At 36.5% G+C, this 144179-nt stretch overlaps 1 protein-coding gene and 1 pseudogene across 1 annotated transcript; one reads left to right on the forward strand and one right to left on the reverse strand.

The window, feature by feature from the left end:
* Nucleotides 1-17767: 17767 nt before the first annotated feature.
* On the reverse strand, nucleotides 17768-22824 carry LOC117090889 (annotated as a pseudogene).
* An 11138-nt stretch (nucleotides 22825-33962) lies between these two features.
* On the forward strand, nucleotides 33963-99334 carry SYT10 (synaptotagmin 10). The gene is made up of 7 exons (XM_033223560.1): nucleotides 33963-34415; nucleotides 47358-47715; nucleotides 64767-65334; nucleotides 88267-88387; nucleotides 91041-91212; nucleotides 93622-93751; nucleotides 96692-99334. The coding sequence occupies exons 1-7, from the start codon at nucleotides 34265-34267 to the stop codon at nucleotides 96761-96763; spliced, it is 1572 nt and encodes a 523-aa protein (XP_033079451.1). The 5' UTR covers nucleotides 33963-34264; the 3' UTR covers nucleotides 96764-99334.
* The last annotated feature ends 44845 nt before the right edge of the window (nucleotides 99335-144179 follow it).

Consider the following 144179-nt stretch of genomic DNA (forward strand, 5'->3'; position numbering starts at 1 on the left):
AAATGCTGTTTGCTCCTTTCCAACCAGGAAGCTAACAAATTAACTCAAGAAAATAATCTAGTCTGACTCATTAAATTTATATGTTCATATATATAAATAAAAAATATTTGTTTAAAAAATAGATTAACCAAATCAGAACAAATATATGCCAGAGCTTTACAAAATCCTTACAAGGATTCTGGCAAGAAGCCAGAATTAAAGAAAATGTTCCCATCAGTGAAGGAGAATGAAGTTAAACAGGAAGTCCAAAAATAAAAGTGTAGACAAAGGTGAATCCAATAAAAATGATTAGAAATGTATGTGTAGGATGAGGGATTGGACTCCTAAAGAGTGAGCAGGCTAGAAAATCAATTGACTCAACTAACTGATGCAATTTTAGTCTTTTCTCCAACTTTTATAGTTTTCAGTCCCAGCCATGAATTGATGCCACCTGTATCACTTTCTGAAAATCCAACTTTTGGGGTACTCCATTGAGAGATTCTTAATCATGGTCTTTGGTATGATTCAGACATGGGTATTTACAAAGCCCTGCAGGCAACTCTGATGCATGACCAGGAGTGTATACTGTTGACTCAGCTGTTTGGATGTTCCATGTAAATTAGATAGACAGATACATAGATAGATGTCTTTATTTTTATATATCTGAACCCATTTCATTAGGCAAAATTCTAATCTCTGTTCTTCTGGGGGACTTCAAAATAGTAATAAATGCATGAATTTTAATATATTTATTTTGTGGGCTAAATTTTTATTTAATGATTAAATAAAAAGTAGAAAACTAGGTAATGTATAAATGCATGTCATCAAGTCCAAACATTCAGTAACTACTTACTGTAAATTACCAAGTTTGCCCCAACCTCAGAGTCTTTGCCTAAAAAGTCAAAACTTGATGTACATCAGATTCATTTCCTATTACTTCTGACATGGAAGCAATATTTCCTTTGTCACAGCCTGTTTGGGCTTCTCAGTATAATTTCATTATAAGCATCAGGACCTTTCTTCCTCCTGATAACGAATAAGAATGTAAATACGAAATTAAAATCTAATTTTGACTCTATTAACAGCTTAAGAGTAGCCACTCGGGACAGAAGGGTAACCTTAATTCTAGAACATTTGGAAGGGCATCAGCATAATGATGAAGCAACAGTCACTCCCTGAATAGGCTGACAACGACTCCTAGAGTTTCTCATCAAAAGAGAGCAGACTTCCAAGGAACAGCTGCAGATACCTATCACAACAAAACTACTGTTCATGCAGTTTAAACTTCACAGGTTTTAGAGTCTGAATAAACTACTTTTTTATTCCAGCCCCACACTTCCCAGTTGGGTAACCCCAGGCAAGTTGCATAAACTCTCTGTGTCTCTATTTTTAATTCTATAAGTTAATGATAAACATATGTACATTATAAACATACACATACACATATGCGTATATTTACATACACACACACACACACACGATCAAATTTTTTTTTTTTTTTTTTTTTTTTTTTCTGCACAAGCCAAATAGGTAAATGGGGTTTTGGTAAGAATCACCAACCCTGCATCTTTCAAGTCCTTGATAGTAACACAAATTTCTGCAGTTCTTCCAGGATTGCGATATTGTCTTTTGTTTACTGTTTTCTTAGATAGAAGCAGTTCTAGGGGTTTCCATTAGCCTTTCTTACCACAATAACTCTCACTCTAGAGGTCAGGGAAATAAGATGGGGATTCTACCAGTTGCTGAGTACATCTATCCCAATTATACATTTTGGAACTGGAGAAAAAAACCACAAGATTGGTCTGTGGACCTGCTCAACTCAGACACAGGCTTGAGCTAAAATCCCACGGATAACCTGACACCCATAATCTCCTACTTAAGCCCTTAACTTGACTTCCATAAGCCACTACTCTGACTGGTAGAACACAATAACATTTTGGGTCTCCTGGAATTAGAATAGATATAGACAGAAAGATAGATATGATAAATATATTTATTTCGAGGAATTGGCTTATGGAATTGTAGGGATTAGCTAGTGTGAAATCTGTCAGAAAGGCTGGTAAGCTGGGACAGAAGCTGAAGTTGCTTCCCACAAGTAGACTGCATTATTCCTCAGAGAAAGTTCAGTTTTGCTCTTAAGGCCTTTCAACTGATTGGATGAGTTCACTCCAAATTACTGAGGATAATTTCCTTTACTTAAAGTCAACTGATTTTAGAGGTTAACCACATACACAAAAATACCTTCACAGCAATACTAGATTTGTGTGTGATTTAATAAATGGGTACTATGTGCTGGCCAAGTTGACACATAAAACTAACCAATGCAGACTCCTACATCTGGAAATGAAAATAACAACTTACAGGTCAACCATAAGTCAACCTCAACATCTTCATAAGCCCTATGTCTTCTTTATTATGTAATATTTAATTTATTGCATCTAACTATTCTGTTTAAATCATTTAGATGTTCCATCTAATTTATCATTAATGTTTACATCTGTTTCCACAAACAAGTTATATTTTATGAAAATCACTGTAGGTCATTTTATCCCAAAACAAAATCTTTAGAAAATGTCATCAGCAGGTATGTTGATATTCCAATATGAGAACAGGCACAAAGTGACATTAATTGCTAAATTAATTTCCAAAACTTTCCATAGGTCACAGTCATCTTCCATGAAATTCTGATGTAAAAATATAGAAAAGCATACTTCAAAAAGCTCCCAGATTATTTTCTTCATCCTAAATGAAGGAAATGTTCTTCTTTTGTCATACTCCAACCTATCCTGTTTATTTTAAACTCTTTATATAACATTATACAAGCAAGATCCTCCCATTTCTGTGTAATGGTCCTCCAATTATAATGACCAGTAATAATTTCATTTAGGATAAACATTTGCTCAAACATAGACCAAAAGCTTTCAGTTTCAATAAACACTTACTGAAAAATGGTTAGCTCTGTGAAAGCAAAGATTGCTACTTTTTGACAGCTACAGTATCCCCAGCTCCTGAGACATTACTTAGCATGAAGAGGATATTCAATTAATATTTTTCATTTTTTCATGTATCGGTTTCATTAAGATGTAATTCACATACCATTAACATTCAACCTTTTAAAGATAAAGTTAGTGGATTTTTAGTATAATCACACATTGTGCAAACATCACCATTACATAATGTTAAAACATTTTCATCGCCCCATAAAGAAGCCCCAAATCCAATAATGGTTGCTCCCCATCTCCTTGGTTTGCTCTCCCACAAGACTCTGAAAGGCACTAATCTACTTTCTGTCTCTACACATTTATATATTCTGGATATTTCACATGAATAAAATCATACAACATGTGGTCTTTTGTCACTAGCACCTTTCACTTAACACAACATTTACAAAGTTCTTTCATATTGTAAAATATAGCAATATGTACTCATTGTTATTGCTGAATAATATTCCAGGGTCAGGATATGCCACATTTGTTTATCCATTCATCAGTTGATAGATGTCATTACTTTTTGGCCACTAGTAACAATGATGCTGTGATTATTAGCGTGTACAGGCTTTTGTGTAAACATGTTTTCCATTCTTTTGAGTTCATACCTAGGAGTGGAATTTCTGGTAATATGATAGCACTGTGGTAAACATTTGAGGAACTTCCAAACTGCATTCCAAAGTAACTGCACCATTTATATTCTTTGTCTATTTGGTTCACTGTTATATCTCCAGCATTTAGAACACTGTCTAGTTGGTCTCAATAAATATATATTGAATGAATTACTGAATAGCAAACATGATTCTTGTAATACAAATACATATTGTATTAACAAATTATCACTATAATAAATGAATGTCAGCCACTTATTTAAAATAAGAAGTTGTAAGGAGGCATCCCTGACCTCATTCTCATTATCTAAAGCAGAAAGGAATCTCAGGATAGTTGCCTACAGCTCAGAAGTATTCATCTCAAAGAATAATCCTTACAAACATAATCTTTTAAAATATACAGGGATTATACAAATTAATGAACAGATTTATCACAATTTATTCACATTTAAAACAAATCAACTTTGTTGGTATTTATGTCAGTAAAACCAAGGTGATAAGTTTTAGCTTATATAAAAGGTAGTTGTTTTCTTTCTCTCTAAGCAGTGGCCACATATTGCATTCCTCTTTCTTTCTTTTTTTTTTTTTTAATTATACTTTGAGTTCTGTGGTGTATATGTGAAGAAGGTGAAGGTTTGCTACATAAGTATACACGTCATGATGGTTTGCTGCACCCATCAACCCGTCATCTACATTATGTATTTCTCCTAATGCTATCCCTCTCCTAGCCCCCCACACCCTGACAGGCCCTGGTGTGTGAGGCGCCCCCTTCCCACCATGTCCATGTGTTCTCATCGTTCAACCCCCCACTTATGAGTGAGAACATGCAATGTTTGGTTTTCTGTTCTTGTGTTAGTTTGCTAGGAATGATGGTTTCCACCTTCATCCATGTCCCTGCAAAGGACACGAATCCATCTTTTTTTACAGCTGCATAGTATTCCATGGTGTATATGTGCCAAATTTTCTTTATGTAGTCTATCATTAATGGACATTTGAGTTTGTTCCAAGTGTTTACTACTGTGAATAGTGCTGCAGTAAACATATGTGTGCATGTGTCTTTATAGTAGAATGATTTATAATCCTTTGGGTATATACCCAGTAATGGGATTGCTTGGTCAAATGGTATTTCTGGTTCTAGATCCTTGAGGAATCGCCACACTGTTTTCAACAATGGTTGAACTGATTTACACTTTCACCAACAGTATAAACGCATTCCTATTTCTCCACATCCTCTCCAGCATCTGTGATTTCCTGACTTCTTAATGATCACCATTTTAACTGGTGTGTGATGGTATCTCATTGTGATTTGGATTTGCATTTCTCTAATGACCAGTGATGATGAGGTTTTTTTCCATATATTTGTTGGCTGCATACATGTTTTCTTTTGAAAAGTGTCTGCTCATATCCTTTGCCCACTTTTTGATGGGTTTTGTTTTTTCTTGTAAATTTAAGCTCTTTGTAGATTCTGGATATTAGCCCTTCATCAGATCGATAGATTGCAAAATTTTTCTCCCATTCTGTAGATTGCCTATTCACTCTGCACATAGTTTCTTTTGCTGTGCAGAAGCTCTTTAGTTTAATTAGATCCCATTTGTCAATTTTGGCTTTTGTTGCCATCGTTCTTGGTGTTTTAGTCATAAAGTCTTTGCCCATGCCTACGTCCTGAATGGAATTGCCTAGGTTTTCTTCTAGGGTTTTTATGGTTTTGGTCTTACTTTTAAGTCTTTAATCCATCTTGAGTTAATTTTTGTATAAGGTGTAAGGAAGGGATCCAGTTTCAGCTTTCTGCATATGGCTAGGCAGATTTCTCAACACCATTTATTAAATAGGGAATGCATTCCCTATTGCTTGTTTTTGTCAGGTTTGTCAAAGATCAGATGGTTGTAGATGTGTGGCATTACTTTTGAGGCCTGTGCTCTGTTCCATTAGTCTGTATATGCGTTTTGGTACCAGTACCATGCTGTTTTGGTTTCTATAGCCTAGTAGTATAGTTTGAAGGCAGGTAGCGTGATGCTTCCAGCTTTGTTCTTTTTGCTTAGGATTGTCTTGGCTATATGGGGTTTTTTTTGGTTCTGTATGCAATTTAAAGTAGTTTTATTTCTAATTCTGTGAAGAAAGTCAATGGTAGCTTAATGGGGATAGCATTGAATCTATAAATTACTTTGGGCACTATGGCCATTTTCACGATATTGATTCTTCCTATTCATGAGCATGGAATGTTTTTCCATTTGTGTCCTCCCTTATGTCCTTGAGCAGTGGTTTGTAGTTCTCCTTGAAGAGGTCCTTCACATCCCTTGTAAGTTGTATTCCTAGGTATTTTATTCTCTCTGTAGCAATTGTGAATGGGAGTTCACTCATGATTTGGCTCTCTATTATTGGTGTATAGGAATGCTTGTGATTTTTGCACACTTATTTGGTATCCTGAGACTTTCTGAAGTTGCTTATCAGCTTAAGGAGATTTTTGGCTGAGACAATGGGGTTTTCTAAATACACAATCATGTCATCTGCAAACAGAAACAATTTGACTTCCTCTTTTCCTAATTTAATACCCTTTATTTATTTATCTTGCCTGATTGCCCTGGCCAGAACTTCCAATACTATGTTGAATAGGAGTGGTGAGAGAGGGCATCCTTGTCTTTTGCTGGTTTTCAAAGGAAATGCTTCCAGCTTTTGCCCATTCAGTATGATATTGGCTGTGGGTTTGACATAAATAGGTCTTATTATTTTGAGGTCCATTCCGTCTATACCTAGTTTATTGAGAGTTTTAGTAGGAAGGGCTGTTGCATCTTGTCAAAGGCCTTTTCTACATCTATTGAGATAATTATGTGGTTTTTGTCATTGGTTCTGTTTATGTGATGGATTACATTTGATTTGCATATGTTGAACCAGCCTTGCATCCCAGGGATGAAGCCAACTTGATAGCAGTGGATCAGCTTTTCAATGTGCTGCTGGATTTGGTTTGCCAGTATTTTATTGAAGATTTTTGGATCAATGTTCATCAGGGATAGTGGGCTGAAATTTTCTTTCTTTCTTGTGTCTCTGGCAGGTTTTGGTATCATGATGATGCTGGCCTCATAAAATGAATTAAGGAGGATTCTCTCTTTTTCTATTATTTGGAACAGTTTCAGATGGAATGGTATCAGCTCCTCTTTGTACCTCTGGTAGAATTTGGCTGTGAATCCATCTGGTCCTGGACTCTTTTTGCTTTGTAGGCTATTAATTACTGCCTCAATTTCAGAACTTGTTATTGGTCTATTTAAGGATTTGACTTCTTCCTGGTTTAGTCTTGGGAGGGTGCATGTGTCCAGGAATTTATCCATTTCTTCTAGATTTTTTAATTCATTTGTGTAGAGGTGTTTATAGTATCCTCTGATGGTAGTTTGTATTTCTGTGGGATTGGTGGTGATATCCCCTTTATCATTTTTATTGCATCTATCTGATTCTTCCCTCTTTTCTTCTTTTTTATTCTGACTAGTGGTCTATTTTGTTTATCTTTTCAAAAAACCAGCTCCTGGATTCATCGATTTTTTGAAGGGTTTTTCACGTCTCTATCTCCTTCAGTTTTGCTCTGATCTTAGTTATTTCTTGTCTTCTGCTAGCTTTTGAAATTGTTTGCTCTTGCTTCTCTAGCTCTTTTAATTCTAAAGTTAAGGTGTCAATTTTAGATCTTTCCTGTTTTCTCTTGTGGGCATTTAATGCTACAAGTGTCCCTCTACATACTGCTTTAAATGTATCCCAGAGATTCTGGTATGTTGTGTCTTTGTTCTCATTGGTTTCTAAGAACATCTTTATTTCTGCCTTAATATTGTTATTTATCCAGTAGTCATTCAGGAGCAGGTTGTTCAGTTCCATGTAGTTGTGGGTTTTTGAGTGAGTTTCTTATTCCTGAGTTCTAATTTGATTGCACTGTGGTCTGAGAGACTGTTTGTTTTGATTTCCATTGTTTTGCATTTGCCAAGGAGTGTTTTACTTCCAATTATGTGGTCAATTTTAGAATACGTGTGATGTGGTGCTGAGAAGAATGTATATTTTGTTGATTTGGGGTGGAGAGTTCTGTAGATGTCTATTAGGTATGCTTGGTCCAGAGCTGAGTTCAATCCTGCATATCCTTATGGATTTTCTGTCTCCTTGATCTATCTCTTATCAGCAGTGGGGTGTTAAAGTCTCCCACTATTATTGTGTTATTGTCTAAGTCTCTTTGTAGGCCTCTAAGAAGCTTGCTTTATGAATCTGGGTGCACATCTATTGGGTACATATATATTTAGAATAGTTAGCTCTTCTTGTTGCATTGATCCCTTTACCATTAAGTAGAGCCCTTCTTTGTCTGTTTCGATCTTTGTTGGTTTAAAGTCTGTTTCATCAGAGACTAGGATTGCAACCCCTGCTCTTTTTTTTTTTATCTTTCCATTTGCTTGGTAAATACTCCTCCATCCCTTTATTTTGAGCCTATATGTGTCTTTGCACGTGAAATGTCTCTCCTGAATACAGCACACTGAAGGGTCTTGACTCTTTATCCAATTTGCCAGTCTGTGTCTTTTAATTGGGACATTTAGCTCATTTACATTTAAGGTTAATATTGTTACATGTGAACTTGTTCCTGCCACTATGATGTTAGCTGGTTATTTTGCCCGTTAGTTGATGCAGTTTCTTCAGAGTGACAATGGTCTTTACAAGTTGGTGTGTTTTTGCAGTGGCTGGTTCCGTTGTTTCTTTCCATGTTTAGTGCTTCCTTCAGGGGCTCTTGTAAGGCAAGCCTAGTGGTGACAAAATCCCTCAACATTTCCTCATCTGTAAAGGATTCTAGTTCTCCTTGACTTATGGAGCTTAGTTTGTCTGAATATGAAATTCTGGTTTGAAAATTCTTCCTTTAAGAATGGTGAATTTTGTTCCCCACTCTCTTCTGGCTTGTAAGATTTCTGCTGAGAGATCCACTGTTAATCTGATGGGCTTTCCTTTGTGGGTAACCTGACTTTTCTCTCTGGCTGCACTTAGCATTTCTTCCTTCATTTCAACCTCGGTGAATCTGATGATTGTGTGTCTTGGAGTTGTTCTTCTCGAGGAGTATCTTTGTGGTATTCTCTGTATTTCCTGAATTTGAATATTGGCTAGCCTTGCTAGGTTGAGGAAGTTCTCCTGGAAAATATCCCAAAGAGTGTTTTCCAACTTGGTTCCATCCTCCCTGTCACTTTCAGGTACAGCAATCAAACATAGATTTGGTCTTTTCACATAATCCCATATCTCTTGGAGGCTTTGTTTGTTTCTTTTCACTTTTTCTTCTCTAATCTTGTGTTCTCACTTTATTTCATTGAGTTGGTCTTCAATCTCTGATATTCTTTCTTCTGCTGGATCGATTCAGCTATTGATACTTGTGTATGCTTCTTGAAGTTCTCATACTGTGTTTTTCAACCCCATCAGGTCATTTATGTTCTTCTGTAAACTGGTTATTCTAGTTAGCAATTCGTCTAACCTTTTTTCAAGATTCTTAGCTTCCTTGCATTGGGTTAGAACGTGCTCCTTTATCTTGGAGAAATTTGTTATTAGCCACCCTCTGAGGCCTACTTCGTCAAACTCATTCTCTGTCCAGTTTTTTTTTTTTTTTTTCCCCTTGCTGGCAAGGAATTCTGATCCTTTGGAGGAGAAGAGGCATTCTGGTTTTTGGAATTTTCAGGCTTTTTGTGCTGGTTTCTCCACATCTTCATGGATTTATCTACCTTTGGACTTTGAAGTCAGGGACCTTTGGAGGGGGTCTTTGAGTAGACCTCCTTTTTTTTAATGTTGATACTATTTATTTATGTTTGTTAGTTTTACTTCTAACAGGGCCCTCTGCTACAAGTCTGCTGGAGTTTGCTGGAAGCTCACTCCAGACCCTGTTTGCCTGGGTATTGACAGCAGAGGCTGCAGAACAGCAAAGATTGCTGCCTGTTCCTTCCTCTAGAAGCTTTGTTGCAGAGGGGCACCTGCCAGATACCAGCCAGAGCTCTCCTGTATGAGGGGTCTGTTGGCCCCTACTGGGAAGAGTCTACCAGTCAGTATACATGGGGGTCAGCAACCCACTTAAGGAGGCAGTCTGTCCCTTATTAGAGCTCAAACACTGGGCTGGGAGATCCTCTGCTCTCTTCATAACTGCCAGGAAGGAACGTTTAAGTCTGCAGAAGCTCTCCTCACAACTGCCCCTTCCCCTAGGTGCTCTATCCCAGGGAGGTGGGGGTTTCAGCTATAAGTTCCTGACTGGGGCTGCTGCCTTTTTTTCAGCGCTTCCCTGCCCAGAGAGGAGGGAATTCAGAGAAGCAGTCTGGTCGCAGCAGCCTTGCTGAGCTGAGGTGGGCTGGGCGCAGTACGAACTTCCCAGTGGTTTTGTTTACACTGTGAGGGTAAAACTTCCTACCCAAGCCTCAGTGATGGTGGATGCCCCTTCCCCCACCAAGCTTGAGCATCCCCAGTCTGTGGAGCTCAGAGTGCTGCGCTGGCAGCAAGAATTTCAAGCCAGTAGATCTTAACTTGCTGGGCTCCGTGGGAGTAGGACCCACTGGAGCCAGTCCACTTGGCTCCTTGGCTTCAGCCCCCTTTCCAGGGGAGTGAACAGCTCTGTCTTGCTGGCATTCCAGGTGCCACTGGGGTATGAAAAAAGAACTGCTGCTAGTTCGGCGTCTGCCCGAAGGGCTGCCCAATTTTGTGCTGGAAATCCAGGGGCCTGGTGGCGTAGGCACTGGAGGGAACCTCCTGGTCTGCCAGTTGCAGAGACCATGGGAAAAATGCAGTATCGGTGCAGGAATGCACAACACAGTCCCTAATGGCTTCCCTTGGCTAGGAGAGGGAGTTCCCCAATCTCTTGCACTTCCTGGTGAGGTGACACCCCACCCTGCTTCAGCTTGACCAGTCGCAGTGAGATGAACTGGGTACCTCAGTTGGAAATGCAGAAATCACCCACCTCCTGCATGGATGTCACTGGGAGCTGCAGACTAGAGCTGTTCCTATTCCGCCATCTTGCCAGCAATCCCGCATTCCTGTTTCTGGGCAACCTAACATCGCAAAAGAATAAAGTGACTGCAACTAAATCAGCTGAAACCATTAGATTTACTGGACAAAGTGCTCTGAGTTCATTGACAGTTTTCAGTTATCTGCGTGTATCACAGAAAGTGTAAGTACACAGTATTAAGGTGTTCATTTAAAAGTAGTATTTACCCTATGTAGTCTGGATACTTGAAAACAGTTCAGAAGCATGTCCTTGTTTTAGATTCATAGGAAAATCATTTTGCTCCCTCATTTACTATTAAGTTTACTAAGTGCTATTTATGCATATGAATCCAAGGAAGCACAGACTCTTTAATTTAATTATCAGACATTGATATGTTACTGTATTTTGAACACCAGGCTGGTGATTGTTTCAATTTGAAACAATCAGCCAGCTGAAAAAAATCTAAAATCATTTAAACCTAAAAAATTTGTTTTGTTAAATAATTTGAATGATAATGAAATACAAGCTCACATGGAGAAACCATTTTCATTTAATATTTTTGTAATGTTCCTTGCATCTAATTTAAATGAGACTACATTTTTCTATATTTATTTTGATTTAGTATAATGAAATGAAGTTCAAGGCAAAGCATTTAAGAAAGATATGCACATATGTTCTTAAGATCAAAATAGAGAAATACGGGCTCTATGAAAGTTTAAAGGGAGGTTACCACCATTTATTGAATTTCTGCAAAATATTAAGCATTGGAATCTGAGCTTTATATATATTACATAATTAATCCATATACAATGAAGTGTTATAATTCTAAATTAATAGAAGAAGATTCTGAACTTTTAGAATAGTTATTGCTTAAAATTCGGGAAGACATGGCAGGGTTGGGGTTTGAACCTATGCTAACTCCAGACCCAAGCTCATAACTATTAAACTATAATACCTTTGCTATTATCTGAATGTTTGTGTCCCTTCAAAATTCATATTTTGAAATCCTAACCTCAAATATCATAGTATTAGGACGTGGGAGGTAATTTGGTCTTATAAAAGAAGGCTAAGGGAGCATATCTGGCCCTTCTCCTATGTGAAGACACAAGATGAAAACTCCTCTCTGTGAACTAGGAAGTGGGTACTCACCACTGATCTCCTGGCACTTTTATCTCGAGCTTCTCAGCCTCCAGAACTGTGAAAAATAATTTCTGTTGTTTATAAGTCAATCCATTTTATGGTATAAACAGTCCTAACAGACTAAGACTACCTGTTCCAAAAATTATTGCAATCTTTTAAAAAATCCCTTTCTAAACTTTAGATTTATTTGAAACTATTATTATCTAAGTAGTTCTTTCATATTATAATAGTAACACATGGTTGTCATATAAAATTTAGATGATATAGGTATATAAGCTAAAGGATAGAAATTAAAATAATCCAATCATATCAGTGATCAATTGCAGAGAACAAATTGCAAATGTTTTCTCCCATTCTGTGTGTTGCCTTTTTACTCTGTTATTTTAATACATAAAATTGTTCAAATTTTAATAATGTTCAACTTCTCTTTCTTTTATTGTCTGTTTAAATTGGTGTCATATCCAATAAATTTTTGACAAGTTTAATGTTATGAAACTTTTGCATTATATTGTCTTCTAAGGGTTTTATAGTTTTAGATCTTACATTTATTTAGGTCTTTGGTTCATTTTGAGTTAATTTTTGTGTTATGGTGCTAGGTAAAAGTCCAACTTCATTTCTTTGCACGTCGATATCCGATTTTTCTAGAACCAAAACTATCTTTTCCCCCATTGAATGGTGTGGGCACCATATCAAAATCATTTGACCACATGTGGGAAGATTTTTCTGGGTTTTTTGTTGTCGTCGTTGTTGTTGTTGTTTTGAGACAGAATCTCACTCTGTCACCCAGGTTGGAGTGCAGTGGCATGATCCCAGCTCACTGCAACCTCCGCCTCCCAGGTTCAAGTGATTCTCCTGCCTCAGCCTCCCAAGTAGCTGGGATTACAGATGCCCACCACCACGCCCGGCTAATTTTTGTATATTTAGTAGAGACAGGGTTTCATCATGTTGGCCAGGCTGGTCACGAACTCCTGACCTCGGGTGATCCACCTGCCTCAGCTTCCCAAATTTCTGAGATCCCAGGCATGAGCCACTGCGCCCAGCTATTTTTCTGGGTTCTTTATTCTATTTCATTGGCCTACATATCTGTCCTTTTGAGAAGTGTAAGTGCTTCAGCTTTGTTCCCTTTTATTCAAGATATTTTGGGCTATTCAGGGTCCCTGGAGATTCCATGTGAATTTTTAAATGGGCTATCTCTTTCTACAAAAAGAAATCATTGAGATTTTGATAGGAATTGCATTGAATATGTAGTTTGCTTTGGGTAGTGTTGACATATTAACCATATTAAGTCTGCCAATCTTGGAATGTGGGACATTTTCCCACTTATTTATGTATTCTTTAATTTCAGCAATGTTTTATCATTTTCATTGTACAAATTTTTCAACTGCCCAGTTAATACCTAAGTACTTTCTTTTCTTTGATGTCATTGTAATGGATTATTTTTGTAATTTTCTTTTCAGATGGCCTACTGTTACTGTATAAAAATTCAACTGATTTTTGTGTTGACTTTGCATAGTGCTATTTTGCTGAATTCATTTATTGATTCTATAGTTTTATTGTGCAATCTAGGGTTTTCTACACATAAAAGCATATCATCTGTGAACAGAGATAATTGTGTTCCTTTTTTTCTATGTTAGACGCCTATTATTTCTTTTTCTGGCATAATTGCCCTAAATAGGACTTCAAGTCCTATATTGAATAGAAGTGGTGAAGGCAGTCTTCCTTGCCTTGTTTCTGATCTTAGATGAAAAACTTTCAGTCTTTCACAGTCGAGTATAATGTTCACTGCAGGATTTTTATATATGGCCTGTATTATATTGAGGTACTTTCCTTCTATTCTTAGTTTGTTGAATGTTTTAATTATAAAAGATGCTGAATTTTGTGGGATAATTTTTCTGCATCGAGAAAACTATGTAGGTTTTTCTTTCATTTCGTTAATGTGATACATTACATTGATCAATTTTTATGTATTAAACTATCACTGCATTCAGAAATAAGTTGTATTTGGTCATAGTGTATAATCATTTTGATATACTGCTGAGTTCCATTTGCTAATATTTTGCTGAATCATTGTTTATATTGTTTAGTTCCTTCAGCATCTTTAAAGCAGTTGTTTTAGGATCTTTGTTTAGTAGATCTACCATCAGGTCTTTTTCAGTGACAATTGTTGTAAACAATTACATTGTTCTGTAATTTTCTTTTCCTGCAGTGTCTTTGTCTGGCTTTGGTATCACGTTCATGCTGACCTTATAGAATGGGACAGGAAATGTTCCCTCCTCTTCAATTCCTCCTCTTCAATTTTTTAAAAAAGGTTTGAACAGATTAGTGCTCATTTTTCTTTAAATGTTTGGCAGAATTCACCAGTGAATTCATCAGGTCTAAGGTTTTTCTTTGTTGAAAGATTTTTCGATTACTGATTCAATCTCATTATTAGTAATAGATCTACTCATGTTTTCTATTTCTTCATGATTTAGTATTGTTTGTTTCATGTTTCTAGGAATTTGTCCACTTCATTGAAATTATCCAATTGTTGGCATATAATTTGTCATAGCACTCTCATAATCCTTTTTACTTCTGTAGAATCAGTAATTATATGCCCACTTTCCATTCTGATTTTAGTAGTTTCAGTCTTCTCTCTTTATTTCTTAGTCCCATTAAGTGTCTACATGTTTGTAATTGTTGTGTGTTCCTATCTGTATTAAACCTTTTATGAATATAAAGTTTCCTTCTTACCTTTAAGAAGATTAAAGTTTATTTTGATTTAAAGTCTATTTTTGTCTGATATAGCTACCCCTGCTTTCTTTTGATTACTATTTGCATGAAATACCTTTTTCCTTTTGTCCACTTTCAATCTATTTGTATCTTTGATCTACAGTGAGTCTCTTGTGAACAGCATATACTTCGAACATGTTTTTTCAATCCATTCATCCAATGGCTGTCATTTGATTGGCAAGTTTAATTCATTTACATTTAAAGTAATTACTTATAGGGGTGGACTTACTTGTCATTTTACTATTTGTTTTCTATATGGCTTATAACTTTTTGGTGTTCCATTTCCTGTATTACTATCTTCTATGTTTAGTTTAATTTTTGTAGTGGAATGTTAAAATTCATTGCTCATTTCCTTTTGTATATATTCTATAGCTATTTTCTTTGTGGTTATCATGAGGATTATGCTTAACACCCTAAAGTTATAATACTATAATTGGCATTTATGCCAGGTTAATTTAAGTAACATATAAGAGCTCTACTCAAAAAACAGTTCTGCCTCCACCCTTTTTATGTCATTCACAGAATGACATTTTTATACCTTATGTGTTCCGAAACATATACTAATAATTATTAGTCTCTTAAGTCACAATTTTGTTTTCAACAAAATTTGGAGTTACAAAGCAAAGTTTCAATAATACTAACCTTTAGACTACTTTTTAAAAGTCTCTTAAATTCTGTAGAAAATTAAAAGTACAGTTACAAACCATTGTTACAATACCACTAGTTTTTATAATTGCTCACATTCTTATTTTTATCGAGATTTTTATTTCTTCATACAGCTTTGAGTTATTGACTAGTGTCCTTTCATTTTATCTTGCAGGACTCCCTTGAGTATTTTTTACAGGGAAAGCCTGTTGGTAAAGAATTCCCTTGGCTTTTGTTTTCTGAGACCATTTTAATTTCTCCCTCATTTTTGAAAGAAAGTTTTGCCAGATATAGAATCCTTGGTTGACAGGTATTTTTATTTCTTTTAGCACTTTGACTATATTGACCTTTGGCCTGCAAATTTTCTGAGAAATCAGCTGATAGTCTTGTTGAGGATTTGTTATATGTGACAAGTTCCATCCCTCTTGTTGCTTTCAAGATTCTCTTAGTTTTTGTCTCTGAAAAATTTTAATATAATGTGCCTCAGTGTGAGTCTTTTTTAGTTCATTTTACTTGGAATTCATTGAGCTTCTTAAATAACTATTTTAATGTTTTTCATCACATTTGGGAATATTTCAGCTATTATTCTTTCAAAAATTATCTTTCTCTTTCTGTTTCTTCTCCTGCTGGGACTCTCTCAATGCATATGATGGTTGATGCTGTCCCACATGTCCTATAGTTTCTTTTCACTTTCCTTCGATCTTTTTTCTTTCTGCTCCTCAGGCTCAATAGTTTCCATTGTCCTATCTTCAACTTTATTGATTCTTTCTTCTTTCTCTTCAAATCTCTCTGAATCCCTGTAGTGTTTTTTCTCATTTCCATTATTATAATTTCAGGTCCAGAAATTCTCTTTGGTTTCCTTTTACATTTTCCATCTCTTTATTGGTATTTCTATTTATTTCCACACATCATTTTCTCGACTTTCTCCACATCTTCCTTTAGTTCCTTCAGCATCTTTAAAGCAGCTGTTTTAGGATCTTTGTCTAGTATATCTACCATCAGGTCTTTTTCAGGGACAATTTCTGTTGATTTATTTTTTTCTTTTGAATGGGTCATATTTGCCAATTTCTTCATATGTCTTTTGATATTTTTGTTGAAAACTAGACATTTGAATCTAATAAAATGGTTAACTCTGGAAATCAAATCCTCTCCCTTTTCCAGGGCTTGCAGTTTTATTATAGCTTTTGTTGCTGTTGTTGTAGGCTGTCTCTGTGCCGAATATCAGCCTGTGGTGTAAACTTCAGGTCTTCTCAAGTCTTTTCTGAGCCCATACCTTTCCTTACACATGCATGGTAACTTTCTAATTTTCCCATGTATGCAATTGCTTCTTAAGGTTCTAGTCTGTAATGTCTGGCTTCCAAGAGGGGAAAAGGAGAAAAATTGGTGTGGCAAGAATCACTGGCCCTTTAAATCACCTGGAAGTCTTTTCAGTCACAGACGGAGGGCTTGCAACAACTGGGGGAGATGCAACAACAATGCCTCTCTATCCCCCCACCCCATCTGCACTTCTGTGATCAGAAATAGCAATTGGTAATGAGAACACAGAATCTGATATTTGGAAGACAGGCTATGTTTTGCCTAACACGGCTCCTGCAAACTATGGGCAGGTTGTTCCAGGAACACATGCAAGCTGCCTGTCATGGGGTTGGGGGTGCGAGACAGATTCTATGGTGGTAAGAGCTAAAACTGACCTAAATTAACTGCAATTTACCATCCAAGCCACCCCTGGAAGTTACAAACCTTCAACAGACTCCAGAGTTCCAAAATATTTACATCAGACCCATTCTGCTAACGCAATTGTTGTCTAGGTGGGAAAACAGATTCCTGGTGTTTCCTATTTCCATCATCTCAGATTCCTCTCACCAATAGCTCTTTTTTGAATAACTGAATGTATTCAATTTTGTCAATATGACACACGTGATCTAATAAATTCCCCATTTTGGAAATGTAAATTGTTCTAACATTTTTAGTATTACAAACAATGTTCTGATAAATATTTTTCTTGCTAAATCATTTAATTCACTCATGATATTTTCTTTAGGATAAACTGTTAGAAGTATACTTCTAAAGAAAGCATGCAAAAACGAGTAATTTAGAGAAATATAACATCCACTTATTTTCTTACCAACAGTATACACAACTACCCAGTTATCTTGCCTACACTGGCTCTTACAATTTTTTAAAGAGCTGATTATATTGTTAAATTCTGCAGTTACTTGACTATTAATGAGGTTATTTTATGTGTTAATTTGTCATGGCTACATTTTTTTAAAATTCATGTTGCCTGTTTCATTATGAAAATTTGACTTTTGTTTTAATTAATTTATGAAATATTTTATTATTGAGATATTATTGTTACTAACCTTTTGGCATATATGCCACACACATTTTTCTCAGTTCATTTTTTTGTTTTAAATAGTTTTAAAGTTTAAAAAGTGTTTAAAGTTTGTAATTCCTAGTAGGAAAACATTATGTAAATGAATACCCTAATGGCAAACCACTGTAAAATGCTTCAGCTGCATTTGGGGTCGAGAGATAGTGATTATCTTCAAAGTGACCCAGCTCTCTTGATGAGAAGGTCAGAAGTACACAGGTTCATATTATTGTGACACCCATCCAAAGCATTCTAGGTGATCTAGGTTGTTTTTCCTTCAGCAAGGGCTTTATTTATCAGGAGGGCATTATACTTGACCTCCAAATTTGACTGATAATTTACTGATAAGATTCATAACCTTTGGTTACTCTGGTATTTTGACATATTTGCTGGGTTCTGGGCTACGTGCTGGAAGGCCACCATAACTTTTGGATCCTGCTTCGCTGCAAGAACCTTGGGATCACTAAGAATTTCTTTAAGTCCAAGCATTCCTGCCACTCAAGGCATTCCCCCTCCCATTCCCAGCATTCCTCTGTGAAAATTATCAGGCATTCCCCCAAGAAAGCCACCAAGAAAAGAGCCATACTGAACTGCTGACTGTCCTCTGGCTTCTTCCTCTATTTGGGTTCTCTCATGCTCTTCTGGAGCCTTCTTAACTCTTTCTATTCTTTCTTTGATCTCTCACTCTTCACGTTTTCTCTCACACTTTTTCCGATGTTCTGCAATTTTCTGCACCCTAGGTTGAACTTCTTTCAGCACTGCTCTAGCATCTTCATCATCATCCAGTTTAAAGGCAAGGTCAAGCAGGATCATGGGTTGCTTCGTCCCAATGTACTAATAAATCTGTGTGGTTTCCCTCATGACTTGTAATGTTCACCTGAATCAGGATTTATTTCAATGGCTCTGTCACAGTCTCGAATGGCAGCATTTGGCTTCTGTAATTTGTCAAAGACATTGGCCCTCTTGGTATACAGAATGGCCAAGGGAGGATTCAGCTTGATGGAATTTATGAATGAGTTGATGGCTTTCTACAGTTCATCATCAGTTAGGGCTTCAATGGCAGCCACTTTCTTATCGTTTACCTGATCCATCATCTCCTGTGCTATCTCTGAATTTCCCATTTCTCGAGGGGCATCAGTGTCTAGTTCCATCACACCTTCATTATCAGTTCCTAGATCACTTTCCTCACTTGATGGTTTGTCTGTCTTTAAGTCTTCCTCTGCCTTCTTATTATCTGTTTTTTCTTCCTTGATATTTTCTTCTGATTGAGCTTTCTGATAGCAGATGGCACTTTACCCCGCATGCTCTTCACCCACTCCCTCAGGAAGCGCATTTTCTCGTGTGCAGAACACTTGGATCCTGCTTACACATTTTCACGAAGGCCGGAAGCTCATTCACTTTGCAGGGGTCCGTGGTCGGTAGGTGGTGGGTGAAGCTGAGGGGCTGCTGCTGGGTTCACGGGCCAGACCCTGGCTCAGCATGACCTCAGTTCATTTTTTATGATGTTTTTCAGTATATTTTTATCCTGCGTTATGGTTTCAATTTTTACATTAAAAATGATGTAAACATTTTTATTTTAGAATTAATTTTTACAATTTTAAATATATAAGGCATTGAAAATTAAATTCTGTGTGGTGATAAATAAGCATGTTGTTTTTTAAAGATAACTTTATTCAGATACTATTCACATTTAATATTCAATCTTTGAAAGTGTATAATTCAGTGGTTTTTAGAGTATCCACAGAGTTGTGTAATCATCACTACTAACTTTGAAACATTTCATCACCAAAAAAATAACCTTTCCATTAGTAGCCACTGCTCATTCCCCAGTTCTTCCTGCCCTCTTCCCCAGATCCTGAAAGCCACGAATCTACTTTTCATCTCTAAGAATTTAGGTATCCTAGAGAGTTTGTATAAATGGTGCCTCAGAGTATGTGGTCTTTTGTGACTGGCTTATTTCACTTGACACAATATTTTCCGGGTTCATCTATGTTGTAGCTTGTATCAGTAATTTATTATTTTTTATTGCAAAATAATATTCTATGGTACAGAATACATCACATTTTGTTTATCCATTAATCAGCTGATGGATATTACCACTTTTTGAAAACTGGGAATAATACTGCTATGAATATTAGTGTATACATTTTTGTGTGTGAAAATATGTTTCCAGTTCTCCTGGCTAACTACTAAGAAGTGAATCAGTAGATAACTCATAGGAAGTTATACCTGGTTTTCCAATGTCATTGTACCATTTTTATTTCTACCAGAGGTGCATAAGGGTTCTACACTCTCTTACTGACATGTGTTATATCTGTCTTTTAATAATAGCTATCTTAGTTGATATGAAGTGATATGTTACTATGGTTTTAATTTGCATTTCTCTAATGGCTAATGATGTTGAATATCTTAATGTGCTTAGTGACCATACGTATATCTTCTTTGGGGAAATATCTATTCAAATCCTTTACTCATTTTTTTAAAATTGAGTTTTCTGTCTGTTTGTTGTTGACTTATAAGCATTCTTTATATTTTCTAGATTAAAGTCCCTCATTATATAAGTGTTTTACAATATTATCTCCAGACCTATCAGTTAGCTTTTTGCATTCTTGATGCATTTTTGAAGTAAAAAAGATTTAATTTTCATTAAGTTCAAATTATCTATTTTTTAAAATTTTTTCTATTGAGTTTTTGGTGTCAAATCTAAGAAATTATTGTCTAATTGAAGGTCATGAAAATTTATTCCTGTTTTTCTCAAAAAGGTTTATAATTTCAGTTTTTACATTTAGGGCTATGATCTCTTTTGAATTAATTTTTATGTATGGTGTGAGGAAGAGGTATACTTTCATCCTTTTGCATGTGTATACCAGTTGTCTCATCACCATTTGTTGAAAAAATGATTTTTCCCCTACTGAATTGTGTTTGTAACCTTATTGAAAAGTCAGTTGCCCATAAATATAAGGGTTTTTTTCTGGATTATCATTTCATCAATCTGTATATCTATCCTTATCCTAGCACCTCACTGTCTGCATTACTTTAGGGCTTTATAGTAAATTTGATTGGAAGTATGAGACCTTCAAATTTCTTCTTTTTTATAGATTGTTTGAGTTATTCTGGGTGCTTTGCAGTTCCATCTAAATTTTAGGACCATTCGATTAATTTTTGCAAAAAAAGCAGCTGGGATTTTCATATAGATGACATTAAATCTGTATATCAACTTTGGGACTTTGCCTTCTTAACAATAGTAAGTCTTGGATTCATGAACATATCTTTCATTTATTAAGATATTTTAAAATTTCTTTCAGCAATATTTGTATTTTACAAGGCTCAAGTCTTATAAGTATTTTATTATTTTAATGTTCTAAGTGAAATTGCTTTCTTAATTTCATTTTGGATTGCTTATTACTATTACACAGCAACAATATTTTTATATTGATCTTGAATCCTGAAACTTTGTTAAATTCATTTATTAGTTGTTGTAGTTTCAATATGGATTCCTTAGGATTTTCTGTATATAAGATGATGTCCTCTGCAAACAGAGATAGTTTTACTTCTTCCTTTCCAATCTGGCTGCTTTTTGTTTCATTATTTTTCCCTAATTGTCCTGCCTAGAACCTCCAGTAAAATGTTAAATAGAAGAGGCATGAGTGTATATTGTTGTCTTTTCGTAATCTTTGGGTAAAGCTTTCAGTCTTTCACCATTAAGTACGATGTTAGTTGGGATTTTTGTTTGTGTGGGAGAGCTGTGAGGAGGGGGATATTTGTTTTTTGTTTTGTGTAAATGCCCTTCACGTGGTTGAGAAAGTTCCTTTGTATTCCTGGTTTGTTTAGTGTTTTTTTTTTTACCATGAATCCCTTTGTTTTTAAAGTAAAGATTTAGCAGCCAGAATTCAAGATTGGTAAATAAAATATTTAATCAATATACACAATTATAATTTAGGTTTAAAAAACTTGAATCATTTTTAAGTTCTCTGTTTTTTGTTTTGTTTGTATTTTGTAGCATGTGAGTTGCCTTTGAGGTTAATCCCAAAAGAAGCACTCCAAAAAAAAATTTGCATAAACGCAGCATTTTTAAATTGTTGGTGAGTTCATAAAAGCAACTATGCAGACAAACAATATATTTTACTTTATAGTCATATTCCATATTCTAGCACTAACTCTTTAATGTTTACAATAAAAAAATTACAAATTATTCTGCAGAAAACTTACTCAACAAATTAAATTGAAATTTTCTAGGCCAGCTTTCTGCCAAGAGAGAAACTGAGAACAAAAATTTCCTCAGAACTTACATACTATTTATATCATCATGTATTAATTATATAACTTTGTTTAATGAATGAATTGTAATCCTAGTGATTTACAAATCATTTTAATCAATATATCCTCTTTATTGAACTTCTCAAAATAACCAGTAACGTTTATGTGATTTTGGTGTTTAGAAATTGACACAGTACATTCTAAGCACTTAATTCAAACTTGTCAGTACCAGATAAATCCTACTTAAGAGCTATTATAGCGCTTCACATGGTCAATAAAAAGCTACATTGTCATTTTATTCCTGCTCTGTGCCTATAATTATTCTCAGTTCTGGGATGCAGTGGTGAAAAAGTCAGACCTCGCTGTCAGGGAGTTTGTAATCTAGCATGGGAAAGATAGATGGTAAACACATAAATAAACCAGCAAGATCATTTCAGAGAGAGACCACTGCTGTAGAGATAATAGAATATTCTAATATGATTTAGAATGATTGGAACTTCCTCTGTGAGAATTGAGGAAGAATGTGGTGTAAATGGGAATTTTAGGGAGGTTAATTATGTGCTACGTGAGGTAATTCATCACTTGTTGCCTCTTGAGAAAGGTATTTTGCTACTTCTTAAGACTTCTAGGGGGCCCAATTATTTTACTTATTAATGAGGCACCAATTCGAGAAAAATATTTGATACAGAGTAAAAAGGCTGAGCTGTAACTGATTTATATATCAAATAATCCTAATCCACAGAGCGATGATTATGATTTATATTTCCATAGCATTTTTGAGTACTTTCACATTCACTGCCTCTTTTGAGCATCAGAGCAATCCTTTGATGAAGTAAAACATGATATTATTCTATCAGTAAAAAAAGACATGCTAAGTTCAAAGAGTTTAAGTAAGTTATCCATTACACAGCTGGCAAATTATGGAACTTAAAACAGAACTGTGGGTTTGTTTGTTTGTTTGTTTGTTTGTTTTACCTAATTTCAGTTAATGCCCTCAATCTATTGTTATTTTAGATTGCTTATTTTGAGTTGACCAGATATTACACCCGAAGTAAGTAAGTATACTACGTAAATTCTTAAGGATACCTTTCGGTCTAAAGAACCCATCTAGAAGAGTGGTTCTCAAAGTGTGGTCCCTGGACCAGCAGTATCTGTATCACATGGGAAATTTTTAGAAATGCAAATTCTCAGTCCCCACCTCAAATCAAATGAATTAGAAACTCCAGGAGTGGGGCCTAGCAACTTATGTTTTAACAACCATTCCAAATGATTCTTACACATGCTAAGGTTTGAGATCACAAGTTTAGAAAAGAAACAATGGTTAGTCTCAGATTCCTTATTTTTTTAATTAAAAATAAAAATATTTTGCATTTTAATTTTAATTTCTTTGATAGGCATATACATTATATATATTTGCATAAGTGTTTACATATAAAAACACAGGGCAGTCTTTGAAAATAATGCACTCAAAATAATGTCAGGAATTTAAAACTACTAACATCTATTTTTATAAGCGGGGATGCACAAAAAAGGATAATCTTATATGTTTCTGGTAGAAATGTGAATTTAAATGTAATTTCACATAGCAGAATTATCTTCCTTGGAAATATAGATAATGTAAATAAAATTATCAGTATTTAAGTAAATATTACAAGTAAATCCACTGCAACATGGCCCATTGTGATAAATAGCTAAAGTAAACAAAAAAAAATCTGCATCAGTAGGGAAATAATTGAATAAATTATGGTATATCATCATCTTGAAATGTTTCTAGTCATTAAAAATAATTATTCATCATGCCACACATGCTAGAGATTTAATATACAGCACAGTGACTATCATTAACAATACCGTATTATTTATTTGAAATATGCTGAGAAGACAGGCATGCCTTGTTTTATCGTGCTTTTTTTTATTGCACTTCACAGATATTGTGCTGCTTACAAGTTGAAGGTTTGTGGCAACCCTGCCTTGAGCAAGTGTATTGGCACCATTTTTCCAACAGCATGTGCTTACTTCATATCTGTCACAGTTTCATAATTTTTGCAATATTCAAACATTTTCATTATTATCTTTTTTATGATGATATGTGATCAGTGATTGATACAGTGTGGATATTTGTCCTGACCAAATCTCATGCTGAAATGTAATCCCCGGTGTTGGAGTTGGGGCCTGATGGAAGGGGCTTGGATCATGAGGATAGATCCCCCATAAAAGGTTTGAGCCATTCTCTTAGTGGTAAGTGAGCTCTCTCTCTAAGTTCATACAAGATCTGGTTGTTTAAGTGTGTGGCACCTCTACCCCCAATTCCCTCTCTCTTGCTCCTGTTTTCACCACGTGACATGCAAGTTCCCACTTCAGCTTCCACCGTAAAAGTTCCCTAAGCCATCCCCAGAAACAGATGCTGGCATTTTGCCTCCTCTACAACCTGCAGAACTGTGAGCCAATTAAATCTCTATTCTTATAACTTATCTAGTCTTAAGAATTTATTTATAGCTATGCAATAATCGCCTAACACAGTGATCTTTGATATTACCATATTAATTGTTTTGAAGTACAATAAACCACACCCATAAAAGACAGCAAAATAATTGATAAATATTTTGTGTGTTCTGACTGCTTCACCAACCGGCGATCTCCTACCTCTCTCCCTCTCATCGGGTCTCTTTAATACCTGAGATATAATACTAAAATTAGGCCAACTACTAACTCGAAAACGGCCTTCAAGTGTTTAAGTGAAAGGAAGAGTCACACATCTCTCACTTTATTTATTATTATTTTTAAAATATATTTATTTCTTGAGACAGGGCCTCACTCTATCACCCAGGCTGGCTTGCAGTGGCGCAATCTCAGTTCACTGCAGTTTCCGCCTCCGGGTTCAAGAGATTCTCCTGCTTCAGTCACCCAAGTTGCTGGGATTACAGGAGTGCAATACCACGCCCGGCTAATGGAGATGGGGTTTCACCATGTTGTCCAGAATTCCCGAACTGAAGGGATCCGCCCACCTCGGTCTCCCAAAGTGCTGGGATTACAGGTGTGAGCCACCGCACCAGGCCGCATCTCTCACTTTAAATCAGATGCTAGAAATGATTATGCTTAGTGAAGAAGGCATGTCTAAAGCCAAGGCAGTCTGAAAGCTAGGCCTCCTGCATCAGTTAGCCAAGTTATGAACACAAAGAAAAAGTTATTGAAAGAAATTACAAGCGCTACTCCAGTGAACATATAAATGATAAGAAAGTGAAAACAGGCCAGGTGCGTTGGCTCATGCCTGTAATCCCAGCACTTTGGGAAGCTGAGGTGGGTGGATCACGAGGTCTGGAGATCGAGACCATCCTGGCGAACACAGTGAAACCCCGTCTCTACTAAAAATACAAAAAAATTAGCCAGGCCTGGTGGCAGGTGCCTGTAGTCCCAGCTACTCAGGAGGCTGAGGCAGGAGAATGGCCTGAGTCCGGGAGGCGGAGCTTGCAGTGAGTGGAGATCCCACCACTGCACTCCAACCTGGGCAACAGAGCAAGATTCCTTCTCAAAAAAAAAAAAAAAAGAAAAGAAAAAAGAAAGTGAAAACAGCCTGAAGAAAGTTTTGCTGGTCTGGATAGAAGATCAAACCTCCACAATATTTCCTTACACAAAACTCTAATCCAGAGCAATGCCCTAACTTGCTCCAGGTCCTTGAAGGCTGAGAGAGGTGAGGGAGCTGCAGAAGAAACCTTGTAAGCTAGCAGAGACTGGTTCATTAGGTTTAAGGGAAGAAGCCATCTCCACAACATAAAGTGCAAGGTGAAGCAACAAGTGCTGAGGTAGAAGCTACAGCAAGTTATCCAGAAGATCTAGCTAAAATCACGGATGAAGGTGGCTACACTAAACAACAGATTTTCAATGTAGATGAAACAACCTTCTATTAGAAGAAGATGCCATCTAGGACTTTCATAGGAGACAGGAGAAGTCAGTGCCTGGCTTCAAAGGGCAAGCTGACTCTCTTATTAAGGGCTAGTGAAGCTAGTGGCTTTAAGTGATAGCCAAGGCTCATTTACCATTTCAAAACTCTTAGGATCCTTAAGAGTGATACTAGATCTGCTCTGCCTGTGTTCCCTAAATGGAACAAGAAGGCCTGGGTGACAGCACATCTGTTTATAGCATGATTTCTTGAATATTTTAAGCCCACTGTTGAGACTTAATGCTCAGAAAAAAGATTCCTTTCAAAATATTACTGTTCACTGACAATGCATCTAGAAATCCAAGGGCTCTGATGGAGATGTACAAAGAGATTAATGTTGTTTTCATGACTGCTGCCCATGTACCAAGGAGTAATTTTGATTTTCAAGTCTTTTATTTCAGAAGTACTTGTTGTTGTTGTTGTTGTTGTTGTTTGGGGTTTTTATAAATGATGATTTATTAAGCTTTTGTCTTCTTCCATTTTGATACACTTCCTGTACATGGCTCTCGAGGTTTTTTTTTTTTTTAACTTTATTTTAGATGCAGGGGGTACATATGCAGGTTTGTAACCAGGGTATATTGCATGATGCTAAGGTTTGGGGTCCAAACGATCCCATCACCCAGGTACTCAGCATAGTACCCAATAGTTCATTTTTCAATCCTTTCTGTCCTCCTTCCTCCACCCAGTAGTCTCCAGTGTCTATTGTTGTCATCTTATGTCCATGAGTACCCAATGTTTAGCTCCCACTTATAAGTGAGAGCATGCAGTATTTGGTCTTCTGTCCTCGCATGAACTCACTTAGGATAATGGCCTCTGGCTGCATACTTGTTGCTGCAAAGGACATGAATATTTAAGAAATACTTTTGATAAGGGCACAGCTGCCATAGATGGTGAACCTCTGATGGATCTGGGCAAAGTAAATATAAAGACTTCTGGAAAAGATTCATCCTTCCAGATGCCATTAAGAAGATTCATGATTCATGGAGGCAGCCAAAATATAAATATGAACAGGAGTTTGGAAGAAATTGATTCCAGCCCTCATGGATGACTTTGAGGGGTTCAAGACTTCTGTGGCAGAAGTAACTGCAGATGTGGTACAAATAACAAAAGAACTAAAATTAGAAGTGAAGCCTGAAGATGTGAATTACTGCACTCTCATGATAAAACCTGAGCACAGGAAGAGTTGCTTCTTATAAATGAGCAAAGAAAGTGGTTTCTTGAGATGGAATCTATTCCTGATGAACACGCAGGAAATGCTGTTATAATGACAACAAAGTATTTGGAATATTCCATAAATTTAGTTGATAAAGCAGCAACAGGATTTAAGAGGATTGGTTCCAATTTTGGATAAAATTCTTTTGTGGGTAAAATGATATCACAAAGCACAGAAAAAATATTTTGTGAAAGGAAGAGTTGACTGGTGCAGCAAACTTCATTGCTGTCTTATTGTAAGAAATTGCCACAGCCACCCCAACCTTCAGCAACCACCCTTGATCAATCAGCAACCATCAACACCAACGCAAGACCCTCCACCAGCAAAAAAAGACTACAACTCGCTAAAGGGTCAGATGATCATTAGAATTTTTTAGCAATAAAGTATTTTTTAATTAAGGCATGTATATTGCTTTTTAGACATAGTACTATTGCACACTTAATAGACTACAGCATGTGTCAAGATAAATTGTATAAGCACTGGGAAACCAAAAATGTGCTGTGACTTTTTGATGATATTTTGTGGCTTTATTATGATATTCACTTTATTGAGGTGATCTGGAACCAAATCCACAATATCTCCCAGGTATTCCTGGAGATCTGTAGTGTCTTCACTAACTTACTCTACACACACAAAATGGTAACTATGAGTAATGATGGATATATTATTTAAATTAATTGTGGTAATCATTTCACAATGTATAGCTATAGCAAATCATCACATTATACACCCTGAATGTGTACATTTTTTATTTGTCAATTATACCTCAAAAAAGCAAGAAAAAATAATTCATTAAACCACAACAGTTAAACTGAAGGGATTTTCATTAGTTACAGTTAGGTAAAAACTGCACCATTTTGGAAAATAGACAACAGAGTAACATCTATACATTTGTGTATCCATATGCTTATTTACTTATATGGGAGAGGAAAAGAATATGACAAGGTTCATTCTAGGTTCTTAGATGGTATAACTAGTAGGGTCATGGATTGGTTGCTAATGTGAATGAAGAAGTAGATAAAGGCCATACTTTTATCATTTCACGCTTTTATCAATTCACCTTCCTGGCTGACTGATCCCTTAATACCTTTCTGCCTACTCTGTAGACACCTTATGAGGATAGATGAGAAGCAGCAGCATACAGCAATGGCTAAGAACCTAAATTCTGCAACTTAAGGTCTGAATTGGAATCCAGACTCTACTATCAATGGCTATATATCCTAAGAAAGGCTACTTAAAAACTCTCTGAGGTGTTTTTTTTTTTTACCTGTACAATACAAATAAAGATATCTATTACACCAGTTTATTGTGAAAATTAAATAGTAAATGTATGTAAAAAGCTTAGAACTGTGTCTGTCACTATTCTAAATGAGCTAATACATAAGATATTAATACTATTACAATTAGCTTGAAAGTACTTAGTTTTTTATAGCTTATATATCTAATAATAGTTATGATTATGATCATTAAGCATAGATATAAAAGACACGACACAAAACAGGTATCAAGAGTTTGTGACTGTTCCTGAGATATAAATGGCCATCTTTTTCCTTCTGAAAGGATATATTGCACTACTGCCACTTGCTCTTCCTTGTGGGCCTTCTTCCTCCCTGGGAATAGAACAGTTTACTAGCTTCTATTACATACCCTGGTGATAGGGTTTGGCTCTGTCCTCACCCAGATCTCACCTTGAATTGTAATAATCCCCACGTGTCAAGGGCTGGTCCAGGTGAAGATAACTGAATCATGGGGGTGGTTCCCCCCATACTGTTCTGATGGTAGCAAGCCTCATGAGATCTGATGGTTTTATAAATAGGAGTTCCCCTGCACAAGCTCTCTTGCCTGCAGCCACGTAAGATATGACTTTGCTCTTCATTCGCTTTCCGCCATGACTGGGAGGCCTCCCCAACCATGTGGAATTGTAAGTCAGTTAAACCTCTTTCCTTTATAAATTACCCAGTCTCAGGTATGCCTTTATTAGCAGTGTGAGAACAGACTAATATACTATATATTTCTGAAATAAGTAACTAATGGCTCTTATTACTGATGATAACTACAGAGAAAGAGATAGGGTTAAGAAGTGACATATTAATCTACTCATTAACAAATGTTTATTGAATAACTATTACTGCTGGCACAGTGTGAAGCACTAGAAAAAGAGCAGTGATAAAGCAAGAAATGTTCCCTTCCTTCCAGAGCTTACAAGAAATTATTTGACTTTATGATTTGTGCTGCAAAGGAGAAATTGAGGATGAAAAGAAAGTACACGGTCAACTCAGAAAACAATAAAGAAGATAGAAGTCAGGTCAGTAAGGCTTTACAGACCATACTGAAGGTATTCAATAAATCCAAAGCACAATTAGAAGCCACAGGAAAGTTTTAAATAGTGGCACAATGAGAATTGCCTTTTTAAATAGCTAAACATGATAAATTAAGAACTTGTGTGCTTGTGTTCCTGCTCCTGAAATGACACTGCAATGACAGTAAAGCAATAAAAGGCTATAAACCCCAAAGAACAAAAAGACTAAAAAGACAAAAGATGTTAATAGGTTTAGAAGATGGAAGTCGGTGAAGAAGCAGTCACTAACTTGTTAAGCAGAGAGCTTAAACCTCTAGAGGCAGACAGCAATGAGAAGCTAGTGATTCACCCCAGAGAGACCCAGAAAAAAACAGAGATGGAGACACCTCATATTCATTCTGAAGAAGGTGGAGGTAAGACAAGAGGCTAAAAAGGCAGGGGTTGGGGGTCAATGTAATTCTTAAGATGTCTTGAAGCTTAAGTCTCCACTCACACATCCTTAATTATTACCCTTCCCCAAATTGCAAATAAAATAGGTTTGTTTTTTGTGTTTTGTTTTGCCCGGAAATATTAACCTTGAAAGGCTCTAGATCCCGGACATCAGACCCAAAAGAGGACAGAGTCAGGGGACATACTGAAGAAGGAGGATTAAGTAAAAGCAGGCAGATTTTAATTATTACCTTTATATCCCTGGTGAGACACTAGAGAGTCCCTCTCTGAAAAGAATTTAATCACTCCAGAGAATAAAGCTGTTGATACTGATATTTGGGGTGTTCCAATTAAAAACACAGCTCAGTTCTGAATTGCCCTTCAGTGATGCTCATTGGTTCTATGTCTTACTGATGCACTTGGTCCTGCAAATCCATATTACAGTGCTTTTAAATGGAAGCCCAGGGATCAGCAGACACCTGAGAAAAAATCCTCCAACATAAAGAACAGAACAACAACAACAACAAAAAGAGTTATTCAGAAAAAAAGATGACAAGACTGAAAAGAGGGTGAAAGGGTGTTAAATATACATAAGGAATATGGTCAGAGAAAGAAGAAAAGGTTTTGCATCCATGAAATAAGAAAAAATAATCACTAACCCAAAAAGTGTGCAGATCTTAGAACTATAAGACATGAAATTGTAGTAGTTTAATAGAAGGCTCAGAGGACAAAGTCAAGGAAATCTCCCCAAAATTAGAGCACAAGGAGTAGGGTGACAAAAATGGAAAATAGAAGAGAAGTGAAAATTGGAAATTTAGTCCTGATAGTCAAAAATCCAACAAAAAAGGAGTTCTAGTAAGGGACTGCACAGAAAAAATGGAAGTTAGAACATTACTGAAGGAATAAATCAACAGAATTTCTCAGAATTGAAGAACTCAAAACTGAGTCTCAGATTGAAATGCTCACTGGGTATCCATCAGGAAAAATGAACAAATTGAACATAATGGAAAAAAGAAAAGACACCAAATCTTCCAGAGTGATGAATTGGGTTGTATTAAAAGGATCTGGAGGCCTGGGGACAGTGGCTACTGCCTGTAATCCTAGCACTTTGGGAGGCCAAGGTGGCCTGATCACCTGAGATCAGGAGTTTAGGACCAGCCTGGCCAACATGGTGAAACCCCGCCTCTACTAAAAATACAAAAAATTAGCTGGGCGTGGTGACGGGTGCCTGTAATCCCAGCTACTCTGGAGGCTGAGGCCGGAGAATCGCTTGAACCGGGGAGGCAGAGGGTGCAATGAGCCAAGATCGCGCCATTGTACTCCAGCCTAGGCAACAAGAGCAAAACTCTGTCAAAAGGAAGGGAGGGAGGGAGGGAGGGAGGGAGGGAGGAAGGAAGGAAGGAAGGAAGGAAGGAAGGAAGGAAGGAAGGAAGGAAGGAAGGATCTGGAGTCAGAACTGGACTTCTTAGTAGGGACACCCTTCTGTGCAAGCCAGAAGTTTGGTCATCATCATCACAGCGGGAGTGAGTGGCAATTCCATTTTCTGAATTGAGGAGTACAGGAGCGGCCCCAAGTGTATACAGAAAGTTACAACTGGGATGTTATGAATCTGAGCTGCCAACAGAATACAAAAAAGGAAAGCAGTAACACTTTAAGTAAGTTAAAATTTAATAATTTTCTGTGATCTTCATTCAGACTAAGCTTAGCTGCTCTGAGATTTCTTCATTTACCCACTCTCTTAGTTCCTGTCTTGGAGGTCAAATAATATTTAAAATTAGAGTCTTAGAGTGATTCCCAAGTTCCCCTTACTTTAGGGAGATCTCTGCCTAACAAGCTAACTCTCACTCCTCCACGATGTGAATGAGAAAGAGGAAGAAGGAATTGGAAGAGGATTGAGCAAGTAGGGAAATCACAGAGTTTTGAATTGTCACTTAAACAGGTATGCTTAGCTCACATGGGTTTTTCTTGGGCTCCTTATTTCCAAACCAGTCCCTCCTCTACATAACGTAGAGGTCATCCAGAAGGAAGCTGTGACAGAGATCATTACAGCCAGCATTTTTTTGACTAACAATGGCTACTATAGTACTTAGCACAGCCTACAGTGCTCCGTAAATATCAGTCTAACCTGCACTCCTCTCCTTTTACTATTTCACCAATTCCTTCAGAGTGTGAGTGGGGAAGTAAATACAAATCTATATTTCTTGGTTTACTTTTTAGGTTCTTGGTAGCTGAAATAGTTGAAAAAAAAATTTAAAGACTGAAAGTTGAAATTCTTGTCATCTTATCCTTCAGCATGGAAAAAGATGATCTTCAATGCAGTTTTTACTTTGCCCAAAATTCTTACCTGAGCTTTTAGTTAGTGACAAAAAAACCTGTTTTGATTCACCTGTTAATGAGCTGTGAGATAGTCCAAAGAACAAAGAAAAAAATCAAAACCTGTGATATTCATTTTAGATGAAAGAAATTTTTTTTCAGAGAAATGAATTCAGAAAAACAAATATCCAAGTGAAATTAACTCTGCTTGCTGTGAAAACACAACAGTAAGGCCAGGAACAGCATAAACAAATACCAGGAAAATTATTTCCAGAATTTGTTTACTTAATATTTAACGCTGAAATCAAACACAAGAGGGTTATTAGGAAGATCTTCTGCATTACTCCTCTTAAGCAATTAGATTCTGTAAGTAGTATAAAGATAATTACTCATTTGGTCCTCCTACACAGCAATTAGTTCATATGGTAAATATGAAAGCACAGCATTGCATTGTGGGTTGTTTGCTACCGGTCTGTCTGTGTAGACTGTAGCAGAATGGGGGGCAAAAGGCAATTGGAAAGGGCCTTATTAAAATGTGTTACTTAACTTTGTAGATACAGTAGATGTTTAATTTTTTTTGGATTGACAGTGAAATTATTTCTTTAGACAATGACTGAAAAACCACCCAAGTCAGTGTGCATATAAACAAAAAACAAATGGAGACTGCAGATTTTAGTTTGTCTTAATTCATGGTAAAAAATAGTCCTAGTCAAACCAATTATCCTATGGATCAGGTCAAAATTATTCAACTAATGAATGCTTCCCTACTGGAGTGCTATGGCTAATATTTATAGTAGGTTTACCATAGTGCCCATGCAAAGGAAATAATTTACCATGAACTGATTAGCTGTTTTTAAAAAAGACTACTTATTCTGCTAGTATAGACATGCCAACACGTTCAATACATCCCACTTCAAAAATAAAGAATCCCTCATCACAAGAGGGTTAAATCGATCCTCAGGTTATGATATGGGATGAAACTCTGCCCAAAAACAGTTTAAAAACCATGTAAACACATTATTATATCCTGAAGCCCGTGTTTATTAATTTTATTTTGTCGCTTTAGTTCTAGTGATTTGCACGCATTTGCATTAAAGAATTATAAGAACAGGTGAGCTTAAGACATCCGAGTCCAAATCTCCCATTTTACAGACTCAGGCAAAGACCCGAAAGCAGGACAGGCGTGGTGGCTAGTGCCAGTAATACCAGAATTTTGGGAAGCTAAGGCGGTAGGATTGAATGAGCAAAGGTGTTCGAGACCAGCCAGGGCACCATAGTGAGATCCCTGTCTTTACAATAAGTTAAAAAAAAAAAAAAAAAAATGGCCCTGGAGTCCCTGGAGTCCTAGCTACTAGGGAGGCTGAAGTGGGAGGAACACCAAGACCTGAAAGCAGCTTCAAGGTTAGGCTGAGATGTGTGACAGATTTGAACTTAATCCTGTTCCCTTTAACACCCATGTCTTGTTTTAAGTCGCTAAGAAAGTAGATGGAGAGAGTCAAGTTGTGCATTCTCAATCTCCAATTACGGATTAATCAACAGAATCTTATCTGATTATTAGTACAAAGAACATTTTATGTTGTGATCTACCTAAGAGGGTTTGCTTATTCACGCATTCATTTTTTTAAATTAACTTTTTCAGTTTTTCTTCGATTGGGATGACTTTTCCAGAAGGGCAGAAGCAGATAGCACAAAAAGTGAATACATGCGTGGAAAAGTTGGAGAGACAAAGGCGGCGGGCATGGCTGCACTGATGTAGGGAAGAGTGTTGGGAAAACGGAGAGGGCTCCTTGGGCCAGCTCTGGGCAACGATGAGCATCCCCGGCCTCGGCAGGGGCGCCGGGCTGCCAGCCCTCCCTCGCGAGTCAGTTCTCCAGAGGACGCGGGGAGCTAGATCTGTGCGCTCTGCCTCCAGTCACCCCGCGCCCGCGCCGGGCTGCTATTGGACGCGTCGCCGCCAGGCACCCGCCAGAAACACCAGTGTGCTGGGGAGAAGAGGGGGCCGTGCTTGCGAGTCGAGGGCTCTGGCTTTTTTACGGCTCCCCCCTCCCCTCAGCACTCCATGCCGGGTCTCTAGTTCCAGCTCGCCTCGGCTTGCTCGCGCGGCGGGAGAGTTGGCGCAAACCTCGCCGCAGCCGCAGCCTCCTCGCGCGCCTCTTCTTCCCTGCGCCCTCCGCTCCCGCTATGAGACCAACGTGGGGCTCCTAAGACTTGCCGGGTCTCAGCTGCGCGCTCTCCAGCTAAAGTCACTGCAGGCGGACTATGGCTTAGGACGCCCGAGGGGTTAGTCTAGAGGTACGGGAAGAAGAAAAGACGGCTAACTGGGGAAAAAAAGAGAAAACGAAAGAAAAGCCAAACGATGAGTTTCCACAAGGAGGACGGAGTGAACACTCTGTGCCAGAAGGCGCTGCACATCGTCACCGAGCTGTGCTTCGCGGGCCAAGTGGAATGGGAGAAGTGCTTGGGCATCTTCCCTCGGGACAGGGGCAGCCAGGGCGGAGGCAGCACAGGTAACCAGGAGGGCTCCGCTCGCTTCCTCGCGCTCCGCTGGGACCCCGCGCGCTCGGCTGCAAGCTCCGGGGTTCTGCGCCTCCCGCGCCGCTCCCGGGGCATATTTGGGGCGCCGCGCTTTCCTACCTCGTTCCCTCCTTCGCTCAGCTCCTGGCGACTTCGAGGGTGGGGCGTTTGGGTTTTGTTTCCTCCTGTCCTCTTGCAGGGCTTCTCCCATTCTCTGGTCCGCTTCCCGCCTCCCGGCGCCGTCTCCCGCTCCCAGGCTCGCCGTGCCTCTCGGCGCTCTCCCACGCCTCCCATCTCGCTCCCGGAGTGGAGAGGTGAGTGCGGGCGGTGACTGCGCTGGGAAGGCTCCCGGCTCGGCTGCTTGTGGGGGCGGCTCACCTGTGGGACTGAGGCTGCTCTCGCTTGTTCACCAGCCTCTGGTCCCGGCCTTTTTGGTGGGGGCCAGGCGGGACGGACAGTCTATACTTGGACGCAGAACTCCCTTGCAGAGGTGGCTGCCTTGGCCTCCGAGGTAACTCGCAGCTGCAACCTTTCGGGTACTTGACAATTTCTAAAGCCCTTTTAATATATATGATTTTCTAGGGTTTCTTGACAAAGTTGGTAAAACAGCAGGGATTATTGATCCCATTTGTGAGGCGACACCTAAAGCTCAGAGCACATATCGAAGAAGTGGAAGAGAGGGGAAACGTTTAAAATCCCTAGCACACGCACGCTCTCATACATCCAACTCACAGACGTCCTCCCTACCCTTCAGGAAACTAGGAAATGGGCTGGATGGAGGAGGATATTGACTGTCGGAAATCTGGAGATGAAAAAAGTCTCAAGTGGATTTTCCTCAAGGCTTGGGGGTAGAAAGGATCGAATCCGAGTCACTGTTTGGGTCACGACTGGGGAAAAGGTTGGTGTGTCCAGCCTGCTGTGCTGCTCGGGCGCACGCGAGGTGGATCCCCCGAGTTGCGGGCTGCGTGGTTTCGAGAGCCGCTTGGGAGGGTCACTTGTTGCACTAGGAGTCAAAAACCACGGCTTTCGGGATTTTCGGCTGGAAGGTTGCCATTCCTTCTCTAAGTTCTTTCCCTTGGCTTTTCCTGTCATTTTGATCTCCTGGCGGAATTTTAAGCGTTGAAGGTAGTCAGGGCAACAAGAGCTGAACAGCCAGGCTCGGAGTGGAGCAGGACAACATGGAGCCCTGCGTGCTGGGAGGGAGCAAAGCTGGGCACCTTTATTGAATCCCCACCACCACTACCCCTGCGTCAAAGCCAAGCGGGGAGAGGGAATGGGTTTAGTTTAGCTTTTATGTTCCATCTTTCACATGAGTAGCTGCAGGGTTTGGAATTCTCTGATCCACGGCAACGCGAGCCAAGGGGGCTCAGCACTTGGCAGAGCTTGAAGAGATGCCGCTGTTTGGACCCTGGAGCGGAAAACTTTAAAATTTTGTCAGTGTATAAACACAACTGATAATCATTTCCATTCGTTCAGTAGGTGTTAAATTCCTAGGAGTGTATGAAACTCAGCGGAAGGCACTGGTGGGCGTGTTGTATTCTTTGTCGTGCTAAGTATGAGGTAAAGACCAGAATACTGTGACCTCAGAGTCCTCTGTGGTGATATTAGGTAAGCTTTTCTGAAACGTCTTTAGTGACACACGTGCTAAAGGTCACACTGAGAGAAGAGGCTACACTGGACGAAATGAGAGTATTTAAGTTTGAAGACTGTGCTTTGGTAATTGAACAGTTGATGCTGTGAATAAAACTACTGATTTTCCTCTTTCCTGCCCTTTTGTGATCACACACCAAATAGGGGTTGCCCGGATCTCAGATTGGCTAGTTTTGAGGAAAATATGTGAAAATTAGAAACCAAATCCCAGCTTCTAAATCTGTCCAAAATGCACAACTATATCAGTTTCAGATAAAATACAGTATATGAATTGTAGAAATCGTTCTCAGTTTTTCCTAATCACCACAAGAAGTAGTTGTAGTCTGAATTCCTTTTGAACTTTTCCCCTTGGGAATAAAAAGTGAGAAAATTAGCCTAAAACAATTGCGAGAATATTTTCCTCCCCTTAGGAGGAAAAATAGACTACATAATATATACAAGAGGGGTATTCGATTTAATATAGGAACACACATATTTAATGGCTATTACTAGGAAAGATATTTTAATAGGTTGTTTATGACGTATAAAGACAAGATTGCTATACATTTTTCATTTGCGAATCTAAGCAACAGTTAGAAGTAAAATACTTTAATTTGCAAATAGACTCTCAAAGTTAATAGAGATCTATGAAGTGGATTTAAAGATTGTTTGCCAAGTATTTAATTCTATTTCTTAGCCACTCAGCGTCACACTGTTCTTCAAAGTAGATTTTCTTATAACTTTGTGCTCTCATGCTTGTTATTATAGGTTCCTAAATAAAGCACTTCCAGTGATCCTTCTACTCACTGTTTAATGAGAAGGGCATTTTTAGTAGGAAGACATCAACAATGTTGAATGGCACAGTGCTTATTTACTTTGAAAGTTAATCAGCACTGCCCAGATGGTATTAGTTGTTCTAATATTACAGTAATAATTACAAGCTCCAAAATTGTGTATATTTTTAATTCCTTCACATAGAGATAGAGGGAGAGAAATTCAGGTAATTTCAGTTAAAGTCATTCTACATGAAGGGAGTTACAAATCACATATATAAGTAAGATATTATCTTACTGGTTTTGTAAATGCCAGTGAAGTGCAAGCATCACCATCCTTTTTACCATATCAGCAGTAGCAGAAGCAGCAGCAGTATTGTTGCCATTGAGGATTTCACAATCACAGTATGATCGCAATATGACCAATCTCATACTTTAATGCAATTGGTGAAGACTTACACTAAAGTTGCCAACACAGGTACATTTACTCTTTTGGCATAGTTTATCAGAGTCATTATATGTGCCAGCATTACTAATATTCTAGAAAGTTCACCATGTGCAATTGTTAGAATATCAGATATGTTGAGTCTTTTTACCACAGATTCTCTCCCTCTCCCCAAATAAATATATCACCCACTAAATTCATCTCAATGCACAAGATGATTTAATATTAGAATGCTTAGGGAAAATACAAAGCAATATATTGGGCTCAAAAGTTATTTTTCAGGCATACTGTGACTGAATATATATAATCGTTTTTAAACTGGATTTAGCTTAATGTCTGGTTACTCTTTAATTCCTGCTCAAATGCTTATCAATTTCAAGGAACCTGTGTTGCTTAAAAGGCACACCTCATAAATCACAGCTAATCAAGCCCACTTAAGCTCAGTCACTTGAGCTCACATCACAATTGTATAGATCTAACCTTAATTTAAAGATTTTCATAAGCATTTAATTCATTCATGTTCTAATTTTGCATGTTTACACAATTTTAATTTGGGACTAAAAATTCTAAAATAAAAATTTATACAAATTCTTTTAAATTCATACCTGTGTTCTTCCGTTTCTTAGAGGTAGGGATAAAAAGTAGGTATATGGCAAATAATTTTATTACAGTACTTACCTGATAAGAAAAGGGATAGTTAAGTAAAATGTTAAGAATTACATCATAATTTCCCTCTAAGATCAAGGCATAGTGGGTCTATGATAAAAGTTTAAAATTAGTAGAGGGACAAACCAAATGACTACCCAATTAATTGAGTTACCATTTTTTAATCACCATAACAGAATTTTACACATCTTAGTGACTGTATAAATAATTCCAATTTACAAACATATTATCAGCAGAATTTTTTCCTTGAGACTTGTAGGTCTGTAAAAGAATAATAGAGCTACAGTGAATTCAAAATGATAGGCCCATTTGAAGAAGGATATATAAGAGGGTATTTTTCCTTCCTCCACATTGTCACTCCACTGCAGAGTGGCCAGCTTCTACTATGTCTAGCCTCGTTGTCACATGATCATCAATACACCTTATGCTTGGTCTGATTTACTTCAAACAGAAATGGAGACCTGTCTTCAAAACCAAGGAGGTCTCAGCAAACATTTATTCTTCTTAATTCCCAGTATGTTAGCAGTATTGTCAGGAATTTCTTTTTGCTTTAACCTTTTCTTTTTCCTTTGTGACAAATTAAAAGCTGTATTTCCTTTTTCTGTGAACTATGAGTCTCTGACATCTGATTCTTATGAGTGATTTTGTACACCAAGTTCAAATCACATTTAAAAAAAACTTAGTCATTACTATAATTTTGGTTTTCTGAAAAAAATTGGTAATTGTTTGAGATGCATCTGCATTCATTTACAAGCTTTTTTAAATACAAAATTCCGACAGAAGACAATCATTACCATAAATGTTTAATGTAATTTCCAATGTCAATTAAAATCATTTCTATTTTGAACATATGATTATATTCTTCCTGATCTACGTTTTATTCCACTAATGATGTACACATTAAGTCAATAGCATGCCAGCTCTTTGAGGGCAGGGGCTTGTTAATTATTTTATCCTCAGTGCCTAGAAAAATCTGTGGTTCATACTAGCTACTTTATTTATTTATTTATTTGCTTATTATTTTTATTTTTTTTTTTTTAAGACGGAGTTGCACTGTTGTTGCCTAGGCTGGAGTGCAATGGCAGGATCTCTGCTCATCACAACCTCAGTATCCCAAGTTCAAGCGATTCTCCTGCCTCAGCCTCCCGAGTAGCTGGGATTACAGGCATGTGCCACCACACCCAGCTAATTTTGTATTTTTAGTAGAGACGGGGGATTTTCTCCATATTGGCCAAGCTGGTCTCGAACTCCCAACCTCAGGTGATCCACCCGCCTCGGCGTCCCAAAGTGCTGAGATTACAGGCATGAGCCACCGCGCCTGGCCCAATTAATATTTTTTTAAATGAATGACTGAATCTTGGGATTTATTATCAAGAAGCTTCAAATTTATTATTTGTAAAATAATGAGTCTATCTTAATAACCTCCAAATCCCTTCTGCAACTAAATTGTATACATCTGTATTTTTGTGTCACCAGTGTCTAATATGCCATATAGACATACAGAATATTTAGTTTATGATAACAGCAGATATTAGAGCATTTGAAACATTTAAAAGCTATAATTCAGTGAGCAATATACTCATGAAAAAGCAACTGAACTTGATATAGGTATCCATTGACTTTCTTCAGAGTGTGTTCAGGTGGAGCTATAATTCCATGGCAAATTTGTAAGTGTTGCATAAAGCGCTGGGTCTACAAATTCTAGAATCTCTGTTCAATATATTCATGTATGGCAGTAAAAGGAAAGCATTGTTAGTGTGCTAAGTAGAAAGTGACAGGGGAAAAGTAACCATCTCATTATTCAGATTGCTGTTAATCATTCCAGTTGAAAGTGGGAATCATCATTTTGCAGATGTGAAAACCAAGGCAAAGAAATGTAACTTCCCTTCAAATCACAACTAGTTAGTGTTGGAGATAGGCTAAGAAACCAGGGCTTCTTAGATTTTAACCTAGGTTTAACGAAGAGTAAGAATAGGAAGAGGAGATTCTGGGGGCATCCTTGGCGCTGAAGGGCATTGGAAAAAATATCTGTGAAGATGAGCTCTTATTATTATTATATTATTGGCTATAATTACTGGCCAATGAAATTTCTTAGTGTGCAATTATGACCCAAATCCCAAATCTTTCTATTAGATTTTCTGTCATCCAAATATAACAAGCAGTGTTTTTCATTTTTCTTAACTATATGCACACATGTGTACTTCAGTGTGCGAGTAGGTGTTTACATATTCTTGGCCAAATATAATTGATTTGTGTCAACTGTAAAATCACATAAAAGATTTTTAGTGTGTTTGAAATGCACAACTTTGAACTCATATAATCCCAAATATAGTTCCTTTCATATGTTTATAAATAAGTCTGTAGTGAAAACAGATATTAAATTACCAGTTACATTGTTTTTGTTAATTTGTAATTAGAAAAAATAATTCATTAAAATCTTGTGTACTGTATTTTCCTACCATATTTTGGTCAAGTTAAGTAATTAACAGTGTATACATTAAAAATTCAGTACTGTGAGGCACTGGAGACAAAATATGACAAGGAAAAAGAGCTGAGAGTCACCCACTAAAAGATCTCAGAGCATCATTAGTATAAACGTATCAAAGAAACTGAACGTTCAGATAAGGAGTGTTACTATTGTAGGTCTTTCCTCTAACTTGCACAATGCCAGTTTCCTCTGTTGGTGGAACACCTAACACTGACCAAGCTTACAAACAGAGTTCCTGACTAAAGAGATGGCTTCTTTTATTATTTTATAGGATAATTTTCTTCTTCTTCATAATGTTAAATACATCCTAAGTAGTCACTGAAGCTATAAGAGCTGACATCAACATGCCTCACGTAGACTATCCAGGGAAAAAAGTGGAAGCTCTTATGGGTTTATTACCAGAAATTAATAAAAGTCTTTAACACCTTTGTTTCTTTATGGAATTGTGCTGTAATGGCCTTGGAGCCAGAAGGGGGGGAATCATCTTAAGGAGAATAGAAAGGAGAATATGCATCTTAAGGAGAATAGATATTAATGACCTTTTTTTTACTTAGATGGACCTTGATGTATGTTATGATCTAGTATCTAATTTATTATTCCATTGTCAACTAGAAAACATAACAGTCAATTTTTAAAACCTTGTAAATGTCAATTTGTCCATACCACAAAATTGTCTTAATTAAAAAGGACTATTGTTTTCTCTTCAGTATTTATTAATTTTATTCCCTTAGTGATGTTTTAGTAGTCATGAATTTATAGGACTAATGGACAAAACAATATTCAGAAGCCTATCATTTCTAATCTGTTACAATATGAGCTGTTAATGTACCTGAGAAGTGGTTTTAGGATTATGCTTTTATTCAAGCAATATTTATTGAGCACTTACTATGTGAAAGCCACTGTGCCAAGAATTAAATGTACTAGTGCCATCAATTAAATGTATGTGATGCTATCTGTGATGTTCAAGTTAATGTAAATATATGAGTAATATACAGTCACAAATTATAAATAATTTACTCAATTATGAGCATATGTAAAGCTTTTTAATAAATTTAGATATTTGAACACCATATTTGGTACCATGTTTTATCAAATCGGAGATGCCTTTATTATAAGATACGCCATTATTTTATGTGGCACCAAGAAAGGAAAGAGAATATTGCCAAATAAACTATGGCACAATGCTTTTTAATCACATGGGATTTTTATTTTATATATATAGAAATAACCTCTTTTAAAACTTAATTAGACTTTTAAAGAAATCTTATATCACTCTGGCACAAATATAGAAGGAAAACATAAAATAAATACATAGGTTAAAAGTGATTTTAAAACTAAAATTCTGAGTCTGATTCTTCTGAACGGCTTTTTTATTCAGAATTAATGATGCCCTTGCTTTTCCATACATTTCATATTCTATGCCATAAAAAGTGTTAATGATACATTTTTTTCTTAAAAGAATTCATAAAAGATATACAGGCCAATGGTACTGTGCTCTAAAGCTAACTGTGCAAATATGTGGGATGTTATCAGTATTTCTAAATACATCTGACTCACCACCTTCACCACACATTTCCAAAAATTTGACTTGTAAGGTTAAAGGATATGCTTCAGTATTTTCTCCAATATTCTCTTACAAGCCACTTAGATTTCTATGAATTTTGATGCTGATGTTTTTGCTTTAGCACATACACAACGAAAATTGTGACACAATTATTGCCTGGCTATTAGCTATTGTGACAAGCCATCAACACTAAGATAACATCCTGATTTCAAAAATGCAAAATGTATTAAAGTATTTATTTGATAATGGATTAAATATAGTATTAATATAATTTTTATCATGTATTGAAATTCAAGAGAAAGGCAAAGATCGATACATTTAAAATGGGCATTATAAGAGGCAACATGCAAGGATTGTTGGTGATTGATTATATTATGTATTAGATTTATAGATGAGAAAGCGACTACTAGTTGCTTCCCAATATTCATCTCCTGCTTCTACTTCACAACAATAGGATCTCTTATTTTTTTTAAGAATATGGCAGCATAAAACATTTTAAAAGAACATTTTTCCGTCTCCTTCCAGTTTGGTATAGCCCTCATGACTAAGTCCTGACCCTTGGGAAGTTAGCAGTGATGTGCACAACTTCAAATTTGTACTTTTAAAATGAAATGACATACCTTCACCTTCCCTTTTTCCATCTTCTTCTTCCATCCAGCTGCCTGAAATATGGACATAGTACCTTGCCATTTTGGACGTTAAAGAGAAGCAAAGACCTTTTAATAGCAGAGCAAAAATGTAAAACAAACCAGAATTCCAGGCACCTTGGGGTTGATAAATCTGCTGTGGCCTGTTTATGCTGGGACAGTCTCGTTTCACATGAAAGAGAAATAAACTATCTTGTTTCAGTCACTATTAATTTGGTCCCTTGTTATAGAAATCAGAAGCATGCCCTAATTATTATAATGGTAATATCAGATGTATAGTATAAATAAATTAACTTCAGAGATAATCCCAAAATTTCATCTTTGACTAAGAGTTGCTGATTTGAGTTTTATTGCCCCTCTTTCTCTGTGAAATGTTGCCATAAGCAAACGTACTGTGGTCAGGCAACAACAGGGAGCAGGAAAGAAACAAAAGGCTTGGAATATCGATGAACTAAATTATATTAATTTCTGATTAATGATTGGAAATCACATTTTTGTACAGTTTGAAAAGTTAAAAATGAACTAGAATTTTAAAATTTTTTTAAAGATACAGAGAGACACAGAGAAGAGTATCAATTCAAGCAGTGGTAATTGGATTTGAGAACAGGACACTTGTCCTGTACTTTTCTGCATGATCATAGTTAGCTGCATGAGTAGTAGGTAAGTGGACCCAGCAGTATTTTTAAGTCTCAGTGGACAAGATCATGCAAATGTTATGGCCTGGTTATACAGACTTTAGCAAAGTTCTGCTATACTAAAAGTTTCTGAGGAATTCGCATTTTAGAAGTTCCCTGTATTTTCTGATGACAGTGATCTTTTTCTCAGTTTTTCCTAACTGTGTCACTTTATTTTGGGATATTAAGACATGATAAAAGAGTAAAATGTTTCTAACTAAAATTAGGTAGAGATACATAGTCAGATAGACTGACAGACATATGGACAGACAGTGGCAGAATAATGTTCATGCATATGTATGTAATCAAACCAGAGTCTGAGCAATTTTAAACCTAATTATCTCAGAGCCTAATCTAATTGCTGTATATTTCATTAACTCTTAATCTTTCCAGATATAATAGGATGAATGTTATGTAATGGATTCTTTTGAATTATCTGGAGACACTGAAAATTAGAGCTAGAGAGCCTAGTCATCAAGTTTGCCCATTGGAATGGGTAACTTGAAAGTCCATGTAGAAAAGCTAGGACATTCATATTCATCTCTCCTGGTGATTGGCCACCTTCCTCCAGTGATCTTCTCTAGTCTACCTTACCTCTTTTATTTTATGATCATACTCAAACCCTTGTCATTATGGTGAACGATACTACCATAGCATTGTAAATCCAAATATTTCAATCCCCAACCAAAATCTCCTATGAGTTCGTCTTTCTCATTTAGAAACTCCAGTCTATTAACTTTCCTATTTATCTCTGAATTTTCTTTCAATAAATATGGCATCATACTTATGATGCATCATTTTATCTGTCCAATACACTCTCTCCTTTGTGGTCTATCACACTCTTCTGGAAAAACAAACAAATCAAAAACCTCATCCATGGATGAATTTATTTGTCTCTCTGCCCCTACACCAAAGCTGCTGAATGTTTAGAAGATTTTAAAACCAGGCAGACTAGCATCACTTTATTAGTCTCTAATTTCAAAAGAAATGTATATTCTGACCAGGCATCTGATGTTTCCCTATTCAATTTTTCCCTATTTTCTATAGTTCCTATTTCAAATTGTTGTCACGCTTTTCAGATATCCCAAACTATTCCCAAATATTCCAACATAATTGGCAGTTAACCCTAACTCCTCTTTTGGAGAGAAAAATACTAGTTATAAATAAGAATTCACTTGACTTCCTGCCTCCAGACCTACAACCTTACTGGCATCCAGAACAATTCTCTTTCTTACAAAGAAAGAAGCAATCCAATTCTTTGATCTTTGCTTCAGACCTCATCCGTTGTCACCTTTTATGGGACTTAACTGTTAATTATTCTGCTTAACTGCCTATCCTTTCTTGTCCACTGATTCCTTCTCATTATTCTGAAGCATGCTGAGGTATTGCACATCGGAATAAAAACACCTTCATGAACTCCATGTGCTGCTGTAGTTATTGCTCCCTCTCTCTCCTCCTTTCCTAGGTATAATTTCTTGAAGGAATTATCTATTCTCACAGAGTCCACTTCCGCACTACCAGTCACTTCCTCTTTTTTTTTTTTTTTTTTTTGAGACGGAGTTTGCTCTGTGGCCCAGGCTGGAGAGCAGTGGCACAATCTCGCCTCACTGCAAGCTCCGCCCTCCGGGTTCACGCCATTCTCCTGCCTCAGCCTCCCGAGTAGCCTCAGCCTCCCAAGTAGGTGGGACTACAGGCGCCTGCCACCATGCCCGGCTAATTTTTTGTGTTTTTGGTAGAATCGGGATTTCAGCGCGGTAACCAGGATGGTCTGGATCTCCTGACCTCGTGATCCGCCCGTCTCGGCCTCCCAAAGTGCTGGGATTACAGGCGTGAGCCACCACGCCGGGCCGCCAGTCATTTCTTTTTTTTTTGGTTTGTTTTTTTGTTTGTTTGTTTGTTTGTTTGTTTGTTTTGTTTTGCCAGTCCAGCTGAGTCTGTCCCAGCTGCTTTTTTTTTTTTAATTTATTTATTTTTTTATTTTTTATTTTTTATTTTTTATTATACTTTAAGTTCTAGGGTACATGTGCATAACGTTTATATCATGTATAACACCCCAATGCAATCCCTCCCTCCTCCCCCCTCCCCCTGATAGGCCCCAGTGTGTGATGTTCCCCTTCCCGAGTCCAAGTGATCTCATTGTTCATCCACAGTAATCTGGTTAACACAACGTCTGCTTCACTGGTCTCATAGAATTCACTAAAGATATACTTGTTAAAGTTAATGGTCACTTCTCAACTCTTGTTTTAATTGAACTTATTTTAATGATCTACACTATCATTTCTTAAAATATTCTCCTAGCTTCTGTGAAAACCGAATGACCTGATTTTTTTCCATATCTTTCTTTCTTCTTTTCCCCATTCTTCTGTACAGGTTTCTTATTCCTTAAAACTCTTTTTCATTAAATATTGGTGTACTCAGAATTCTGTTAAAGAACATTTATCTTCTATGGATTCAGATCCCACTACTTAAGGAAGTTAAATTAGTTGCAATTTATTTAACTTGGATTTATGCATGACCAACAGGCTACTCAAAATTTCTACTTGCATGACTGTAAGTACTTCAAACTCAATACAACGAAAATTGAAATCATTGTGTTCCTTACTTCATCATCCCAGTGAGTCACATTCTTGTCCTTTTTAATCTTCACACTCCTTCACTAGGGCTTTGATTTTCTCTGGAATCTTTTCTTTCCCATTTCAGCAACCCTGGTTCAGAACCACTACAGTCTCTCACAAGGATAGCTGTTGTAATCTATTAACTAGTATTTCCTCTTCCAGTCTTGCCCTCACTTCTGTCTTCTTCTTAGCCAAAATGTTAGTTCTGAAATGCATATTTTCATTTCAACACCTTGATTTAAAATGTTTCTGGGACCACTCATTTTTCTTTGAATTAAATGTGTACTCCATGTCATAGTTAAATGAATCACAAATATGAAAATGTCTTTAAAAATTTTTGTTGACTTTATAAATTTTTGTAGATCCTCAATCTTTTGATAGGTTTTTTTTATTTTGTTAAACAAAGCTTGTTATTGGGGGAAAAGTATGTCACGAAGAATGCATTAAGCACTTGATTTCATGTTTAATATTATTAATGATTAGTCATAATTGCTATGGCAAGCAATGCAAAACATAAATAAAAGACAATAAGCTTGCTTACATAATTTTAGTTTTATTTTTCAGGATAAAATTCTACTTAATCTAACTTCTTGCACTGTTTTCTATTAAGCGGAATTTCCTTTCCCCCATGCCTTATGTCTCTGGATGCAAGGAGCTACAAGATTGTAATTATGATGGAATCTTGACCAATCCCCATCCTTAACAAATGATATATCAGTTTCCCCTTCTTTGAGGAAAAAGCTTGACATCTTCAATAAACGAAAATTTTATCCTTCTCTATATTGCAAAATGTACAGGGTCAAGTCCCCATGGAGAATGCCTGCACTAGTCCTGTGGGCCCATTTCCTGGTTCATAGATGACACCTTCTTGCTATGTCCTCACATGGTGGAAGGGCAGAAGAGCTCCCTTAGCCTACTTTATAAGGACACTAATCCTACTCATGAAGACTTCCCTCTCTACCTAATGTCCTCCCTAGAGGTCCCACCTCCTAATACCATGGCCTTGGGGATTAGGATGTCAGCATATGAATTTTGGGGATGATACAAAAATTCAGACCAGGGCACAATTCATTGATTAATTTAGGACTCAAGAAATTCAGAGAAATTAGGAACAAAAATAATACAAAATTATCAGAAAGAATCAATGGAGTTTGCAAAATCTTGGACCCATCATAGTGTACTTGGAAATATGCATACATCATAATTTTCCTGTATGTAATTAGAATTTTTACCGGGGTGGAACTTTTCAATTATCTCCTTTGAGAATTTCCAGGAATGATTATTAACTTTTTCTTCCTACAAAGATAAATTAAAATTGAGTTTTTGAAACTCTAAATCAGGAAATAATAACAATTATGATGTAAAATTTTCTTTTCATTTCTGCTTTTCAATATACAATATTAATTAATCATTTTTACATTATAACTTTTCCAGATATTTCGGTCAGCCTGTTAGCAGTCGTTGTCAGCTTTTGTGGACTGGCCTTGTTGGTTGTCTCACTTTTTGTCTTCTGGAAGCTGTGTTGGCCATGCTGGAAAAGCAAACCTGTGACTTCCAACGTCACTACCCTTCCACAGAGCATTTCAAGTGCTCCTACTGAAGTTTTTGAGACTGAAGAGAAAAAAGAAATTAAGGAAAATGAAAAGCCAGCCATAAAAGCTATTGAGCCTGCAATAAAAATCAGCCACACTTCCCCTGATATCCCAGCAGAAGTCCAAACTGCTTTAAAAGAACATTTAATTAAACATGCACGTGTGCAAAGACAAATTACTGAGCCTACGTCATCATCTCGGTAAGGAAAGATTAACTATATAAAACTGGTGTGTGTGTGTGTGTGTGTCTGTGTGTGTATGAAATTTCGTAAGAGAGAAAAACTTTAGTTGGAAGAAAAGAGAAACAGGAGAAATGGGAAAGACATAGGAAATAGATAAATAAAGAGAGAAAGGGTAGGACAGAGTACATAGGGGCAGAGAGAGAGAAACTAAGGACAAAGAAGCCAAATAGGGAGCAGGACCATGAGAGGGGCTTAGCAGACTGTGAGGTTTCAGTAAAATTGTGTAACTACAGATTACTGTTAAACTTTCTCCTTTGAAATATCATCAGTTGATAGCTGCTACTTGTAGTCTTTCAACTTAATTTAATTCAACCAATAAATATTAAGAAAGCCATTTGAAATGCATATCATGGAGGCTCTATACAATCAGGAATCATCTAGAATTTCACAATCACAACTAACAGATTCATATTTAGTCTGCAACTATTTAACACATATACCAAAAACATGAAACTTCATTGTGTGTTTGAGCTCATGTAGACCGGATTCTTAACTGCGCAAAGTATAAGTTCCACAAGAAGCCAAATATCATGGGCATATGGAGGAGTGTACATAAAAGGGAGGAAGAAGAGGACTTCCTTAAGGAAATACATTTTAACTCAGCCTGGGAAAATCAGCAAAACTTTGTTGGAATTAATTCACCACAGTATATTCTAACTGTATTAACTGTACAGGAAAAAATGATTCTTGTAAAGAGGCATTTTTTTCTGCTAAGTATAGGCCTCAGTTCTTAAAACAAATTGCATGAGAGCAGTTTTTCTCGGGTTCCCAAAAGTAGCAACTAGTTTTATTCTAGGGTAGGGTAAAATCAGTGATCTCTTATTGAGAGGAAACTGCTATTTCCTGCAAACTGATTGACTTCCTAATCTTACTTTTTTGTCTCTCTAAACTGAAGGTGCATCCATGTTTTCCAACATGGTAATACTTTGTGGGCTTCAAAATCTATCAAATTGAAAAACTGGGACATATTGGTTACTGGAGTTGAAAGACTGTTCAATAGCATTTTGTGTAAATAAGAGAATTGTATCTACAAGTAAATCCACTTCTTACTCAAATGTATTCCAGAGGGATAAGAATAATTGTTACCTTTGAGATAGGGAACTTTGGGATAAGGAGGGTGGATGGAGGTGTCCTTTTCATGTTACACTTTTCTGTGCTACTTAAATTTTATAACTAAGGAATGCCTCATATTCTGTTTATATTTTTACAAGTTTTCCTGAGCAATGATATTTAGGTTCATTTTAAATTTTCTTATTTATGATTTTTGTGTAATGTAACCCAATAAATATCCACGTTAATTTTTATTATATATTTATTGAACTATATATATATTTATTGAATTATGTATATATTTATTGAACTATAAAATAATTGTCCAATAAACCACTTTTTTTTACATGTTTTACAAATAGAGGAAAAATGTCTTTGGGAGGAGCTTCCAGTTTTCCAAGACATTGATCTCACTATACTTATGGGGAAAACTGCTGTAAAATTACCTGATGTATTTACTTGATTATCACTACCATCCCTGAAAACTTTGGCCAATTATGATATTTTATAGCCACGAAGACTTAAGACATTCAGAAATTTCAGGGTAAAAATCTTCAATTAATCTGCAAAACATTTTAAAAATACCAACCACTGTGAATATATATTAGCTTAGCATTCAGAATTATTCAACTCTTTAGCTGATATGTACAGATTATATAAGGATACTCAATGAAGACAAATTCAGGTAATCAATGTTTTTTTGGAACCTCAGAAAAACAAAATACTGTCTCCAAAATATTTTCTGTTGAGTATAAAGAGACCACTTGTCTGATTATCCCTAGCTAGAGGAGAATGAAAACACGTGAGCGAAGGCTTCGTTTTGCTAGCTATGGATTTCTCAGTAATTATGTGAAATTGAACAACTCAGAAAAACATAAAAATTTCAACCTTAAAATCATAAAAATTAGATTGTGTATATCTGATATTTTCTAAGAGGAAAAACTGCAACACACATTCAGAGTTTTGCTAGAAATTTGTTATCATTTCACCTGCCTCTGACTTTCATTGTTCATATGGGTGGTTGGGGAAAGAAGAAGAAGAAGAAAAGAATTTTGAGCACTTGAAATTTTGTCACTATGCCAAGGCACCCTTCCTGATAATCCTTCCCCAACCTGCATGAAGTGAGTATTATTAATTATCCCCATTACATGTGAGTTAAATGAAACCCAGAGAGATTTAAAAAGTTGCCTGAAGTCATGCAGCTGGGAAGAGTAAAAATTCAAATTTATCCAGTTGGAAGAACACAAATTAAGCATAAATGCCACGGGGATGTAGTTTTCCTGCAAGTAAATATGTTGGCTACAAAGTATGCTTAGGACAGGTAGTTGGGAGGTTGGAGAGTTAGAGCATCTTCCTGTTTATCCTACTCAATTAAAAATCTGGAATTTTATATGATTATCATGAATGACTAGAGTCATGATTTGAATCTGTTTAGCCTTGGGATGAATTCCTTGCAGAAAACATGATTAGTTCTAGTTCTCAAAACCCTCATCTACATTAATTACTTAATCTTACTAGAAATTACCTTTATAGAGAGAGGAAGAGGAAATTGCTGAGTTCATTATGTAGTCCACATGAACACAGAGATCGAGGGTACATTATTATGAGTCAAATTATTCTGCTCATATGCCAACTTTTCACTGAGATGTAGCAAAATCAAACCTACATGCACAGGCACACACACACACACACACACACACACACAGATGCACACACACACACTGAATTTAACTTTAATACTTTGTTTCCTCACCTTATTAGTATGTCACAGTTCCAGTCTGTTGGGACTCCTTTTAAGTTGGCTCAGACATCATAGTCTTTCAAGTTTTACTTGTCTCTATATTTAAATAGTATCCTGATGGGCCTAGAAGTTAGCAGCATTGCTAGAAACACACATTTCTCAAATTCTCGTCTCCCTTTTCAAATACCTGGACATTTTGCCCTATCAGCCTGCCAGGCAACCAAACAACCCAGCTGGCATTTATGTATTTCTTCGTTACTAATATTCTTTAAGCATCATCTTGATTGATTGTTTATGCATCCAATAACCTTATTCAACATATATTTAATCCTGGGTATAGTCAATATATCCTACTCCTTCCACTCTGAAAACTCTAAGAATCTGTGACCACTTCTGTAAATTTATAATATAATGTGGAGACAATACATGCAATACCAATATAAGGAATTACAAATGCCAGCTATGTGATGGAGAAAGTGGAATTCAGAACATTGAAACATTATTTCCAGCTAAGGCATGTAGAAGAGCCATTAAGCTGAGTCAAAGGAAACTGGGAATTCATGTAAGTGGCAATTGGGAGAGGACGTGCATCCTAGATGGAAACATATTATGTGAAAAATCATAGAGTAGGAAGTTTTGCTACGAAAACAGCAGGTAAGGTACTTTGATCAAAAAATAGGGTAAAGTGAAGGAATAATGGACGATAAAATCAGCTGAAATTGAAATATAGTGAAACCTTGAAATCATGGCCAACATGTTCAGAGTCTTTCTTGTCAAAAAGTGTTTGTAGCAGAGGAGTTCTATGGATAAGTGTTGTGTTTTAGGATAATTCACCTGGCAACATTTTATAAGACAGACTATAGGAGAAGATATCTACTTTGTAATTACTTTTTATTATGTTCAAGCGTAATAAAAACCAGGAAATAGAAAACAACAACAACAAAAAAAGAAACGTAAGAAAATTTGTAAAGGAAAATCTAAGATCCCTTGTAAAAAAACATTAAGTGGCAATTCAGTAATTCCATGTCTAGTCCAAATCTTTTAAAAGTCATTCAAGGCTGTTATACTATGATTATACCAAGCTACCATTAGCATTTTTGTTCTATATACCCCCACATATAGAGTTGTATGCTGCTTTCTTAGGCAGAAAATCTGCCGTATTCACTTCTATATTGCTTCTTGATGCCTTAACAAAACACTGTAGGAGCTCAAAGTGAACTTACTGAATTAAAAGAATCAATAAATGAATTCAATGACCTCATCTTGTTTATCCCATTGATCTTTCATGGTTGCTCACTAGAAGGGTGCTTGGTCTTTTTACCATCCTCCTAAAGACCTGACTCTCTTTGCCTGTGTGCTTTTGTTCATTCTGCTTTCCTTGTGTGGAGTAACAATCTCGTTTTTATGTACTGTAAGATCTTTAAGGAAAATGCATCTGAGAGCCCAACTTTATCTGCCCAATTATTAACTATTATCCTTTATTATTTATTTATTTTTTTTTTTTTTTTTTTTTTTTTTTTTTTTTTTTTTTTTGAGACGGAGTCTCGCTCTGTCACCCAGGCTGGAGTGCAGTGGCCAGATCTCAGCTCACTGCAAGCTACGCCTCCCGGATTCACGCCATTCTCCTGTCTCAGCCTCCCAAGTAGCTGGGACTACAGGCGCCGCCACCTCGCCCGGCTAGTTTTTTGTATTTTTAGTAGAGACGGGGTTTCACTGTGTTAGCCAGGATGGTCTCGATCTCCTGACCTCGTGATCCGCCCGTCTCGGCCTCCCAAAGTGCTGGGATTACAGGCTTGAGCCACCGCGCCCGGCCTATCCTTTATTATTTAAAGCTGTTATTGCTGTATTAAATAACAAATTGCTATATTAAAACAACAATGCTGTTAAAACTGTAATTGCTAATTACAACCTAGCAATTATTTTGTATCCTAATATTGAGCTCCAGCTGTTTCCAAACGAGATGCTAAATTTTCAGAGAACAAGGGTGTATAATCTACTTTTATGCCCTCCTAATTTCCAACAGTGTGTAGGTATATAAGTGTCAGTTGAATGCTTTTGATTGATTGATCATCTTACACTTCATTTTGCCTTTTTAAATACATCATCTTTAAAAGCCACACCAGCTGATGAGTGGTGAGATACACTGTGTTCATATTAGAAAGAAGTTAATGATAGTATTCTCACAGGGATGAGTATGAGGATCAATTTTATGTGCATTTATTAATGGTGTAAAGACAAGGTGAATAGTAACTGGCAAAATAATGTATTGAGGATGAGGAATTATGTAGACTTTAGGACTCTAAGTACCTATTGAAAATAATTAGGAACTGTAATAGCAGAAACAATTGAACATGAAACAAAAGCAGGAAAATATACATGGGAAGAAATCACTGACTTATATGTGCTGATGAATTTACAATATTTACAATTAGCTATGGTTGATTAGAAGAGTAATGCTTAAAATCATCATGCATAGTATCCGAAAGAATGCTTAATGTACATTATTATAAGAAAAATGAAAAATTATTTAAAAATACATAAAATGAGATTCCATAGTTAACTTTACTGTAAGAATGTTTTTAAAAAATTGAATTTCTCTGAAAAAGATAGCTAAAATTGAAATTATCTATGCTAAAACACTGTAAGGAATGAAAAATGAGATGTTACAAAAAGGAGGAGTTTAAAAGATGTATGGCTAGCTAGGGTATCAAGTAGCAACACTTGCCCAGAACAATGGAACGACTTGAGATCTGTCTCCCTGAGATAGAAGTTCATAAAACATGCTTTGCAGGAACTTGAGGTGGTTAAATAATGCCCTTCATGAAAGAAATGTATTAGGTGTACACCCTTGCCTCTTTTCTGAAAAGAGATGACTCTTTGAACACAACTCTTTGGTTGTGCCAGAATCACAACCTTAACAAAATGATTGAAATTTGAAGTTTGTTTTCTGGCACTTATAAATATTGTCTTATACACAAACACTGATTCGGTTCTTTTTTGCTGTTGTTGTTGTTTTGATACAGGGTCTCACTTTGTTGCCCAGAAGTGCAGTGGCATGATCATAGCTCTCTGCAGCCTTGAGCTCCGAGTTCAAATGATCCTCTTGCCTCAGCCTCCCAAGTTGCCAGGACTACAGGCACGCACCACCAGGCCTGGCTAATTTTTAAAATTTTTTTTGTAGATATGAGGTCTCAAAATGTTACCTAGGCTGGTCTTGAATTCCTGGCCTCAAGTAATCCTCCCACCTCAGCTTCTTGGTCTTCTATATAATATGAATAATGCTTGGGAAGTTTGGTTTTATTAGTCACAGGAATCGTATGGTAAATTATTTTCATACAAACTCCGACATACATTTTCTTAGTTCCTAGCAAATGTTTATGATGAAATACATTAAAAGATGAATAATACTTAGTCTCTGCCATGATAAAGACCACAATTTAGAAGAAAGTCTTGGAGAGTGGAAGACAAATCTGAAAACAGGTAATTTCAATACACTATGTGCAGTAAGGTCAAGGAGATGTGGAGACACAGACGAAGGGTCGTCAAGACTGGTACATGAACCCGGTTATATAGCTATGACTATTCTTCTCCAAAACCTAGCTGAGCTCACCAGGAGGTAAGCTCATGAGAGTCAGAAACATATTACAAAGTAAAGGAAGGCATAAAATTGCACACTGAGCATAGAAATCCAGAGCTAGAATTATGGTCAAATGACCTTCTAGGAATCAAGTAATGCTAAAAAATAAGTTCTTGGATTTATTCTTTGGACCAGTTGTTATTGAGAATTTTTTAATGTTTAAGGCTTCAGTCTGTATTTACTTCTTTTCTTGTAATATATGTGTTATGTTCTCAGCACATTATCTGTAGATCAAAAGCTATGAAGAAGTATTTTCCAAGCTAATTACTTCATATACATTTATTTAAATATATGCTACATCAAAAGCAATTGCTTATCATTGTTTTATGATGTTTATATCTTATATCTTTTTTAAACATGGAGAGAAGTCAAAGTAAGTATTTTAAGAATAACTGAATTGCCTCCTTAGCACAATAGGCAGTATGTTATTCTCATAATCTGAAGGTTTTAAGTTCAGAATAAGTGAACATTTATTTCATTAAATTTATTAAAGAACCAATTGCCTGTAAATTCTTGAATAGAATAAAGGTAAACTACTGAATGGATTTTAGCCACCTCTTTAAATAATTGAGAAGAAAACTAGTTGTTTCTCTAGCTTTTATTATTATTATTCAATTGCTATTTAGTTACATGGCTAAATTTTTCAGAGAAAATATTTTCTTTCTTCAACAATATTTATTGAACACTTATTATGTCATAGACATTTTTCTTGAAATTTGATACACATTTGGCACAAAACTGTCAAAAGTCTCCCCCCCACACACACACATTCTTATAAATTATATGAGGTTATAATAGGTAATAAGTCTTATAGAAAATTATAGCACAAAATAAAGGGATTGGAAAGTCTGAGTGGGAGGCAGTGTTGCAATTTTAAACATCGTAGTCAGGATAGATCTTCCTGAGAAGGTAAATTGAGCGAAGACTCAAAGTGGTAGAGAGGTAGGCCTTGAGGAGTCTGGGAGGGCTTTTCATATAGAGGAGGCAGGTGCTGCAAAAACCCTGAAGCTAGAACCTGCGCTACATGTTCCCACCAAGAGAAATCTAGGAGACAAAGCAGAGGTAGAGGGGGCTACATTATTTTTGGCTTTTACTCTGAGTAATATGGGAAGCCACTAGAGGAAGTCAAAGGAGTGGCATGACCTGTTTTTAAAATATGATTCTGCCTGCTGTATTGAAAATAGACATTGAGGAAGGCACAAGGATAGAAGCAGAAAGTCCACTAAGGAGGCTCTAATCCAGGTCAGAGGTGATGATGTTTCAGACCAGGGAAGTGGTAGTTAATAATGTTCGTGAGAACTGACTGGATATATTTTGAGGGTGTAAGAAACAGACTAGCCTGATAGATGAGCTGGGGCATGTGAGTGAAATAAGAAGAACAAAAATGACTTGAAAATTTTGGACTGAGCATCTGAGAAAATCAAGTTGAGACAGATGAGACTGTGAATGGAGTGAGTTTGAGAGGCAAGAAGAGGAGATCTGGACCTGTGGCATTTAAGGATTCTATTAGAAATCTAAGTGGACAAGTTCAGTGGGCAACTAGATAATGACTCTGGAACTCTGAAGTGAATCTGTGATATGTATATCAATTTGGGATCCTGAGCATGTAGATTATGTCCTCAGCCAGGAGATGATATCATCAAATAGTTGAGAGTAGATGGGAAAAAGAAGAAAAAGGATAAATTTCTGAGCGTTGAGAGATTGGGAACCGCCAGGTGGACTGAGAAGTAGAGGCTAGTACAGTAGGAGGGAATCTGGGAGGGTGGAACCTGGAAGCCAAGTGAAGAGAGTAAGTAAGCTCCCAGGAGGGAGTAGCTGTCAGGGGAGTGTGCTAAGGCTGGGTGGAATGATTGTGAATGGACCTGTTTGAATTTAGCAATGTGGGGGTGACATTGTTCACATTTTGAAGAGTAATTGTGGTACAGTATATGAAAAGCTGATTAGAGTAAGTTTAAATAGAATCTGGACAGTGAATATACTGTAATTAACTCTTTCAAAAAGTTTTGCTGCAAATGTGTTAGAGAAACAGAGCAGCACAGAGAAAGTGGGGTGAATAGAAAGTTCTTTTAACTTTACATCTCAATTCAGACAACCCTTCCAACTCACCAAAACCTCCAATCTGTTGATTCTGTCACTATGTCATAATTCCTATATCCTTGATATTATTATTTTTTTCTTCTTTACTCAGTTTCAATTCCATGGTCAATCAGAGCCACTCTTGTGTACATCGTCAATTCTCTTGTTGCTTTCTATTTTTGTATTTGCAGGGCAAAACCACAGCCCTCCCTGAATTCATTGCTCTGTCACCTGTACACTTGCACATGTGCAATGTGACTGGGAAAAAAATTACTGTGAATATGACTGGAAAAAAATATAAACAACTCTCATGAATCCACTTGAAATTCATGACCACATTCCTCATTTAGCTAGCTAGTGCTAAAACAAAAATCTGTTTTCCCTCTCAATCTTTGAGAGTCACAAGACTATTGTGTTGATACATTTTCTGTTGCTCATAGCAGAATATCAGAAGCTGGATAATTTATAAAGAAAATGAATTTATTTCTTACAGTTAGAAAAGCTTTTAAGTCTGTGGTTGAGGGGCCACATCTGTCAAGGGTCTTCTTGCTGGTGATGACTCTGCAGAGTCCCAAGGTGGTGCAGAACATGTCAAGGCAAAGGGGCAGAGTATGCTAATATGCTAGCTCAGCAATCTCTTCCTCTTCTTATAAAGCCAGCAGCTGCACCCCTGTGATCATCCACAAATCTATTAACTCATTAATCCATTGATTCATGAAAGGATTTAATCAATTTATGAGGGCAGAGCCCTTATGCCCTAGTCACATCTTACAATACAGGCTCTGCCTCTCAATACTGCCACATCAGGGATTAAGTTTCCATGTGAGTTTTGGGAGGGACATTCAAACCACACCATTTTATGCCTTCTCACCTTTTTTCAAACTTCTATCACCTTCTTCCTCATTCTCAGTTTTCAGTTTTAATTAATGACCTTACTTCCCATTTTACTAAGAAAATTGAAGCAAAGGGCAGAAACCTTCCACAGACTCCCACCACATCATCAACCCTCTTACCAGCATCTATCCCATATATATGCCTTCCTGATTGATACTATGGTAACTATCAATGCACCTATCTATAACTAATCCCTCCACTTTCATGTTAGATCCCACTTTGCCTCCTGTCACTTCTAAGAATCCTCCTCTCTGATGTTTGCATTATTAATTCTCCCCCTCTCTTTTATTAGTACTCTCAGCACAAGAGCATACCATTGTTTCTTCCATCTTAAAGGAACCTGAAAAGGTAGGAAGTGTTGATCAGAGGGAAGCATGCCTGAAATTGCGGTTGTGGAGAGCTTGCAGTTGACGATGACAAAATCTGGCTATTTACATAATAGTGACTGAGGTTAAGTAGAGAACATCATTGAAAGAGAGGAGTTCATTGAACCTTGAGGCCAAAGGGTTGGAAGAAATACTTTGATTGCCAGAATTAGAGCAGAAACATTGTAAAAGAGAATGTTCATGAACCAGAAGACTAAGATAATGAAGACTTTATAGAGAGGGTTTTGGATATCAATAGATCACTAACAGTAAGTGGTAATGGGAGTGTGATTTCTTGACTTGAGCTTCAGAGATGGGTATGGTAGCTTAAAAGAGAATGGTGTGAGCCAGGCTTGGTGGCTCACACCTATAATCCCAGTACTTTGGGAGGCTGAGGCGGGTGGATTGCCTGAGGTCAGGAGTTCAAGGCCAGTTTGGCCAACATGGTGAAACTCCTTCTCTACTAAAAATACAAAAAAATTAGCCGGGTGTAGTGGCTTTAATCCTAGCTACTTGGGAGGCTGAGTCAGGGGAATTGCTTGAACCAGGGAAGCGGAGGTTGCTGTGAACTGAAATCATACCACTGCACTCCAGCCTGGGTGACAGAGTGAGACTCTGTCTCAACAACAACAAAAAAGAGAATGATGTGAAGTAGTAATGGGGGTCAAGAAGAAACAGTTACTTCGCTGGCAAGCTGGTGGAATAAGGGCCATGGGAAATAACAGCCACCATGTGAGAGGAACACATAGGAAATGATGTCCTTGGGGAAAAGCCAAATTTCTACCAGGTAAATAAGGTGAGAAAACATTCCAAAAAGGGATTAAGAATATAGAGGTCAATGGGTTATTTTTAAAAATCCACTGTGGCATTTTATACAGTTTACTTTCCTTATGGTCTTTTGCATGGTATATGCTCAGATATTTGTGTAATGAATGAATCACCTTGTCTTTGTTTCAAGTTGAATGGAAGAAAATAGGAAACTGAGAATAAAAACTTTGTTTACCAGAAACTTGATTTAGTCTTGCTACTCAAGCTTCTTTAACTATGAAATCAGGATCTAACTGAATATATGATGAGAATTTCTGATGCAGATTTTAATACTAAAATGGAGATACATTTCTTTTAAACATTTAATTATTAAATAAATAGAAAGCTGCTAAAGATATTTTTACTTTTCTTCTGTAATTTCTTAAGCAATATCTAAGGTTAATTTAATAGATAGTAGAGACATTGCAAATTAGAGCAAGAGGATATAGGTTTCCCATTAGATGCTGAGATTTGAAGTCAGGTGGTCTCTTTAGCCCAGAGTAGTGGTCCAGGACATGCTTACATGGAAATGACTTTGTACATCCCCAGGAAGCCTAGATTTGACTTTGTCAAAACTAGAGTTCATTATGGCATTTGCACTTCAGCTCCTTGTGTCCTGAATTATAATAGTAATAACTAATATCAATATGAAAAATGATACCTGGGAAAGTCATATACAATATATCATTTAATCTTCTCAAAAACTGTAAAAGAACCATTTTATAAATGAGAAAAATAAAGCTCAAACAAGTTAAGTGATGTGCCAAATTTACCCTCACTACATAGGGAAGCTGGAACCAAACTGTAGTCAGATTCTAGTCCAGCACTTTTTCCACCTCATCTCTCTGTAAAAATCTTTAAACACTTTCTTCTGATAGGTGGGAAGAATTTGCTCATATTCCAGTGAGTTTCCGGGACTCTAACCACATGTCCACCAAAGTCAAAGCAGCTCTGTCTTTACATAGTCAAATTCTAGCCTCAGATTTTACTGGAAGAAAAGGATCTATTGGTAGTAAATATTTGAAAGTGACCATATTAATACATTATATTCCAGTGCCATCAACTAATATTGATGATATCTAGCTACCCTCAGAGTTACAGGTTAGATGGGGAAAGTTTTTCCTTCTCTGGGAGAATGCTTGGACAGTGCTAGGTTTGAAGAATAAGATGGAATTTAGGTTGGTGCAAAAATAATTGCGGTTTTTGCCATTACTTTCAATAGCAAAAAATGCAATTACTTTTGCACCAACCTAATACTAGGTTTGAAGGATAAGCATGGGGTTAGTAACAGTCAAATGACTTGCACTGTGATTGGTTGGATATTTGTGTGAGACTATATAGCCACTAATCACTGTCATTATAAAAGAGAAAAAACAAAATCCAGAAGAAAAAGATTTGTGTTGTCATGGCAATAGTTTAACATTGTACTCATTAAAGCTTGTCTTAACTGACTAAACTGTGACTTAGAATATGTGCTATTTACCCTATAATTAGGACACTGACTTACTAGAACAAAAATATTACTGGTTTTTTATTCTCATAAGGGGCTTTACAGCTGCAAAAATATAAAAAGAATCATAAGGAAGAAATTACTAATTTTGGCACAGAGGATAGAAAATTGAAGTTTTATAATATTGAAAAGCACAAGGGAGTGTGAAATGATGGAATAAATCTATTAAAAAAATAAAGAATTAACTTCTTAGGGGTTTTGCTCCCAAAAATCAAAAGCTTGTTGCATAACTGAAAGTGATTTTAGCAAGAATATTAGATTTTCTGTTCAATAAAATATCCTAAATATCTTAAGAATAATGAATATGCAAACTAGATTATACTAGATCCTTTTAATATTTCACAGTAATATATACCACTTATATTCCTTTTTATATTCTTTTCATTTTCATAAATTCTCTCTGACCTTTGCTAACCCTAATTTAAGCTCCTGATCCTTAATATCTGGGGTAGATTCAAGGTCAAAATACATTTCATGTCATGCCTAGTGCAATAGAGTGACATATATCTGAAGAAACAAATCACTTCAAGATTTAAGTTAGCAAAGACTTTTTTACATGTATACTCATACAGAAACTAAAATATTGAGTCATAAAGTCAGTGTAGTTTAAATTGGGGCTAATTTTCTCACCTGAGATAAAGTAATTCTAGTATGTTTCTCTATATAGTAACAGTTTTTCAATTATAGTCAAATTTTAAAATAGTCATTTTTAAAATATGATGTACCACAAATCGCCTTACAAATTTTACTTTGTTGCTATTTTCAAAATGTGTCATTTCTAATAAAATGTATCATAACTATAAACTCAATAAGAAATTTGTTCACAGTGTCTCATCATAATTTCATTTACAAATTAAACATTTGTGCTCCCTTCTAATTTTTGGTAACAAGTCAAATAAGTTAAAACCTCTAAAAACATATCTCAAGCTATTTTAACCAAATAAACTTTAGATCTTAGTGGATTACATAATTATGTTATATATAATATTTAAGTGGAAAACATATAAATATATATTGATTCATATATATGAATATTAAATTGATACTTTAATATTTTATATGGTTATTTAGTAGAATAACTGACTTTTGAAGTAATTTATTCAAATAGGATAACCATTAATATAACAGTATAGATAGCATGGTGGCTAAAGGTGTGGCCACTAGACTCAGACTGCCTCAGTGAAATTTTAATGTTAGCACCTGCCTACCAGCAAGACTTTGAATACATTACTCACTTCTCTGTGCCTCAGTGTCCTCATTTGGGAACATAATAGTGAGTGCCTGATTGGGTTACCTGAGGCTCAGTTGAATTGATAAAGAATTTACACCCATACCTGCAACATCATAAGTACTCCTGTGTTAGCTTTTACTGGCAAAATCTGAAGAGCAAAGACATCCTAACTTTTTATTGTGAAAATGTTGTAGTGTATATTTCTTTATTTTTCCCCATCTTTTATTATTCCTTTTTATTTTCTTCCAAATTGTATTAGACATTATTTTTTTCATATTCCAATTCTTGGCATAGTTCAGCACTAATCTGATATTGGAATATCATTTTTCCGTACGCTTTCTCCTTTTATCCGTATAATTCTCTGTAACAGCACACTAAAAGCTTCTCATTCTGGGGGTGAAGCTGAGCAGAATGTGGAGGACAAGATCTTTCAAAAACACTGCAGTTTACTTTCACTTGTAACACCCTTCCACCACTTTACTAGTATGAATCTTTAATTTGCAATGTATGTACTGAACCATAGGTCCTTTAAACAAATGTTTGAGAGGTCTGTGAATAGTACAGTAGAAACAAGCAGAGCTACTGATACTCTCACGGCTCATTTCGGTTTGTCCTCCTTATCTGTATGAAAGGGGACCATAAAGAGAGGTTGAATTAGTTTCAATACAGCCCTAAGCATTTTCTATGGTGTTTTTTGAATTACTGCTCAACAGTTCAGTACAGTTAAAGTAAATAAGCAAATTAAATGTAAGAGAATGAACTTGGCAACACCTTAGTTTATAATTCTGATTTTAACAAATTCTATTATATTAATGCACATAATATTGATGCTGCGTTGTAAACATTTAGGCCCATAAAATTATTGAAGGACTGTAGAATGACAGAGAATCACAGAGTAAACTTAAGGTTAGAAAACACTTAATGCTTCCTGCCTCAAGTGAGATGCTAGACTTGAGGCCAAATCTTACTTGAGGCAGGAATATTTTTCTACAGCATCTAACCTTTGTTCTACATTTCCAGCTTGAGGAAATTCACTACTTCACTGTGTTGGAGAGCTCTAGATCTTAAACGTTCCTTTATATTAAGCTAAAATTTATCTTCTGTCCCTTCCATAAATTCCTAAATGCTGTCATGACAGTCCTTCGGGCATTAGAAGACAGCTAGCCTTAATCCATCTTTACCCTATTCTTCAACTGCTTCTCCTTTCTAGGTTCAAAATCCTCAGCTCCTGTCACTACTTCTCAAATGGTATTGTGCCCAAGCGTCTCACTTCTGGATGGTCACTAATTTGTAAACTTTTCTTTGAGATCAGGAGATCAAGGCCATCCTGGCTAACACGGTGAAACCCCGTCTCTACTAAAAATACAAAAAAAAAATTAGTCGGGTGTGGTGGCAGGTGCCTGTAATCCCAGCTACTCAGGAGGCTGAGGCAGGAGAATGGCATGAACCCGGGAGGTGGAGCTTGCAGTGAGCCAAGATCGCGCCACTGCACTCCAGCCTGGGCAACAGAGAGAGACTCCGTCCCCAAAAAAAAAAGAAAAAAAAAAGAAATCAATCTTCTCACGCCTGTAATCCCAGCACTTTGGAGGCCAAGGTGGGCAGATCACTTAAGATCATGAGTTCGAGACCAGCCTGGCCAACATGGTGAAACCTCATCTCTACTAAAAATACAAAAATGAACCAGGTGCAGTGGCGGGAACCTCTAATCTCAGCTACCTGGGAGCCTGAGGCAGGAGAATCGCTTGAACCTGGGAGATTGAGGTTGCAGTGAGCCAAGACCGTGTCACTGAACTTCAGCCTGGGTGACAGAGTGAGAACCTATCTCGAAAAAAAAAAAAGAAATCGAGCTTCATTTGTACATCAGTGAATCAAATATTAATCATGCAATGTCATCCATATTACTTAGTGCTGTAACAGGTGTAGACCTGCTGCAATAGACAACAAAAGTGAACAAAGTATTTTGAAATCAGTGTTCTGAGGGTGCACTGCCTGGATATTAAGTGTAAGACAGAGCTGGAAGGAAAAAAAAAAAAGCCAGCTGAAGGTGACTGGAGAAAGCAAAGTATATAGTGATAAGGATCTGGACTCCATAGCAATGGAAAAGGAGTGGAGTGAATAATTATATGAGATGTTTCAAAGGAAAAGCAACAGGATTTAGAAAACCGAGTAAATGCTATGTGTAAAGGGAGAATGATTCAAAGCATACTTCATGCTTGGAAGCACGAGTGACTGATAAAAATGTTAGTGCTATTGTCAGAGATTGTGGGATAAAGAACGAATTTGCAAGCAAAAGGGAGAAAATGATGAGTTTGCTTGCATTTGGAGCAAAATGAAGACACCTGTTTAGAAAGCTTCCTTAGAAATTTAGAGATATGGGACTAGAGGTTTATGTAGCTGGGATTTATCTGAGAAACCATCAGATTCAAGACAATAATTATAGTCCAAGAACTGATGAATAGTCTGATGGACAGACTGACGAGAAATATAACAAAAGACCTGGCTTTGAGGAGATATGGCACAGTTCATGCCAGAAAGCTTGGAGGAAGTATAAAAGAAGCAGACCTTTAATGCAAGTCACATGTAGAAGACATTAGTAAGCTTATATATTTAATATTCTGGAAATGTTGACTAGATGAGTAGTAATAGTGACTGTAGGAAATTCAGTCTGAATTTTTAAAAACTTGTTTTGTTGGGCTCAAATTCTAAAATTCTACATTTGTTCTTATCCTTAGAGTTTCTGAAGACCACAGCATGTTGAAAAAAAAAGATAATGTACTCATTTTTGGCGGTCACAACCATATATTCTTTTTAAAAGTAAATATTCATTTAGTAAGATTAAGAATTAGAAACAACTCATTATAAGAAAATGTGGACTTATAATATGTTTTTGTTTTAATACTGTAGTCACTAAAACGTGAAATTCACGAGACCCAAATATCCAGATAAAAACAAACCAGCCATCTGAATGATTTTGTCTGTATAATGCTTACATCTAGATAGACCCAGATGATTGATAACATTCACAATTTTCTGTGGAATATTGAATTTTTTGCTAATCAGGTTTCTTTAGAATTGTTTTTAATTTTTTGCTTAATTTTAATTATATGCTTATGATTGAGAGTACAAAATTCCAAAAGCTTATGAAAATTAACATTTGCCAGCCACATGTTGTGGCTCACATGTGTTATCCCAGCACTTTAGGAGACCGAGGTGAGAGGATTGTGTGAGTCCAGAAGTTCAAGACCAGCCTGGACAACATAGCAAGACTCTGTCTCTGCAAAAAATTTAAAAATTAACTGGGCAGGTAAGGTGGCGCACGCCTGTAGTCTCAGCTACTCAGGAGGTAGAGGCCAGAGGGTGACTTGAGCTCAGGAGTTTTAAGCTACAGTGAGCTATAATAGCACTACTATACTCCAGCTGGGGTGACAGAACCTGTCTCAAAAAAACAAACACACACACACACAAAGAACATTTAAGTGTTTTAGGTGTTCTGGAATTTTAGGGGACTTCTCTTTGAATATTGTACTTCTTTATTTTTCTTCAAAAGTACCTCTTTGATTATATGTTTGTGTCTATCTATGTAGATATAGATATCTTTTCACTGTTCTGGGGGTGGGGGAGAGTTTATATGCCACTGTATAACATTCTCATCGAAATGATCTCCCTCAATGATTTTGTGTATATGTGTGTGTGTTCAGCCACAATTCCTTCCGAAGACACCTACCGAGGCAAATGCAGGTTTCCAGTGTTGATTTTAGCATGGGCACGGAACCTGTTTTACAAAGAGGAGAAACAACAACCAGCATTGGGAGGATAAAGCCAGAACTCTACAAACAGAGATCAGTTGACTCTGAGGGCAACCAAAAAGAAGATGTCAAAACCTGTGGGAAACTTAACTTTACCCTCCAGTATGATTATGAAAATGAACTTCTAGTTGTTAAAATTATCAAAGCCTTAGATCTCCCTGCTAAAGACTTCACAGGAACTTCTGACCCTTATGTGAAGATGTATCTCCTTCCAGACAGGAAAAAGAAATTTCAGACCCGCGTGCACAGAAAGACTTTAAATCCTGTATTTGATGAAACTTTTCAATTTCCTGTAGCGTACGATCAACTAAGCAACCGAAAACTACATTTCAGTGTATATGATTTTGACAGATTTTCTAGACATGACATGATTGGGGAAGTGATTCTTGATAATTTGTTTGAAGTCTCTGATCTCTCCAGGGAAGCCACAGTATGGAAAGATATTCATTGTGCTACCACAGTAAGTAGTAATTCCACCAATGTATTGTTTTTTATTTGACTTACAGTGATACGTGAGTAATTATTACCCAAATTATTGGGATAAGTCTTATAGAGTTATGGAATTTATGTCTAAGATCCTACAAAGGTAAGATTTCATTTCTACTAATAATAATTCAGTCACCTAATGCTGAATATATTGGTAACCCTAGTGATTGTGTAAATAAAAAACCAGCTCTTATAAATTAACAGAACTTGTAGACTATTTCTCCTTTAAAATATTTATCTGTAATATAAATATCCTATCTACAGCACCCAGTTTCCTCATAGTTAGTATTGGTTTTCATTATTTAAGATAATTTTGTTAATTTCATTATTTTAGAAATTATTTCACTCTTTAAGAATAATGACTTCATTATTTAAGATAATTCATCAAATCAAACCTAAAATGTACTTTGATGCTATTTGAAAAGTCCTTGATTTGATATGAAACAGCCCATTACTTCAGAAGCTTTCATAGAATACACACAATTACAATATATGAAATGATCAATGATCAAGAAGTAATCATTGTTTACATTAAAACTTTTCTTTTTCATTACAAAATACTTTTTCTGATTATAAAATAATACCAACTTCAGTACTGAAAATTTTATAAACAGAGTAAAAACACATAGCATAAAATTAAAATAATCTACAGTGCTACCAATTATATATAATATTTTGGCATATTGCTTTCCAACTTTTTGCTATGCGTATTTTAGAATATTAAGAACATACCAAGCTTAATTTTTTTCACACCGATTTTCTTTTATTCTATATTCATTTTAGCACATGATGTTGAAATACATGATCCATTTACTTAACCATTTTCTTACTGTTAGACACTTAAGTTAGGCATAAATTTTGTTATATGAAAAATTGTGGGTTTTTTTGTAAATCTGTTTTTTTCAAGATTATTTTTCCGGTATAGAATTATAGATGTGGAACTAGAGAAGTGATCTCTTAAGGTAGATTGCTTGCTTTAGTTTATTAGCTTTTAAATGGGGACATTTAATTTTTTACCATCAGGTTGTTTTTACATATTTACCATCTTTTGTTTGAGTTGTAATACATCTTATAAGTTTAAAGCGTTGAAGTTTTGAACAGAGACAAGGGATTATTTAAAACATAAGGATACTTTTTTTATTCAGAATAGCTCCTTTTGTGTTTTTCCAGTTATGAATGTTTTACTAATTACAATCAGTATGTGGGATAATTATATTGTCATTGTAAATTATGTGGATAAATTAATTTGAAAATTTATGCTGCCAGTTCAATGTTGTATTCCAGCATCATAACATTTTTAGTTGTTGAATTCTTGTGTCATAATCTCTATTGTGATATCTATTAGGGAACAAAGAAGGAATTTTCAAAGTGGATCATATTTCAAATGCACAGTGGGGCTCTTTTGATTTCACATTTGTGTTCATTTTGTTACCTATATTCCCACAGGGAAAACATGATGAATACTGATTTTTATTGTTTTTAAAAATAACACCTTCTAGAATTCTACAAATGCAGATGGCAGTTAATTGTTAGATTATTTCTCTTGATTCCTCAGTCTTATTATTACTTTTTATTTATTCAACAAATATTTACTGAGTACCTATTTATGTTTGGCATGCTCTAAGTACTAAGGTTGCAAAAAACACATTTTTTTATTAAAAAGTGAAGTATGTTCTGTACATATATTCAGGCTCAGAGGTATATAATCTGCCAATAAAATCTAAAAATTAGTATAATCGACTAGGAGATTGATAGTGAATTTTTTTTTTTTTTTTTTTTTAACATTCATACGTTTTCCAAACTGGTTCTACTTAGAAAAAAGTAGGATTCCTTGTGGAAACTTTAGTTTCTCATAGCCAATAATATTTATTCATTGTTTGTTAATATTAATAAATTACTTAAGTTTATTTTCAGCTCTCCCATATGGCTTGAATGTTAGTTTTTACTTCTGTTATAAAAATTACCAAATTTATGTTACACAAACATTTTACAATTTGGTTAGAAATCTTTTATAATTTGGTTAGAAATACAGTTTGGTTAGAAATTACCACAAATTTAGTCTTACACAAACATTTTACAGTTTGGTTAGAAACCTGACATGGGGCCAGGTGCGGTGGCTCATGCCTGTAATCCCCAACACCTTGAGAGGCTGAGGTGGGTGGATCACGAGGTCAAGAGTTCAAGACCAGCCTGGCCAGCGTGGTGAAACTCCATCTCTACTAAAAATACAAAAAATTAGCCAGATATGGTGTCACATGCCTGTAATCCCCGCTACTCGGGAGACTGAAGCAGGAGAATTGCTTGAACCTGGGAGGCGGAGGTTGCAGTGAGCTGAGATCGAGGCCACTGCACTCCAGCATGGGCGACAGAGCAAGACTCTGTCTCAAAAAAAAAATAAAAATAAGAATCTGACATGGACCTTACTAACTCAAATAAAATGAATGTGGTTGACAGGGCTGCATTCTTTTCTGGAGGCTCTTAGGGAGACCCATTTTCTTGCTTTTTCCTGATTCTAGAGGCTACAGGCATTCATTGCCTTATATTGGGCCCCAGTGGGTAATCTAGGAAAATCTCCCCATCTCAAAGTCCATAATCTTAATCACATCCACAAAGCCCCTTTTGCCATTTAAGTAACATTATTCACGGATTCCAGGAATTAGGGGATGCCCATCTTTGGGGCTACCTTTATTCCACCTGCCACCTCTGCAGACATTCTCATTTCTGAATTCTGAATATAAAAAGTTGGCAGAAAATAAAACGCATTTTTAGATTATTCTAATAAAAGAGCATTCTCCTTTAACTAGAACATTGAACCACACATTGTTCGGAATATTGCTTCTGGATTTTTGTTTGGAAATATAGTAATGAAACCTGAATTTCTAGATTATGTGGTCAAATATTATGGTTAGGGTAGTATTTAATTAAAATTTCTGTTCAGCCTTTGAAAAATAATTAAGCAATGTTACATCTTCTTATTAGTAAAAAGGAAAAAAAATGATGCAGGTGGAAATTTCATTAAGAAACTTTCTTTTTCTATTCACACATCATTAATTTTTAAGAATTTCATGCAGAAATTATTGAGTCTTCTAGAAGAATGGAGAATAAGAGGAAAGAAATAAAAAGCAATCTAGGATATGCTCTCACTTGTTTAAGTCTTGTGGAAACCTACAAAGGCAAATCAAACTGTGCAGACACAGATATAAAAGAGTTTATGTAGCAAATAAAATAAATACTGGATTAAAAGACTATTGGCTGGGCACGATGGCTCATGCCTGTAACCCCAGCACTCTGGGATGCCAAGGTGGGTGGATCACCTGAGGTCAGGATTTTGAGACCAGCCTGGCTAACATGGTGAGTGAAACCCCGTCTCCACTAAAAATAAAAAATTAGTTGGGCATGGTGGCACGCAGCTGTAGTCCCAGCTATTTGGGAGGCTGAGGCAGGAGAATCATTTGAACTGGGAGGGGGAGGCTACAGTGAACCAAGATGGTGCCACTGCATGCCAGCCTGGGCAGCAGAGTGAATCTCTGCTTCAAACAAACAAAAAAAAAACTATCAGATTAAAAGATAATGATGACAAATATAAATATTCTTATAATTCTTATAACTGTGTAATTGTAAGAACTCATAACTAAAGTTTTTTTTGAAATAGTCATTTATGAGATTTTTAAAGAGTGCCCTTATATAATTGCAAATCTCCAATTTAATTTAAACCAAAATTTACTGGGGAAAAAAATACCATTTTGCTATCAGTTTGAAAAGCACTAGCTGGTGTATCTAATTTTTTATGATTCTTCTTAGAATCATTAAGACTTGCTTTATTATCATATTGTTGTAAATGCCATGGCTGTCTTTTTCCTTCTTCATGCTAATTATATAATTATATCTCATAATTGTTGCAGAGAAGACTGTGAAAATCAGACCTAGCGGCTTTTGTGATTGTTGTTTTTAAGGGTCTTAAGTGTCGCATTCCCACAAATTTTCATCACAGAGTCTCTATCATATGTTTTTCCACAGGTGCAAAGGCCTGTCCAAGGCCTTATCCAAAAAAATCTTCCTAGAACAGTTCATCCCCCAAAATTTTCTGTTCTACAGCATTTGATTCAAATAACTTTAATTTGATTAAATATTTACTGAGAACTTTCTATGAACGAAGTTTATATTTAGTTCTAAAACTGAAAGAAAGACTAGTAAAATACAAGTTTTACTCAAGGACTTTAATAAAGGAGACAAACAGCAAGGAAATAAAGTATATGCCTCAGTGTAAATTATTATATAACCATTTCCTGATAGCCTCCACAAATGTGGTCTTGTCTACACACACACTTTTTGGTACTGACTGTATCCCATATGAAAATATTTCAGATTGCCTTTCCATGATGATAGAATTCTGAAGAAAAAGTTGAGTGATTCTCAAAGAAAAAAACAGCATGAAGAAAAGGAAATAAACAAGACTGTAACATGTTTTCAGGGGACAGAAAAGTAAAGTGTGAATATGAAATGAAGAGACTAAAGGGAACCCAAACCAAAATGTTATATTTTATCTATAATCAAGAGGACATTTAATGTCACAGGAGTTTCTATTTATTCTGTTTTTTATTAGAAGAGTGAAATCAGTGAAGCCATTACTTCATATGGCAACCCGTGTGTACAATGGATCAGAGTGGGAGATTGTGAAATGTGGTGCTCAGTAGGAATGTAACACAGACTAGATGAGATGAGCAAAGCCTGATTGAGGCTGGTAGCAACGAGAATGGAAAGAAGCTAATATATGCTAATGAAAGCATTGTCTGCTTCACTTATTTAAACATTCTGCAGGTGTTTGTCTTATGTCTGCCACTAGTCTCTGAGCTTCTGGAAAGCAGAAATCATCTTGTATATCTCTTGCATCCCTTACATAATATGAGCCCTTAGTGGTTAATGAATAAATGCTTTTTGAATAAATAACGTAGCAAATTTTCATATGGGGTTAAGTGTAGAGTTGTATAAATACAGATCTGCCACTACCAGAGGAGAAAACAATGCAATGTTGTACCCTCTTGATTACAAGCAAACAAGGATATGCTTAGGTATACTTTGTTAATGTTAGCTACTTTTTGCAGACAAATTCTTTTTAATATTCAGGATATGGCACCCATATATATATGAAATAAAGCAGGAACATTTTAAATTTATTAACAAAAATGGTATCAGGTTGAAACAAGAGGCACATATTTCATATTTGTGATTTCATTAATAAATTATATAAGAAGGATTAATATTTTTCAGGAAGTAGCAATTGTTTTGAAGTTTGATATTGACAAAAGAAACAATAAAGGTGAATCTTCATTCTGTGCAAAATTTTCATTTTCACTTTAGCAATCATCCTACTATATATCACAAATCTGGCAAGCCAACCACCTTTAATACTAGCATAGAAACATCTCCAGCATGGGGAATAATATTAAAAAACATGTGTACCCTATGCTGCTATTTCTGAAATGTAAAGGAAAAATATATATTCATATTCAGTTATATATACAAAAAAAAATCTATGTAAAGACATACAAGAATTTAGTAGTAGGAGTTAGCTATTGGCAACCAGATAGAATGAATATATGGCAGTAACTGGATGAATGACTACAGAAAAAGAATTATTTGCAGTATGTTGCTTTATATACATTTTATATTTAAGCTATTATGCATAATATTATTGAAACGTTGAATTTTTTTAAAATGTCAATCACTATAAAGAATATTTTCCTTTTTTCTGAGACAGAGTCTCGCTCTATCCCTCAGGCTGAAGTGTAGTGGTGTGGTCTCAGCTCACTGCAACCTCCACCTCCCCAGGTTCCAGCAACTGTCCTGCCTCAGCCTCCCAAGTAGCTGGTATTACAGGCGTGTGCCACCATGCCCAGCTAGTTTTTGTATTTTCAGTAGAGACGGGGTTTTACCATGTTGACCAGGCTGGTCTCAAACTCCTGACCTCAGGTAATCTGCCCACCTCAGCCTCCCAAAGTGCTGGGATTACAGGCGTGAGCCACCACAGCCAACCAAGACTAATGTATTTGGAATATTTGAATGTAGTTTTCCTGTGCATACTCAAGAAGCCATTGAAAAGATAGGTAGACAAGGAAAAGATTTCCTTTTTTTTGAACAGAACTACCTTCATTTGCATATTTATTTACTTACCTATTCAATGAAATTTTCTTTTTGCACCAACTGTGTTCTACACACTTTAAAATTCTTGCAAGTAAGGAAGTTGCTTGTGTATATCACATTGACCTGATTACAGGTATAAAATGTTTGAATCTATTATATTCTAACTAAGCGTCTGTCAGGTATTGTTTGAAAGAGTAGACCTTGACAGGACAAGTACAAAGGAACTGTTGTATTCATTGTATCAGCCATTCAGAGTACTGGATGCACCTGCTGAGTTTCAGTTTGAAATAACATATTTTATTACACATTACTAAAATTTTTTAATATTTAAAATTCTTTTTAATATAGAGATGTCTTTTTAATTCTACCCTCAATCATCCTGGATCAATCATAGGATCAGAAGAATACTATATATTTTTCGCATTTAGCTATCAATGAATTGCCTTCCAAAGTTCATTAACATGAAATATGTGTCAGCTAAGAACATTTTAAAGAGTGGTGAAATTCCAGTTTTATTTTAAGGAAAAGAGTATGATGGAAAGTGGGGCAGTAGGAAGCAAACCTTTCTAGTCAGGGGCTATCTGTCTTACCAGGTCTCCTGGGGTGTAACAGACAGTATTGTAGCTATTGACCTGCAGGTTGGGACGATGAACCCACATCTGCTCCTCTATGAACATTCCTAGTTTTCTGTTTCATCTCTGCAATAAACCTGGCCTTGGTGTGTCACAGATTACATATCTGCTTATGGGCCACCGGTAACTGATGATAGATTAACTCAAATGATGCAAGTAAATTCCATGAACCTGTATGTACGGTCTTTTATTTTGCTAGAATTGATGGGAAGTATCTATGTTAATTTAAAATTAAATTTAACTTCAGTTTAAAAATAGTAGAGTCCTTCATATACTATCATAAGACCATGGGAGTTCAGTTCCCAAAGTATGATTTTTCTTGGCCTTAACATCTGCCTAACTCAGCCAGCCTACTTAAAGGAGCTTTGTCTCATGAGTGATATTAAATAAATCGTCATAATTTATTATGTTATTTTCATGTTAGATCACATCTATGCACATTTAGAGAACAAGCTTTTGTTGTCTGATCAATGTGTTTTGACTACTTTTACTTTCATGGGAAAGATCGCAGGTAAGTGGCTATGAAATAGCCCACAACAATTATTATATTAGCCTTTTATTAGCAGTTTAAACAGCAGCTTCCTGTAACATTGATTACAGGCTTCTGTTTTACAAAACAAAAAAGTCAAAGTTAATGCAAATCTGAACTTAAATTTGTGCCACCAGTTTTAAATGTAATTCAGCAGTGATGCCATACTTTTTAGATAAATCTAGAATTGCTGGGTAAGCACTGTATGATATTCAGACGCATTGGAAGGGTGTCATTCAAAAATGAGTATCAAGCAGCCACTTAAGGAATAGCTCCCAACCATATTTTAGTCATAATATTTGGGGTTGTTTGAAAAACAAAAGGATGGTTTTTGCCTAAATTCATCATATCTACATAATTTCCCATTTAAATTCCTACATAGTTGTACTGGTAAATATTATAACTCCCATCGAGCTTCCCCACTATATCCTTGGGACTATCCCTTTCTCTGTGTCTGTAGTTAGAGGCAATGTAGCCTCTAAGTGCTTAATGAAGCACTGGAGTCTCTGTAACAAACCCACATTGCTTTATATTCCTGCTGTGTCACTTATCTGTGTATGGCTTGACCAAGTTACTAAATCTCTTTAAGTATTAATTATAGTATCTGTAAAATGGGAATTATGGGAAGGCTAACCATAGTTTGTTGTTAGGACTAAGTAACATAAGTGATCAGCACAGTCGGATATTTGTAAGTGTTCCATATATGCCATAAGATGTATTTTATGGTGGGTTTTTGGTGGTTGTTTAGGTAGCATCATATTAAATAGGAGTAAAGACCTTGATACTAAAACTTATAGTAATATCATGAGGGATAGTTTTAGGTCTTATATTTTTCTATTCAAGTCGGAAAGTTTTGAGTTAGAGCTCCTTTACATCTTTTTAGTTACTGTGTGCTGTGATTCAGTGAGTAGACACTATTGCTGCTTTTTATAATATATGATGTATATACTTATAATGCCATCTGGCCTGGACCTCATATCCTACCTGGAGACAGTATCTCAATTATTTTTCACACATTCATTGAGGATTTTGGCATCTTCATTTCTCTCCACTTCCACTCCAGGTATCACCCTCCTGAGCACCATATTCCACTGCCTATCCTTCCTATCCCTTCTGATTTCTGACTCTACCTATTCTTTATGAACTGGCAGTTAGTTCTAACTTTCCCTACTCATTTCCACCACTCTCCTATGTGACTTCTCTGCATCAATTTCACCTCACTCAAAGCAATATGTTTCCAGGCCCGCAAGCTTTCTTACTGACTGATACCTCTGCCTGAAATGTCCATTGTCCCTGTTTCTGCCTGGGAAGCCTCACTCATCTTTTCATTTTCAATTCAGATTCATATTCTGAGAATCAGACTTCTCCCAAGGAAGAGGGCTCTTTGGGCTTCTTCCTAAGGGAAGAGGGCTCTCTTCCCTTTCCGTTAGGCACTTTGTTCCCTCTTTGTTCCCTCACCAGTCTGCATCTTATAAAACCTCAGAAGCTGAAGATGCTGGATATCTCCTAGGTGTGTCTTTAGGTTCAGTGTCTGCTGTTCTCCACCTTGTTGGTGCCTCAAAAGGCTGGTTGATTTGGTTCAGACTTTCTGTCCTGAGGCAAGAGTCTCTGCCTTCTGGCAAGAAATATTAAAGCGGAAGAATGACCTTGGGAAATATATTTCTGTCCATTGCTCTCTTCCCCTGCAAGAAAACCTCAGGCTGTCTCTGCCCTTCATCTGAGGGTACGGTTTTTCTCAAAGCAGGCTTTTCTTCTGACTACTTTCTGAATCCAGGTAACTGTCCCCACTTGCTCTTTAAGTGCTACTGGTCATGACAACCTCTGCTGTTACCACTCCAGGGTAGCTGTCTCTTGTGGTTCCTCCTCCCAGCTCACATCTCTGTGACTAGCCCTTCATGAAGCCCTCTGGAATTACTCTGATTTGTGTGTGCCATCTGTTTCCCGCTGAATCTCTCACTGATACTCTAAAGAAAGAAAATGTTTCCTAATTACAAACAGGTTAATTACCTATAACCTTTCTGGACCATGCTGTGTATCTGACTGTACGTCTACATGCTCATTACCTTAGGAGCAATCAAATTTGTCCTGTAAAGGCTGATGATAAGACAAGGCTTCAACCACAGAAAGTAAGAAAGAGCCATGATCATTGCTAAAACATTCTACTCCTTATTACATAAAGAACTTCAAAGGATCTCCTTAAATGTGGAATTCTGGGCCTAGCGCAGTGCTTCATGCCTGTAATCCCAGCACTTTGGGAGGCCGAGGCAGGTGGATCCCGAGGTCAAGAGATTGAGACCATCCTGGTCAACATGGTGAAACCTCTTCTCTACTAGTTCCAGCTATTTGGGAAGCTGAGGCAGGAGAATTGCGTGAACCCAGGAGGCAGAGGTTGCAGTGAGCCAAGATCACACCACTACACTCCAGCCTGGCGACAGAGCGAGACTCCATCTCAAAAAAAAAAAAAAAAAAAACAAAAGTGGAATTCCACATTTCATTGCAATTGAAAAAGTAAGAATTTATGCCTCTTAAAATTAAGATTTCAGACACAGATATACATCATTTATTTAAAATAGCCTGGAAAAATAGCTCTCTATGTTAATTTCATGGGTTCCAAAACATATTTTTATGTTCCCAGTTTATCTTAGAAATTTAAAATATAAATACTTATAAAATACCACAGATGTTTCTGCTTTTTAGAGTATTCTGAATGTAAATTATCCTTTTATTAACAGTCGTGATCTTTATGACCATTAACTATATAAATTTAAAAAGCAGATTTTCATTTCTGTCCAATGCTCTCTTATATTTAAAATATCTCATGTCTATTTTAAGTTTGCACGCTTCCTGCTTTCCTTACTGCTCCAATTCATTGCTTTCAGGTTGAATAATCAAATACCCAAATTATATAATTATATATAAATAAGATCAATATCTTAAATAATGACCTGAGATCTTGCTGTCAGAGTAAAGTACATAAGATTTGTAATAGGTCAGAAGTCTTTTCATACTACCTTAAAAGTTCATGGGCATATTCTGGGCAGAATTTTGAGAGTCTTATGTTTAGATCATATAATCATTATTTTAGAATTGGTAGAGAGTCCACGTTTAATCCTTTCTTTTTATAGTTTAGAAAACTGAAGCCCAAGGATGTTAAGAAAATAATTTAAATTCACAAAGCTGATTAGCAGAAGAGCCAGAACTAGGTTTTAAATCTTTAATTCCTAGTTCAGTTGTTCACCCTGAATGATATTAGAGTTTTACCATACTTGAAATGTAGTAAAGAGAAAGGAAAAGAAATGAATTTTTTTGTGAAACACGGAAGTTCAACTATTGGCTTACAGAATTGGAATCGCTAAAATTAATATAGTTTGAATTACAGAAGTTTGTAACATAATATTTGTGGCAAAAACGTATGCATAAGGCCTTTAAAACTTGTAATCCTGTCAAATCTGTCTTGTAAAACTGTGATTGATATGCATAGAGAACTAAGCAATGCTTCTCTTTGCCTTGTTTTAAAAATCAATTGGAGTCAATATTATTTCAGAAAATATCCAGGTAATTTTTCTCTCTTAGATGGAATTAACAAAAAAATGCATATTTGGGTTATTATTCTATCAGCTGTGTCCTGGTATATTTTAATGTTTGAAGGTTGCAGGAAATAAAGAGAAGCTATTTAGCTCCCTAATGCTCCAGCAGCATAGCTGGGCCTGTTACAAGTTCTAGGAATTTAATGTGGTTCCAAAGATACTGTTTAAAGTTGTTCTATTTCTCCTTTGCATTTAACCAGTGTAATTATTAGTTATTAACACACTCTTATATAGTGACAAGAATATGCAGATTTTTTTAAATGTAAATGTTCAGAATAATTCTTCTCCTTTTCTATAACAGAGTGCAGTAAGGAGTTTGCTATCAATTAAGTATCTGATTTTCTAATTTCTAAAAAAAATTTTGGTACTTTATCTGCTGACTTTGCAATCTAAGACCACAAAAACAATTTGGTTTTTCTGGCCACTAAAATTGTAGGCACCATTTCTATTAGGTAAAGCCACAGAGTGAAGCAGGAAAGTACAGGAGTTAAAATGCTAATGAGTATACTTTCATTAGAATCCTGGGGTGGTTACCTTTAGCTGTATCACTTAGAATAAGTTGCTGAACATTTCTGAAATTGTTTCTTCATCCACCAAAAGAGATTTATAATAATATCAACCCAACAAGAATATTTTGAAAGTAAAATTAGATGATAAATGTAAAATATTTGTAAAATTTAAAGTTTCTAGTTGTCAGTTATCCCTGACATGCTACCATGCTGCACACAAAGAAAACACCTTGTTATCCACTCAACTGCTGATATCCCAGCTACTTCTACATCCTAAAGTTCTTGCCCTAATATTTAGATTTCTTAAATGTATTACCCTCATATTTTGAAAAAATGAATGAGAGATACTGATGCCTTAACTCTTTTCCTAAATCTTAAAAATAGAACAAAATGTGACAATATTATTCAAGACTATGCCATGACATATATTGCATTAAGTCCTGCACATTTAATTCAGTAAACCAGAGACCTTACTGACTGGATATCCATTTTATTCATGCTTTTACAGTGCTTTTAGATTTTTCAATATCTACTGTCTCGCATCCTATGGTAAGTAAAAGGAAGCTGGCACCTATCAAATACCAGTCTACAGAAAAATGTAGATAACTGGACACAGAAAATTGTGCCCAAACACACTGTTATCATAACAAGTAGACTGCATCTGTTTATATAGAGAGGAGCAAGGCTCTTACCCCCATCAACCCAGCAAACTTTTGTTTAGTTCTCCTGTTTACCAAACACTCTTCCCAGCGTCTCAGGACATAAAGTGTTCCTTTTCTAGAAGGCCAACATTCCAGAAAAGAAGACAGAAAATAATGAAGCAAATATACAATATGCACATGAATGAAGGCATGTACTATATGAAACATGAGGCAGGGTAGGAAGTAGGCAGTGGTAGTAGAGTGGAGGTCACCCTAGATAGAGTGCTCAGATAAGAACTCTCAGATGGGAGTGATGGGAGATGAAATCAGAGAGATAGTCGAGCGTCAGGTCATCTAGAGTCTTCAGGCCGTGGAAAGAGCTTTGGGTTTTATTCTGAGTTACGTTTGAGGCCATTGATGGCTTTTGTTGAGAAGTGAACCATAGACTCCCTTAGAATCAATACGATCTCTGGCTATTATGTGGAGAATAAGCTTTGAGAGCCAGAAGTGGAACAATGTCAATCAATTCTCTAAAACAGTGAAGTCAAGTTCATCCAGTCTAGGTGTCTATATACAGCAATACTTACGGGGACTCCTTTAATTAAGAATTTTGTAAATATATTTAAAAGCATCAAACACTCTAAGGAGAGTTGTATATAGTTTATTGCACAGGTTTTCATGCCCCTATTTAAATGATGATGGAAGTTTGAGAATAAGTCTCTGTTTTTTTGCACCAATAAGCTTATGATTATCTCTTATCCAGTATGATGAAGGGAAGAGTTGTTATGAAATTTGTATCCTCTTTTTGTGTCTCAAGTTGCTCTTGTCTCAGTATCTATGTGGGGCTATTCCCTCCTACTTCACTGTCTTCATTACACAGCTAATTTTGAGACTTGATTAGTTAAATAAAGGAAGGATTGTTTTAAGGCCTCAGCTCTGTCACTTTGTGGCTCCTGATAGCTGCAGTCCTTGGTTATGTTGGATAGGACAAGAGCTAAACCATTCTGGCATATATGAGGTTGGTGCAAAAGTAATTGCAGCTTTTGCAATTTTCTTTAGTGGCAGAAACCACAATTATTTTTGCACCAAACTAGTAGTTGTTTCCCATTTGGAAGGGAACTGAACATGGATCTCCCATTGAGCAGTGACATGGGCACTCTTAAACAGTGTCGTGGCAATAGTAGCTCTGGGTGGTTGCTGTTAATCGCTTAATGTCCAGAGGGGTTTTGTAATTATCCTGTCTCTAACACAGCCATGTTCTCTGCCCCGTTCCTGCCCTGACCTCAGCTATGCTTCACCTGGATTTAGTGCCATGGCCAAGCACAATGCTTAAGATTATGTGCTTAGTATAAAATTCATTGCTTCTTTCATGCAGAAATACAAGGAAGTCCTGCTGAAAGGCACCTGGTGAGCATTTTCTTTATCTTCAAGTAGAGAAGGCAGAAAAGAGTGAATAATGAAAATATGATGTAAAAATCCAGGAATCTCACTAGGTTTTGTGATAGAAGTCTCCTTTTCCTGTTTCTTCCCTGAACTCTATGGAACACAATGAAACCTGATTGAATCAGAATCACTGGGAGGAAGACGAAAGGCAGGGAGGGCATGTTGTCCAAAAATTGTGGTTCTTTGAAAGAAAAAGAGCAAGTGGGCTAGAAACTGGAAAAGGATTACAATGATAATCACATTTCCTAATTGTACTCCATCAAATTGCCTCTTCCTCCCTCCCATTTGCCATCTTTAGTCACTAGACTGCATGTGCTGGCTGGTTGGGAGAAATTACCAGATATGTAAGGAAAAAGAGCAATTTACAGACCTTAGGGGTGCATTTGATTCTGAAATTTTAGTGTGCTATAGAATTATAGCAAACGTAATCCCATATCACACAAGACTAGAGAGATCTATAGAGAAATAAGGTCCAATAAAGCTAATAGATAAGTATCCTCTAACTGTAGCTCCCCAAATCTTGCATGTATCTTTAAATAGTTCAAAACTATTATGACTGGTTTATTGTATTCTCAAGGTCATCCTGTGTGGGCAAGCACTTGCACAATTGTAGAAAATTTCATTCACACAAACCACAACACCCGTAAAAAGTGTCTTTGTCACTTGTTTTCTAGTTGCCGGTAACTTTCACTCCTTCAAGCAGTAGATGCCTCTCCTGCAACTAACAGAAGTCATGACCTGGCCTGATACCTTATTATTTATTTACTCATTTAGTAAGCTTTTGAATGAACATTCACCTTATGCTAATCACTGACCTCAGAAACATGGTTTTGAGCAAAAAAAAAAAAGTCGTATGTTTTCTGGCACCTACTGTGTGTCAGGCTGCAAACTGCAGTCTGACATATATTATCTTTGTGTATTTTCCCTTTTAAATATAACTGCAACCCCTCCACGTAATTGTTATTAGCCATAAAAATGGATCTCATCCTGACTGCAGAGGTGATTTGATTATGTGCTCCTGAGGAGAGGCCATTTCGAATAAGGCCACTGTGTTGCCATTCAAATCATAGTCTGGCATTGCCAGAGCCAATGTTTGGCCTTCTGGTCATCACTGAGCACTCTAAGCCTCCCCTCACAGCCTTCTTATAAGCTGACCCCTCTGTTTTTAATTACCTTTGCCTTTACTCATTTTTCAACATTTAGATTGTCACCCACCTCTAATGCCCTCCTCGATCGTCGTGCAAAGAATCAAATATCTTTCATCACTGTTCCCATAATTAAAATCCAAGTATCTCTCTAGAAAACATTTACAACACAAGATAAATTAAATTAAATTAAAAAATAAGCAGCCGGGTGGTGGCTCATGCCTGTAATCCTAGCAGTTTAGGAGGCCCAAGGTGGGCAGATCACCTGAAGTCAGGAGTTCAAAACCAGTCTGGCCAACATGGCGAAACCCCGTCTCTACCAAAAATACAAAAATTTCCTGGATGTGGTGGCATGTGCCTATAATCCCAGCTACTCAGGAGGCTGAGGTGGGAGAATTGCTTGAACCCAGGAGGCAGAAGTTGCAGTGAGCCAAGCTCTTGCCACCGCATTCCAGCCTGGGCAACAGAGGGAGACTCCATCTCAAAAATAAATAAATAAATAAGTAATTTAAAATTATGCAGACCTGTGTTACCATTAAAGCTTGTCCCCTAATTAATCCCTAATTAATTGTACGGTGTTCTTCAAGGTTAAGCAACTTGTCCGAAATCACATATAAGCCCTGGGAGGAGAAAAATTTTGTCTTAGTCATCAGTGTTTCTTCAATGCCTAGAAGAGTGCCTGGCATTATTTATGCACTCAGTAAACATGACCGTGCTAATGAATGAATGAAAGTTTAGAGACTGACCAGACATTGTGTGTGTGTGCATACACATACATATATACATACATATATATATGTTTACACCAGGCACTTTACATGTTTGATATCGACCTTACAAGTTACTTATTTTATATATATGGAGGGCAGAGGTTTTGGGTTGTGGGAGCAAAACAAAAAATTTGTAAGATGAAGGCAGAAAAAAAATGTAGAGACCATATTAGTAGGGACCACATGTGTCATATCAAATAGTTTGGACTTTGTATTGTATCCTCTGTGTGTTCCGCACGCATCAGATAATCCTCTTGAGAATTTTAGTGGAGCCGGAAGATAATATAAATGACATCGCACGTTTATTATCCTGTATGGCCTTTCCTCATGAATCCCCAACTAGATCAAGCCTGATACTCTCAGCCTTGAGGATTGGATACTTCCTCCTCTAGCATATTATCTGGAAGTTTAAATGATAGCCATTTTTTATGACTACTTGTTCTTGACCTTTAAATTTATCTATTCACACCAAATGATTGTTTGTGGTCTTTCCAAGGAGACTCCACCAGGAGTATAACAAACAGGACCTGAAAGGGCTTGTCCAGACATTCTCGAACGTGCATAAACTATATGTGTTATTTAGTTCTCATTTTTCACCAGTGCTTAAAATTACAGAATTTTAGAGCTGGAAAATAAATTAGCTCATCTCTTTGAGCACCTCATGTTATACCAAGGAAATTGAGGTCAAGTGAGGTTAAGTAGATTGTTCAAGGTTAAATTCCATGATTTTCTCAGGTGAATGAGAAGTGTAGGTCAGGGAGAAATATATTTTACAGTAGTTTGAATCCAATAGATCCACTCTGGGTCTGTATTTTGTTGTAGCTTATTTTGTGGGCAGATGAATGAAGGACTAGTAACTTGACGAAGAAGCTCATTTGATCTAGTTCTACATCTCACTTTTAACAGTGTGAAGAAAACCATCTGTTTTCTTACCACCAAGGAAATGTGGACGACAGGCTGCGTTTAAGGTGCTAAGTTGATGTGATGACTGCTATCACCATAGCAACCAATTGTTTGTTTAGTTTTTTTAATACATGTTAATGATTCTAACTTCCTAATATATCACTGAATTCAAACTTTTCCTCAGCCAACATCTTCCCACACCAACTTTACTTCAATGACCTCTCTCTCTCTCATGTCTTTTTTCATTCTAATCTAGCCTACTCAAGATAAAGAAAATTTTTTTCAAATATTATTTTCATTAACATCATTATTGTTTTTGAGTACCTGTTTACACTAGGCACTTTACATGTTTGATATCTACTTTGTAAGTTACTTATTATTGTCTCCATTTTGTCTGTAATTAAACTCAAGCTCAGAGAAGTCAAGTATTTTTGCCATGTACTTTGGAATAGAACATGGAAGATTTGTTATTTTTAACTCCAGTTTTTTTGACCCAGGAATCTGTGCCCTTTCCACTCTGCCAAGCTCCCACACTTTCATGTCACCAACACCTTGGTAACCCTATTGCCCAGAGAAGACATCAAACAACTACATCAAGCTTAACCCTCCTCCAACATGTTTCCAAACTCCGTATTTCTCAATGCATACTGACCATTTTTACTTCTGAGTATAATCACAGTACTCACATACAACTTTATTCCTCATTACCCTGTGAAATCCCATCTGGTTAATTCTTCAAGTCCAACCTAATGATTATTGCCCTCCAGGAATACTTCTCTTGGTTCATAGACCTTCTAGTTATGGAGCCTTTAATCTCCCTTCTCTCCATCTCTTACACTCCATTGCTACAGCTTGATTTTACTATTAGTCCTGTAATAGGATGTGCAATGCAAATATTTGCATGTCAATTTGTCTTTCCAGTGACTTTTATTTTTATTTTGGAAAAAGACTACAGGGAAAACACTGTATAACTGTGACTCGGTCTGTGAGGTTGACTAGCCAATCATCAAAAAATGGTCTTTATCTACCCAGCTCCATTTTGGTGGAGCCAGCATGAAGAAATGAAATTTATAACCTCTAAACCAGCTTCAGTGTTACCCTTTTTTCATATGCCCCTTTTCCAAGTAGGAACTCTGAAGATTATTATTGTGATTGTTCAGCCAGATAAATTAATGTGTATGAGAATGGAATAAAAATCTTCTTACCCAAAATAAATTTTATGGAACACTGCATCCTAGACTTTGTAATAGGCTTTCAAATGGTTATTTGCCCCAAAATACAAGAATTCTTCAGAGGTTGATATGGAAAACTCATGTTTATATAAAATTGTAGAAAAATGAGACCACACAATTTTCAGAAACTCAAAGCCTTACTCATTTTGAGCTGAAATATAATACCACTTTAAACATTTTAAGCATTTTTGATAAAAATAATCCTGAAAAATAGTGTACATGTTTCTATTTTCTTGAACAGAACATATAGGATATATTTCCTTACCTTGATGACTCAAGGTCATTACTTTAAATGTTAATTACTGTTCAAGTCTGTAATAAAATATAGAGTTCAAATTCCTGAGGCATTATTATTGTTTAATACCCCTAATACAAAATGATTCCAATTTGCTATTCTTTTTAGAATATCTGCTTTTTGTTTTTAGTAGTTTTGTGTCTTTGTAGCTATTTTTTCTTGCTGTCTGCACTAGACCTACTGCTGTTAATTTCCCCATCTCCACATTGCATGTGTGAGATTGGACCTACAGTAGATTGATATAGCAAGTAAACGTTCTTGCTAAAATTTTGTCTAAAATAATAGCAAATGGGTGTTGAAAAAAGTGATATAAACTCCTTATATAAATAACTTTATTGTATAATTTCCTTATATTTATGCCATATGTTTAGAGACCCTTCAATTTGTTTCTTGGTTCTTGACTGGTCTCTAAAGTGCTTGGATTGTTGGGGATGAGAATGACCTTTTAAACCACAGTGGTATGTGGCAGACAGAAGAGGCGGCCCTTAAGACTCTACCTGTTCGTTGGAGTTGAACTATCAATAAGGGCATAGACTTAGTGGAAGGTAGTGAGAATTAGCTCACATAGTAGCTCAGAGCAGTTACCACATTCTAGAGTTCTGCATTACATATGTTATAGGGCCCTTTTAAGGTCATGCAGCCACTTACCTTCATTAATTTCATCTTCTCATGGTAATCTTTTAGATCACTTCCAGATTTTGAAAGCTTAAGAATATTGATATTTACCTTAGAGAGTACTCTGTCCTTTGCAATATGTTGGCAGTTTGTTCTTTAACATTCACACTTCTTGAAATAAAAAATTAGTTTAATGAAGACTTAAATTTTTGTGCAGTTATTATGTATGCATCCCTTATGTTAATTTTTACCACCCAATTCATTTCAATTTTCTTAAAACTCCTGGCTACATGGAGGTTGAATTTTTTTTTTTTTTTTTTAGATGGAGTCTTGCTCTATTCCCCAGCCTGGAGTGCAGTGGCATGATCTCGACTCACAGCAACCTCTGCCTCCTGGGTTCAAACAATTCTACTGCCTCAGCCTCTTGAGTAGCTGGGATCACAGACATGAGCCACCACACCCAGCTAATTTTTGTATTTTTAGTAGGGACAGGGTTTCCCCATGTTGGCCAGGCTGGTCTCTAACTGATTTTTTTTTTTTTTTTTCGAGATGGAGTCTCACTCTGTTGCCCAGGCTGGAGTGCAGTGGCCCAATCTCGGCTCACTTCAACCTCCACCTCCCGGGTTCAAGCAGTTATCCTGCCTCAGCTTCCTGAGTAGCTGGGACTACAGTTGTGCACCAACACACCTGGCTAGTGTTTTTGTATTTTTACTAGAGACAGGGTTTCACCATTTTGGCCAGGCTGCTCTCAAACTCCTGACCCAAGTGATCAGCCCACCTCAGCCTCCCAAAGTGTTGGGATTATAGGCATGAGCCACCGTGCCAGCTGAGTTTAATATTTAAGTGGAGTTCTTCCTAGTGCTATAGGCATAAAGCCAACCACCTTGTACTAAAGAGCTGCTGGAAGATGCCCCTTAATGATGATCTGTGCTTCAAATTTATTTGGGTTAGTGTTTTGGCCAATCCTCAGTCAAGCTTCTCCATGTTTATCAAATACCTGTTAATAACAGATGGTCAAAATTAACTTACAACTGAATCCATATAAAAGATCTTTAAAAGATGGAACTAAACATAGTGAACTTTCTTTGTTCCAGCTAATAAGCACGTAATGTATCTAGAGGAGTAGAAAAATCCCTTTCACAGATGGTTTAGTGTGTAAAAGTAAAACCATATAAGTCAGACATGTGAAATATGTTTTATCTGTTAATTCCTATAGATTACATTGTGTGCTTTTTTTCCCTCTCTTCATGTGGTTTGTATCCTATTGGAATCTAAGCATTTCGTGCCTGAGACATGTCTCCTATTTTTTTGTTTCTGGCTTCTCCATTACCACCCCCACCATGTTTCTCAGTAGAACTTGGTGTCATGATCTACATTCATTAAGAGATCGTTTATTTGACCAGCTGGCAACAAAATATGCCTACACTTATTTATAGTAACTGAAAAGAGACATACCCAATGAGGGAAAGGGGAATGGCTGTCAGGCGGAAAATTTAAACCCTTAGAGTGAGCCTGAAGAAACAATTGGACGAAGAAGCAGAAAGAGAAACAAGGAGAGAATCAACAGATAAAAATGTCATTCAGACATATTTTCTTAGCCGTTTAAAGCCTACTCACTTCCTTCTCAACTGAGACCTCCAAGGGCCGAACCATGTCATGTCCATCTTGGTGTCTGCAGCACCTACCACTGCGCCTGGCAAATAATGCTCAAAAATTGTTAGATGGTGGCTGGGCGCTGTAGCTCATCCTTGTAACCTTGACACTTTGGGAAGCCAAGGCAGGTGGATCGTTTGAGCCCAGGAGTTCAAGACCAGCCTGGCCAACATGGTAAAACCCTGTCTTTACAAAAAAATACCAAAATTAGCTGGGCTTGGTGGCACATGCCTGTAATCCCAGCTAGGCTATGGTGGGAGGATCCCCTGAGCTGGAGAGGTTGAGGCTGCCATGAGCCATGGTTGCACTACTGCCCTCCAGCCTGGGCAACAGAGTGAGAGTCCCCGTCTCAAAAAAAAAAAAAAAAAAAAGGATTAGAAGGAGGAGGAGTATGTTCCTTCTTCAGCAGGAGGTTGTGTTCTTCCTGTTTTTCCTCAATGCTCTTCTGTGGGATTTTTGGTCTACAGCAATCCACTAGCCCAAAGGATATCCAGTTGGATATGCCTTTCTTTCAAAATATTTTTTGTTTGCTAATATTCTTGCAAAATAATAATCACTTCCATTATTAAGCTTTTCATTTATCTGGTACTTACTGAATTCCTGATATATGTAAGACACTGCTCTATGTGCTAGCAATACAGTAGTAAAGAAAACATCATTCCTTCTCACATGCCAAATGCTGTATAAAATGCTTTATGCTTTCTTTACATTATCTCCTTTAATGCTTACAACGCTTGTGAAGTGGACGTTTTTCTCAATTTGAAAATGAAATTTTGGAGATTAAAAACTTAATTGAATTTCCCAGGATCTCACTTTTAGAAAGTAGAAAACTGGGGGTCAAACACAAATTTAATTAAAGTTATTTCTCTGAATTACTGGTCTCTCCAACTTCTAGACCATGAATAAAGAAATGAGAATCATGTAAATCAGAACCTGAGCTATATGAGTAAGCCCAATAGATGTTAATAGTGTATCATGAAAAAAGTTTAAGACCCCAGCTCTGTGGACCTGGGTGCATAATCAGCAAGTCATTCCCCCCAAAAGTAAACCTGCCACGAATTTCTTGCCAGGCATGATTTCATTGAATCCTGTAAACAGCTCTTTAAGGGGCATCCTAAATTGTCCCTTGTCCACATTCATTTTCGTGTGTCCACCATCTATGCAGTAAAAGACCACGTGTAAATCGACATCAGAGTACTGTGGACAGTTCTGCTTTATAAAAATGAAACAAAACAGGCCAGGTTTTATCCAGATTCATTAAATCATATATTCAGTTCTTCAAAAAATACGTACTGGTATGTACCAGCTATGCACCGTTCTCTTCAGTACGTTGTAGAAAGTAAGACAGCCAAGAACCCTGCTCTCCTGGGTGTTATATGTGGGAATCAGGGAAACAAACAAAAAAGAATTTAAAAGATGATATCAGACAATAAGTACTACCAAAAATATGTGAAGGGTCTGGGAGTGGGGTGAGTATAGGATATGAAGGGTGTGCAGTCTCAGAATGAATGATGGGGAAAGCCCCAGTACAGAAATGCTGTTTGAATTGAGTTCTGCATGGTAAGAAGTCAGCCATATAAAGATTTAAGAGAAAGAAGTGCTAATCAAAGGGAAAAAAACAAACAGAGGCCCCAAAGCAGGAACAAACTTCATTTGTTTGAGTAACACACACACATACATACACACACACACACAAAGACATTTGTGTCTGCATCAGACCCTGGAGGGGAAAGGAATGAGAAAACGTTAGAGAGAAAGGTAGGGCCCAGAAGACAGAAATCTTATGTGTGACGTTCTAATGTATTAGCCAAAGAAAGACATATTTAAGTGTGGACAGATTGGGAGGTTGAGGTGGGCACATCACTTAAGGTCAAGAGTTTTAGAGCAGACTGGCCAACAGTCGAAACTAAAAATACAAACATTAGCCAGGCATGGTGTCACATGCCTGTAATCCCAGCTACTCAGGTGGCTGAGACAGGAGAATCACTCGTCATACCACTGCACTCCAGCCTGGACAACAGAGCAAGACTCTGTCTCAAAAAACAAATGTGGATGGGGATGTTCTTAATAATTACCCCATAATAATAGGTATGAACCAGGAATGTTCCAGGCACATCAGGACTTGAAGTTATTCCAGTTATATGCCAAAGTAAGGAGTTTGGATTTTATTCCACTACAGTTGTGATCCCTTAGACAGTTTTAAGCAAGAGATTTGCATTTCATAAATGTTCACTTTGCTGTGTGAAGATTAACTTCTGGAATGAGAGTTTTGTTTTCGAGGCTAGTGAAGTAATCCTGGCAAGCAGTGATGATGGCTTGAATGGCAGTAATAGAGCCGAAAAGAAAGTCACCGATTTGGGATATATTTTGTAGATAGTGTAGACAGGACTTACCCATAGGTTGCTCATAGGGGTGAGGATAAAAGAATAATAGTCACTATTGGGTTTTCGGCATCAGCCTTTGGGTGAATCATGATGCCGTTTGTTGATTGTGGAAACGCTGACAGGAGAATCAGTTTTGGAAGATGATGGGGAATGGGTGGAATCAGTAGTCTGGTTTTGACTATGTTAAGTTTGAGATTCTTGTTGTAAATACAAGTGGAGATAGCAAATAAGCAGCTGGGATACAATCATTTTGCTTACTGCATTCAGAATAGCTTTCTTGCAGTGTTATCTGTATTATCCTCAATAAAATAATTTAAAATGACACTCCAGTATTCTACTAAAGTGGTTTTGTATTCAACATCTTTCATTATTTTTTGTTTTCACCCTTCAGTGTTTGAAGTTGCTAACATTCTGATTGCCTTTCTAGGAAAGCGTAGACCTGGGTGAAATCATGTTTTCCCTTTGTTACTTGCCGACGGCAGGGCGTATGACATTGACAGTCATTAAGTGCAGAAATCTGAAGGCGATGGATATTACTGGCTCATCAGGTATGTACACAAAGGACCAAGAGCACAATCCCAAATAAAATATTTCATGTATCTAAAATGACACATGACTGCTGAATTATTTGTCTATGATGGGGTACTACAAAAGAAAAAAAAAAAGATTACAAATTTAAATGTTCCAATTCATCTCTTTTATTTACATTATCATTATGAAATTTTTCAAAGGTGTTATCAAATAGATCTGAATTTGGGTTCTTGTTTCTATTTCTTCCTCTACCAATTTAGTACTGTCTCAAAAATACATAATTTACCATCTACTCCCCTACTTTCAGCTAGTCAGTTGTTTATAAAGGAAGATTCTTAGGCTTTAAGTGGTGAGTGAGGCCATGTGAAGATATATTTAGTCTGAACTTATTCGCCTCACCTGATCTGCAGAGAAATAACCATGGTTCCATGACCATCATTTGCATTTGCATTTTTGCCACGTAACTAAAAATGTGTGCATCTGTAGTGTCTGAAATAAATAATAAAATAAATTAATGCTTCTTGAAGATTCTGAAAGAAATTCTTGAAGGAAATGCCCCTTGTGCTAACTCTGATAAAAAGATAAAGACACATCATGTTTCTTCATCCCTTTATTTAATTCACTGCAGTTCTGGGTAATTATTTAGAATTTAATACATAAACACTGGCACAACTCTGTGGAAGAAAAATGATAAGGGAAGAGTAGGGAGACTGGTACGCATTTGTTGTATTAAACAGAAATAAGAAATGGTGGAAATAAAGGATGACATTTGGGGAAGATCTATAATTTGTGGTTTTGCAGAACAACAACAAAATCTAAATTTGCATCACAAAAAACATAAGGGAACTGTAAGTTCTGGTGTGGAAATAGCTCCAGGATGTACAAGTGGATTTTTTAAAAGAGGTAAAAAATTAACATGAATATTATGCACCCTTCTGTGTAGGAATGGGAAAATTTGGAATATATATATACTCATATTGCTAATATCTGTATTAAAAATACTGAAGTGATATACAAAAACTAAGGGATGAAGAAGGTTGAAGACAAATGGGAGAGAGACTACTTATTGTATATCTATCATGGATTTTTGAACTATGTCATGATGTTCATTTTTTAAAATGTGCAATACATAGTGTGTATGTGAAAGTAGAACAACAAATAAATTCTACATTAATTTTGGTGAAACAGTCTTGGGTCAGTAAATGTTGAAGAATTTAAGATAAACAGTGTATATATATACAGTGTATATAACTCTGCAAATTGTTTATTCTACTCTTTTTTACCATGTATGAAAAGAGATCAAATTTTGAGACAAGAAAGCAACATCAAAGTTATAATTAAGTGCAAGATTCCATTTGACTTATATGAAACTTTTCATCAGAAGTGATTGCTTTGAGAGCACCTCCTCATTAATCCTCACAACAGGCTTGTGAATCAACTAAAGAGCCAGTAAACTATCCTTGTCACAAGCAGAGAAGTGTAGTCGGAGATGTGATGGGAGTTACAAAGGGTAATCTATGCCTCTCATTCCAGTTGTTCATTAGAAGGCCTAGGCCTGTGGGCTCAAACACAAAGCTGTATCACAGAAATGAGCTTCTCCTTAGGATGTACTTCCTGCTATTTAAAAAATTTAAAAATAAATAGGAAACAGAGATTAACATGTTTTCTTGTTTTCCTCTATATACCCCATTTCCAGCCACGAATACCTTGCTTCTTGATAGGAATGCTTTGGAAATATACAGATACATATTTCAAGAGTTTAAGAAGCATTCACATGCTCAAATAAATTAATATTGCCATCATTTTGGTTTATTCTATAGAAATAAAATGTATTACTGTGGAAATAGGAAAAAAGAAATATTGGTGCTACAGGTAGAGGATGGTCAGAATGAAAAAAAATTAAGATAGCAGACACTGATTGTTTAACTATCTAGCGTGCTCAACCCAATGTCAATATCACCTCCCAAAACCATACCTGCTTTGAATAGAAGGTGCAAAAGTAAGGCTTGTTGGAAATTTTGTATAACCATCATATAGTTTTCTATAATACTATAGTAGTTTTACAATTTAAGATGGTAAGGGTAATAGGAGAGATATCAAGTCAGCTGTAGCAGAACTTATTAACAATTATCTGCTCCCTTTGGCCTATAAAAATGTAGCCCAACTAAATTTTTCTCCTGTAATTGGCATGATATAGACAATGTCATATCAGGAGACTTCTTCCTGTGTGGCCATCTTTAAACCAAATATCCCCTTTTTTATCATTTCCTGCTGTGCATGCAATAAATCACTTGTAAGTATCATTTTTTTCAATTGAAGTTCCTTATTAAGCAAATGATATTTTTAATTTTAGGTCCTTTTCCAGTAATTGAAGGAAATTCCAAGTATATTTTTTGCTGTCAAATTGCTGCTTATTGTGATCTCTATCTGTCTAGGTACAGTGTTGCTAAGTCTTTCCCAAGTTTTGATCTTCTTACTCTAGACCATTTTGAAAGAAACTAACCTTACTAGAATTATTCTTTTTTTGGAGACAAATTTAAAATTGGTAATACTAAAGGTCTTAATATAGGCCTTAGTACTATATGTCTTATTTAGTAAAAATAAACTGCAGTTTTATTTATACTTCGTACTATTACTTTTATTCTAATAAAGTTATCTTCTTATTCCTAGATCCTTATGTCAAAGTGTCCCTGATGTGTGAAGGTCGAAGATTAAAAAAGAGGAAAACAACTACAAAGAAAAACACTCTAAACCCTGTGTACAATGAGGCCATTATTTTTGACATCCCTCCAGAGAACGTGGACCAGGTCAGCCTCTCCATTGCAGTCATGGATTACGATAGGTATGTGTCTCTCTCTACTCACTGAACGGCAGCCACGTGTAGTCATGCACAAGCCAAACTCAGCTTTTCAGGTCATTTACTGCTACAACAGTTTTAATTTAAATTGGAGGAGGGAATATTGATTCCTTCAAAATTCGTTGTTTTCTGTGTTAGTGTTGTGGATTTTCATTTCCAAAAGAAGTCATCTTTAAATTAAAATTCACCTGACACTGGTGAAAGAATGGGTCCAGAAGTGGTATAGAACATATTCAGGAAAGCACGATTGTGGAGTCTTTTTACAGTAACAACAGAGATTATAATCAACAGAATTTATTTTACCAACTAGGCTGGAATATGAATATCATGGTGCTTACCCGAGCTCTATCATTAACTAGCTGCATGAGAGGACATATTACATAATCACTTTGAGAATCACTTTTCCCATTTGTAAAACTTAAGCATCCTATAGAACTGTGAACAATGAGGAATAAGAGTAGAAAGTGAATAGTAGCCATAAGGATACAGCTTTGATGCCTTCACATTAATCTTAAAGCATTGCTTTATGGATAGTGCTTCCAGATCACACAGTTTGAGTCACTCCTGCTTTCATGAAAACATTGCAGCCTCCCCTATGCAGCTCTGAAGATCCTTCCCACTGCAGCTCTTACCTTTGCCCTCCCACTCTCCCCGTTGCCTGGACTGTCCTCCAGCTTCCTGTATCTTGTCCCACCAACACCCCACATCCTTGCTTATGTTAGCACCTCTGTAAGTCTTGCTTTGCTGACCAATCCTCTTCTTCCTCTGAACTCTTGTCCTATCAACAGTTTGTGTCTCTTATTTGGGCCTTACTGTATACTTCCTCTTATTATTTTGCCTTTTAGATTTATACAGTCTTTGGAAATGAATGCTTATGTTTTTAACCTACAAAATTATCAGTGCATAAAGAGTAGCTTAGTACATTTATTTTGTTCTAAAACACACAAACAAACACAAAGTGTCCATTTTATAGTATCATCACCAGGACCCTATAACTGAGAGAAATTAATGTGCTCACCTCTGGCTTAGAGCTAGGGGGAAAAAACACTGAAAAATAACATTTGCAAGCACCATCTATTAGAACATTTATAATTTAAAATTTAAATTATAATTTTAAAACTGTATAATTAAAAAAATTCACTTGTGACTACTATTTAGAAAGAGAGAGAACTCTTGAAGTAGTTGGAATTTCAAACCTAAAAAAGCTGCAGATGTTTTTGTCAGGAACCCCATTCTGCTTTGCCAGTTACCCCCATTGATTTCTCACAGCAGGAAGTGCAGGTGGATGCAACTGAGCATTTGTCACTGTGGGCAGTGTTATGGAAATGGATGCTAACAAGATATGCACAGGAAGACAAAATTTTTGTGCCTAAAAACATGCTTGTTGGGGAAATTTCATATTAAAGAAAATAATACTACATATACATATCTGCATCAGTGATGGGAAAAAAGTAATGAAATTGTTCTAAAATCATCTCAAAAGTATCTTTGGAGGTGTCTGTCAAAATTGAAAGCTCCTTCCAATAACATTCCATTCTTGAGAAGCAGCTTAACCACATGTGCTCTTGAGTCAACAACTCATTTGATTCAGCTCCTGTCTCTGCCTCTTACTAAGTGTGTAAAATCAGGCCAGCTCCTAACCTTCTGGGCATTTAGTTTATTTGTAAAACGAGAGAATGATAATAATGATATTCACGGTCATGGTGGGAGAATTAAGTGGGTCAGTACATTTAAACTACTTAGAACACTGACACATAATAAGCTCTCAAAAATATTAACTGTTATTATTATCATCTTGATTCATTGCTATGAAAGCAGGACCTGAATAGAAAATACAAATGTTGTCCAGTATGTTTTCTGTTATGCAAAAATAAATCACATGCCATGCAACTGAACATAATCCTGCCCTATTTAATTGTAATACAAGTGGTAACACACTGACATATCATTTAGAGCCAATTAAAGAAAATTGGTACTGTATTTCTTGATGAGAAATCTAAACATCGTTATAAAACATTAAGCCTCATGGAAAGAACAAGATTTGCTTCACATCACTTATCTTAAATAAGACTGTTTGCAAGAAAGACACTCATATAGCTAAAGACCTACTGGTATTTCTCATTCATGCCATTTTTATTATGATGAAATGTGCTTAAACTACAAAGCACTGAAATGGTTTGTGTGTGCCTCTTATACACATTCATGTTTTGAATGTTGATACTGTTTAGTAAATGTTGATTTACTTAAGAGATTTCTTTCGGTCTGAAGTAGTATAATCTGCAAAATTACAGAATCTAATGTTTTAATCATATGTTTAAAATGCTACTAAGATTTGTGAAACTCCCTTTATCTTTGAATGTTGGAAATGAAAGTATAATATTCCACAAATCATAGGGTAGGACACAATGAGGTCATAGGAGTATGCAGAACAGGACTGGATGCTGAGGGGCTTGGGCGAGACCACTGGAATGAAATGCTGGCCTATCATCGAAAACCAATAACACACTGGCACCCCTTGCTGGAGGTAAGCTTGTGAGTTCCTTACATCTGCTCTTTTTGTTGTCTCTTTTACTTAAATATTATTTATCTGCTAACTTTTATCTGATATTTTATGTATTCATCCTTGTTAAAAAAAATAGAAAAGATTGTTCTTGCTTTTGTCCCACATTATCTAACATTTAATATTCAAAGTTCTGTGTGCCTTCTTGGATTTTAAAAAACACTACATTTTCTGGGCTTCATATTCTTTTGGACAGTAAGCCATTTGCAAGTTTTTTGTTTTTTGTTTTTTGTTTTTTGGTTTTTTTGCATAGTCTGAAAACTTACATCTGTGAATGCTGGAGCAATCTAGTAAGTTTATTACTAACTGGAAACTGCATTTTTGTCCTTCTCTTCTGTAAGAAACAGTCACCTTACCCAGAGTTTTCCACAATCCTTAAATAAAGGTGCTGTCACCTAATATAACGTTTCTGCGTAACAGGAAAGGTATGTCTCTCTCAACTGTGATCAGGAAGTAAAACTGCCCACAGGTTTTAAAAATATTGAGGTGTCAGTTTAGTCGAGTTCAAGGCTTGGCTCTGCTGTGTGACTGCTTATTGTAAAACCTCAGGCAAGTTACTTTACCCTCTGTGTTTCTGCTCTGACTCTGAAATAGTGGTAAACTCAGAGTAAAACTAAAGAAATGCTGAATATTAAGTGCTTAGTGCTTCTTGTTCCGGCACTAGGGACTGGATTGAATGGGAGAGGCTGTGCAGTATAATTGACTAAGTGTCAGTGGGACCAGGTTCTAATCTCAGTTTGGTCACAAAAGAACACGACCCTGGCTGTGTTACTAAGGCCATTGTAAGGGCAATAGGATGAACACCGAATGAGCATTGCATGCTCACACAGGTGAACTGTCGTCGTCAGTATCTGTTTATATGTGAATGTGTCAATTCTTTATCTGACTTCATTCAGTATAAATCATAAAACATAGAGACACACACACAAATGCGTCTACAAACACACACACACACACACACACACACAGAGATACCCAGTCACTTGGTGTTTTCCCCTAGAACTTCATAAGTATAGACGTGTCTTCTCTGAGTAGCTCGCATCTTAGAAAGTTATTTGTTTCAAACGGTGAATGTTGTCTAAAGTACACTTTACTTCTTATTGTATGATTAGTATTCTTTTCCTGATTCTCATCGTTTCGTGTGAAAAGTGAACATTAATTCTAAAAATCTAAAAAGGAGAGTAAAGCCATGTTGGGCAGGAACTCACTCTGAGTGGAGATTCTAATTTTGTTTCTCTGGCTGTCTACTTCTGAGCAGGCTGTTTACTCCATCTCCAACTACACTTCTCCGTATTTCACAAAAATAGAACTGCATGCCTCTACAGGCTTCACAAGGATGATGCAGGGAGAAATGAGATAATGTGAGCAAGAACTCTTAAGGAATGAGAGAAAGGTGCTTTATGACCAAGGCATAGTAATCATTTATTAGTGCTTAATAAGCACCTTTACATTTCTCTGCTAAAGGGGGATTCTGTAATAGGCACATGTTTGTGTTCGGGAACATGTGGACACTTTTTTTGTCATAATAGAATATACAGGAAGGTAAGCTACGATATAGTCATCAGAAAAAGATCCCAGATAGTTATTGAGAACAAGATTGTGTACATGTACATTCTCCAGCAAAATAGCTCCTTTTAACCCCTGTTCCTACATTTGTTGGTCAAACAGAATATATGGACTAGGGACCTAAGAACTAGCTGGATTGTGCATTATAGGAAAAATAAGTATGTAATTATATATGTTGTTGTCACAGAAGGCATAAATATGAGAAGGGAAGAGTTATTCGAGAGTTGTGTCCATTGGTACAACAAAGACTAAAGTATCATGTAGAAAATCGGGTTCCTCCACCGGGCGCAGTGGCTCACGCCTGTAATCCCAGCACTTTGGGACGCCAAGGTGGGTGGATCGCTTGAGGTCAGGAGTTCAAGACCAGCCTGGCCAACATGGTGAAACCCCGTCGCTATTAAAAATACAAAAATTAACCAGGCTTGGTGGCAGGCGCCTGTAATCCAAGCTACTTGGGAGGCTGACACAGGAGAATCACTTAAACCAATGAGGCGGAGGTTGCAGTGAGCCAAGATCACACCACTGCACTCCAGCCTGGGTGACAAGAGTGAGACTCCATCTCAAAAAAAAAGAAAAGAAAAAGAAAATCGGGTTCCTTTTATCTAGATAATCATTCATTTTGTTGTAATTAAACGTTTTAAATACACATAGGCATTTAAGGATTGTGCAAAAGTATCTCTGTCACTTGAGGCTCCCATCTGCCAAATGCTGTCCTCATCTCATTAACTGCCTTCATGATCACCTCCTGCCTTAGAGCAAGTGGAATGCAGTCTCTTGTATTTACTTCAGTTCTCTTGTGTTTAGTCTCTTACTGCTCTTTCCTAGAAATTGCCCCTCACTAAAGTAAACCAACCTGGCCAACGTGGTGAAACCCTGTCTCTACTAAAAATACGAAAATTAGCCGGGTGTGGTGGCAGGCGCCTGTAATCCAAGCTACTCGGGAGGCTGAGGCAAGAGAATCGCTTAAACCCATGAGGCAGAGGTTGCAGTGAGCCGAGATGAATGGTTTACTAAAGTAAACCATTTATTTTTTGTAAAAAAAAAAAAGCTAAAACCCTGTTGTAAAATTTGAAATTATTCTGCATTTATAAATAGTTGTCTACACAGGGCTGCTCTATGTACGTCTGTGTACCATGCTCTGCCTACATTCTATGAGACATCCATGTCCCTTCATGGTAGCAGAGAAGGTAAGTTCTGAAGGGCAAAGGGAGTTATGTATTTCTTTTCTTCAGAGATTCGCATATTATGGTTGAATATTCACTACTAAAAGGGAGCATGATTCACCACTGTATTCTGTTTCTGTACTAGATCATATGTTATGAAATTATTGTCTTTCAGTTACCTGGCCGGGCGACCAGTTTTGATAGTCAAGGATCCTGCCCTTCTCCTAAACCACCTTCCACACCATAATGCCTCCAAAATAAGACCATGATATTAAGAACCTAGGATCACGTGCTCATTGAATCAGAAAAAAAAGTGGAAGGTTTGATTTCCTCATTTAAAATATATCTATAGTAATGAACGAACTTGATGTGCACTTTTTTATTTACTTTTATTGTCGATTTTTTAACTTTGAACATCAATACATTTTACTTGAATATATATAGTCCTTCATTGCATAAGGCATTTTATCCTTCGCGTCAAATGCCTGTTAGCACAGAGTGTTTTACTATGTTGTAATTCTTTGCATAAGCAAAGAAATGTTTTTTTAAACAGTTCATACTTATCTAAAATTAAATATAGTTTATGCTGCTATTGTATAAAGTAGCAGTTGTCACATATCTATGGGTTTGATTTTGTTATACTGTGTTCATTTCTAATTGTGCATGTGGTTCTATATAAACTTAAAAGGAGATTTTGAACTTAATTTACACAACAAATCTTTGCACAATCAAATTAGTGTTACTTATCTGATAATAGTTTCTTTCATTCTCCGAAAATTACTTTCTTGGTAAGGTTTGGCTCTGCTAATCTCAAAACTTTGTCTCTCCGGCTTGTTCTTTAAAACACACAAACAAAGCTGTAAATTTAAAGAATCATTTTGAATATAAATTTCGGAAGTAATGCTTACTGGCTGAAAAACGGACACTGAGCCATTGTGGCTACCATTTTATACTGTTTTACTGTGACGTTAGCTCAAATATCTGTTGCACTGTTTCACTGATATTTTTTAAATTCTAATAATCTTCATCTCAAATGTAGCATTAGTATTTCTAAGTGAACAGAATCAGAAGTTCATTTTTTAAGTGTTTGTAAGGTTCTCAAGTACTGTGACATGTATTTTTTGTGACTTGAAGCTGTCATATAGATCCTGTATTTCTGATAGACCATACTAACAGACACCAAAGGAACAACAACACTGTCTGTGTTCATCATCGTTTAGACTGTACACGGTAATGGTGACTCTTAAAACCAGTCAGAAGCTAATCATTGGAATTGGGTACTTTTGTAAAGAAAAGATGATTTATTTTCAGCAAAATATAGAAATATACCATAAATATTAATAATACAACTTCAATGCTTAATAATAATAAACACATTAATTCTAAAGGCCCAGGCCTCCAGTCCTTGCATGAAAGGCATTTGCCTTCATAAGGATCAAGGTTCAGGCCACTACATGTAAAAACTATGCAAATGTTTTTACAAGACAGAACTTTCTTTTAAATCAGGTCAACATATTTTGTCCCATTTTCAGGCCCTGTTGGAAAGTATCTATACTGAATTACCTCAACCTTACTTTTGAGATACGTGGTGTAGATAGTATATATTTCAAGCTTATTTCAAAATTGGTGGTTTTTTTAAAAAAAGGCAAGAAAATAAAAACATATTTACCTGGATGAGAAAATTTTATCAGCGGTTATGAAATTTTTATTTTTGTAAAATCCCATTGTTTCTAAATATTAAAAAAAGTTTTAAAAGCATTAACATTTTGTTGACATCTCTTATAGTGATGGCATTACTATTAATTAAGAGGTAAATATTTTGCACATTAACATTTTAAAGGCAAACATAGTTCTGCCTCAGATTTTTCAAAAATGCTTATACCACCCTAAGGGAAAACAGGTACTCCTAGCTAACATTTTCTCATTTAAAATAATAGAAGAAAGCTGTTTGGAAACACTTGGCTACCTTGTCAAGCCTAAAAGAATTATTTGCTATAGGTAAAATGAAAGATGACACTTGCATTTTGAATTTGTTTTATTGGGAAATAAAACTTTTCAAATGGGAAGACAAAGTTATGCTATTAATAGAATGACATTTTTGGAGACAATTGTTTTATTAGTAGATATAACTGAAGCTTAAAGTAAATTAACAATTACATTTCCTAAGTGAGTATAATTCTTTTCACCCAAAAACATATTTGAAGGACTTTTTGTTGATTCTTAGAAACTCGCTTTTCTTTACTCCCTAAGGAGAAAAAGCCAATGCTTGTGATGAAAAACTGTGAACCCATTGGCCAATCCAGAGACTCTAATATGGCAATTGTAGATGAAAATAAGTTTTTAAAATAATTTTTTAAATGTTTCCTTGAAGTTAGAATAAACTCATCATGCAAGGATATGTGTTAATCCCGAGAAAGAGATGAAGAAGAGGAAATTCACCGCAACTGATCTTTCATGTAATTCAGGAGGTAGGTTTACACTCAGATTAATAAGGCATGATTGTTAAAAACGACAGTTCATATTATTAAAATGTAATCCTAACACTTTTAATACAACACACCCTCACTCTCTACAGCCCACACATTCATATACACATAACTTATCATCTTTCTGCTTGTAATTGAAGATGAAATAGTTTTAGTTTCAGTATTTAAAATAAGGTTGATATTACAAATCTCCTCTCATTTGTGTGGGACATCACATTTTAATGACAGTACTGACACATTATGAAGTTGCAGTTCAGGTATATAATGAATATCTAATTTCAGGGACTTCTTCAGGGACTTACCAAATATAAGTCTAGGGAAAAAAAGAGTAAGGGTTGATTCATTAGCATAACAACACTGATATTCTTTTTAGTTTTAGGGGAGGGATGTGTTGTTGTTTTTACCTGATTCACCAGGCAATCATGGGGATGAGGGAATTGAATATGAAAAGAACATTCATGTTTGTGGAGTATATCTTTTCATAAAACTCAAAACATTGTTTTTTTCACACTGGTTTCCTAATAATATTTTTCCCAACAATTGTTTTTGTCAGGCCAACCCTGTGTTTCTGATACTTCATTTAACATGTAAACATTTCCATATTGAATATATTCACAGTTCAGCAACAAATATCATTAAGACTAGTGCTAGGGGAATAAAGACAGGAAAGCAGAGCCAAGCACTCACTTTCTTATGCAGTTTTGGGAAGTGTGTGCACGTTGTAGTTACTGCAGGGAGATCACAACTGATCAATACTGACTCAGGTTTTTGATAAATAAAAGCAAATATATTTGAACCTATTTGGTGGTGATATTTCATTGACATTCTCAACTGTGTTTATTCTCCTCTGATGTTTATTATTATAAATTTTTGCAACTCAATATAGAGGTATCAATCTCCTAAAGAATTCATTTAATGATTAATTACTGCAAAATGGAAAAAGCCAAACTTCCAACCCTGTGGTCAACTTTCACTATCCATAAAACAAAATATACCTTATTTGAGGATCAGTTACCAAAAGAGCCAAAGACTATTACAAATAAAGGGACACAAAATCTTAACATTGAACATGTGGTAATTGCTTTAGCTCCTCAAAAAGAGTACTTGAAGTTATTTAAGAATGTATATTTTTATAGAATTTAGTCTGATTTTTTTTGCCACCTTAGTTGTAATACTTACCAGGTAATTTAATTGCCTGATAATAAAGAACACCTGGAGTTGTTAAGGATTTGAGAACATCATTTGACTTCTGCTAAATAAAAAGAAAATGCAGAGTTTTCTTCACTTGTTTTTGAAGCTGCTCTAGTTGTTTTGAGGTACTCTACTTGATCTAAATTTTTATAAACTTTAGGCTAAAAATATATTGCTGTCAATGAGACATGATTCAAAAATGAAAGTGAAATAATTACATGACAGTTGAGAAAAGAAGCTAAAGCATATGGAAATATGATATTGAGATGCAAAATCAAAACAGGTATATGTTTTAACTTTTAGAGAAATGTATATAATTTAACATTGTTCCCAAAAAACCTATGACAGAGCATTTAATTGTTAACTCAGTGACATGGGTCAGGATATGATTCATCTGAACCTGCTGTAAAGACCCATTATTTCAAAGAAAAGAATGAGCTTGTATTTTCCATGAGAAACAGTTAATTAAACTAAATGTTGTTTCCAATACATTATTCAGTGATACCCTTGTAGGTAAGAATTTTATGTTTTATTATAAGACTTCTATATATGTACTCAATATTCTGTTAATTAAAGTGAATGATAATTTAATAAAAGATGTATTAGTAATTAGTTGTCATCTACCATTAACAGTTAACCAAAAAGATGTGTATTTGAACAGTGGCAGTTAATTAATACTCAGTTCAAGTGTCTTCTCATCAAAGTAAAAAGTTATTTTCACTCTCACCCTGTTCATCGTGAACATAAGAAACCAGGGTATAATTTGGTGGCATGACAACATCATGCTACAGAGACTTAAAAAAATAAAGCACTAAATTAAAGGCTGAAGTGGAAGTGGGACTTAACAGTTTATTGAATGCAAACATTTCGAATACTAAAAGTGGTGACTGAAAAATAAGTAGACAATGTTTAAGAGAAAGTATAGCCTTTTTCATGCCTGAAATGATTTAAATACACTCCTGCCAGGAGGAATTGATTAGGATGATTCTCTACTGCTTCACTAGAAATGACTTGCTATTGACAGATACATTTGTATGGAAATATTTTTATCTCAAACTGACAATAATTTCTTCTAAACTCACCTGGACCATGAGAACCCTCTCCAAAAAGCAAAGTTATGCCTGATCTTGTCACCAGAGAGTAAAAATACGCCATTTTCTCCTGAAATGTCGCTGTAAGTGTAATCTGTTGTATGTGTACAGATCCCCTTATTTACTGCAAAGGGTGGTGGATTTCAGTTATTCAATTTCACGTTTTTCTTCCCTCAAAAATAATTTATTAGATATTAATGAATATTATAGATATGAGCCAAAAGTGTTAAGAGAAATAAATCTCAATGTTGGAAGGTTAATGCATTAGCTGTTTATTTCATCAACCCTTTCAAAATTTTTTGTTTAATTTTCCTAATCTGAGCATCAGTATATGAATTATATTTGGCTATGATTTTTCCATAGAATAAAGTTTGTGGACCCAAAACAACCTATAATCCCTAGGTTATTCACAAACTGGTCATTGAATTATTCTGTATAAAAATTGCATGATTTGTTCTATTTATATTTATATAGATCATTTTGTGAGTTTCATTATAATTTTTGTTTTTCTTTAAAAATACCCTGGAAGTTTTCCACTTAAATAACGTCTTAATCTCCAGTGTGAATAGCTTCATAAATTTTATCACTGTATAAATAAGCAGGTAGACCAACTCTAATATACAAACTATTTGCATTTATAGTTTGTTTTATTGACAAAATGTCCAACCCAAGGGGCGTCATTCACATTAGCTTGTTATTGACCTTTCTGACTGAAAGAAGTGATCGGGTTCACCTGCAAAATATGGAGAAATTATGGACAATGAAGCGAAACCTTTATTTCAGGATGAAGAGGTCAAAGTCGAAAAGAACTGCCTCACATTGTAAATGTGATGAGCCCACTAACGAATAGTCCAAGATGTTGCCAATTATCAATTATTCTAAACTGCCAGGAACCACTAAAATCCATCATTTCACTTATAACATCAAATTATTTTGATCCATTATATCTGATTTTTTTGTACCTTTAGTCCTTGTTCATTAGGTGACTTTTCAGCTGAATTTTGTGGTTTGATACTTGGCCATTGTTCAAATCAGTATCTTTGATTTCCGTATTATAGAACAGAAATGTTAAAATCTTTTGAAATTCGTGTTTCTGGCTTTTGTACATTGTAAACAGTCATTTGTGAAACTTGACAGCATATAATTGTATTACTTAGAACAAATTTTTTGCAACCACCTTTAAAAGATGTTACACAATGCAGTATTTTTGCAATGTCTTCTTTAGAATGTGTGACTGTATTTGTCAGGTTCAGATGAATTACGTAACAATTAAACCTCAAAGCTGTTATGAAGTATACAGTTTATGATTACTTTTGTAAAAGAAAATGGAAAGCATTTGAAATATAATTTTACTCTGTTTCGTATGTACTTTGCAAAAGAAATAAAGTGATTATAAATTATCTTTGTCTCTGTTTATAGAAAATATATTTTCCAGATTTAATTTTGTGACCTTTATATTATTAAGGTTTTCTCTAATAGACATTATCTGTGGCATTCATTAGTAGTGCAAAATGATATGTTTATCAATAATCCAATAATTCAGGCACTGAATATATGTTAAAGGTCTTCTGTAATATATGTCATTTTTATCACAAAATTATTCATTTAAATTTTTGATTATTTCCACTAAGAAGCAATGAAACAATCATGAGTCAAGTGTTAAAAGCCATAAATGCCATTTACACACATTAGCTAAATTTGTTTTACCTTCCAAAAAAAATCCCAAGCCCCTAGAAAACCTTAGTAGGTGATTCAGCAGTTGGGGTGTATCAGATATTTTGCTGGATCATTTGTCTGCTTCTGCTTTGCCTCCAATTTTCAAAATATTTTCATCAAGAATATAGGCATAGCTACTAGTTTTAGACAGTAAACAGGGCACTGACTCAAAGAAAATCATAACTGTTGGCAAATCAGATGTTCTATACCTAGAGTTATTGTTTATTAAAATATATATATATGGCCAGGCGTGTTGGCTTATGCCTGTAATCCCAGCACTTTGGGAGGCTGAGGCAGGTGGATCACCTGAAGTCAGGAGTTCAAGACCAGCCTGACCAACATGCTGAAACCCTGTCTCTACAAAAAAAAAAAAAAAAAAAAAAAAAAAAATTAGCCAGGCGTGGTGGTGGGCACCTGTAGTCCCAACTACTCAGGAGACTGAGGAAGGAGAATCACTTGAACCCAGGAGGCAGAGGTTGCAGTTAGCCAAGATTTCACCACTGTACTCAAGCCTGGGCAACAAGAGCAAAGAGTGAAACTCCACCTCAAAAAAAAATATATATATATATATATATGCCTCTTCCCAGAATGATGCAGGATAAAAACTCAATGACCTGACCTGTCTGGCCTTGTTTAAATCCGTATATCCAAACAGTATGAAGAGCCTGAGTGAAATCTAAGTTGATGCTTTAGAAAAGGAGCCAGATTGCCACTTTTAAAGATTTTCTTGTTTCTTAGTAGTGTTCCCAAATTTCTCCCCAGGAAGTGTTCATATTCCCACTGGTTTAAAATGTGTATTCCCACTAACAATATAAGAGAGCTTCCAGGTACCCTCATCCACAATTGGCATTATTATTTGAATCTGCCAATTTGAACATGAAAAAATGTTCTAATTTCTATTTCCTTTTTTTCCAGTGGAATAGGTCATATTTTACATAATTATTGGCAATTTGGATTTCATTAAGTCTTTTCGCATTCTTCCATTGGGATTTTCTTCCTTATTTATTTTTAAAGGTTTTTATTTCATTTTTGAATGCAGACAAATTTTTCATATAAGCATATCTCAAACTAATCATTCTTCAAAGTAGATATCAAAATATTAGGTTATAATCTATAAAGGACATTTATACAATATATATAAATAAAAAATACATATTAAATATATGTATGAGGAAATGTAAAGCAAAGTTTAAACAAAAGTTATCTTCTCTTGAAAAGCACAAGTCCTTATCTTGACAGTTTCCAGGATGATTTCGGCTGTCACCCACCAGTGTGTCTGAAAGAAGTAGAAAAAAATAACCCATTATTTATGCTATTGTTTAAAAATCCCTTGTTGTGCTAAATTTGAATAGTTTTGATTCTATCCACTCGTACAATGACACAGAATGGGGTAAAGTTGTATCCAGTAACGTCCACAGAGAATAAAATCAAAAATCTAAATAGAAAGCACAAATAGGACATTTGACAGAAGTTTCCATTTTCATGCTATAGTTAGAATTTTAAAAAAAAAAGTTCTCCAAGTGAAAAAAATTCATTCAAGTTCCAACTATGAGTATAAATTGTGTGAAGAGAAATGAATTCCCACTATGAATGCGTTTAGTGAGTCTGATTAGATTGTGTGCATTTTCATGAGCAACTAATTTTTAAATTAATTTTAGAACATACATGAGTAAAAAACTTACCTTAAATGGGAAGCTAGGGCCGGGCGCGGTGGCTCAAGCCTGTAATCCCAGCACTTTGGGAGGCCGAGACGGGCGGATCACGAGGTCAGGAGATCGAGACCATCCTGGCTAACACAGTGAAACCCCGTCTCTACTAAAAATACAAAAACTAGCCGGGCGAGGTGGCGGGCGCCTGTAGTCCCAGCTACTGGGGAGGCTGAGGCAGGAGAATGGCGTAAACCCGGGAGGCGGAGCTTGCAGTGAGCTGAGATCCGGCCACTGCACTCCAGTCCGGGCGACAGAGCGAGACTCCGCCTCAAAAAAAAAAAAAAAAAAAAAAATGGGAAGCTAGACCTAAGTCAGTAACAGAAACTCAAGCCAGAAACTGAAAGAGCTAATAGATAGAAATCATACAGAGAACACAAGGCACAAACAGGCCACAAAATTGCACAACCCCAGGAGGAATAAAACAGCCTATAGTCTATGTAAATGGTGCTTCCAGGAACACACAACTCTAACCACCTCTAATTAGTAAATAATAAGATATAAGTAGCACTAATAGGTACAAAGTTAATTCAACCAGAAGCTAAAATTGAAAGCTAGAGTTGAGAATTAAAGGAGAGTTTTTTTATTGGACATGTTACCTAAAACATACAGAATACGTGCTATGCACCAAGCACTGTGCTTATTACCTATTGTATTCCAAATCTATGTGTACAAAATGTCTGTGATGTATTATTGTGACCTTTTTAAAGATGGGGGAATTGAGGCTCAGATTGATTAAGTGGATACACCTGTAGTCAGTGGCAGAGTACAACCTTGCAAACATGGCTAACTCATTCCTAAATCAGGGCTTTTAATCTCTACAGGACATGAGATATAACAACTAATACTGATACAATTTTAAAATATGTTCACATATATTGCTTCTTAATTCTTACCACAAGCCATGTGGATTTCATCACCCCCATTTAACAGAGAAGATAATCATAGTTAACAGAGTTTAAATGAAAGCCCAAGGTATTGTAGTAGACTGGAATGGGGCCTCAAATCTAGGTCTTCAGTCCTCAAACTACATGCACATTTTATGACCTGTTGCTTTTCTGGTTGCCTTCATACTATGAAACAAAATAAGACTTAAAGGTATTTTGCCTCTTTAGATAAATCACTAAGACGAAAGTTATATAAACCTAATTAACACTTACTTTACTCATCTATAAATTGAGGTTAGTTATTTCTGTCTGACCTACCACTTAGTTAATGTATGTACCATCTTGTAATATGTAAAATATTCTGCAAATAGTAGGTACTAGTTTTTGCACCAACTTCATTCCTGTCATTAATAGGAAGAACCCATGGATGGGATATTTTTAAAAGCCATAAGATAGGTGTTTGTGCAGGTGAAGTGGCTAAGAAGGGAGTAAATGCCAAATTGACCCTGACCTTACCAAAAAAAAGAAAAAGAAAAAAAAAAAGCAATCAAGAGTAGAGAAGGAGCCTAGACAATACGTTCAAGTTCTATAGACTCCTGTTAATCATATTCAGAAAAAAAGAAAAAAAACCTCTCCCGTTGCCACTACCATAGCTGAGGCTATGAAACTTCTTTTCTGATGTTTATAAATCTTGCTAATTGGTTTAAAAATGTCTAGATTTTCCTAAAGGTCACTCACTCTCCACTATACAGCTCCATCTCCAGAAAATGCATCTCTGAGCATCCCATATCTTTACTCAAAAACCCTATATGGATCTTAAAAAGAAAACGAGCAGTAGTGGAACAACTGGAAATCCATAAGAAAATAAAATTTGACCCCTACCTCATATCATACATAAAAATTAATTTCATCTACATCACACTTAAATGGATATCTTAAACCTGTACATCTTCTGGATGACAAAGCAGGATATCTTTGTGACCTTGGAGTAGGCAAACCTGGCCAAAACTTTCTAGTTTCTTAGAACTGAGCAAAGACAATTATAGAAACAAACAAAAGTAAAGATTTAAATTTCCTCCAAATGGACCACAAAGAACTCAGAGTTTCAAAGCAACTCTAATCAAAACTGCAACAAGATTTCTGTTTGTTTGTTTTTGTTTTAATGGAACCTAATAAGCTGATTCTTAAATGGCATATGGAAAAGTAAAGGTCTATGAACAGACATTCTGCTGAAAAGGAAGAAGAGGAGTTGAGATTTCACCTAAAAAAAAAAAAAATCATGTCTTATCTTGAAGTTACAGTCGTCAAAACAGTGTGGTACAGTATGAACTTAGGCAAACTGACAAAATAAAGAGAGTAAAAACATGCCACATAGATATGGAAATTAATATAACAGAGGGGACATATTAAGCTGTGAGAAAACAATGGAACTATTTAATAACTGCAAGTTTTAAAAATGGGAAAAATATAAACATGGATCCTCTTTTCAGTCTACATACTAAATTCAACTTTGAGTGGCATTCAAATGTCAAATGAAAATTCTCAAAATTATATTGTAAAGTATAAATAATTTAGAAAGAGGAAATGGTTTCTTAAGACATGAAATGTGCTCTACATTGCAAAAGACTGATGAATACTGTTACATTAAATAAACAAGTTGTCATTATCAAAACAAACATTTAGAGTAAAAAAGCAACCAGATGTGGTGGTTTAGGCCTGTAGTCCCAGCTACTCAGGAGGCTGAGGAGAGGATTGCTTGAGCCCAGGAGTTGAAGGATGCAGTGAGCTATGATGATGCCACTGCACTCCAGCCTGGGCAACAGATCGAGACCCCCATTTCTTTTTTTTTTTTTTTTAGACAGAGTCTTGCTCTGTCGCCCAGGCTGGAGTGCTGTGGCCGGATCTCAGCTCACTGCAAGCTCCGCCTCCCGGGTTTACGCCATTCTCCTGCCTCAGCCTCCCGAGTAGCTGGGACCACAGACTCCCACCACCTCGCCAGCTAGTTTTTTTGTATTTTTTAGTAGAGGCGGGGTTTCGCCGTGTTAGCCAGGATGGTCTCGATCTCCCAACCTCGTGATCCGCCCATCTCAGCCTCCCAAAGTGCTGGGATTACAGGCTTGAGCCACTGCACCTGGCCGAGACCCCCATTTCTAAAAAAATTAAAAAACAAAAAAGGGTGAAAACAAGCTACAAATTGAGGATAAGATATTAACAACTCATATAACTAATAAACAGTCCATAGCATGTTATGTAAACTTATGTAAACAAATCTTACAAATCAATAAGAAGAGCTTAAGTAATCCAGTATAAAGTGAGCAAAAGCATGAAAGGTTTTAATGGAGGAGGGAATGCTTATGGGCAGTAAACACATAAAGAAGTACTCCATCTCATTAATAATCAAGAAATGTAAATCAGGGTTATAATGAGAACAATATATAATATTAATTGACAATGTCACAAAGTCTCACAACACTAACTCCAAAAAGGTGGTAAAGCAATAGACTTTCTAATACATTTCTATTAGGAGAGTGATATTAAGAAAACAAATTGGAAGTATCTATTAAACTTTTACATATATGGGATGGAGCAATTCCACTCCTAAGTCTATACCCAGAAAAACCTTCAACCATGTGGATTAGGAGATACATACCAAATTTTAATAGGAAAACCACACAAAATCAATGAAGGGAGAGAAGAAATGACTCACATGCCAATAAAAAGGGTAATGGATAAAGAAAGTGTGGTATATTCAGCAATAAAATATTAAACAATAGTGGAATCACCTAATTATTTCTACCTACAATATGGATAAATCTTAATTTAAACTCTTTTTTTTTTTTTTTTTTAGATGGAGTCTCACTCTGTCACCCAGGCTGGAGAGCAGTGGTGCAATTCTGGCTCACCACAACTTCTGCCTTCTGGGTTCAAGCAATTCTCTTTCCTCAGCCTCCTGAGTAGCTGGGATTACAGGTTCTCACCACCACACTCAGCTAAGTTTTTGTATTTTTAGTAGACATAGGGTTACTCTATGTTGGCCAGGCTGGTCTCAAACTCCTGATCTCAAGTGATCTGCACACCTCGGCCTTTCAGAGTGCTGGGATTACAGGTGTGAGCCAATGTGCCTGGCTTTAATTTAAACTCTTAATAAATCTTAGAAAATGGTGACTGAAAACACTCACCTTAAAGAATATGTATAGTTATACCTTTACACAAATTTTTTTAAATCGCTAAAGAATATTGTGTCACTGCAAGCAAAAACTACACATAAACTTATTCAAAAGAGCAAGAGAATAAAGACTGATAATAGAAAAACAATAGACAATAAATCAATGGAAGCAAATTGAGAATTCAGGAAAAACTTTCACATTTATGGTCAATCATTTTTTAACAAGGGTGTTTATTTAATAACTGCAAGTTTTAAAAATGGGAAAAATATAAACATGGATCCTCTTTTCAGTCTACATACTAAATTCAACTTTGAGTGGCATTCAAATGTCAAATGAAAATTCTCAAAATTATATTGTAAAGTATAAATAATTTAGAAAGAGGAAATGGTTTTTAACAAGGGTGTCAAACAATGAAATGGGAAAACAATAATCTTTTCAACAAATGGTGCTAGGATAATTAGACATTCACATCCAAATGAATGAAGTTAGACCCCTACCTCACACCATAAACAATAATTCACTCAAAGTGATTCAAAGTCCTAAATATAAAAACTAAAATTATGAAACTCTTAGAAGAATACATAAGCATAAATTTTTGTGACCTTGGACTTGGCAATAATTTCAAAGAAATAATAGATAAATTGGATTTCATTAAAATTAAAATCATTTGTGGTTCAAAGGACACCATCAAGTAAGTGAAAAGACATCCCACCAAATGGGAGAAATTATATGTAAGTCATACAAAGAACATCTGTAGTTCAATAATACAAAGACAAAGAATCCAATTTTAAAATGGGTAAGAGATCTGAAAAGACATTTCTCCAAAAAGAGATACAAAAGACCAATAAGCACATGAAAAGATGTTCAGCATCATTAGTCACCAGGGAAATCAAAACCACAATAAGTAACTACTTCACAACCACTAAAATGCCTATAATTAAAAAGACAGATAATAACAAGCATTGCCATCTATATGGGGAAATTTGAAACCTCATAAATTGTTGATAGGAATGTTACACATAAAATTACATATGACCAGCAATTCCACTCCTAAATATATACCTTAGAGAAATAAAAACATATGTCCACCAAAGAAAGTGTACATCAGCAGTCCCTAACCTTTTTGGCACCAGGGACTGGTTTTGTGGAAAACAATTTTTCCACAGACTGGGGTGGGAATGGTTTCAGGATAAAACTGTTTCACCTCAGATCATCAGGCATTAGACTCTCATAAGTAGGATGAAACCTAGATCCCTCACATGTGCAGTTAACAATAAGGTTTGAGCTCCTATGAGAATCTAATGCTGCCACTGATCTGAAAGGAGGCAGAGCTCAGGCAGTAATGCTCATTTGCCTGCCACTTACCTCCTGCTGTGCACCTGGTTCCTAATAGGCCATGAATTGGTACCAGTCTGTACCCTGGGGGTTGGGGACTCCTAGTGTACATGAATATTCATACCTTCATTATTGATAATAGTCAAAAAAGAGGAAACAATCTAAATCCCCAACAATTGATGAATGGATAACTGAAACATAGTATATTCATGCAATGGACTATCTTATTTCGAATAAAATACTGGGACATGCCATAATATGCAAAGCTTGAAAACATTATACTAGGTGAAAGAAACTGGTTACCAAAGACAACACATTTTTAGGATTGTATTTATATGAAATAACACATACAAAATAGACAAATCCATTGAGACAGAATGTAGATTTGTGGTTGCCTGGGGCTACAGTAGATGAGAAGATTGAGGATGACTGCAAAGGATATAGCATTACCTTCTGAATTGATAAAAATGTTCTAAAATTGATTGTGGTGATGGTTGTATAACCATGTAAATGCAACACTAATTATATAATTATATATATATAAACACATATATATGTGGGTAAATTGCTATATGAATTATATTTGAATAATGCTGTTATCAAAAAACAGAGCAAGAAAATGATAGACATAAAATTAAGGTCAGAGTTTATTTGGAGGTGGTACCTAGAATGATAGAATGAAGATGAATAAGTATATTCATACAAATAACTAGAATGATCTAGTTTATTATTATTATTATTATTATTATTATTATGAGACAGATTCTCGCTTTGTCACCCAGGCTGGAGGGCAGTGGCACAATCGGCTCACTGCAACCTCAGCCTACCAAACTCAAATGATTCTTTGTGCCTCAGCCTCCCAAGTAGCTGGGATTACAGGTGTGTGCCACAGTATAATTAATTATTAAGGTTTGAGTTCATGGTCGCTCTTTATATTAACAAATACATACACGCTTATCTGCATACATAAAATAAAACAGGACTTTCTTTTTTACATGGACCAATGAAAATAATTTGTCTACAAACCAATCATTATGATGAACACAATTCTATAAACTTGAGGTCCATTTTTAATATAATTAACATCTAGCTTGTTATATTTTATGTATCACATCTCAGTTTACAAAACTGGATCGGTGAATCAAATGTAGTTAATTAATTCTGTTAAAGAGAGAAAAAATGGGCAGGGCGCGGTGTTTCACTCCTGTTAACCCAGCACTTTGAGAGGCTGAGGCAGGCAGATCACAAGGTCAAGAGATCAAGACCATCCTGGCCAATATGGTGAAACCCTGTCTCTACTAAAAATACAAAAATTAGCTGGGCGTGATGGCATGCACCCATAGTCTCAGCTACTCCGGAGGCTGAGGAAGGAGAATCGCTTGAACCCAGGAGGTGGAGATTGCAGTGAGCCGAGATCACACCACTGCACTCCAGCCTAGGTGACAGAGAAAGACTCCATCTCAAAAATAATAATAATAATAAAATAAAACAATAAAAAGGAGAGAGAGAAAAAAATGTAATTTTACTACTTAAAATGATAAATGCAAAAACGAACAGGCATTGATCTCTAAAATCTCACTCAACCAAGATAAAGGCAAAAACTACATCCATGTTAATTCTCTGACTGTTCCTATCTACCCCGTATTCATATTTCCTTTAAAATTTACCTGGTCCATTTTCATTTACCACTACAGTCTTAATAATGACATAGACTGGCCGGGCACAGTGGCTCACTCCTGTAACCCCAGCACTTTGGGAGGTCGAGGCGGGCGGATCATGAGGTCAGGAGACTGAGACCATCCTGGCTAACACGGTGAAACCCCGTCTCTACTAAAAATACAAAAAATTAGCCGGGTGTGGTGGCGGGAGTCTACAGCCCCAGCTCCTCGGGAGGCTGAGGTGGGAGAATGGCATGAACCCGGAAGGCAGAGCTTGCAGTGAGCCGAGATCACGCCACTGCACTCTAGCCTGGGCGACAGAGTAAGCCGTCTCAAAAATAATAATAATAACAATAATAATAATAATAATAATAAAGACTGTGGGGAAAGGAAAGAAAGAGTGGTGATAGAAACATTGCTGGCCAAAAGCTGACACATAAAGACTGACAGTGGAGTAGAGATTGGGAAGAGTGTTATTATTTTACATAACATTGTTTATAAGTAATCTTACAAAATATTTAATTTTAAAATTTTCATTTTGTTATTTATAATTCTTGTAACTTTGAAATATATCAGAATTTTATGTTTACCTTTTGGTTGTTGGGGTTTTGGTTTTTGATTTTGCAAAACTTCTCCTTACTCTCCTAAGTGTGCTTGCTTCTCTTTAATGCTTCTACTTTTGGAAAGAAAGAACGGAATGACATTACTTTTACTTTGGCACTTTTATGGCAAAATTCCAAACCCTTCATATGTGATATAGAAGTTTCAAGGATAACATGCAATTCAAATCTGAAAGCCAATATCAGCAAACCATTCCAATAGTTAGCCAAGCTTCATTTTCGCAACATTGTTTTATGTAATCCACGATATACAATTCGATATGTGTTTTCAACAAACAATGTCATTTCCTACATGGTACACATTTGCCTTTTTCACAAATATTTTGGGAAACAAAATGCCTGCCATATCTCAGATGCATAGTGTTATATAAAAGGAGAAACCCCGTCTCCACTAAAAATACAAAATTAACCAGGCATGGTGGCGCATGCCTGTAATCCCAGCTACTTGGGAGGCTGAGGCAGGAGAATCGCTTGTACCCGGGAGGCAGAGGTTGTGGTGAGCAGAGATTGCACCATTGCACTCCAGCCTGGGCAATAGTAGTGAAACTCTGTCTCAAAAAAAAAAAAATAATAATAAATAAAGTCTGGAACATTTTGGAATTATTTTACTCCTTACGAAGCCTCACCACTGTTCAATCAATTGTTTAGTACGGATGTATTTTCTACATCCCTACCAAAATGTAAACCTATGTAAATGCCTTAAATATAAGCACAAATTTTATTTCTTTTTTTTTTTTTTTTTTTTTTTTGAGACAGAGTCTCGCTCTGTCACCCAGGCTGGAGTGCAGTGGCCGGATCTCGGCTCACTGCAAGCTCCGCCTCCCGGGTTCACGCCATTCTCCTGCCTCAGCCTCCCGAGTAGCTGGGACTACAGGCGCCCGCCATCTCGCCCGGCTAGTTTTTTGTATTTTTTTAGTAGAGACGGGGTTTCACCATGTTAGCCAGGATGGTCTCGATCTCCTGACCTCGTGATCCTCCTGTCTCGGCCTCTCAAAGTGCTGGGATTACAGGCTTGAGCTACCGCGCCCGGCCCACAGATTTTATTTCAAATGAATGTTGATTTGTTAAAGATTCATTCTAAGAAACTACTGATACTGTTTTCATCTCTCTTTTCAACAACAATAAAATTTAAGAATCTCTTTTTAAATAAATTTTGATATTCAGCTGTCTTACCTGAAGTGACAGCTGTCATTTATTTGTACATCTGTATTTCCACCAGAAACTACTAAATAAGCCAACAAGGATATAGTTACCGATGTCATATGGCATTCTAATCCTTATAATCCTATTTTGAATTTGCACAATTTTGTAGGAACATCTTATGAACTAATACATTGAAAAAATTATCCTATTATGGAGAGTATTCACAATAAAATACACTATCTTTCTCTTTTTCTTTTGAGACAGTCTTGCTGTGTTGCTCAGCCTGGAGTGCAGTGACACAATCACAACTCACTTCTGCCTCAGCCTCCCAAGTAACTGGGACTTCAGGCAGGTGCCATCATGCCTTACTAATTAAAAAAAAAAAAAAATTGTAGAGATGTGGTCTTACTATATTGCCCAGGCTCGTCTCAAACTCCTGGGCTCAAGCAATCCCCCAGCCTTGACCTCCCAAAGTGCTGGGATCACAGGCTTGAGCCACCACATCTGGTCTTTCTTAAATATAAACATGGTTTGCTATTAATTTCAGGTGTGTTCTATTTGTTTAACCTGTTGTAAGTGATTAGCTAATTTAATTTTAATTGTAATTATATAATTGTAATTATAAGTAAAGTTCTATCATGAAATTGGCAATCAATCCTTAATTACATTCATTTCTAATGTATTTAATGTCACATATTCTGAAGTTTTTCAATGTTATTTTTGTTGCTATTGTGTTGTAAAAAAGAGTTTCAACAAAAGAACTCTACGCAAGGCTAAATTTGCATTCAACTATAAGAATAAGAAAATATATTTTTAAATGTGCAAGTGTTCAGAGTATAGCATACCCATATGCTAAATGCAAGATACTTGAAGAAGTTATTCAACAAAATGAGAAAAGAATAAAAAATCAAAGATTTTAATAATAGAAAAATCATCATATAAAGAAATTGTCTCTATGAAATAAAACTACTGAAATAGAAATTGCTTGAATAAATACTAATTTACTACAAAATATAGTAGAAAAATCTTGAAAAAGAAAACACAATATAAAATGTATGAAATGATAACATGAACGAAAATTTTAGATTTCATCACCACAAAAGTAGATATGAAATGAGTGAAGAGATGGAAGAAAAGAAAGGGGGTTGAATTTATTATAATACATGGGTGGCTAATAGACACTAATATTTTTAAAAATAATAGTTACACTATATTTACCTAAAAGCATATATCTACAATGAAAACAATGAATATACTAATAGGGGTTAAAAACAAAATAGTCTAGATAGCAAAAAAAAAAAAAAAAAGAAGGAAAACAAGAAAGCACTAAAAACAGTACATTATAAAAAGATAACATAAGATTAAATATTAGTTAATATAAACAAATAGAACACCCCACATATTTATAGCAAATACTATTAGAAACACAAATATATTTTCAACAATATGACGTTGCCAAAATAAATTATGACATACTGCACTTTAAAAATCGCATTTCAGAAAATAATTGTATTGGAATATTATTTTATAGATTTTTAAGAGAAATTAAGATGGGAAAAATAACACTGTGCTTTTGTGTTCACCTATGTAAAGACATTGCTCCAGAAATTCTGCCCCCTGTCTCATATCATTATACTGTCCTTATTTCACTGTTATTCCAAGCACCACATAAGCATGATGTTACTTTTCCCATGCTAATTTCTCCCTCTCTGCATGCTTCAGTGTTCTTAGTGAAGGAAGAATGCCAGTTGTGAAGGAAAGTCGCAAGGGAAGGATTCCAAGGATGAGAAAGGAGGGGGTAGGAAAATCTTCCAGGAAAATGAGAGGATGAACATCCAAGGGGAAGGCACTCCTCCTGCTAGGCAGAACTAAGGGTCTCTTTTTATGAATGAATTTAAAGTGGGAACAGTCAGTATTGTTGTATGTTTTTTCTCCTGTCATGCTCAGCTCCAGGGGTTTTGGAATAGAAGAGAAAGAGGAAGTGATCTGGAAAGATAGGAGATAGTGATCCACGAGCAAAGTGCTTTAAATTGAGATGATAGAGAGGTTGCATTTATTCATATCTTCTGTGAGGAGAGAAAATTATGCCCCTGTGAGTCACAATAAAGACATCATGCTTACACTTCATAAAATACAGTGAACAGACTGATTCAAAGTCATCTGTTTGTTTTTTCCATGGATGTTATTGAAAATCTATATAGATGAATCCAGTGGCCCCAGATTCTGGTATTATGATGCTTATTTTGAGGGTAGGAAATAAATATTAATAATCAATCATTCTAATTGAGACATGCAACTTTTTATTATATTCTATTTCAGGAAGACTTAACCTAATCTTGTAGAGAGCTTGGTCAGTGGAGGTTTAATTGGAAGAAAGGGTATTTTAGCAGGGACATGAAGAATGAAAAGGGTAAGCTGGTTGCTGGTATAGTGGTAAACAGAGAAAACTGCCTGTGCAAAGACGCTGAGTGCATCAGAAGAAATGAAAGATGGTGATTATGAGTGGAACAAAAAGATTCCAGAGTGAGGAGCAGCTAGCACAAGATGACGCTGGAGGGAAACAGGTAGGAACCAGCCCATGTTCCTACTAAGAAGATGGCCTTTCCAACAGGGGCAATGGAATGCCTGCAGACAGGAACATTTCAAGTTTACAGTTTTAAAGTTTTGAGTGACTAGATCAGAGGTGTGCAAGAGAGAAAGAGAGACAGAGAACACTGAAAGAGGGGAATTTATTTATTTATCTATTTATAGAGACAAAGTCTCACTCTGTCACCCTGGCTGGAGGGCAGTAGCATATTCATAGCTCACTGCAGCCAGTCTCGAACTCCTGGACTCAAGGGATAGGAGGGACATTTTTGATGGAGGAGGAGAGTTCAAAAGGTATTTTTCTACATACTGAATTTGAAGTTACTGAGACATCTAAATGTCTATGTCAAGTAAATAAATATCAAAGTCCAAATCATTTGCTAAGAATAAGGGGGAAGGAAGGAAAGGGATTAGGTCTTTGCGGATAGAGAGTAAAATTCCGAAGTAGTTATGAGAAAGCCACATAAGTTAAGACTGGTGCTGAGGAGCTACAGCATAAAAATAAAACTATTATTCCAATAGGTTATTTAAGCCAATAAGAAATACAGACAGTTATGGCCTTTCAATGAAACGCATTGGGGATTTTAAGATGGAACAGTTTGGGGTGAGAAAAGGTACAAGACACACCCATGGAAGTGAGAATGTGCCGTAGATGGGAGAACACCATTTGAGACAAGTGGTCAAGGCATTAATACCCTGCATGGTTCACATGATCTGGCCCGGAGGTGAGTAGGTGAGCAACTTCTGCTTGAGAATGCTGCAGGAGGAGGTCTGGTTAAGGCAAATATGTGGAAGAAGCCAAGACTATGTAAGAATTTCCTGATCATAGATCAGGAATACCAAATAGTACAGTGAAAGGGGTTAGGGGACTGTAAGAGGAGTAAGAAACCTTATCAGTGGAGAGGAGCCCCAGGGCATTACGAGAAACATTCGGGAGTGGTTGGATGAATATAGGTCTGAGAATAGCAGGAATGCCAAGCAGATTTTTATCCCAGTAGACTCTGGAGGGTGGTGGGCTCTCAGTTCCCCAGGGCTGCTGAAGTCTGGGAAGGGTGCCTGGTTCTTTGTGATAAGGCAGGGAGCATGCTTTCTTGATCTCTTGGGGTGACAGCTGTGGGAAGCTCCTGGGAAGCTTTTCTTGTATTAAATTGCATTATCCAACAAGTTGAATCGTAATTTAATTCTCTAAAAAAGTTAACAGTTTTCTGGAAAAGAAGAAAGATTAACAACTTTTAGTTATGATTGGGAGCATGAGTCACTCCATCCCTAAGGACCACCTCTGTGTCCTGTGGGCAGATCTAAAAAACAAACTCTCTAATGTAAAGTATGAAATTTCAGTTTCTGCTACTTAAATTCATTTAACTTTGGATAAAGTGGTATGTACCTCCATCACAAATGGAGACTCTTCAGCTGAGGTATCATACAGTCTTCCATTAACCAATTCTTTTATTGTAAGTTGTTTTTGATAAAAGCCAATTTGTGCAACCCATTTTGGCCAAATGAATCATGTGCATACTCTCATAAATTGTACCTATATCATGAAAGCAATGACTAAACACTTCAAAATCACTTTACATAATGTGAGTTTTTCCACTCTGGATATGAAAAGTTATAAGAGTTAGGCTGTTAGATAACTGCTAACCTGTGTGCGGAAGGTGCCAAACAAAGGCCATACTCTGAGCTTCCCAAGGGAAGCAGCAACAAAAAACACTTCAGCCAGATGTTTATTACTTAACTGAACTTCTGCCTGAAACCTATGCCTCATTTGTACCTTAGCCAATAGGTTGGGACAATTTAGAGCCTTATCTCACAGCATGTACAAACATCAACTCAAAATCAATTAAAGACTTAAGACCTGAAACTGTAAAACTACTAGAAGAAAATATAGAGGGAAAGCTCTATGACATTAGTCATGACAATAATTTTGTATATGGCCCCAAAAGCACAGACAACAAAAGCAAAAATAGTCAAATTAGATTACATCAAACTAAAAAGCTTCTGTGCAGCCAAGGAAATAATCAACAGAGTAAAGACACAAGCTACTGAATGAGAAAAAATATTTGCAAACAGTATGTCTGATAAAGGGTTAATATCCAAAATACATAAGGAATTCAGTAATTCAATAGCAAGAAAACAAAAAACCCAATTTAAAAATGGGCAAAGGTCCTAAATAGACATTTCTCAAAAGAAGATTTGCAGAAGGACAACAGGTATATGAAAAAAATGCTCAACATCACTAATCAGGGAAATGCAAATTAAAACCACAGTGAGCTATCACTTAACACTTGTTAGAATGATTATTATCAAAAAGACAAAAGAGAAGTTTTGACAAAGATGTGGAGAAAAAGGAACTCTAGTATCCTGTTGGTGAGAGTGTAAATTAGTGCCACCATTGTGGAAAACAGTATAGAGGTTCCCAAAAAAACTAAAAATAGAATTACCATGTGATGCAGCAATCCCACTCCTGGAATACATATATAAAAGAATTGGAATTGTTATGTTGAAGAGATATCTGCACGCCCATATTCATTGTAGTATTATTCACAATAGCCAAGACATGGAAACCACTGACGTAGCCATCAATGGTTGAACAGATTTTTTTAATGCCATACATTCACAATGGGATACTATCCAGCCTTAAAAAAAAAAAAAGCAAATCCTGTCATTTGTGACAATATGGATGAATCTAGAGGACATTATGTTGAGTGAAACAAGCCAGGCACAGAAAGGCAAAGATCACATGATCTCACCTATATGTGGAATACAAAATAGCCAAACTCATAGAAGTAGAAAGCAGAATGATGAGTACCAGAGGCTGGAGTTTGGGGAATGGTGGAGATGTTAGTGAAAGGATACAAATTTCCACTTAAACAGGAGGAATAAATTCAAGAGACCTATTGTACATTATGGTGACTATAGTTAATGACAATATATTTTATACTTGAAAATTACGGGAGTCAATTTTGTGTTCTAACCATGAAAAAGATAAGTATGTGAGATAATGCATGTTAATTAGCTTGATTTAGCCATTTCACAATATGTGCATACATCTTAACACTATGCTGTACACCACAAACAGAATTTTTGTCTATTTGAACAAGTTTTTAAATTTTTAATTATTAAGATATGAAAGTCACTCAGGATGCTGAATAATTCTTTCTTGTGCAGACTGCCCTAAATATTGCAGAACATCTAGCATCCCTCATTCTTTCTCATTAAATGAGACAGGACTGTAACACCTGAAAATATGTAACCACTGATCTAATGACATTACTTCTTCCTCCATGGTTTAAGTCAGTGTGACATATCTGTAGTAGCCCCGATTGGCCACTGGTTCTCTAAATTCCTCTTTAAGGAGCTAGAAAGTGGAGCTTATAACAATTTATATGCATATGTATAGCAGGTGGCATAACAAGTATGAAAGAGTAATATTTTTAGATATTTACCAATATGATCCGTTTTTCTTTCTTCCTCCTTGGAGTTGACTCCATCCCTTTCTTCTTCTGCTTCCCACAGTCAAAGCAGCTGGATTTTCCATGATTATTTTCTCAGGGGAGGAATATAAGAGAGGAAAACAAGAGTTTCTTCTTGGTCTTTTTGTTTCAAAAGCCTGTGCTCATTGAGGCATGGAGAGGACATAGTCAAATTGAGGAAGAACTTCAATTCCTATGAGACTACAAGTTGCTGTAGACTGGGTGGTAGGGGAGTTGAGTGCAGGATTAGAAGGCTGGCCACGAATAAATCATATGGTCAGGAATGAGGGATTATAAACCAAAGGAACCTGCCGAAGGAGCATTTTATCCAAGGACCCGGCAGTAGGCAGAAGAGTGGGAGTGCCCTTCTCACTCTTCCAAGCATCCTGCCCATCACCCATTCCTAGCAGTTATGCTTCAGGCTGATTAGAGGGCTTCCCTTAGATCACAGCCAAATCTAAACTGAGTTACGCGTCACCCAACAGGCAATGCTGTCTACTTATCCTGTACTGCTGCTTGGACCTCTACTGATATATTCCAACCACCACCAACTGACTTGCATTCCTTGAGATTAGACACATAATAGAATTAAAGTTAGGGAAAGTCACTGTAACTGATTTCAGATGGGGATGCAGTTGAAGATCTTCCTGAGCTGCTGGATCATCTAACATATTTATTTTATGCCAGCAAAGTTGGAGCCAACTCCAGTTTGATGTCCCTTCAAACTCACTTAGACACAAACCGAGATGCACTCCTCATTCTCCTTTTGGCAGAGAAAATGACTTGGCTATTCAAGGATGAGGTAGTTGCACTGTTCCTTTACTGGCATAGTGAGTGTATCAGTCTGGTCAGGCTGCCATGACAAAATACTTTACCACAAACTGGATAGCTGAAACAATAGTCATTTGTTTTCTTGCAGTCCTAGAAGCTACAAGTCCAAGGAGCAAGGTAGCAGGAGGGTTGGTTTCAGGGTGGGCCTTTCCTCTTGGCTTGCAGACTGCTGCCTCCTCCCTGTGTCCTCACGTGGCTTTTCCTCTGTGCTTGTGCAGAGAAATAGACTCCTGGTGTATCTTCCTCTTCTTATAGACAAAGGACACCAGTTCTAATGGATTCATGCTCCAATTTGAGACCTCATTTAACCTCAATTACCTCCTTAAAAGCCCTATTTCCAATTATAATCACAATGGGGGCTAGGACCTCAACATATGAATCTAGGGGAGAGGGAACACAATTCAGCTCATAGAACTAAGTATTAGGTTTAGGTTCAGGAAGGGAGCTGACAGCCCATACATATGTATCATCCAGTCTCTGTCTTTCCCTCGGTCTTACTCTCCCTGTTTCTCTCTGTCTTTATATCGCTGTCTGTCTCTAGCTCCATCATCTTTGTATCTTTTCCTTTCTATTTTTTATTTTCTTCCTTATCTGCACTACAGTACCAGGAAGGATCTATAGCTCCTGAAATTTTGCTTTAAAAAAATGCAAAATTCAAGAGCCTAAAAAATTGGTTTTCTTACTACCCAGAAGACACTGGATCTGTAATATTTCTATTCAATTCCAAAAATCTCCTCTTCTTTGCAGCTACTTGAAGTCAGATGCATACTATAAGCAGACAATGGCAACATCAGATGTTAATTCTTATCTGTGGCATATTTCACCATATTATGTTGTTGCTTTTCTCCAGCATTACAAAAAAATGTTTCAGATACCAGTACCCAAGAACAATCTTGGTCACATGTCCAACTGTATTTTATTATCCAGTTCAGAACATTTCGTCTTTCTATTCTGAATCACAAAGTGACCTTACCTGTTAACCTCCTATTATTGACACAAAATCTAAATAATTTCCAGAGCTATGGCTGTGTCTACACATTTGGCAAAATTGAACATCACTGGACTTGATCTAATTCACTTGCTATAAATCACCTCAGCAAACCCATCCATTTCTAAGGAAGACAAGAAATTTAAAATCCTACAGCTCTCAAGAGAACACTATACATATCACGGAGAGTTTGTCCAACAAAATTTGAGGGTTAGGCAAAGATCTACAGTCCTAGCGGAAAGGAGCTGGCATACCTTTTGATGGATACTAACCTCTCCTCTACTGTGTCCCCTACTCTTCCTTCTTCATCCACGCATTAATTTAACTCCTACACTCTAAGGCCAGTCAAAATCTCACGCCCCTCCATTAATGCCTCTATAAGATTCTGGCAGGCAGAATATTTTTAATTTTGCTATTTTTATACTATAAAAAAAGAACTTTATTATATATGTGTGTGTGTGTGTGTATGTATGACTTCTCTTTCTACTTGCTTTCTTGTCAAAATTATAAAACTTGCAGCAACAAAGACCATGTATTTCTTTAGACTATATGACATAGAATTAGCCACACATCAGGATTATAAGAAATTCTTGTTGCTTTGATTCAAAAATTGAGAATTATTAGTTCAATTAACAATATCCCTCTGAATTCTTAACTGCACAAAAAATGGCTTTTTTTTAATGCTAAAAATGCATGATTATATTAGCAGGGTCAATAAACCATAGAGAACCAGAAATAGCACAACGTAGTACTCAATTTTTCATAGAGCATTCTTGTTTTAATTGTTTCAAATGTTATATTTTCTATTTGGTCCTGGAAATAAAAATCTTGATAAAACATTATTGTGTATATGCAAAATATATTATTGAGTTTTATAAACAAATTGTCAAAACCTTGCTTTGTAGCTTATTACCATTATTTGACTTCTCCTGCAGAGAACTAATGAAAGGGCACTCCCTAGAATTTGTAATGGTAAATTTCTGCAACAAAAAATTGTTAGCTGTATTTTTTTCCCTCCAGAGAATATTCAGTGTTCTCTCTAGCAAAGAATTTAGATGCAAGAAACCATGAAATTTTAATCACAGAAATAACCCTCTCAACTTGGTAGTCAGCACTATCACAGAGAATAGAGATTTGCTAAAACTGGAAATCAAAGGTAATCATAATGAAGTGAGGGAAAATCGATAGTTTGAGATAGGATTTCACTGGTGTTTGGCTAGATTTTAGATCAGATTCCCTGTGGAACTGGTACTGGACAATGCTATGAGTATAAGTAATGATACTAATGACATTTCTGTGGACCTAAGAAAATTGGAAACGAGAAGGATAACTCAATAAGAGGTGAAGTAGCTATGGAGTAACTCACCAAGAGAACTATCATCAAAATAAGAATGTCTAAAAATTTCAATGCTCTATTCCTAAATGAGACTCAAAAATCAAAATGAATCATATAAATGCAATGATATCTGTATTTTTCACTTGGGTTTATTTGTAAAAGTAATTCAAAGCATGATGCGGTCACTAAAATCACAGGAAACACAATGAAAGGACCAATGTGTTTAGAACCAATCTTTCTCATATACATGGTGCATGTCCAAAGGGGGATAGAATAATTTGTACGTTAATATAAACAAGAGTAAAGGACAAGATCTAGAACAATGGTGGGGAAAGCAACAAATGGAAGGCTGGAAAAATCTAACAGCCAGTAAGAGACTGACTGACTATAGATGTGCTCTATGCCTTCATGGGCAGCAAAGCTCATCACTATGGTTGGAAATGTCTGGGCATACTGAATAGATATGAAACTGGCATGATGATATGGTTTGAATATGTGTCCTCTCCAAATCTCACATTGAAATGTAGTCTGCAGTATTGAAAGGTGATGCATCAGTGGGAGGTGTTTGAATGATGGGGCTGATCCCTCATGAATGGCTTGTCACTGTCCCATTGGTGATGAGTGAATTCTCCCTTTGAGTTCACAGAAGATCTGGTTGTTTGAGAGTGTGTGGCATCTCCTCCACCTCTTGCTCCTGTTCCTGCCATGTGAGATGCCTGCTCCCCTTTCACCTTCAGTCATGATTGTAAGCTTCCTGAGGCCTCCCCAGAAACAGATGCCAGCACTATGCTTCTTGTACAGCCTGCAGAACCTTGAGCCAATTAAATCTCTTCTTAAAAATTACTCAGTCTCAGGTATTTCTTTATAGCAATGCAAGAATGGCCTAATACACATGGGTTCCCACATTTATTTTGCCTTATGCTAGGATTTACACTTAAATTTGGACTATGTCTTCACCTCCAGCAGGCATTGAATGACTTCAGATTTTATACTTAGAGAAATATAAAGGTGTACATTCCAAAAGCCACTACATTCTCCGAGTGTCAAATTGGCTAGTTTTTTAAAATAAATAAATGAGAATTATAGAATGAAAAATGCCTATGACAACAAAGAAATAAAGCACTATTATCATTACAAAGAATACATTGAGTTAAAATAATTTTAGTTTGATATTAAAACCTATTTGATAATCATACAGTTCATGTGATGAACACAGTCTCATATGTCTCAAATAAATATGCTTCAAATTAAATTGTCTTGACATAACCTTATCCAAAAAGTTTACTCCCCTGTTTTTTTTTTTTTTAATTATACCAATGTCTATTATTAAGGCAAAGAAATGAAAATCACAGATAAGGTGAAATATATACATTTATAAGGCTATATGGCCAGCATGTTTTTTTTTTCATCTTTGTTTTTAAGTTTAGAGTACTTAAAAGCTGATGGATTTTCCTAACTATATAATTCTCTAAGTAATTCTGGCATATTCAAATTCAGGCAGAAACAATAGGGGAAAACATGATTTGAAGAAACTTAAAACCAATGACGAATTTTTGAATTGAAACTATCCCAAACTCTTACAGTTTTTTTCTCTAAGTGTTTTCAGTGGAACAAAAACTTTGGAAGATAGCAATATTTATTTATTTACTTATTTATTTTAAGTGAAACCAAGTTGATTAAGAAAGTAAAGGAATAAAGAATGGGTACTCCATAGGCAGAGCAGCCCTGAGGGCTGTTGATTGTCCATTTTTATGGTTATTTCTTAATTATATGCTAACAAGGGGTGGATTATTCATGCCTCCCCTTTTTAGACCATATAGGGTAATTTCCTGACATTGCAATGGCATTTGTAAACTGTCATGGCGTTAATAGGACTGTAGCAGTGAGGACGACCAAAGGTCACTCACATCACCATCTTGGTTTCTGTGGGTTTTAGCCAGCTTCTTTATTTTATCATTATTTTATTTAATTATACTTTCAGTTCTGGGATTCATGTGCAGAATGTTCAGGTTTGTTACACAGATATACGTCTGCCATGGTAGTTTGCTGCACCCATCAACCCATCATCTACATTAGGTATTTCTCTTAATACTATCCCTCCCTTTGCCCTCCACCCTCCGACAGGTCCCGGTGTGTGATGTTCCCCTTTCTGTGCCCATATATATTCTCATTGTTCAACTCCCACTTATGAGTGAGAACATGCAGTGTTTGGTTTTCTGTTCCTGTGTTAGTTTGCTGAGAATGATGGTTTCCAGCTTCATCCATGTCCCTGAAAAATACATGAACTCATTCTTTTTATGGCTGCATAGTATCTCATGGTGTATATGTGCCATATTTTCTTTATCCAATCAAACATTGATGGGCATTTGGGTTGGTTCCAAGTCTTTGTTACTGTGAATAGTGCTGCAATAACCATACATGTGCATGTGTCTTTAGAGTAGCATGATTTATAATCCTTTGGGTATATACCCAGTAATGGGATTGCTGGGTCAAATGGCATTTCTAGTTCTAGATCCTTGAGGAATCACCACACTGTCTTCCACAATGGTTGAATTAATTTACACTCCCACCAACAGTGTAAAAGCATTCCTATTTCTCCACATCCTCTCCAGCATCTCTTGTTTCCTGACTTTTTAATGATCACCATTCTAACTGGTGTGAGATGGTATCTCATTGTGGTTTTGATTTGCATTTCTCTAATGACCAGTGATGATGAGCTTTTGTTCATGTTTGTTGGCTGCATAAATGTCTTCTTTTGAGAAGTGTCAGTTCATATCCTTTGCCCATCTTTTGATGGGTTTTTTTTTTTTTTCTTGTAAATTTGTTTAAGTTCCTCATAGATTCTGGATATTAGACTGTTACCAGATGGATAGATTGCAAAAATCTTCTCCCATTTTGTAGGTTACCTGTTCACTCTGATGATAGTTTCTTTCGTGTGCAGAAGCTCTTTAGTTTAATTAGATCCCATTTGTCAATTTTGGCTTTTGTTGCCATTGCTTTTGGTGTTTTAGTCATGAAGTCTTTGCCCATGCCTATGTCCTGAATGGTATTGCCTAGGTTTTCTTCTAGGGTTTTTATGGTTTTCAGTCTTACATTTAAGTCTTTAATCCATCTTGAGTTAATTATTGTATAAGGTGTAAGGAAGGGATCCAGTTTCAGTTTTCTGTATATGGCTAGCCAGTTTTCCCTACACCATTTATTAAATAGGAAATCCTTTCCCCATTGCTTGTTTTTGTCAGGTTTACCAAAGATCAGGTGGTTGTAGATGTGTGACATTATTTCTGAGGCCTCTGTTCTACTACATTTATATAAATGTATATAGATCTGTTTTAGTACAAGTATCATGGTGTTTTGGTTACTGTAGCCTTGTAGTATAAAGTCTGGTAGTGTGATGCCTCCAGCTTTGTTCTTTTTTTTGCTTAGGATTGTCTTGGTTATACAGGCTATTTTTTGGTTCCATATGAAATTTAAAGTAGTTTTTTTTCTAATTCTGTGAAGAAAGTCAACGGTAGTTTGATGGGGATAGCACTGAATCTGTAAATTACTTCAGGCAGTATGGTCATTTTCACAATATTGATTCTTCTTATCCATGAGCATGGAATGTTTTTCCATTTGATTGTGTCCTCCCTTATTTCCTTGAGCAGTAGTTTGTAGTTCTCCTTGAAGAGGTCTTTCATATCCCTTGTAAGTTGGATTCATAGGTATTTTGTTCTCTTTGTAGCAAATGTGAATGGGAATTTTCTCATGATTTGGCTCTCTGTTTGTCTATTATTGGTGTATAAGAATGCTTGTGATTTTTTGCACATTGATTTGGTATCCTGAGGCTTTGCTGAAGTTGCTTATCAGCTTAAGGAGTTTTTGGACTGAGACAACGGGATTTTGTAAATATACAATCATGCCATCTGCAAACAGAGATAATTTGACTTCCTCTCTTCTTATTTGAATACACTTTATTTCTTTCTCTTACCTGATTGTCCTGGCCAGAACTTTCAATACTATGTTGAAAGGGAGTGGTGAGAGAGGGCATCCTTGTGTTGTGCCAGTTTTCAAAGGGAATGCTTCCAGCTTTTGCCCATTCAGTATGATATTGACTGTGGGTTTGTCACAAATAGCTCTTGTTATTTTGAGATATGTTCCATCACTACCTAGTTTATTGGGCTTTTTTTAGCATGAAAGGTGTGCTCTCCGGTTTTTAAATTTATTAACACCTCCAAAAGGAGTCAAGTGAGAAGGTTACTAGAAATTGGAGTAGATGGCACTCATGATTCATATTTTAAGAAAAGTGTATCAATATTTGATTAGAGTAAATTATAGTCTTCTTTGATACTGTGGCACTCTTAATTTATATGTATGGTGAAAATAATTAATATATGCCAATATTATCTTTTGTCTCTACACACTATATTACTAGAAGTGGAAATATCAAAGGCACAAAAGGGATTCAATATGTGGTCCACTTCTTGTTGTTGTTGTTGTTGTTGTTGTTAAGACGTAGGGTCTTGCTCTGTCACCCAGGCTGGAGTGCAGTGGCATGACCATACCTCATCACACCCTTGAATTCCTGGGTTCAAACAATTCTCCCGAGTAGCTAGGACTATAGGCACATGCCACCATGCTCAGTTAATTATTTTATTTTTTGTAGAGAGGAGCATTTCACTATGTTTCCCAGGCAGAGTCTCAATCTCCTGACCTTAAGCAATACTTCCATCTTAGCCTCCCCAAATAATGGGATTATAGGTGTGAGCCACCATCCCCAGCCAGTCTGCATTTATTTATTCTTATTTTTTTATTTTTTTATTCCAGTTCGCATATCTTTTTGAGGACCGCACATTTAAACCAAGACCTAAAAATTGAGAAGAAAAATTCAAGAGATGAGCTAAAAATGAAAGCAGACAGACAGCAAATCCCAGTCCCTGAGGCAGGGAAGAGACTGATGTGGTGGAGGAACCTGCTCCAGGGTCTCCGTCCTTCTAGGATAAATTATTAACTTGACATAAAACCTCCCCAAACAGGCTGCTTCCAAGCATTTTACGTAGATGTCGAAAATCTGAAGGCGGCCTGGAGGTCTGCGTGAAGTGTGTGGGACAGAGTAGTATAGATTACCCTGGAGCTACAATGGGGGAAGTGAGGAGGCAGGAGGCACTAACAAGGAGTTGTGACATTCCTCAAATGCAACCAGAGTCCAACGAAGAGTTTTAATCTAGATTGTAATATGAAGTTATTTATTTATTTTTGACCAATTGCAGTAACTTTTTTGTTTCTTCCTCACCCCTAATGACCTACCTTTTAAGAAATAGCCAATCCATACTTGGGAGGCTGAGGCAGGAGAATGGCGTGAACTCGGGAGGCGGAGATTGCCCTGAGCCGAGATAGAGCCACTGCACTCCAGCCTGAGCGACAGAGCGAGACTCCATTTCAAAAAAAAAGAAAAGAAAGAAATAGCCAATCCAATGCCAGCAAGAATATGGCAACGTCGCCAAGTGAAAGAATAAAATAAAGCCAAATGTTTGAGTCTGGACCTGGCCTCATGCGAGAATATTGTGCCTAAGCCAGAGCACCGCTTCCTCCCTTACAACTCTTAATGTCAAGAACTGAAAGGATTACAAATTCCACACTAAGTCTGCTGAGTTTTCAGAGGTTTATAAAATTATGGTATCACCACGATTCTTGATATTTCAGTTAGTCAGTCATTTTCAACAAAATATCACCAAAATGTAGGGAACAAGGCAAAGGAGCACAGCGGAAATACTCCGAGTTCTTTGTGTCCTTGGAGGACAATTATCACCTTGATAGGGCCCTGTTCTCCACCTCTCGAAACAGGCTGCTCCTAAGACTTTAATACAAATGTGAAAAATTCAATGACTACAGGGGTCAGGAAGGGAATAGAAACAATTAAAATGGGTCTGATGGAGTCTGTGGCAAACTCCGAATTATATATCCCATCTAAAAAGGTCAGGAGCTTCTCAGCTGCAGCTTATTGCTACCCTGCAGGATTACAGACACATATTTTAAAGAGAAGCCAAAATGTCTATGATAAATGCTGGAAACTAATTGAAAGTTGTTTAAGTTACTGTGTGGGCCAATTTTTTCAAAAGAAAAAGGAATAAAGAAATGCCAATCTTGCAGCTTAGATTTGACCTGCCAGTAATGAGTTTGCAAATTCTCCCTTAAGGTATCTTTGGAAACTCACACAAACTTCAATCCTTCCAGGCCTCCTCCTGTCTTCTGGAGCCACCAATGGAATCCTCTAAGAGTTAGAAAAACTTCTCAGAAGAGCCAGTAAATAATATATTGGTGTCCTCAGAGTTTTAACATTAAACACTTTCCTTGAAAACTGCAGTAAGCATAAGCAAGGAAAAATAAAAGAGAATGAACAAGAGTCAAAATCAGAACTGAGATATAAAAGAAAGTGAAGGAATAATTAACACAATGATGGAAAGTAGGAAAATAGAAACTATAAAAATGTGACTAAAGTTAATACATGAGAAAAGTAGGGAGAACAATGCTCAAGCAATACCCTAGTGACCCATATATAAGAGAGGGGAATAGAGAACGGAATTCCCAGGCCCATGAGAACACAATAGGGGGTGCTAATGGGAGTGAGTGGCAGTTGTGATGAACTGGATACAGGAGGTAATTAACTAGTGGAGAATAGCTTAATGAGAGTATATTTCTGCTAGAAGGAGTTAAGATTTGAAGGGAACCACTATTACTATTAATGTTACATGAGGAAAATAATTTTGTGAACAATTTTCATGGTCTGCTCATACCACTAGCACATTAGAAAGAATATGATGAACGTGAGAGCTTGATCTCTTACAAATTGTGATTTCCTGAGAGGTAAGGAAGGGGCACACAGGCATATGCCCAGTGTGTTGTTCTGGTTATATCTGTATGAGAAAACACTTTATTAATAAACAACTTTCCTTGAAAACTGCAGTAAGCATAAGCAAGGAAAAATAAAAGAGAATGAACATGAGTCAAAATCAGAACTCAGATATAAAAGAAAGTGAAGGAATAATTAACACAATGATGGAAAGTAGGAAAATAGAAACAGGAGAACAATAGCAACCACCCAGTTCTGAATCTCCCCACATTCACTCTAGAAAGCCATCAAATTGATTAAAAGAGTAATTAAAACCATATGATTTTTCACTCTGACAAAAATGCATATTAAAATATTTAGGGATAAAGGGCTGATGTATGCCACTTGCCCTCAGACTGTTCAGAGGAGAAAAACTTTCTAACTTTTCAAGTATGGTCATTGATTTATGGATTCATTGTTCATTCATTCCACAAGCATCATCTGTTACATATGCTTTATTCAACATTACTTCTCCAAATTGAGGGCCTGTTATTTGATATGTGCTTAGTAGGTATATCTAGTAAAACTAGTGCTACTTCTCACACTCAAACAAAAAAATGTAGGAGTCCAGCTTCACAAAACAATGAGAAAATTGCTGGCATGTATTGCATTTCACCTAAAGATGTATTAGAATTAATTTGCATGTTAGGCTACTCAGGGGTCAGGGACCCACTTGAGCAGGCAGTCTGTCCCTTCTCAGATCTCAACCTCCGTGTTGGGAGTATTCACTGCTCTCTCCAAAGCTGTCAGACAGAGTCGTTTGCGTCTGCAAAGGTTTCTGCTGCTTTTGTTGTTGTTGTTGTTAACTGTGCCCTGTCCCCAGAGGTGGAGTCTACAGAGACAGGCAGGTTTCCTTGAGCTGCTGTGAGCTCCACCCAGTTCAAGCTTCCCAGCAGCTTTGTTTACCTACTTAAGCCTCAGCAATGGCGGGAGCCCCTCCCCCAGCCTCGCTGCTGCCTTGCGGTTAGATTGCTGCAGACTGCTGTGTTAGCAATGAGGGAGGCTCTGTGGGCGTGGGACCCTCCCGGCCAGGTGTGGGATATATTCTCCTGGTGTGCCCGTTTGCATAAAGTGCAGTATTGGGGTGGGAGTTAGGGGCAGTCTGACACCCCACACCTCACAGGGTGGAGTACACCCCTGAGAGGAAGCTTCCAAAGGAAGAATCAGACAGGTACACTCGCTGTTCAGCAATATTCTATCTTCTGCAACCTCTGCTGCTGATACCCAGGCAAACAGGGTCTGGAGTGGACCTCAAGCAATCTCCAACAGACCTACAGCTGAGGGTCCTGACTGTTAGAAGGAAAACTATCAAACAGGAAGGACACCTATACCAAAACCCCATCAGTACGTCACCATCATCAAAGACCAGAGGCAGATAAAACCACAAAGATGGGGAAAAAGCAGGGCAGAAAAGCTGGAAATTCAAAAAATAGAGCTCCCCCTGCAAAGGAGTGCAGCCCATCGCCAGCAACGGATCAAAGCTGGTCAGAGAATGACTTTGACGAGATGAGAGAAGAAGGCTTCAGTCCATCAAACTTCTTTTTTTTTTTTTTTTTTTTTTTGAGAAGGAGTCTCGCTCTGTTGCCCAGGCTGGAGTGCAGTGGCCGGATCTCAGCTCACTGTAAGCTCCGCCTCCCGGTTTACGCCATTCTCTCGCCTCAGCCTCCCGAGTAGCTGGGACTACAGGCGCCCGCCATCTCGCCCGCTAATTTTTTGTATTTTTTTTTTTTAGTAGAGACGGGGTTTCACAGTGTTAGCCAGGATGGTCTGGATCTCCTGACCTCGTGATCCGCCCGTCTCGGCCTCCCAAAGTGCTGGGATTACAGGCTTGAGCCACCGCGCCCGGCCAGTCCATCAAACTTCTCAGACCTAAAGGAGGAATTATGTACCCAGCACAAAGAAACTACAAATCTTGAAAAAAGAGTGGAAGAACTGACAGCTAGACTAATTAATGCAGAGAAGGTCATAAATGAAATGACAGAGATGAAAACCATGACACGAGAAATACGTGACAAATGCACAAGCTTCAATAACCGACTCGATCAACTGGAAGAAAGAGTATCAGCGATTGGGATCAAATGAATGAAATGAAGCGAGAAGAGAAACCAAAAGAAAAAAGAAGAAAAAGAAATGAACAAAGCCTGCAAGAAGTATGGGATTTGTAAAAAGACCAAATCTACGTCTGATTGGGGTGCCGGAAAGTGAGGGGGAAAATGGAACCAAGTTGGAAAACACTCTTCAGGATATCATCCAGGAGAACTTCCCCAACCTAGTAGGGCAGGCCACATTCAAATTCAGGAAATACAGAGAATGCCACAAAGATACTCCTCGAGAAGAGCAACTCCAAGACACATAATTGCCAGATTCACCAAAGTTGAAATGAAGGAAAGAATTTTAAGGGCAGCCAGAGAGAAAGATCACGTTACCCACAAAGGGAAGCCCATCAGACTAACAGCAGATCTCTAGGCAGAAAGTCTCCAAGCCAGAAGAGAGTGAGGGCCAATATTCAACATTCTGAAAGAAAAGAACTTTAAACCCAGAATTTCATATCCAGCCAAACTAAGTTTCATCAGTGAAGGAGAAATAAAATCCTTTACAGATAAGCAAATGCTTAGAGATTTTGTCACCACCAGGCCTGCCTCACAAGAGACCCTGAAGGAAGCACTAAACATGGAAAGGAACAACCGTACCAGCCATTGCAAAAACATGCCAAAATGTAAAGACCGTCGAGGCTAGGAAGAACTGCATCAACTAACGAGCAAAATAACCAGTTAATATCATAATGGCAGGATCAAGTTCACACATAACAATATTAACCTTAAATGTAAATGGACTAAATGCTCCAATTAAAAGACACAGACTGGAAAACTGGATAAGAGTCAAGACCCATCAGTCTGCTGTATTCAGGAGACCCATCTCACATGCAGAGACATACATAGGCTCAAAATAAAGGGATGGAGGAAGATCTACCAAGCAAATGGAAAACAAAAAAAAGCAGGGATTGCAATACTAGTCTATGATAAAACAGACTTTAAACCCTCAAAGATCAAAAGAGACAAAGAAAAACATTACATAATGGTAAAGGGATCAATTCAACAGGAAGAGCTAACTATCCTAAATATATATGCACCCAATACAGGAGCACCCAGATTCATAAAGCAAGTCCTTAGAGACTTACAAAGAGACTTAGACTCCCATACAATAGTTATGGGAGACTTCAACACTCCACTGTCAACATTAGACAGATCAACGAGACAGAAAGTTAACAAGGTTATCCAGGAATTGAACTCATCTCTGCACCAAGTGGACCTAATAGACATCTATAGAACTCTCCACCCCAAATCAACAGAATATACATTCTTCTCAGCACCACATTGCACTTATTCCAAAATTGACCACATAATTGGAAGTAAGCACTCCTCAGCAAATGTCAAAGAACAGAAATTATAACAAACTGTCTCTCAGACCACAGTGCAATCAAACTAGAACTCAGGACTAAGAAACTCAATCAAAACCGCTCAACTACATGGAAACTGAATAACCTGCTCCTGAATGACTACTGGGTACATAATGAAATGAAAGCAGAAATAAAGATGTTCTTTGAAACCAATGAGAACAAGACACAACATACCAGAATCTCTGGGACACATTTAAAGCAGTGTGTAGAGGGAATTTATAGCACTAAATGCCCACAAGAAAGCTGGAAAGATCTAAAATTGACACTCTAACATCACAATTAAAAGAACTAGAGAGGCAAGAGCAAACACATTCAAAAGCTAGCAGAAGGCAAGAAATAACTAAGATCAGAGCAGAACTGAAGGAGATAGAGACACAAAAAACCCTCCAAAAAATCAATGAATCCAGGAGTTGGTTTTTTGAAAAGATCAACAAAATTGACAGACTGCTAGCAAGACTAATAAAGAAGAAAAGAGAGAGAATCAAATAGATGCAATAAAAAATGATAAAGGGGATATCACCACGGACCCCACAGAAATACAAACTACCATCAGAGGATACTATAAACACTCTACGCAAATCAACTAGAAAATCTAGAAGAAATGGATAATTTCCTGGACACTTACACTCTCCCAAGACTAAACCAGGAAGAAGTTGAATCCCTGAATAGACCAATAGCAGGCTCTGAAATTGAGGCAATAATTAATAGCCTATCAACCAAAAAAGTCCAGAACCAGATGGATTCACAGCTGAATTCTACCAGAGGTACAAGGAGGAGCTGGTACCATTCCTTCTGAAACTATTCCAATCAATAGAAAAAGGGGGAATCCTCCCTAACTCTTTTTATGAGGCCAACATCATCCTGATACCAAAGCCTGGCAGAGACACAACAAAAAAAGAGAATTTTAGACCAATATCCCGATGAACATCGATGCAAAAATCTTCAATAAAATACTGGCAAACTGGATCCAGCAGCACATTAAAAAGCTTATCCACCATGATCAAGTGGGCTTCATCCCTGGGATGCAAGGCTGTTTCAACCTTCGCAAATCAATAAACGTAATCCAGCATATAAACAGAACCAAAGACAAGAATCACATGATTATCTCAATAGATGCAGAAAAGGCTTTTGACAAAATTCAATAGCCCTTCATGCTAAAAACGTTCAATAAATTCGGTATTGATGGAACGTACCTCAAAATAATAAGAGCTATTTATGACAAACCCACAGCTACTATCATACTGAATGGGCAAAAAACTGGAAAAATTCCCTTTGAAAACTGGCATAAGACAGGGATGCCCTCTCTCACCACTCCTATTCAACATAGTGTTGGATTTTTGGCCAGGGCAATCAGGCAAGAGAAAGAAATAAAGGGTATTCAGTTAGGAAAAGAAGAAGTCAAATTGTCCCTGTTTGCAGATGACATGATTGTATATTTAGAAAACCCCATCGTCTCAGCCCAAAATCTCCTTAAGCTGATAAACAACTTCAGCAAAGTCTCAGGATACAAAATTAATGTGCAAAAATCACAAGCATTCTTATACACCAGTAACAGACCAACAGAGAGCCAAATCATGAATGAACTTCCATTCACAATTGCTTCAAAGAGAATAAAATACCTAGGAATCCAACTTACAAGGGATGTAAAGGACCTCTTCAAGGAGAACTACAAACCACTGCTCAGTGAAATAGAAGAGGACACTAACAAATGGAAGAACATACCATGCTCATGGATAGGAAGAATCAATGCCGTGAAAATGGCCATACTGCCCAAGGTTATTTATAGATTCAATGCCATCCCCATCAAGCTACCAATGAGTTTCTTCACAGAATTGGAAAAAACTGCTTCAAAGTTCATATGGAACCAAAAGAGAGCCCGCATTGCCAAGACAATCCTAAGTCAAAAGGACAAAGCTGGAGGTGTCACGCTACCTGACTTCAAACTATACTACAAGGCTACAGTAACCAAAACAGCATAGTACTGGTACCAAAACAGAGATATAGACCAATGGAACAGAACAGAGTCCTCAGAAGTAATACCACACATCTACAGCCATCTGATCTTTGACAAACCTGAGAGAAACAAGAAATGGGGAAAGGATTCCCTATTTAATAAATGGTGCTGGGAAAATTGGCTAGCCATAAGTAGAAAGCTGAAACTGGATCCTTTGCTTACTCCTTATATGAAGATTAATTCAAGGTGGATTAGAGACTGAAATGTTAGACCTAATACCATAAAAACCCTAGAAGAAAATCTAGGTAGTACCATTCAGGACATAGGCATGGGCAAGGACTTCATGTCTAAAACACCAAAAGCAACGGCAGCAAAAGCCAAACTTGACAAATGGGATCTAATTAAACTAAGGAGCTTCTGCACAGCAAAACAAACTACCACCAGAGTGAACAGGCAACCTACAGAATGGGAGAAAATTTTTGCAATCTACTCATCAGACAAAGGGCTAATATCCAGAATCTACAAAGAACTCAAACAAATTTACAAGAAAAAAACAAACAACCCTATCAAAAAGTGGGCAAAGGATATGAACAGATATTTCTCAAAAGAAGACATTCATACAGCCAACAGACACATGAAAAAATGCTCATCATCACTCGCCATCAGAGAAATGCAAATCAAAACCACAATGAGATACCATCTCACACCACTTAGAATGGCAATCATTACAAAGTCAGGAAACAACAGGTGTTGGAGAGGATGTGGAGAAATAGGAACACTTTTACACTGTTAGTGGGATTGTAAACTAGTTCAACCATTATGGAAAACAGTATGGCGATTCCTCAAGGATCTAGAACTAGATGTACCATATGACCCAGCCATCCCACTACTGGGTATATACCCAAAGGATTATAAATTATTCTACTACAAGGACACATGCACACGTATGTTTATTGCGGCACTATTCACAATAGCAAAGACTTGGAATCAACCCAAATGTCCATCTGTGACAGACTGGATTAAGAAAATATGGCACATATACACCATGGAATACTATACAGCCATAAAAAAGGATGAGTTTGGGTCCTTTGTAGGGACATGGATGCAGCTGGAAACCATCATTCTTAGCAAACTATCACAAGAACAGAAAACCAAACACCGCATGTTGTCACTCATAGGTGGGAACTGAACAATGAGATCACTCGGACTCGGGAAGGGGAACATCACACACTGGGGCCTATCATGGGGAGGGGGCAGGGGGGAGGGATTGCATTGGGAGTTATACCTGATATAAATGATGAATTGATGGGTGCTGATGAGTTGATGGGTGCAGCACACCAACATGGCACAAGTATACATATGTAACAAACTTGCACGTTATGCACATGTACCCTAGAACTTAAAGTATAATTAAAAAAAAAAAAAAAAGAAAAAAAAAAAAAAGCCCAATGAGGTAGTTGTGTGACCCTCTCAGAGAAAATACAATCTGAAAATGACTAGGTATCAAGTGACAAGTATGCATTCTACTATACGGTACTGTTCCTGTTAAATCTCTAATGAAGTTTGAAGCAGCCCTTTAAAGTTTTTCATGTCTTCTAGTTTAATTCACAGTTTCCTTAATCTGCAAAATAAGTTGCTGTGATAAAACAAGTCCTATTCAAAAGTGAATGTTTTGAAAATAAAATTACCCAGAGGAGATAACGCTTAAATTCAACACATAGTTTTTAAAGACTCATTATGTACCAAGCTGTGTCAGTTACTTTGAGGAACATAAAAATAAAGACGACACAATTTAGTCCTCCTGGAACTCATAATCTAGTGGAGGAGGAAAAAGCCATAAATAAGCCCATGCAAGACAGCCTGAACATGAGACATAACAATGTAGAATGGAGGAGTTGTGTGAAAACAAAATCAAGTCCCACCCTGAACAAGCTGACAATTTCCTAGCAGAGACAAATCTTCTACTAATGCTAACATCAAGCAGAATGTCTTAAGAGGCTTATTAAAAGTGTACACAATGCAATTGTGTCAGATACAAATATTTGTAAAGTGTCTACTATTTGCCAATCTCTATACATAACACTGGCATATTCACTAGCTCATTTAAAGAAAGGTGATACTAATTCTGAGAGGACCTTGAGGAAGTTCTGATGGATATCTAGAAAGTGGTACAAATTGAACAAAAGCAAGAGCTTATAATTTTGCTCCCCTGGCTGGTTTGTCAGAGACCTCCAATTGTTCTCCAGCACCTGTACATTTTTTTCTTAATACAATTATACAAGTTATGTCGGCAACAGCCATCACCAAGTACACTGTTGACTCTCTCAACCTGTCAACCTGGAAAAAATGAGACACATCGTTAAAGATTACTGATAGGGATACCCTAGCAAAAATTTAGTGATCTGAAAGTTCTAAAAATTTAAGGATTTTATGTTTTCTTTTGCATAAGGGAAGTTTCATGGCAAATGTCTTAACATTTGGCTGTAATTGGTCAGACTTGTTTTTTCTTTAGTTCTTTAGGCAATATAAAACAATAATGGCTCATGCCTGTAATCCCAGCACTTTGGGAGGCTGAGACGAGAGGATCACAAGGTCAGGAGTACAAGACCAGCCTGGGCAACATAGTGAAACCACGTCTCTATTAAAAATACAAAAAAAAATTAGCCAGGCAAGGTGGCACATACCTGTAATCCCAGCTGCTTGGGAGGCTGAGGCAGAAGAATCACTTGAACCCAGGAAGTAGAGTTTGCAGTGAGCCCAGATCACGCCATAGCACTCCAGCCTGGCAACAGAGCAAGACTCCATCTCAAAAAAAAGCAAAATAAACAACAATGAAAAATATATACCTTAGTAACTAAGAATAGGAAGGGCAAAGAGCCAAAAGAGGCTATATTTTAGAAATTCCTGACTCATGCTGTTGTAGTATTAGTGTTCCATCAGCAAAGTTTAGTTGTGAAGAGAATACAATACTCAAATTCGAATGTATTACACTGATCCTTGAATATTTTGTCTATAATTGTGTCAGTCTTTAATTTCTTTTTTACTTCAAAAAACCGTAAATGTTACTGTGGTGGGAAAATAGGCCCTAAAATTAAATTGTGTGATCTTTACTTAATCATGGTACGGTACACATTGTTCTAACAGCTGCCACAAATCAAAGCTGGTTGCCTGTAAATGGCAATAGCATAATCATGATGCAACTCAAAGTTGATCTTGTCCATTGAAAATTGATGTCATGCACCACATGTAATGTACAATTCCTACAAATTGGCAGGAATGAATTTGACAGACTAGCACCCAATTTTCTTTAGGAAAACTTGTCCGTAGTCCTTTCAATCTTGCAAATTACCCAAGGATCTTAATGTATATTAAATGTATCTAAAGTTGACTGTGATAACGGCAATGGTCTTTAACTGCACCCTGATGATTTATAGCTTCTTGTTTTTCATGTAATATCAGAGTGACCTGTGTACTAAAGTTAATGGCTGCCTGATTGCTTATACTTCAGGTTTTTTTTTTTTAAGTTTACCAGCTCTGCAGATGATTTCTATAAAGAAGAAAATTACAAATGCCATCAATTAGTTATCATGACTTCTATTGAAGATATATTAATTTAGTTGTATTAGGTTTAGAAGTATTCCTCAGATTCCTTAGTCTATTAGCACTTTGAGTTTATCTATCTAAAATGGCAGTATTATTCTTTTCATCTGCTAGTTAAATATTTTTTAAAGAAACAATACTCCAACTGTCAAAGATTTATTTTCTCAAATTTGTTAACCCCAAATTGTTACCATATAATTAAATATAATCACAGCTAATGTTGCCTTATTCAATGTTCTTAAACATATTTAAACTTCTCCAATCTGCATTTTGGTGTTTCAAAAACAATTTTTGTTCTTCCTGGCATTAATTCATTAACATTTATCTGACAAAATATATATAATATATAATTTTGGGATGACATATATATATTTGGGATGAAAATATATAATTTTGGGATGACATAAGAGTACTATAGAAAATATTGACTTATGTTGTGAAATGTAGTTACACAAAAATTTTTAAATTCTGAATACATCCTTTTTGTATAGACTTCTATACAGATTTAGCATACAATGTTTGTTGAAAGTTGAATTAGTCATGATATGCTAGCCTATACTTTGGTAAAAAGAAAAATACAAGAAATCTGAAATTTTAGTAATTTAATCCAATAAGGATTTATTTCTTGCTCACATCAAGTCCAGTGCAAATTAGGCACCCCTCCTTCATCTCATAGCTACCTCGATAATGTATGATTTCCAAAGTCCCCGCTTCAGAAGAAGAGAGACGAGAAAAATTGTTGCATGAGTTGTTTTTAAGGGACAGGCCTAGGTGTGATTTACCCTGGCAAGTGGCCATAATGTGCAAGGGAGCTTGGAAAACTGCCATGTGCCTGGAAGGAGGAAAGTGAAATGGAATTTGGTAAACACATAGCATTGTCCCTGTCACACAAAGTCTTCAAGAAAAATACTTGCAGGACCGAAGAAAACAGGATGCATTTTTTTTTTTAATGTAGTTAAAAATCAGAGCTAGTTTCATGCTGGTGTAAAATGACATTTTAAGTCACAGAGACCATGAACCTCAATGTGAAAGTATCACTTAAAAATTAACCTTTTAATTTTAAAACAAATCCAACACTCTTTATGCCTTTTTATCAAAGGTACAGATGACTGTTTAAAATATGGCACTAACCTAAATATTTCCTACACTTCTTCCAGTGAGGAAGGTCATATGATTTCCCTTTCAGACTCTTTTTAGATCATCTTGTTTCTTATGTGAATTATATCACACCCACCATGTCTCCGCTGCCATCAGAGACAAATGTAGCCTCCCCTTTGGAGCCTCTTCTTACAGATCAGGTATTCATTCTGATTATTCACCATCTGTGCTGTTTTCATTAATAAATAGTTTGAATATTACCATTTCAGTATTTACACATTGTCTTGCACTCATGTGCATACAGGCACACATCTGCACACAGTTATTTATGCACACACACAATGGTCACCACCAATTTATTTTCCGCTGCCTTGCTTTATTCTCTTCCTGTGCTTTTTTTAATATGCATTTATTTGCTTTTTGTTTTGTATACTGTTAGGTCCCTTTCTACTAGGACAGGATCTGGCAGCTAGGTTCTGCTTAATTAATAATTGGTAAATAACTGAGTAAATGAAGATGTTTTATGTTTCAGTGTCAGTGAGGGTATGTATCTCTCTGTGCTCCCCTTTCATCACAAGAAAGAAAATAAGATAAGAATCTTTGACTTCTCAGTTGATTTTGGAAATTGTGCAATGTACCAAGAAAAATTATGACATTTATTTTTTGAAAAAATCTTAATTTATTTAATGTGACCCCATATTTTTTTTTAGAAGAAAAACTAAGGTTTGGAGAGTCGAAGCAGCTTGCCTATAGCTGGTGTTACTCATGTTGCACACTCACAAGCATATTGTTACCCAGATCTGTGTAAGAAGAATTCTCCTTTTTTTTCATTTTACTTTCCATAATTGATTTTATCTTTCTCACGAGTGCTAACCCTTTGAAAGGCAGGTGGGAAAGTGGAGGGTAATAGTGTATAGATTCAGTTTTAAAAGTTTTGTAGGGAACTCAATCTCATTTGGGTAAGTGCTTGTTTTCAGACTTTTTCCTTCTTCTTCTGATCCCCAAAATGGCATCTGGATGCATGTAAGAGCTTAAGAAATGTGTTGGTGATGGAAGAAGGGATGTCGGAGAAATGCTTTCTCTCTGGTATTTTCCGGGTTCTGGGATAGGTTTGGTCCATGACTGATGTTTACTGACATGCAACTGCTCATCTGGGCTTTCAGAGAATTTCCATGTGCCTGACACTAAAGTCTGCGACCCTGGCCCTTTATTTCTAATCACGAAGTTCCCATATACCATGCTGGGTTTTTTCCCAACTCTAATTCCCCCTGGGTACATTGATCTTGGCACTTCACTGGCCACAGATCAGAGCCTGAAGGAACTTGTGGACCCTTCTTCCCAGTCACCTGCAAGCACCAGTGTTGTGACATCTTTACCCAGCCACCTCTAATCACCAATGATGGAAATGACACAAAGCCCAATGCAAGGATCTTCTTAGAAGCCTATTACCTTTCCAGATTCTGAATCAGTAAGAATGCTACTAGCACCAAATATATTGAGTCTCTTCAAACCCATGTGAATGTTTGTATAGCACCATTTCACAAAGAGCCACCAAGCGTGTGTATTGGGTAGAAGGGGAAGAGCCACTACATTTCATTGGGTTGGATCAATCTGGCATTACAATTTCTGCAATGTTTGACAAGAATTCTTCTTACAATGTATCTAATTCACTGTAATTCCTGGTTTAATCTGGTCCAGATTACATTTAGTGTGCCATTTTGCTCTCAAAAGTGTCCCAGTTCAGACGCTAAATTATACCGTCATTTTACTTAAAAAAAAAAAAAAAAAAAAAAAATCTGTTTCCAGATCTCTAAATTTGCTTTGACATGCAAAAAAGGCTTAAAGAAATTTAGAAATCTAGAAATCATTTTCTCCATGGACAAAACCTGACTTTCAAGAAAATTAATCAATCCTAAGGCTGGACAAAAGAGAGATCAATGTGAGCTAGAATATATTATCTGGGAGTAATAATATCTTGATGTGCTATGTGTTTTATTTTAATTAGTCGAGTTTTCTTTGAAATAAATGTCTTTAGGATTTCTAGGGACAAGTGAGACAGGAGAAAGAAAAAGACCACTCCAAGGACTAATCAAGTTCAAATTACAAGAGCTACAAGGCATGGAAAAGTAGAAACATGGTTCAACCCCTAGATAATTATAGGAAGAAGGGTAGTCCAAAAAATGGGTTGGTGGTGCAGGGAAAGTCTCCTTTTCACTTCCCAACCTCCAAACATACTTCTAGATCAACCACAAGCCTGAGAATATGACATTGGCCCAGGTAACAAGTGAAACAGACAAAAAGGTGGTTTTGTCCTGACAGTGCCATGGAGCATTCAGGTGTCCAGTCTCCTTTTCAATAGGACAGAGACCAACCACTTTGCTCTGGTTTCAGAGGATATACAATATCAGATTCAGGAAGTTGGAGATGTTATAAGGAGTTTTACAAAGCTAAATTCAGAAGAGAAGCTGAAAATATTGGGGGAAAGTTTATGCTTAAAGAAGTTACAATTGCTCCCCTTTGGTCAAATTCATTAAATGTAGTCAGAATACATAGTCACTGGTTCAGTTCACACACATGCATATCATCAATGATCAATGATGACTCTGAAACTAAACATGAAAAAGTATGAAATACTCCCTTTCCCAAAAAGAGGAAAAAGAAAAGTCAGCCTAAGTGTTTAGTTACTTTAAACTCAAGACCTTTAGGATTTAAGATCATCTGTTATGAAATAAGAAAGCTTATATCTTTTAATTATTTTGCTGACCCATTGCTAAAATAAGGCATCGTACATACATATTCAAATGGAGTCAGTCACATGCTGCCAAAACAAAGTAAAGAATGGTATGTCATTCAGAAAACTGCAAAAACTTTAAAAGAAAACTAAGTTTTATCAAGGCAGTCTTTTAAGATAAGACTGATTTTATTCCCACTTTTCTACAAGATCTATTTTATCTTCCAAATATTTTATATAAATTAGTCACAAACTTTCTCAAATATTATTAAAAGCTAGAATTTATTGAGCCTTACTGTAGGCCAAGCACTAGGTAAAGTATTTCTTGGGACATTGTGGAAGGTGCTATTAGTATATCTGTATTAGAGTTCTCCAGAGAAATAGAACCAATAGGATGTTAAAAAATATATATGAAAACATATTCCCATAGAATGCCAAGACCTGTCACACAGATAAGGTGTCCCATAGATAAGTCTATATATGGACAGATATTTATTTTTCAAAACTGACTTATGCAATAACAGAGGTTGGCAAGGTCAAAATCTGCAGGGTGGGCTGGCAGACTAGAGACCCTGGGAGAGCCAGTGCTGCAGTTCCAGTCCAAAGGAAGTCTGCTGCAGAATTCCCTCTTGCTCAAGGGAGGTCCCTCTTGGTTCTATTAAGGACTTCAAGTGATTGGATGAGGCTTACCCATGTTATAGGCAATCTCTACTCAAAGTCCACTGAGGTAAATGTGTATCTCAATCAAAAACAACTAAAAGAATGTTTAGACGGATATTTGGGCACCATGGCCCAATCAAGTTGACACATAAAATTAACCATCACAAGGCTCATTTGTCAGATAAGAAGACAGAGGTATAGGGAAATTACTCACATGAGGTCCGAACTCCAACAAAGTTCATTTGTTTGGAAATTTAGCACACTAAACCACCATGCTTTACAACAGGACAACTGAGAGTTTGATAAGTTAATTGGGAAAGTTGGATCTTTTCAGACAAATGAAATAGTATGCATTAAGGCTTAGAGTATTAAAAATGCCTGGCTTGTCAAGGGAATATGATAAAGTCCAGCATCATCATAATGAATTTACTACTTAGTTTGTTATATATTTTTTAATTGGTCACTCTATATTGACCTGGTTTCTAATGATTTACATGTTTCTTAAATGATACACCTAGAATATCAGGAAACTGAGGCCTGAAACCCACAGATATTCTTGGTCATCTACAGATTTCCTTTCTCATCCTTATGCATTGTTGTTACATCCTTAGCTCGAGTTGAGGGAGGTTTTAGAGCTTGCTGTGTGGAACAGACAATTCTGTTGACTCTTAGGTTGTCCTTAAGTGTATCTCTGAACTGAATATTCCCAAAAAGAGTTTACTTTCATTTCTTAAGGCAAGAAAACATTTTGCTTTTCCTGAAATACTAGTATTTTCCTTTTGCACAGACAATGCAAATAATTCTATTGTAATAATTCTTCTTTTTTTTTTTTTTTTTTTTTTTGACAGAGTCTCACTCTGTCACCCAGGCTAAAGTACAGTGGCATATTCTCAGCTCACTGCAACCTCTGCCTCCCAGGTTCAAGTGATTCTCCTGCTTCAGCCTCCCAAGTAGCTGGGATTACAGGAACATGCCACTACACCAGGCTGATTTTTGTATTTTTAGTAGAGACAGGTTTCACCATGGTGGCCAGCCTGGTCTTGAACTCCTGACCTCAGGTGATCCACCTGCCTCAGCCTCCCAA

This window comes from Trachypithecus francoisi, unplaced genomic scaffold (genome assembly GCF_009764315.1).
Source record: "Trachypithecus francoisi isolate TF-2019V2 unplaced genomic scaffold, Tfra_2.0 Lachesis_group11, whole genome shotgun sequence".
NCBI classification, from domain to species: domain Eukaryota; kingdom Metazoa; phylum Chordata; class Mammalia; order Primates; family Cercopithecidae; genus Trachypithecus; species Trachypithecus francoisi.

Coding starts and splice junctions, on each gene's coding strand:
- SYT10 (XM_033223560.1), top strand. CDS start 34,265: ATGAGTTTCCACAAGGAGGACGGAGTGAACACTCTGTGCCAGAAGGCG. Junction 65,335..88,266: donor ATATTCATTGTGCTACCACA/GTAAGTAGTAAT, acceptor TTGCCTTTCTAG/GAAAGCGTAGACCTGGGTGA. Junction 91,213..93,621: donor GCAGTCATGGATTACGATAG/GTATGTGTCTCT, acceptor CACAAATCATAG/GGTAGGACACAATGAGGTCA.